Raw genomic sequence first — 111,409 nt, 5'->3', positions numbered from 1 at the left:
AGAGGACCGCATGGAGAGACTGGGCTGACCCAGTTAGAAGTGCTGCATCACTAGTGGATCTACAGAGGAGAGATAAAAAGGAAGCAATGCAACACAAGACACTTTAAACAGAGAAAGTGAGCACATATCAGATAGACTTAGCAATGAGTGTGTGGAGTCACAGGCATGATGGAGGGAGAATGAAAAAACAAAACCATAACTGTTTGGTTTTTAAATAAAGATATGAACATGAGGATGTGTTGCTTCTATTTAATTTGATGCATGTGCAAAACATACAATGAAAAGAGTGCCTCTCACAAAGAGGCAGATCAGAAACTACAATAAAGTTGGTAACTTCCAATCACCTCTTTCTTTGGTCTACATCCTTGGGTCAAAAAAAGTTGAAATGTGAACTTTTAAAATATTTATAAATGATCAGATCTTACATAAATTCTGGTGTTGAACATTTGGGACAAAATAATTGTTCTTGCCTAAATTACAACCCTAGTCCAATACTTAAGAGTCAAATAGAAATGTCATCACATTAATGAGGTTATTCATTATTGTGAAGACATAGTGAAATGACGAATGAAGGTTTATTATATTTTCCATGACATCCATGTGTCCACTCCACACAGTGCAGGAAGCAGCAGGTTTTGTCCTTATAGGGACATGTACCTCTCACACAGGCTGCCACTAGAGGGCGCCACATCCTGTAACACACCTCGCCCAAACCTCCCCATCATCCTCCTCAGGCTTTCCAGGGATTAAAACGCTAGTCACGTAAACTATAGTGGGACTCACGTAAAATATACTAGGATGACATACAAACCTACATATTAACGCAGAGCCTGGATATATATTTTCCTTGGTCTGCACTAGGCTACTTGTAGCTGGTTGCATATATGCTAATTAGGAAATTCCAGCCTGCAGTATAAAATAGTTCAATCCTCTCTGAGAGAATCAATGCTGCTGCGTCTCACAGACAGGCCTGCTGTATAAACTGACCTTGAAACCTCTAAACACCTTCATATCATGCCAGTTTATCAGAATCAATGCTGGCTTGTATCTCTCTGCTGCTCCTCTCACGTTGTCTCTTTGCTAAACATCTGTATCAATAACAGTTTTGTTAGATGGAGAGAAATGGGTGACCTAGATACAAGATAAATTAGAGCTTCTTCTTTTTTCCCCTTTTTCATTTTTATAGCTTGCATGAGGGGAAAGCGTGTGCCAGGCATGAGTGGTGGCCGCCGGATGTAGGCCAATCTTTCTACTCTACTGCCTCTGTTGGAAAACAGGAGTTTCAGACAGGTTTATTACCCTTTCATTTGGTCCCATGAAACCCTTCTTACTTCTCTGCTCATCTAGCTCAGCAGTCCACAAGGCTTTAATCCTGTCACCAGTTTTTAAATCACAAAATGTTGCTGTAATAACTTTCCATCTGCATTTGTCTTCACTCCACCACTCCCAGATTCTCCACACTTAAACCTGCAGGACGGAGCAAGGTGTGGTGCTTGCACGTTTGACATCCTGGCAACAGTTGCCAGGATACAGCAGGGCACAGAGAAAGTAATTGCTGTGTGGGTGAGTGAGCAGGTGCGTGTGTGAGCACAGTAGGCTGGGGTACCGTACATAATTGATAAAGAGGCCTGATCTGTCCCTGCTGCCTCCTGATGTCTGTGCCTCTCCAGTCTGAGCCTGCTGTGGAATAACTGGGCTGTACCTGAAGAATACATGTCAAAATGTATCACCCATTCTCTCTACATCACAATTATCAACTTCATCCTCCCAAATTATCTTTCATTTCAAAAACTAAAAGCTACCACTAGGTCAGGACTGATCTATGCCTTTATCTAAACCAATAACAGCTTCTGATCGATCACTCATCCTGTGAGGGATTTGAATCATTAACGATAATACATTATTTATCCAAGAGTGTGCTCACTTCTTCCAAAACATGCATTTCAAGTAAAACGTTTTTATTTCCAACACTTCAGAATAAACACCCACACTGCTGTTTTGAGGTGTAGTATTCCTTTAAAATGCTAAGAGGCCACAGTGTAGCACCAGACCAAAACATGTGCAGCAGAGCCAGATAGTTATACATAAATAATATTCACCGTCTAGAGCAGCAGCTTTCACATTTTAGTGAAGTGACCTATTTCTTTTTTAAAAGCTTCACTCTGATTTAAACTTATCAGATCCTTGTGGGCCGCAGGCTGTCACTGGTTGTCATGCCCCAAAAATATTGAACATTTAGTACCATCAGCTTTTAAAAGTGCAACAAAATCGTTTATTTACAGAGACACCGATTGAAGCGTTAAGAATATGCCTAAAGCTAAAAGCAAAATAGAAAAGGAAGACCGTCCTTGAAAGCACCTTTCTTTCTAATGTGGCATGAACTGAAGCGCTGCAGTATCTGACCTCACACTGCGACCGTGAACTCCCCAAAGTTTGCGCCATCTCCTTTTACCTCCTTTCCTCAAAAGAAAGCATACACAGATAACTCATATTTACAGAATTTTATTTCATTATGTTGCAAACAATGACATCCAGATATATTGATACACAACTTTTACTGTGCGTGTATGTGCATTTGTGAGTGTATGTGTGTAAAGAGAGCAGTGAGACCACAGAAAGCAGAATGAAAATCCCGTGTGAGGGAGCCCTCAATGGGTTAACAAGGCAGAGATAGCGAGCAAGAGGGCACTGGGCGATTCTCTGGGGCGACATACACACACACAAACCTCATAAAGGGTGAGCAGACTTTTTACTCTGTAAAACACACTCGCTATGGGCCGTGTGTCTGTGCTCTCAGCAGCTTAGGGGATCATTAAGGTCCTGTGAGTGTCTACTAGAAAGCAATTTTGTTAAAAGAGATGAAGTAGTATGAATGAACACAGTGTGTGAGAAGCTTTGCCTCCTCCCTCTCCTCTGAGCGGCAGAGCAGAGACAGCAGAGAGGCTCTCCTGTCATAATATACAAACACACACACTCACACAATGTATACACACATGTACACGTGCACTCGCCCACAGAACCTCGTGTGATTCAACTTAGGGAGCTGCATCCTGCTTCATCTTTTGTCATCATCTTCTCCTGGACAGCTTCCACTCATTCTCTTTCTTTAATGCTCACTTTCCTCACACCTTCTCTATCACCATCCACGCAGTGACAAGCCACAACAATGGAAGCATGGACTAAAATCAAAACAAAACCCTTAACCCCCTCAACAAGGGGTGCCATTGGTTTTTTCGTGCACTGTCAGTTAACTGGAATCCACCTGCGCCAGCACACAAGGATAGTCACCCTTTGGACCTGACAGGAAGTCATGACAACAGTATGCGAATTCGGCAAATTTAACAGCTCACAATTTTTTTTTTGTTTGATTCACCATGCAAGGAATACTTCTTATCTTTTGAGTGTGTTTATGTGTCAGAGATTGCGTGACATTTATTAAGCGTACCCTACATCCAGAATAATTTACATAAAAGGACAATAGTCATCTTAATAGGGCTGGACCGATGTAGGGGAGGAGGGGAGGAGGGGAGGAGAGGGGAGCGGACGGGGAGAAGGTAAAGCGCCATGGTCAACTATGGGCTGGAGGGGAGTCAGGACTGAGGTGCAGGAAAGGAGGGGGGGGCTTCAGGACAGGGTGAGAGACGGAGACAGTCTTAGCGGCACTCCCACACTTTGACTGTCTGATCAACGCTGCCCGTCACCACGTAGGGAGCAGTCTTATGGAAATCTGCAAGAGAGGTAAACATCTGTTCACAAAAGCTGCATAAAGGTAATCTCAATCATTTCAATCTGGGTCTGGGTTTAGGTTCTTAATTTTTAGTGCAGGTTAATGTCAGACGTTATTACTCCCATTATTCACAGTTTCTTACCCAGAGAGGTAACAAAGTGTTCGTGGGCACTCAGGGTCTTCATGCAACGCTTGTTCTTGTAGTCCCAGATCCTCAGGGTTTTGTCATCAGCACAGCTTACGATGAATCTTCCTCCAGGATGAAACAATATCCCACGCACCCAGTTGTCATGTCCCACCTGTAGAGACAACACTGATTACCCACCACTCCTCTCACTCAGCAGTAACACTGAGACAGCCATCATCACTGAGAGTCCTCACCAGAGTCATAAGGCAGATGCCAATGCTGACGTCCCACATCTTAATTGTTTTGTCTCTGGATCCGGAAAGGAGGAAGGGGCCAGGTTTCCCGCTCTTTTTGCTCTGTAGAAAAAACCACAGGGAAGATGTTAGAAACAGTGCCTAGCTGCCTGAAAGACCAGACAGCAGTTTGTCCTAAAAAAAGATGCTTCCTAGGCAGCGTTTCCGCCAGGGGGGCGCCTTGCCGTCATTATTCAGCTCGGAACACCCTGAACTCGAGCCGAGGGCATCCAAAAAAATTAAATAATTCAAGAAATGACGAAAAGGAAAAAAGACAAGGGCATCCCTCTGTTGGAGGGGCAAAGGAGTCTGGTGGGATTATTTTCGGAGTATTGAAGATCGTTTCCCCGACATCGGCGCTGCCTGCCACAGGGCAACACGGAACGTGCACGATTTGGACGCGATGAGCGGGTGCTAGTGGAGCACGCGCGTGAACTGCGAGCGCCAGAGCCTCGCAGCGGCGAAACTAAGGCTCCGTGGTAAACTGTGGTAAAATGAAGAGCTGTTTGGGAACCTAGAGAGCCGAGACAATCTCTAAAAAGAGCCAGAATTCCCATCACTAACGTCCGGCAGTGGCTCAGTCAGGAGGCGCTTGGACTGTGAGCCGTAGGGTCGTCGGTTCAAGTCCCCAACCAGAACTAAATATGGAGTGTGGACTGCTACTTGGAGAGGTCCCAGTTCATCTCCTGCCCTGCCGTGGTGCCCTTGAGCAAGGCACCGGACACCCCCCTTCCCCCCCCACTCCCATTGCTCCCCGGGCACTGTACAATAGCTGCCCACTGCTCCTAGTACTAGACTCCTGGTACTAGGATGGGTTGAATGCAGAGAACACATTTCACTGTGTGTGCTGTGTGCTCTGCATGTGTGACCATTACAGAGGGTTTCATCCCTCCATATTCTATTCTAAGAGATAGTATCTATAAGGGACGGCTCCATTCAAAATGCAAGTCACATGACACGACGTGATGTGACCCCCCCCCACGCTCTCGGGGTGGACGCCAGTGTTTCCGCCAGACCAGGGCTGAGAGGGTGTCCACCCCGAGAGCGCGGGTATTTTGACTTGAGCCGTCCCTTATAGATACTGTCTTTATTACATTAGTGAGCCGGATCATTTGCCTCGGCTCTCTTAAAGCGCCAGCTCTTTCGGCTCCCTAACAGCTCTTCATGTTACCACAGTTTACCACGGAGCCTCAGTTTCGCCGCTGCGAGGCTCTGGTGCTCGCAGCTCACTCGCGTGCTCAACTCGCACGGCTCATCGCGTCCAAATCGCGCACGTTCCATGTTGTCCTGTAGCAGGCACCGCCGATGTCGGGGAAACGATCTTCAATACTCCGAAAAGAATCCCACCAGACTCCTTTGCCCCTCCAACAGAGGGATGTCCTTGTCCTTTTCGTTATTTCAAGCGATAAAAACTCTCGATCCTCTCTCGAATTATTAATATTGCCGTCAAATGACGGCAAGACGCCCCCCTGGCAGAAACGCTGGTGGACGCCCTCTTAGCCCTGGTCTGGCGGAAACACTGTTCCTAGGTATGAATAGGTCATTTTCAGCCATGTTTTGGGTATGGCAATGAATACATTCAAATATTGCCCCCATGACACACATCCTCTTACAAGGTCCTTTAATATTCTAATTTGAAAATAAATAATTCCAAGAACTATGCAAAGCTATTTGCGCATCTGTCAACTTGGATAGAGAAACATTAATGCAGATATGTAAATGCCACAGTTTACCTGAACAGTTTGAGACAGACTACACATTTTACTTCCAAAATAAGTCAAAACTGCTTGTGTGTATGTGACACCTAATCTTTTATAATAAATCAAACCACTAGCTAGATGACCGTCTTTATAAAAGCCTTAACAGCTTCACTGAAATAGTGCTTCTGTTTGATGTTAGCTTTACTTGATAACAGTGCAGTAATGTCTGACCTTTCTGCACATGGATCGTCTTTGCTAAAAACAATTGTGGGAACCTCTCCAGCTGAGCCAAACACACACAAACTTCCTCTGTAGGTAAGAGATCCTCCAGCAGCTCTTCCTACCTCTGAGCCCGTGGCCTCCAGGATGGTGGGGTGGGCGCTGTCAGGGGCCCAGGCGATGCACTCCACCACATGCTCATGCTCCCGCAACTCAGCTTTGCACTCCTTCGAGGCGACCACCCACACACGCACCGTCTGGTCGTTGGAGCAGCTGGCGATCAACGAACCGTCCTGGTTGGGACGCACCATCCTCACCCACTCCCTGTGGCCTGTGAATGTCTTCACACAGTACCTGTCCAAGGAAACAGTGCGAGTCAAATCGTGTAACAGGCACATTTAGCATGAATTAGTCGAAGTCAATGCTATCATGGATACATTTAAGAATAAGAGAATCATGAAATGGAAATGAAAATGGCTCCAATGCTCAGAATAAAAAGAAAATAGTGAACATAAGAGTTGGTGTTGCTTACCCAGTGGCGACTTCCCACATCTTCATGGTCTTGTCTCTGGAGGCAGACACTATGTGGTCGCCATTTGGCATGATGGCTACAGACGACACATTGTGATCGTGGCCTGGAGAACAGTCAAGAGTTTGGTTGTGTAAATGTTCAGATTGTATCTTAATACTTAATAATAATAATAATAACACAAAACCACAAAGCCAGCTGCACTCCAAGTCACAGTGTCAAAAACAAGTTGGAGATTTAAATAATTGAGCACCAACCGTGTCTGGATTCTGATAATTAAATACGGTGCTAGCGCCATTAGGAAGTAGAATAACATTGCCGAGTATGCAGCCTAAAGAGAGCGTGTGTGACGGCAAGTAGCAGTAACTCTATAGCTGTGTGAAGCTGGGCAGTGTGTAGTTTGTTTGTTAAGTAGCAATTTTTTTCAGTGAACACATTCTTCAACTCCTAACCCAGGCTATACCCCTTTGTCTTGCTCCAACAGTGAAGGGGCTGTGGTTACGCCAAGAGTTAACAAAAGTCCAGAATAACTCAAGGTGTGCTGACCTTCGAGGTCTTTTTGCTTTCAAAGAACAATAGATTGTTTTTCATTGAAATGTCTTGACGATAGTTTGTAATGCTAACATCATGTACAACTTAAGAGTTTATCTTTAGGGCTGTAATCTATTAGAAGGATTTTTTGGTTCCATATATAAAAAACATTATTTTGCATTATTACACATATGAAACATTAAAATAGTTTATCATTTCTATATATTTTGAATCAGATGCATAGTGCAACAGTTGTGGTTATGTATTAGCTACACCCCTGTTATAAGTGCTCTTGTACTGTAACGGCCCGTCCACACGGCGGCGCGCGTTGAAGCTTCAACGCTTCTTCCCATTCACTTTGAATGGGGTGACATCACGCTTTTTCCGAACTGCATTGTGGTTCCGTCGCTTCGCTTTTAAGTTCAACTTTCGAAGCTTCGACGGAAGCGTCTGCCAATCAAATCATATGCCAGTACAAGCTCTAGCCAATCAAACCGCGTGCTTGTGTGTCCGGGGCGGGTGATTCATGTGATTGGTTGTTGGTCGAGCGTCAGACACGCCCGCCGGCAAGCTTCAACGCACGCTGCCGTGTGGACGCTGCGTAACCGATATCATTTCTGTAAATATCTTACCATGCATTGTTCGGATGCACTCGAACCCCTGAAAGTCCCAAAGTTTGATGCTCATGTCAGCTGAACATGAAGCCAGCAGCTTTCCCGTCTGGTCGAAGGAAATGTCCTGCACAGAGTCTGTGTGTCCCTTCAGGGTCCGCTCAAAGTCCCCCGCCTCGTAGTCCCACACCTGAAATCACAGACACATGCAGCGATAGTCAAGGAGGCACTACAGTGGGAGCCACTTATAGATCAGAGATGGACATTCTACAAAAATACCACATTGCAGATTTTGGTAATTATATTTAACTCAATTGGCCTAATAGTCAAATTAGTTTTTTAACATAATTAAATATGAGGTCCCATTTCAATTCAGTGTGAATGGGACAACGTATTTTTGCCGTATTCAACAGGCAGGATGGTGTGCAGGGTGGAAAGTGTGTTTTGCCTTTGAAGACAGTTTGAAGAGAATATCGTTTCAGCTAAAATCACATTATATAAAAGAAACAATCCACTGACGATGTTTATTAAATCAATGAAAAGACTGAAAAGGAAAGAAGGAGGCTGGGTTGAAAGAGGAGCTGATTTGCATGTTTCCCATGGCGCTGTGCTCTGGGAGTGTTGCCTCTGACAACACAAGCATCACACCATCTCCACATAGATGAGCAGTGACAAAGCAGAAAAAGAAAGGAGGAGGAGGGAGCGAGGAGGAGGATAAAGGGAGGAGGAGGCGGGGGGCTGGAAAGCGTGTTGAAGCAGAAGCACTGAGGATACAAGGAGAGAACAGCCTCAGACCTGCAGCACAGCTTTGATCTGAAGGGTCAGAGCTGCAGAGGCTACGCTGTGGTGCTGCAACACTCACTGATTTAGCTTATAAACTGCGCAGCATGAAGCATCACTGTAATGTTCCTGCTAGAGACACATTTCAAAGTCAGTGCTCTCCTTAGAATGCATCTCAAAGATAGTTCATTATGTGCACATTAGGAAAGCAAAGAGAGTCTTGACAGTGAGAGATAGAACAAGTGGGACCTCTTGATGGAGAATCTGAATAACAGGGTGATAATGCCGTTACTTGTTGACATTGATGGATGTCAAAGTCTTTTTCGGGGCAATATTGCAGTAGGTCAAGATTATGCTTCCATTTAGAATTAAGCACCGACCGTCCTGGAGGCTGTCGTGTTGCAGATTGTATCAGATGACCCCCCCAGAAAACTGTCTAAATCAAACTGAATATTATACCATTCATAAAGGGAAGAGTTATGGCGATGTCAAACTGGAATCTCAGTATAAACACACACACACACACACACACACACACACACACACACACACACACACACACACACACACACACACACACACACACACACACACACACACACACACACACACACACACACACACACACACACACACACACACACACACACACACACACACACACACACACACACACACCTACCTTGATGGTGGCATCCTCAGAGGCTGTGACCATGACGGAGAAGACGGGGTGGAATATGACCCGTGTGACCGGAGCGCGGTGCCCGCTCAGGGCGTATCTTTCTGGGGGACGGGGGATCCACTCCTTGGGGTCTCTCTTCTGACCCACAGGTCCTCCATGTGTCATCTCCTCCTTCGCCTCATTTAATTTAGACTCCAACTCCATCACCTGAGGCAGAGCGGCGAGTAAAGCAGAAGAGGAGACCATTTAATATTATCATGCTGTCCATCTGGTGAAGTGAAGTTTTTGTATTTATATTGTTCAAGGTAGGCAATGGCATCACAAATAACAAGGCACATTAAGTTTACACTATGATCTGGCACACACACATGACTTACCTTCTTCTGTAATCTGATGACTGAAGTCCATTTCTTTTCCAAAAGCCCTGCATACTTTTTATCTACCTCTTCATTCTATCAAAGGTGAAAGAAAGTACAATGAGAAAAAGGATCTATAGGCTTCTTGGCATAAATGAACTATTTTGTTGTAATTTGTTTTGACATTTTTGTGTATCCTTCTTTCCTTACCATATCTATCTCTGCCTCTTTCTTGAAGGTGGAATAGGCCTCCTCGTATCCATTGGAACGGAGATAGTCGGCTATAGCTCGATTTCTGTGAAAAGGGGAAACAAAGTAAATACTTGAAAGACTTCAGGTGTTTACCAATCACACATTGGGTCCTCTGAGGTTATAGCATACATGCTCAGCCCATTTTGAATGGTCACTATCAGCGCAATTTCAATATTCAATTGCTGGATGTAGAACACAAGGTCAATTGAGTTCAATTGAGGTTGTCATTTATTAAATACTAGATCCACCTTAACAGAAATAATGGTTCCTCCTTAAAAGACCATTAACCACACCCTGTCTAACAGATGGGCGCAAGGTTTTCAAGTTCCACAGCTTCGCCTGAAATGTCAGCATATTTGAGTTAAGTGGCGTGAGGTATGACAGTCCTTCGGAGAGAAAACTAAACGTAAGGAGCTGGGAAACTGTGTTTGGTACTGCTATGGAAACTTGCCACATACAGAGAAAACGGAGTACGGACTATGCAAGGACAGGGACACCACAACAGATGGAAACAGTTTAGACTTGCACACTTAGATGTACACCCACAGTTATGTAAATGAGTGGGAAAGCTCTTTTTATTTTTATAAATGAAGGGTGAATATTTCATGAGTAACGGTGCTAAATGTAGGCAGCCGCTTCAGGGCCACTTTGAACTGCTGATAATTGTAACCCTGATACAACTGTCTATTATAGACATTGAAAAGTGGGCCATCACTGGCAGAAGGATTTCCCTTCGATAATCCCAACAGAACGACCAACAGCAAGGAGTTCCTTGAGCATGCGGGTACGCCATGTGGATACTGATAGGATGAAATATCTGCAGCTTGGTGACGTCTGGACATGGATGCATACCGTATGACTAGCCAGGCACGGAGCTGCTCACATAAGCTCCTCTTGCCCCATCCCCCTCACTTCTTTGACCCCGTCATGTTGGTTATGAAATATTCACCAAGTAGCTATCAAATGAAGCACCTTCAAGCCCACATCTCTTCACATCTCCTTAATGATTACGCATTCTTGTATGCACTTCTTGTGTCATTGTCTGCAATAACATTTTCAGAATGACTTAGCAACAGCTAAACATATTCCAATGCTTTCTATTGAGTGGAAAACATGTGACACATCTGTGCTGGTGGTCAAACATTGAAGTATTGCTAAAAGCCTTCATGTACGGACACTTTAATGCAAGTGTGCTTCCTGATGAGCACTACGTGTCTGTTCTTGTTTGCATGCGTAATGAGCCTGCACACACATATTTACATCCAGGCACTCACAGTTCATCTCTTTGTCTCTGTGACAGCACCATGGTGGCTGCTGTTCTCTCCCTCTTGGGGGAGGTGAGGGTGAGGTGATGTGCTGGGGGAGTCTGGGTGGGAAGTGTGTGGTGGGGGGGTGCCACGCAGAGGGAGGTGAACTGGAGATGCTGCTGCCAATCAACTGCCGGGACAAGACTCCACAAGAACCACTGGCCCAGATCCTACTCACTTCTCACATGTGGCCATCACCTGAGGGAAATGAAAGGAGAACAAAATACTGATTGACAGTAAAAAAATACATATATATTCCAGGATTTAAAAAATGAAACAGTAAAATGTAGAACAGGGTAACACAACAAGTTATGTAAAGCATAGAGGCAGGAATGTAGGGAAGTACATTAATACCTGAATAAACAATGCTGGGAAGTAAGAAAAATACATGTAATTATTGATGCATTGGCCTTAAAGCCTTTCCACTGCTGCCACAAACTTTATTACTTTACATAAATGTATAGGTATATAAAGTGACATTTTTATTCTAAATCTTAAAACTGGACTTGCAACTCTCTTCCTTCTGCAGACTTGATCTGAACCTTTGAATCTTGCACAAGTAAAGTAGCTTTTTGTAAAAGTTAGCAGCTGATTCTTTCCAATTACAGCATGAAAGATGTAATCAATACGCTTAATGAAGTGTGACTGCGGTAAACCCCGGCAGTGACAGTGGTAGTTTTTTTTATATAGTTGATCAAACTTTAACATTTTTATTTTAGGACAATGTGACCAACCTAGAAGAGCACAGATCCACTGACAAATCAAAACGCACCACTCAGTGATTGTGAAGCTAATAAGATGATTTGATTCCTGAGCGTCAACCTGCTGGCACCTGGGGCCACAATAGAACTAAGCTGCTTAGTGGCCAGACCAAACAACCTAGAGAGTGTGTATGTGTTTCTAAGTGATAGAGACCACAAGTCCTCCATACAGCTGACAGCGCAATGTAAAGAAAAGACAGGACTGTGACTAACAGGATTAACCCCGACACAGAGAGAAGACTGACAGCAAACTGTCGTGGGTCTACATTATTGTCTGGTGCATCGTTCTTTCACCGTCTGTTGGCAGTGGCTGCTTCTAAACACAACAGACTTCTTTAAGACAATAAACAATTGAATGATGCTAAATTGGAAAGTAGTTGGGGTTGGGCGAAATGGAGAAATCTAATATATCACAATATTTCTGATCAATTACCTCAATACTGATATTGCGACGATGTTGTAGGTTTGACTATTGGTGCTATCACAAGATATTAACACAAGACATTGTTGATTAATTATGTTTATATTTTGTGTATATAATGAATTATTGGTTAAAGGAAACGAGTATAACAGCTACACAGTCTGGTCAATTCAGAACACTTTTATGACATTAAAACACCACAATTCTAAGACTTTATCTAGTTTCACATCACAATAGAGATATAAAACTGATTTTTTGCATAGTCATTTTCAGATTTTTCCTGCATTATATAAATATTTCTACTTCACGGTTGAATTCTTGATGCTCCGAGCTGACAGGACAGACAATGATTTTAGCTGAACATCATTCTCAGAGTGGTTCAAAAGTAGCCCTTTGCCCAAACAGACCAACCTTCAAACTAGTACATAACCAAGACAAATCTGTAGCTTCTGCACCTGCTTGAGACTGCAGAGCTTTACCAGCATCTGTACCTGGGAGAATATATATTTTTTTTTAATAAAAGACAAATAAATAACTAAGTAAAATGTATTTCAAGTGTTGCAAGAGTGCTCCAGTTCCCACGCAATGTACAGGTGTCTAGGCTCAGTGCTCCAGAGTGAGAACATGATCATAAATCAAGAGACTCATAAAGTCCAAGGTCTATGCATCAGGCTTATCAAAAATTAGTAATGAGGAGGGGAATTGTTTACAACCTGTTTGATCATCTGAACACTTCAGTTACACTAAAAGGCAATGATTGATTTGAATGATTTGTGACCTTCTTACAGGAATAACTCTCTTCACAGGTTGTGTTGAGCATTAACAAAGCAGTTGAGAGAAAGAGCATGTGTGTGTGAATGTGTGTTGTGAGTATTAAGGATGATTTCAGGTGGGCTGACCTTTAAGATAGACCAGAGCTTCACTTTTGAGTGACAAGCTGCTCCTCCAAATGTTTGCCCCGCACGCCCACTTCCCGTCTGTTTTGTGTGAAGGCTCTAACAAGTTTTGACAAAAACCCTGATCGTTACATATAACCATTCACGTAAATCATTTTCAGCAGTTAGTCTTTAACAGTAGTTAAGGATTCAGATCTCAATGAGGGTCAAAGACAAAACAAAAAAGCTTGTTCAGGACATTCATTCTAAGGAAAAGCATTTGAATTTGCTAAAATAACGAATTTGTTATGGTCACGGTGTGTGGCCGACTACACAAGTCTATGTGGAGGCCAATAAGAGCATAGGCAGCTTGATGACAACATTTATTTAACGGCTTCCACTGAGGACTAATGAGACGTCCCATGAGACTGGGAGATGGAGCAGCCTCCTAATTGTCTACATCCGTGCATGATCACAAGAGACTTATGAAAACCGGTGCCCCCTCTGCTCTCAAAAGAACTACGAGATTAACCATACAATACATTTTTTGGTATAAACTGTAAAATCAATTAATTTCATAAAGACTAAAGGTCATATCTTCAAATGAGTTGCTCTGTTTCAATAATTTAAATATGTTCAGTTGATATGATATACTATATCAGACAAAGAAGCTGTAAATCCTGACACTGAAGAATCTGTAACCAGTCGTCATCCAGTTGTCATCCACTTGACAATTGATTTAAACAATCAATACAGTTAAATTGAAATGTATCATCAAGTCTCAACACCAAACTGCCTTACTTAATATCACAATTGTTTGCAATCCCAATGTTAATTCAATAACAGATTGATTACTGAAAAGTTAAACATTACATTTAGAAGACAGAATCGAATAACAAAAATGCAATGAACCCAGCCACAAACATTCGTTCTTCTTGCATATCAAACTTCCAGTCCCCAGACTCTGCTTGCTGTACAGCGCACCTCCTTATGGGTGACCTTCATGCCAAACAAGTCCATGCTGGTACAACTGATTACAAATCAAACGTCAAGGTAAATCATTTTTACCCTTTAACTGGCAGCCTACACTTCCACAGTTCACTTGTCTGCCCTACAATAAAAATTACTCCGTTCAAAAGTAACTTCAGCTTTATCTAAAACATATTGCATGTGCTATCAATGGCCACAGTCCAATATAAATGTGACAAGACAGTGGCATAACTTTGTCAGAGTAATAAAACATGATAGCATGAGCACCTTTCATTTTCGACTTAATTAATAAATAGTGTACTGTAATAAGTGTAGGTCTTTTCATATGGGAATGCGGGACACCATATCTACTGTACTTTCTATAACAGCTTATAGAATTCAAAACGTATGATAAGCAAACCCTTGAAAGACAGCAGAAGTAAAAGAGCGAATATAAAATATCTATACAGCCTAAGGGTTCATAACCTACTCTTTAGGCATAGGCTTTCACATTTACGGCTAGATAATACAGGCCAGATATAGAACAATCATAAGGCAGTTAGTGTTAACAAGACAGATTTGTTTAACGTAAATTAAAAACTGCACAGCATTGTTGATGGCCAGTATTTCATACTGATCCTTTTGAGTCTCCACCCTGATTATGATTAATCAAACCGCTGTAGATTACCTTTAGAGACCTTACAGAAAGCGTAAAAACAACCCATATTGGTTGAATACTGCTTTATTTATGTATTAACATATTTCTCAGTTAAAAAATCTGGCTCGGGTGACGTCTTCCAAGACTCGATGGCCACAAGGGCAAAGTTGCAGCAATGGCTCAGCAACGCCCTTTCCAGCTAACGTTAGCTTAGCATGATAACGTAGACGTTAACTGAAGCTGTCAGTTTCAGCAGAATAGATTTATACAACCACACAACCACCATACCAACACACACATAGGGCGTTGGTCTACACAAACATGAACACAGTCTATTGTAACAGCGATAAAGTGGGCATGAGATATGTAACCCAAGTTTGATTATAGGGCGATTTGGTGTTATTCACCAGAACAAGACAACGCTGTTTTTTGAATAACCTTTCAACAAACATAAAGACGGTTCCACAACAAACACGCCTCGTTTTCCAAATCCATATGTTGTTATTGCATTTTCTAGCAACAACAGAATCCAGAATATGCACCGGGCTTTAGAAAATATGGCAGCAAGCTGACAGCACCTATGTTAGCATAGTCGACTAACGTACCACGTTAGCTCATTCCCAAAGAACGTCCATAAATAGACGTGGCTAACGTTAGCCAAGTGTTTAGCTAATGTTCACAACAAGTGTCCCCGTACAAATGACCAAATGTCCAACAAACGCCGAACTGGTTTTAATATGACAATCACATTCAGTATATTTGAATAATATCTCCATCGGATTATTTCGTATTTTAGTCTTTAAATTAACGCCCTTCTGAATGCCAACTTTGCCACTTAGCTTAGCTTAGCTTTTGGCCTGTCTCCGCCATTTTGAGATCGGAACGGGAAAGCGCAGAGACTGCAGGCAATTCGTCGTCAAAAATAATAAGTCTTTCTAAGTGCCAAAACAAAAATGTGGACACTTGTAATACACACTAACTTACCCTCTGACAAATGGTAATTCTCATATCCCCTCGACTGGTCTAAGCATGCAACGGTAAGCCCTGGATTTGATGTGGTATTGTGACTTTTCACATCACCCGGCACGGTCAGATTTTTTCTCCTCTTTGGTACCACCGCAGCCCGGCCCCAGCTAACGGTCGCGATTGGATATCGGTTGCGCGCACGTTGAGGCGAGCAGGGGCGGGTTGCGCGCACGTTGAGGCGAGCAGGGGCGCGCAGCGTGCACCTCTTTCGCTCATGAAATTAAAGGGAAAACACACCATAATTTACGGTATTTTATCATTTAATACAGCCACGTTATCTTCGTTAACACGTTTTTATTGAGATGAGACAAAGACAAAGAACAGTTTCTTAGCGCAGGTCATCACTCTTATGAACGCAGTCATATAGTTTAAATAACACTTTTAAAACATCCACTGCAGGTCTACTTCACTGCATATTTAAAGTTAATATAGGCTACAAATAATATAGCCTAAATGTCATCGCTGCTAATATGAATATAAGCATATACACTAAACTGCCAAGTCCAACTATGTAAACACAACCTGTTATATTACAAATTCCATATTTCTACACACTTTGTACACTGCACTATTGTCTTACTGTATTCACATTTTGTTGTGTTGTGGTTTTATATAAATATCTACATTCTATACATTTATGGCTACTCCATTTATGTTTACCTCATTCAGCGGTGGTTTTTGTCCTTGTTTTTATCAGATGTGTTCATTTCTGTTCAACTTGACGGCAATAAAAGATGGAGTCAAGTTCCTTTATGTTCACACATTTTTTCATGAACTATTGTAAGTTGTACAACCATTGGAATAGCAGTTAAATGGTGTAATATCTCAAATGAACAAAAGACATAAGAGGCTCAGATGTTTATTTTTTTCATACAATAACTTGGATATTAGTGACAAAATAGGGATAACAGGTATTGGACATATAATAAAAATCCAAAACAATCACAGACATTATTTTTTGAAATATTCTGAGAAGTATTCATGGCACAAGTGGAAAGACACACATAGTACTGCAAGATAAGAGCATATCATTTAAAAATATTTTAGTACACTGTTATAATATCTTGTCAGCAGAAGTGGTCCTAAACATACTGTGCTTACATGTTATTGAGTGTAGGGTTAGTTCATTTATTTCCCACCAAGGAGAGTTACACATATTTTCCATCAGAGTTACAGCCTGCAGAGTTCATTGTAGTTTGGTTTTGGTAAGTTTATACCTACTAGAAAACAGGAGCAATTTCCAGGCTTTCATTTGTTTGCTCATAGTCTGCAGTCGTTTTCAAGAGTCTGACTGACTACACGTGTTATATTGTAAATGTCCCTTTGGTCCATATTTTAATATTATTGTCTGCAGTTCTTACGTATTTTTTTCCAGATCTTCCACTTTAATCTTTGTCCTTTCTTTCAGTTCAGTCTTCAGGTCTGCAACTTCTTTCGCACTAGATGGACAGATACAGTTAAAGAGATGAGCATTACAAATAACTTTAGCAGTCATTTTGTTATTCATTATCTTGGCCTGTTTGAGTGCTTACCTGAGGGGAATGAGAATGATTCCACATGTCAGGTTGAGCTGCTGAAGGATTGAGGAAAGACTTGGTGTGGCAAACTGGAGAGAAACACAGATGAGACAAAGTTCATTCGGTTGAAATGCACTTGAGCAGGGGCCACTTTCTTGCTTGCATACACGTGTTCATGTACAAACCTTTGGAGGTTGAATACAGGCACTAGGCGTGTTACTGTATATATGGTTGATGGCTTTCTGTAAAACCACAGCCTGCTGAGTGAGCGTCTTCAGGTAGTCCGAGCTTTCCTTCGTGCTGTCATGGTTCTCCCCAACCTTTAGATGTGCAGCAGTCTCTCAGTTAAAATTAAGAGCATACAAAAATAAATATGACAACACCAAACATTGTATTTTAATGTTTTAAAGCACACCTGGCTCCTATATATTAAATAAGCCTCTTTTTCGTGTTGCAGAGATGATCGAAAATCTCCTTTACTCTCGAACACAGTGGCAAGAAGATGATGACTGCACAGAAGATACACAGGGAGAGGCAATAAGGGAATGAAACACGTTTGCTAAAAACTGAATTGCAATCTATGTTTGCTGTCTTTCTGTCTGCTTCTGAATATACCAGTGTAAGAATATCATGAACATGACGGGTGTCTTACCTTTGTGCATGCTTCAGGGACATGGCACCATGGTATTTTGAGGTTAAATGTAAGGCATTCTGTAGGAACTTCAATGAAAGCTCATGCTCCATCAGTCCATGAAGTACTAGACCCAGCATACTCTAATGTAGGGAAGCACAAAAAGGAAATGAACAGACATTAAAAGAAGCACTGCCAAATATTTTGGACAGGTTGCTGCAATTCCAGGCTATCAAGACCCTGCAGATTTGTGTTGTTGCGATGCTTTGAGTTTGAGTTATCTTATCTACCTGAAGTTCTATTGTGTAAAAATGATTTCCACATTCTGCGTGGGGTCCTGATCCAACACTTTAATCATTTCAAGTCTCTCCCATAGGTACTTTAGATTTTTTTCTTTGATATACTTTTTGTTCAGTTGTCTGTATTTTTTTGTACCTCTTCAATAGCAGTGTACCTTGGGAGAGAGAGAGCTTGGGGTAAAAGGGTTAAGAGGCCTACCTGATTGAAAACTTGCGAGAAAACAATCTTTATTTGTTCATACGTAATTTCTTGCAAATTCACATATTAGGATTTCAGTAGGTGTTGTTAAAACTTTATCTTGGATGACAATTATGATTTACCTATCCAACAAAATCCTTAGATTCAACCCAAAGCACTGGCTTTTTAAACCACCTTATAATAGATAACATCCAAATAGATTTTGTCAGCAAAACTTTGCATGTGAGGTCACACTTACATCCAGCATGGAGACCTGTGGATGGTCTTCTCCGCACATGAGCAGGGTGAGGTACCGAGCACGATACAGCAGCTTCAGGGAGATCGAAAGCTGGCCTCCAGCAAAGCAGTACAGGGCCAGAAAAATCTAAATACCAGATAGGTAAAAGTGAAAAGTTACTTTAATAGAGTAAAGTTAGAAACCAACAACCTCTGGTCCAGCAATATGTTTGTGTATAAACGTAAATGTAAAGAAACTCACATAGTCTTGTACGGTCTGAGGATGGTCTATACCTTGTATTCTCTCACTAGTAATGGCAACCTTTTCCTGGTGGCTGAGGGCCTGTGAGACATTTAAGGTAAACATTACTTTCTGAAAGGCTCCGAAATATTTGTTGGTAAAACCCCAAAGATATGTCACTAGTCTAGGTGAAAGGTAATGGTATAAATGAACTGCAACGCATATTTACATCTGCATATTCCCCCAGGATGTAGCAGATTCGTCCCAGGAGACGCAGGCACATGCACACGTCCTCATGCAGGACCCCACATACGCTGCTGAACAGAGTCAGGGCCTGGCTGATCAATTCACAGCCCTCGTTGAGAAGCCCTAAGAACAAACGTAAAATACTGATGAGCCTTGAATGTACAACAAATTTGTACGAGGAAGTTACTTTTTAAGTAGTTAATAAGTTTAATTTAAATATTCTTTCCTAATTCCTAAATGAGAAGTTGTTGTCCTAAACATACATTTTAAAACACAAAAAAACTCCAAATTAACTCAGTCTTCTAAAGGGTTACATAACTTATATGTATTGTTAACTTTACTTCTTAAATAATCATCATGAACAGTGTGATAATACTACTACTCATGCAAGGCCACCATGCTGCCCTTAATATAAACATATACATGCTGTTTATGATGTAAGTATTGTGTCTGTGTCTCTTACCCTGCTGTACTGCTACCTGTGCATGTTGCACAAGCCTTGTGGCGTCCGATGCTGTAGGTTTGATATGTTTGACTACAGGGAACATGTTAACAACATCTTCCTCACCAAACACCGGCTTGTGTCGCGCCTCAAACACATACTCCCTCAGCTGCACCTATAGATGCAGAGAAGGGGGAAACATCTGCATTTGAAGCTGCTCTAGATATCTTTGCATTGCGGCTGCCCAAAGGTAATGCTTGAGCTATATAACTGTAAAGGGCTTGTTTGATTTCTGCAACCACAGATTATTGGCCCTCAGATTATCAGCCATCAGTGTAAATCCTTTGCCTCAAGCATACACAATTAGCAGATGTTTTTTTCTGTGAACTACAAGTTAGAGGTGTGGCAAAACTCTCATTTTAGCATCTGGAAGAAGTGAATATAGTGGTGGGGGTTTCTTTTTTGCAGCAGATTCAACCACTACCCACCATTATTAGCGAGCCTATTTGATACAGAATGGAACTTTCACTCTCTGATACTTATTTCTCAACGATTGAAGTTGCAGATTAGATTTTTAATTAAACAAAAGGTGTGATGACGGCAAAAAGCATTGCCTAATACATCTTTGAAATTGACAGAATTCATATTGTATTTTGTAGAGAATAATGATAAATGTCTGACCTGGATTCCTGTCTTGATGGCCATTTCTCTCAGTAGGGAGATCCTCTGAAGGCCGTGTTTTTCTATGATGTCATCCATACTTTCACTGGACACAGAGAAGATGGATGTAAAGTCATGTTGCACGTATACAACTACAGACACACACATGCACAATAACACACACACCTGTCTAATGAGTGGTGGTAATAATCTGCAGCCTCGGTCCTGATCCGACCCCACAGCTCGCTGGGGGTCAGTCTGGCCCAAACGCTTTCTTTCAACATGGCAACTCGACTCCCGTGGCTCCTCCTCCGCCGGCTCCTGCGGCGAGAGAGCAGCTCATCTGAGCAGGAGTCGGGGAAACTGGAGGAGGAGCTCAGGAGGCAGTTTAGGAAGTGACTGACAGCAGCGGAGAAAGTAGCAGGTTCTACATCCTGGGAGAAAATGAGATATGTTTGTATTATAAAACGTGTGCTGGATTGTAAAATGCAATATTTCACTTGTTTACATTATTTGAGCACCTGTAGATAGGTCCTGAAGATGTGTTTTGCACTTCTGATGATGACTTCACTGATAGAAATTCTCTGTGAGGAAACAGTATAGTTATGTGATGAGAAAGATTTCAGCATCCCAAGTTCCTTCATACTTTATTTTTCTTAGTTTTTTTTCATTATTCTATAAAACATATCATGCTTTTATTTTATAATACTAAGAAACACATTCATGTGATAACTCTTTCTCGTTATCGTTGGATAACAATCTGATCTGCAACATAGTGGTTCACAGGTATCTTGCTGTAGCTTAATTTCCTCGTCTTTCAAAATGTTCGATTGGTGTCACTCAGGTGTGTAAAAGGTCAGGATAGTGCCGTCAGGCCAGATTTATAAAGACATCACCCAATTCTTTACCTGGGAAGGAATGAGTCGGAATTTATGTAGTGGAAATCTTAAGAGTTTTACCTGGATGTGGCTGAGTCTCGCTCTCTCCTCCCCCCTGTCAAGCTCCCTCAGCAGGGTGCCCAGGTAGCGCACGTTCACCCCCCGCTGGTGCAGCACGGAGGTCAGGGTCGATCCATCCATCGGCACTGCTGTGTGGTCTAAACAGTCCTTCAGCTACCACACACACATACACACGCATACGCACGCACACGCACACACACACACACACACACACACACACACACACACACACACACACACACACACACACACACACACACACACACACACACACACACACACACACACACACACACACACACACACACACACACACACACACACACACACACACACACACACACACACACACACACACACACACACACACACACACCAGCAGTAGAGTTATAGATATATGCACATGATTGAAAATCTTTGCTCCACTCACCACTGCTGGAATCTGATTGGACAGTAGAAAAGCTGCGGCGTCCCATAACAACCGTCTCTGCCTCTGCACCTCCTGAACACACTCAGGGGAGAAACGAACACCTGCAGCAAAGACACACAGTTGAATATGAGTGTTTTAAACGTTATATATACAGTATATGTCCCTGTGTATGCAGCACAATTGTGTTAAATACCTGGGGAGCAAACATCAGGGTTGAAGCGGATGTCGAAGCAGGAGTCACTCACTGATCCGACAGCCTCACAAGCTTTCATAATCCCAGTCCTTGTCTGGTGTTCTATAAAAATAAAAACATGATTAATCGACACAAAATCAAACAATCCTCACCTCTTTCCCTGGCCTCAATTAGTCAAATGTGAATATTTGTACATTTTGAAAGTCTGTCAGTGCAAAGTAACTACACTTGGTGGGGTAAAAGTCAAAAGGAGAAGACGAATAATACACTCAGGTAAAACACAACTTTTACAGTAATTTATTATATAATTCTACCACTGGGATTTAAGGCCAATTAAGTCTTTAAATGGATTAGAACCCAACTGAGTATCTCAACCTGTCAAACTCTTTCTGCTGATGTAAATCATGCATTGTAATAAAAAATCTCCAGGACAATTACAACTGATGAGATTGTTTCCCCAAACGTATAACTGTACAGTACACCCTTTGATTGGCTAATTCTGTACCGTTCCTCCCTATTTCTCAGCCTGATTTGTCTTTAGATTTGTTCTGGTCTATTCAAAGTTTGTCACATTTCACTTAATTTGTCTGCACTTATTCACCCATCTCAGCACTGGCTCTGCTTGTATCTCCAGTTCTCGGCTCACAGACCAACTCTTCACTCTGCTCCAAGGCTTTATCTTCCTCTTTCCTCTGAACGAGGCCCTGGGACACCATCTTGAGATAAAGTTCATACCTGCAACAGAAAGCACAAGATATGAGGGTAGATAGATTACTGGTTTAAGTGTAACATGTTGGGCTCTCTGCAAATTATTTAACATCCTCCTCACCTGTGCTGGACGAAGGCTTCTATCAGCTCTGGTCTCAGGCTGGCCAGGCTGTGATGATGCCTCCGAGGATAACCAAAGCTCTGACACTCCTCGGGCACCTCTCCCCTCTCCTCTGTCTGTGATAACTGGAAGTTAAGGTCAGGGGGAAAGGTCCGGAGAAGGTCCAAAATGTAGGGTCTTCCATCATTACCCAGAATGCCTTTGGTCTCGATGCCAGAACATAGCTCCACGGGGCTGTTGTTGTGGTCGAGCACCTGGTGACGCTGGATTCTCAGAGGTTTACTGGTTTTATCCAGAAGCTCCAGAAACCTGGTGAAATGTTTATAAATGGAAGGTTGCACGTTTGAACATTTACTTAAACAAGCTTTTAATACCTTCAAAATGTATAGTGTTTTCTGAGTGTGTTACCTGGGGTGTGTAAAAACAGTTTTCCCATAGTCATTGGAGCCATAGACTACACTCTCCTGCTCCTGGTTTTTCTCCAGTATCCCAGGTACGATGGACTGAGCGATAACACGGATGCCACGATAATCCACCACAGCTGTTCCCAGTGTGTGAAGCCCCTCTATGTCTACAGATGCATAAGCCTGGAGCAGAGCAACATACATATTTAATTTGATAGTAGAACATGAGGGGAATGTAATTACAAATATTGAAAATAGAGGAAGGAAATGTGTCCATGCAACTGATTTTTTAAATCCACATAATAAAATCCTTACAGGGCTATTGAAAGTGTCTCTTCTGCATCAAATATACTTTAAAATGTGAAAGAAGGTACAGTTAATGCATCCCAAACATCTCACAGCTCATGCAGGTGGTAACAATGTACCTGTGCCCCCCTCAGGTCACAGATGGCAGCAGCATGAGCAGCAGTGTTGCCCCCTAGTGGGAGGTAATGCTCGGATACGTCGAACCCGAGGCTGAAGAACAGGTTGTTCCAGATGAACATCTGCATATGAGGCACCTCCCCGGGGTTTAATGGCATGACATTACCGTCGATAACTGCTACAGCTCCCTGTGTTGCAGCGGCCACAAAATCACTGTTCGCCTGGATGGAGGGATTCAAATCTTGGTTAACTCAGTTGCTCTCCCTCGATTTTAATAAAGACCAACATAATCTGATCCTGGAGTTGTAACAGGAAGGAGTACTCAGGGATGATGTATAACATATTTTGCTATTCTACTGTTTCCATATTTACTCAGAGAATAAATCAGGAGAAGTAGGGAGAAATATGCATTTTCGATTTTGGGGTGAAGTGTCCCTTTAAAATAATCTGTGGTGTCACCTTGAATAAGCTCCTCTCTCTCTGCAGGCGCTCTTGAAGAGAGTTCCTGGGGAGTTCCCTGCATCTCTGCAGCTCCTCATTCCAGTCTCGACTCTGCGATGATAACACACAACACATCAGCTTCAACGTCATATCAGTTAGCCTCAGATACATCATAAAACCTTTGTTTTATATGTAAGTAAACAAATGCATCTTTTCTGCAGTGTTACATTTCTCTGCATTTCTAAATGTTGCCATTTTTCTTCTATTTTATGTTTGCAACCTGCCCAGCTGTGTTCTCGTCCTGGCCCATGTGACTGGTGTGAGTCTCCTCTGCTCTGACACAGTCCAGGGTGTGATCTCCATAACGGGCGATCCAGGTGAACACCTGGAAAGGTGCTGCAATCCGCTCATACGGGTGTTGCTGGACTCTGGTTAACAGAAAGTAACAGACCATTTTCAAGAGTTACCAAGCCTCATTTCAACTTTGACATAACTTTATTTCAATCAAAATATTGTTTTCATTTGAGCCTGATTACAAACAGTTAGCTCACCTCTTCTTCTGCAGGGCACTGAAGGTTTTCCTGAAAGCAGGGCTTACTTGACTCAGCAGCTCGACTAGAGAGTGGCAAAGGATTTTGGGAACTGCAGGTTTAGGGTTGAAGTTGAAGGCAGTTGACCTAAAGGAGTCAAAGCTCAAGTTTAATCCAGGTAGGTTTATTCTGTCACTATTGTATCTACTTCGGCCCAGGATGTTATGTTTTCGTCTTTTGTCTTTCATGTTATAGCAGATGTACAAGAAAAGGTTTTCAAGTGATTACAATTCAGCCTTTGAGGGAAAGTGATGTTTTCCCAAATGTCATGGTTATTTATTCAGTATTTTGCAAGATTAGACACACTTTTTGTTACCCATGACTGTATCTACTAAATATTTGTGAGCCAACCCTATCAAAAGATTGTACTCAGGGTAAGTGAAAAAACTTCGACCTAAGGAAGTCAGGGGATCCCAAATGTTTTGCACACCATGACTATCTATATCAAATGTCATTGATATCCATCTAACAGTTCTTGAGACAGTTGTTAGTGGTGGACTGGCCTACCAACACTGCCATCGACAGCTATCATGGCTAAAACGTTTCCAATTTAATAGCTCAGCAAATGTAAAATATTTGAAAATGTAACACTCACTGGTTGAGGTAGAAACCACGTGTAGATGATGTAATGTTGAGTTCTTTGTCTTCCATAGTCACAACATTGAGGTACATCAAGTCCCCATGCATCTTCCTGTTTCCTGGAGGAGGGTTCCAGCTGCTCATGGTCAGAACCCGCAGGCACTGTAATGGCTGTAAAGATACTTTCATAAAGTCCCACTGTTGCTTTAACTGAACACACAATCAATTACACATCTGATCTCTCACCTTCCAGTCATCTCTGAGCGGCTGCAGAGGGGTAAGTGGTCGTTCCTTACATCCAGGGAGGAGGTATTCTGGAGGGCTGCAGTCAACAGACTCCTTTTCAGAAGCTCGCCTGGTCCCCACACTGTCACTGTCTGAAGGGGTGAGCATGGAGGTGAAAAAGGTTGAATGATTCGTGACAGGAATGCTGAGACAATACCTGAAGCAAGGAGGTTATAAGAGAGGAATAGTACCCTTGCCTCTGGTGTAAAGAGTGAGGTAAGAGAGTGAGCTGCAGTTGACTCCGTTGTATGCATCTGCAGGGTCGAGGCTCTTCAGAAGATCACGAACATGTCTGAGATGAAGACGAGCGTCACGCACAGTGTAAGAATCTGCAACAAGATCATCAAATATGCTTATATCGTTTTTGGTACAATTGGAAGATGATAAAACATGTTTTTGTTACTGTTGTACTAATGATACCACCATAAATCAGCAGATAAAAACAATTCAGGAGGAAAAAGTGGAGTAAAAAGTGACTTAAATAAAGAAGGAATGATGATACCCATTTCATTCAAATCTGTGATAATGTGCAATTCAAAAACGTTCAGTGGCATGCAATCGAATATGGTGAGCATCATTTCTTCATTTCACAGATGACTTTACAGATAGTCATTTCTAATGTATCTATTTCATTAGGCTATGTTATTCCATATCTCACAGCCATGGCAAATTAACAGTACACATTATTTGCAAAAGGTGTTTTCACAAAATGCTGCTGGAAGTGAATGGAACATTTATAGTGATGTAAAGTGTAGATTGAGATAGTTGCTGGTGAAGTTTATAAAAGAAAAATAATTGCTGTGTTGTTTCACAAATGATGTTTTAAACCTTAATGGATGATGTTGGAACGGTCTGATGGTCTGAGCCTGTGCAGGTGAGACATAAAGAGAGAGCATCGGTCTGACACCTGTAAAGACGTTAATCACAGTTTTTGAAAGAGGTCCTACGTTGGACTAAAAAGCACCTCTAGGTGAGGTGTTCGGTCAGCTGTAGACAATGTTGCATTTTGAAATTAACAACAAACTTGCCATAAAAAAAACAATTAAAGAAGAAAAATAATTTCAAAGTTGAGGCAGTTACCCTCCACCACCTTGAACAGCGCTCCGTCCTGGATCCCCTGTATGGAGCGTAGCTCGGATTGGCTGTCGAGCGCGGTGCCTCCCAGCTGGAGGGAGAAGCTTGTGAGGTGGCAAGTGACCTCGTGCTCCATCAGCACCTGATGCAGCTCCGCCACAACCATCTGGCCTGACACCTGAGGAGAGTTGGATTTGAGTGATTCAGAAAGACATGAGGATACATTGAAGTATCTTTGAGAAAATAACGGTGAGGTAAACAGGAACCTGGAGCTCAAAGCTTTCTGAAGCAGGAGGCTGAATCCTGACGGTAAAGTCTGGCTCCTGGACATCAACTACATCACTGATGCTGAATTTTCTTTCATCAGCATCAGGCTGCTGTTGACCATCATCCTCATGGCTTTCTTCAGTCTGACATGGAGGTGCTGCAACAGCAGATACAACAACAAAAGGTGTGAAGATGAAAACTGGTTGCTTATTTGGTAGTTCACTTTTCAGTTGAACTGAAAAGGGAAAATGGAAAATGAACTATTATTACTTGTATTCCTAAAATGTAAATGACCTTATTGAAATGCAAAAGATTGAATAGAAACAGGAAATTAAAACATATATACACAAATATATAGTTTCTATCCCTTTTTAAAATGTCCATTCAAAAATTCTCTTTTTAAAATTCAAATGTAAATATTCTGAATTCTGAATATTCTGCCATTTATTTCTAGTAAACTTTCATTCTGAATAAAACAATCCTTCTTATAGTGATTATCCGCTGAACAAGATGCAAGTAGCAGCCTCAGAGACATGTTTGAGTATCACAGTTGTCAAAAACATTCTAGCAAAGAGAAACACATTCAAATAAAATCACGCACCTTTGACATGTGGTGCTGCCAGAAACAGCCGGTCAACTAAAAACAAGGTTTGCTTTATCTCAGTCTCTTCCTCCTCCACCTCTGGCAGAGCTGTCTCGTTGTCATCCTCCTCTTCCCTCTTTTCTGGGTCCTGACATTGAATAGAATCTGCATTTAAATCAGACTGATCTGTGTGGTTTGTGTCTGTTGGGAAAACATTGCTGTCCTTTGCATCTTCATTATGATCCAACGTCACAGTGGCCTGGTCCATCTGTTCATCATCCTGATTGCTCTGTTGTGTCGGGTCGACACAACACTCAGCAGGGTCAACAATGTCCACAATTTCAACACTTTTGATGCTCCATTTTGTTGTCTGAAGGTCCTTCTGTGACTCAATGTTGTCATCCATACAGTTGTTGTGTTCAGTCACTAAAGTGTCATTTGGTTCGATATTTTGTTCTGTGTCACTAACATTCTCCTGTGACGGCTCTGTCAGGACAAAGTTTGACATTTCCTGAAGAGCAACAGCATCCTTTTGCAACTTAAAGACATTTTCTTCATCAGCGCTTAGCTGCTCTATTTGCTTGGTGTTTTGTTCAGTTTGAAATGTATGTTTCCTTAAAGTGGAAGTCAGTTCCTCATGGATGATAGTCTCTTTCAGTTCTTCCTGTTCACCTTGCATGTCTATATCACTGAAAGGCATGTTGTCTTCCTCTGTCATGTCAGACCAGGTTCCAAAATCCATCCTTCTCTCTTGTTTCTCTGACGCCATTATAGTAAACACATTGGAGTGTCTCCCATGTGATGTTTGTGCCTCCAAGAGCACATCCACCTGTTTTAATATTTCATGTTCCACGAGCTTCCCCCTTGTTATTTCTCTCTCCACAGTCTCAGCATTACACACAAGTATTTCTGTTAGTGCCTGAACCTCCTCCTGTGACTCAGTCTGGGTCTCCACCCCCATACCGATATGTGTCTCCACTTCGGTCTGTGTCTCAACCTCAGAAAACTCCCTGTTTCTCCACCTGTTTCTCCACTCTTGTGCTTCATCACCTGGCTCAAGCGTCCTCACTCCTTCTTCCTCCTCAGACACCAGCAGACAGACCATCGGCTCCACCAGAGTCACATCCCCTCCCAGGTTGCTGCTTAGGATGATGTCAGGAAACAGGAAGTGCTCTGGTTCTAGAGCTGGGTTTGTGATGCCGGTGGAGATAATGGATAACAGATCGTCCTCCAAGTCCTCTGGCAGGCTCTGAGATTCACATTCACTGTCATCGCTGGAAAGCAGAGGGGATCTCTCCGCCTCACCTTGGGCCGCCGCATCCTTAAACTTGAAGTAGTTTGATAGTGTTTGACAGCACTGGATTATGTTTCCCATGATGCTTATCTGCATCGAACAGCAAATGTGAAGGTGACTTGAATGACAAAAGACGACAGTGTTAAAGTTGGTTCAGTAACAACAAGCTTTTAAGGAAACTATAATAACATGTACAGTATATCAATAACTCACCCCTGTTGTTCTTATACGTCTCCAAGATAAACAAATACAAAAGGGCTTAAATGATGAATAAAAACCTTGCTATTTTAGTAAAGTTTTTAACAGGAAGTGCTCCTAGACTAGTGTAAAAGTGTTTAAAGTAGTAAAGGTTTTCTGCAAAAAATGCGTTTGGGAAGTAGTTAACAAACAACTGAATAAATGAGACTTTGCTTTTCACAAAACTAAACAAAAAGTTAGTTTTGAGTTATTTATATAGAAATGGTCATTTTGTGGGTGAAGTTAATTTACTTGTTAAACCTTAAATCCATGTGTAATCTTGAATCAAGCTGCAAAGTATTAACTGCAAAAGGCTCTGCCACTGTCACATGTGTGTGGCATGTGTGAATGTGAGCAGCTAAGAGCCTTAGACAACAGCTGATGACAGGAGTATTATAAAGTGCAGCGGTGTCAACTTACAGAGGAAAGAATTGTAAAAGCTCAGGGGTGAAATCTCATCAGATGAACTCTGGAATGTTGTCGATACATGGCAATCCTGGGGAAAAGATGAAGGGGAGCAATGCACCTGATTTTAGAGTAAAAAAGGATTGGAAATACTATTGTTTGGCTTTATAATAACTCATAACAGCAGGCTATTAGATGTATGCAACAGACTCACTTTTTATATCCTGAATGCTTTTATGAAAGCGTTCCACCTTATTTAAGCTCATGAGATGCAGCAGAAATAAAATGGATGCAACTCAAACAACAGAAGGATATTTGTGACATAATATTAAGAAATCTGTGGGCCTACCTGCCAGTGCAGAGAGAGGGAGAGACAGCCACCTGTCATTTCTGTCCATCCTGAAACAAAAGAACTGAGTCTCAGAGTATCTCCTCTCCAGCGGGAAGCTCCCCTGTCCTTGCTGCAAAACCCGTTACACAAAATGTGTGTTAGTGCATGTGTGTGTCTGTCCTCCATGTGTGGAGAGGAAGCTGTGAGAGAGCATGTAGGCTCTCCTTTCACACACACACATGCACATCCACACACTTAGTTATTACCTGACAAATCCATAAGAGGGCAGCTTCTCTGCCTGTTCATGATGTAACTTCCTGTATTCAGATTGGTCCATGCTCTCTCTATCAACCTTGAAAGTGAGCAGAGCAAGAGGTGTATTACAAATAGCAGCAGCAGGATTTCTGGCGCCTCTTTTATATTTTGGAGACTACTACACAAGACATGATGACAGTCCTGAAACAAACAAGCCTTCAGTATTTGGTTGTTGTTATTTATTTCTCTTCACACTTTGAGCTTTCTGAATGGAGCTCTGCCGTTGCCATGGCAGCGCTGCAGAGAGACATTAACATTCTGAGCACAGTCTCCAAGACAACTGTGGGAACATTCTAGAATGGGACGTTTGCCAGGAGACCAGTTACACCGGCTGATGCATGTGAATGAGTTTCATCCTTCTTTGAATTAAAAGTGAATGACTCAATATCTCCTCATTATCATCATTACATTAATCAACCAAAAGTGATACTGAAAAGCTTTCTCAATTATTATTTTATATTTGTTCTGTCATCTCATCATCAATTGTCCTGTTTATTTACCAACTCACATGCCAGTTTCTTTTAATGTAATTGCTCTTGTAAGGACCACAACCTTAAGTCATTTAAAGGAGCAATGTGAAGGATTTAGTGGCATCTAGTGGTAACTTTGCAAATTGCAACCTGAACACCTTTTACAAGCCTGTCAGAGGACTAATAGTGGCAATAAGGTAACACTAAATCAAGCCCTTTTTTTAAATCAGTGTTTGGTTTGACCATTCTAGGCTACTGTAGAACAACACAGCTGTGCAACATGTCAGACTTTGTGAAGAGGATCTGCTCTCTATGCTGGGCTTATTATAAGCGTACTAACATGACTATTCTTTGTTTCAGTCGAGAAAAGACTAATGAGAAAACAATAATGAGTATTAATTAAACTATGCCATTAGAATTCCTTCTGAATCCTACACAATTGCTACATCTTCAGCGTAGGCAACCCTCCCTGGTAAGGGTTGGTAAGGGTCCCAGATAAACTATTGGCCCCACTACTACACCCATTCCATCTCCGCTTTTAGTTTGTATGTGTAGAGTTTCATTACTGCATCTTGCACAGTCGTGATGCTATGCAGTGACAACATCGGTCCATAAACATATACAAAAATATTTAAAGCATAGTTATGCAAAACGTTTACAGCAGATACATTCAAACACTGAGAACAGACACCAGAAACACTTCTCTGCCATTACTAGGCACATTGCATGAATTTAATAAAGTGCAAATCATACAAAATGTCCCTAAGCCTTCTTAAAGTGACTTTCCAAACCTGGAATGTGGCTGGCGCAGTGAAAAAGCAGTTTGCCACATTGAACAGTACGATGTAAGTGTTCACAGACTTTAAGGCAAGGCTACTAATTACAAGCAGAAGCCGTGATCAACAGTGTCAACATCCATATTTAACCCTACCACTCATTTTTCACATGTTCCATGTTGTACCATCAATGTGACAAATCAGTTAATAGCTTAAAGTGGATGTTCGGTCACACGCTCTTGTGTAACTAACTTCTAAATATCTAAGTCACTTCCTGAAATCTACAGACAATCACAAAGGAACATTTCTCTCTTCTCAAGCATCAGAGTCCTCTGGAAGACAACATTGCCTCACAGAGCAGTTTCTCCCTCTCCTGCTCCCATGTCCACCCTCCTGTGCATCCTGCTGTCATCTATGTCCTCCCACTCGTCCTCCACCGCCTCTCCATCCTGCGTTCTGTTTGGTCGGTTCAAGCGAAGGAGGCGGAATCTAAGCGGCACCAAGAAGAGGGTGGGGTCGGGCATGGAGTGAGGCCTTTGGGGGGAAGTCACTCTCTCCTGCGGGACACATGCTCTGACCCTCTCCTCCCGCAGGCTGACCCGCCTCTTGTGTCTCGCTTCCTGCTGGTCGGGAGAGGCTGGAGGAGGTGGAGACAGAAGCCAGTCTGAGCCCGCCCCTTCATAATCGTCATCCTCCTCACCTTCATCCTCCTCTTCTTCTTCCTCCTTGCCCCTGGGTTCCTCCTCTCCCTCTGCACCAGACTCCGTGCTCTGCCTTTGCTGGAACAGTTTTAAGCGTGCAGTGTGGAGCTCGTGGCAGAGGGTCGTGGTGGTGACGTTTTGGCATTGCAGCTCACGACTCAGCAGCGTGATTTTGTGGCTTCTACGTTTCAGTTCCTCCAGGAAATGCCGCTCTTCCTCCCTCAGGTTCCTGCCCAGTGCTGATGCCCGAGCCCGACCCACTCGCAGCTCCCCACGTGCAGCGACCATCATGCACTGCTGCTCCTCCAGGAGATGCACGGCAGCCTCACAGCGTGCTACCAGCTCTGCTTCCTCCACTGAGAAACAAAAACACGTACAGGGTTGACTAAAGTATATATAAATAGATACTGTATATGTTCAGGAGATTATGTTTCCATTTGGGTCAGTTTTTCTATCCTTCATATCTCTTTCACTTCATCTGCTTGATCAATATTTTTCAGATTACATTTCATAAAATGTTCTTTTCACTGCACCCTTCTGTGCTCCTTCACACACTTGGAGGAACTTGACTGGATAATTATCATGGTTGTTGCAGAAATGAATGCAAAATCACAGTGCTTAATGGTTCTTGTGCATGTTGCTGAAAAATATATGACATATCAGATATGTAAAAATTATTATTATAGTAATGCAAAGGATAATCTTGAATTACTAGCAAAATGTTGAAATGTGCTTCGTCATGTTACACACTTTGTCTACACTTCTCTATAACTCCCTGATATCATTTCCTCATTGTCAGCCAGGAGTTGTTTTGTCTCACCTTCTGTGCTTCTGTCAGGAAACCTGGAATCCAGCTCACAGCTCAGCTCTGCAACCAGGAGGAGTAGAAGGACAACAGAAGACAGAAAAAGATAAAACAGACAGATGAGATTATTTTTGGAGCATTAACTGGAAACAAGGAAGCTGAGACCAATCTGATGTCTGACAAAATAGAAATGTTTGGAAAAACCGCACCAGAGAAATGACAATGCAAACAGAGAAGCGTTCAGGCTGTATGCCACTGTCCGTTCTCCTGCATTCTCCCTGGGTCTGCATATTTAACCAATTATTAGGCTAATATAGAAAGTCTACTGTTTGAACAATGTGTAAGCCTATATATATTTATAGATCAAAGAATTAGTCAAATAAATAAATAAAGGGACCTATTATGCTTATTTTCAGGTTCATATTAGTATTGTGTGCCTCTACTGTGACATGTTTACATGCTTTAATGTTCAAAAAGTGCCTTATTTTTCTCATACTGCAGCACCTCTTTTCACCCTCTGTCTGTAACCAGAGCCCAGTCTGCTCTGATTGGATAGATGGCCGGCTCTGTTGTGATTGGTCCACCGCGCTTAGATATGTTCCGCCCCTAAGCTTATCACACAATGTGTTGGAGCGATAGCCAAAAGAAGAGCGAGAGTTACGTAGTGATGTCACTATGTTGCAGAAGTAAACAAAGGAGTCCAATGGAGGCGTTTCAGGCAGGGGACTTTGAACTTTGGGATTTTAGCCTATGCAGCCCAGTTGCATACAACACACAAAAGGAAAGGGAACACCCCAAACAGCTTTATAGGGCCCTGTCAACAACAGGTATAGTCAAGACTGACCATGACAGCGCCTCTTCAGGTGTGTGATCTCCAGCTGCAGACCGGCCAACATGGCCAGGTGCTCCTGCTTCAGGAAGGTGATTCCTCTCTCCACACTGGCCACCTGCTGCTCCAGCTCCCCAGCATCCATGGCTGCACCGCACACAACCTGCACACAGAAGCATAGCTGAGGGATTTCCCAGTGTCCCAATTTGAGCTCTGATAAAGAGTTTGAATATTACACTGTTCATTGCATGCACACATTAAAACACTACCATTTATTCAGCTAGTGATAACCATCTGTTAGTCTGCTTAATATTCTATCAAATTGAGATTTTCTGCAAGAGCTTTATAAGGTAATTTTTTTATAATCTAATGTGCAAGCACAACATCTTCAACAATCTCATTTAGTGTTATTTCTCCTTTATAAAAGCTGCTCACTTAGTACTCAGTATACCTGTAACATGCATTCTCCAGTCTGACCGTGGCCTACCGTGATACTGAAGCGGTTTCCGATGCAAAGCGCCTCTCATGGATGCTCGTATCGCCCCGCTATCTGTCCTCTGCAGCGGAGATGCAGAAAACAAAAGAGCGAGACGGCGCTTCCTCTCTGAGCTCCCAGGTGAGCTGTAACACTGGTGCAGCAGGCGCTTTTCTTGAAGTGTGAATGAATCCTGCTGCAGTGAAATATAACCTCCTCATAACCTTCTGGTTGTAAGTGCAGTGCGGTCCCGCCGCTATTCACAACAATGCAGCCCGCTATGAGGAGCGATCAGCGCCGCGGACAGCAGCAGCAGCATGGGGAGGAGGAGCTCCGTGGAAATGAAGCTTGTCAGCTGGTGCAAACAGATAGATCATTGTATTCTTCAAGATGATGAAGTGAGTGAAGTGAAAGTATTAGAAAAAAACTTGTATTTTTAAAAAATTTTTTTAATTTGCATTTCTATTAATTATGTAATGAGAACAAACGTTTAAAAATGTAGCCTATATGTAGAGAACTAAAACATATATATTTGTTATCATTTCAATATAAATATACAGTATGTTTGTGTCTATTTATGGTTGTTGAATGTATACATATACATATTCACATATTCCTGTAGGGCAAAGGTGATATTTATATCATTCTTGTTGAACAATCTCTGGGCGGAGTGATGCTTGTGTACGACAATACAAGAACAACTGTACAAGTTCAGATTGAATGTATTGGCTCTGTTTGCTAAATAATAATAATAATAATACATATCATTTATATTGCGCTTTTCCTGGTGCTCAAAGCGCATGATTATTAATGACATTATGGACATCGTCCCTTTAGTTGTGCAGAGTAATCGGCCATCAGTGACAATAAAACCCAAATACATTCTGACAGCAGGTACAATTAAAAGCATTATTTTCAGTATTGCCAATTGCTTCCTGTGACTTGGTTGACGAGGCTAAGCCTCTCCTTCTTGCACTCCTGTTTGTCACTGATGCTGGGCAGGGGGACAGGCTCAATGCTCAGAGAGGTCTTATAGTAAGGGCAGACTTTGAGGTGTGCAGATATTGGAGGGACATCTGCCATATGCCATGATTCCACTGAGGAAAACAAGTGACTGAACTCCCATACCTAGAGAGCAACAGAAGGAAAAGGAAACAGTTAGTACAGGATTTGTTATTACAAAACACTCAGTGGTTGTGTCGGATGATTTAGTAATTATATCTCACAGGTTTGGCCCTCCACTTGGCTCCTCCATGTGAGTATGTCTTCTTCTCCCAGCGGAGGGTGACCATGCCTCTCTCCTGCAGCAGAGAGGAGCTCACCTGCCTCATCAGCTGGGACACCAGAGCCAGCTGGGACAGAGACAGACTGTCCAGGAAACTGGCCATGTGGCAAAGCACCTCAAAGGGCAGTATGCTCAGAGAGTCTTCTCCATCTCCCCCTTTCCGACCTCCTCTCTTCCTCTGAGTGGTGGAGGGGTCCTCTGAGCTCCTGGACGACTGGGAGGTGTCACCTTCTGAGGCTGCGAGTGTCGGACGCAAGTTGAAAATCCTGAGATGCTGACTGTGGGGAAGAAAATGCACTAGGTAGTATATTACCAGAAGGGGTCCTGCTTTATGATTGTGTTCACACTGTGTCGTGAAGTGTCAGCAGGTCAACACTTTAATAGATTTGTGGGCTTTGCAGCACAGCAATCTGTATACACAACATTGACACGTCATCAAGTTGCTTATACACACCCAGCAGTTAAGCAGCAACATTATTATTAATATGGACTCATGTTGTTGCCACCTAGCGTATGCAAGTCCAATAATTCCTCTCTTTAAGCTCTGTTTTTGGTCTCCACCAAATCCTGAGGGAAATTTGTATCCCTTTAGATGCTAAATGCTCCACTTAGTCATAAGCTATAGTCTCTGAATTTGCCAATATGCTGCTTAGTGCTGTGTAACTTATACACCTAACGACAGCAGTAAGATTGCTTCTGGTTGCATCACAATGAGTCCAACTTTGGTAAACTTTGGAAGGCAAAGTTGCCCATCAGTGCATGTGTGACTTTGTGCTAAACCTCTGTGAAACGAAGCGAGCTGCAGATTCAGGTGATAATAAGTTCAACACCACGAGTTCACATTGTCATTTGATGCAATGTATTAGAGAAATATGAAAAGACTCTAAATATTGGACTCTGAATGGGAAACAGTGCTCACTTGTAGGAGACGGTGGCATTATGTGTGGAGGGCCGAAACCTCTTCTGGCTGAAGGTGCATCCCAGGTATGATAGGGGGCATCTCTGCTCGAACCATCCACTCAGACTCGTCTGGATGTCACTGTGGACGTTCCTGGAAGATTTGACAAATCATTAATACTTTAATGTTAGTACTTTGCAATAAGAGGAATTCAGCAGGGGTCAAAACACAAACTCAGTCAAACTCAGACACCTGAAATGTGTGGCGAACTCTCTGCGGTGGAAGGTGTGTCCGCAGAGAAAGGTGAAGGCACAGCCGGCTCTGGTGTTCCTGCCGCTCACTCTCTCTGACTGCAGCTGGAGAAGGAGCTTCAGCGGCCGGTCCACCATCGCCTCCGCCAGGGTCGTCTTCGCTTTAAACGGAGCCTTGCGGAACGAGTGCGTCTGCGTTCCTACATCCACATAAAGCCCATCGGCGGCAATGGACTCACTGATCTGCATGGAAAACAATCAATCATTCAATTGTGAGCATACCACTTTTTGTTGTTGTTGAATAAGGCCAATGTTATCCACTCACTATCAAAATGAGGTTATTTAAAAAATAAAACTATTAAATCAGGTGTTTACTATAAAGGAGCTAATTTCTTACTTTTGTTACCATTTTCAATAGTATAAAACAATAATACAAATCAGACTGACCTTGTGACCCCTGACCTCTATCTCAGCGTAGCCCAGCAGGGTGACGGCAGCTTCATCACTGAACCAGTCCTCTTCATCGACCTTGAGGTCCGATGTGTCCACACTGCGGGGCTCGCTCGGAGGTCGAGTCGAGTCATAGTAATGAACCCTCCGCCCACTGTAGTGATAGCTGTCGGGGATCTAACAGGAAGAAATATATTCACCATTAGCAGCCAAGCGAGTACAGTAACACGTCTTTTTTAGGTCAGTTTTATTGGTAAATGTTTTGTTTATTCCACTCCAACAGCCTCAGGTCAGTATGCCCTGTGACCAATTAAAAGAGACCTTTTTTGGGTTCGAGTTTCACCTTGAAAGTTTTGGCAGTTCAGTAGAAGTAGCCTAACCAGGTGAGTCAAGAGCAATGGAAGATAATGGACCTGTATAACTGAAGTCAGGCTTTGGAAACCCTTCATTATTTTTTTTAGCAAAAAAACATATAAAAGCTACTTAAAAATAAATTATAAATAATATTATAAAATTATAATATTTATGAAAACAACCACTTGCCCCCCAAAAAAGACAAAAGAAAAATAATTGTTTTTCCCAATGAACTCTTAGCTTTGAACCCTCACCTTGAAGGAGTGCAGGGTCTGGACTGGAATTGGCTCCAGGCTGCCGTAGACAAAATCGTCCTCCCTTGGTGTGCAGGCCTTGATTTTCCCGAAGGCAAGCAGCATGCTGCCATGATGCACCATGTACATGTTGAACTCCTGCGGGGTGAGCTCGTTCCTCAGACGCTCCATCACCCCCTCCTGCCACGGGGCGTGTCCTGTTTGACCTGTGTCTGCAGCCGCTTCCTTTTTCTCTGTGTCCTTCTCTTCGGGCTTTGGGTTTTGTTCGGGATTGTCTTGGTTTGCCTGAGCAGCAGCACAGCCGCCTCTCTCCATGCTGAACATCATGTCACACAGGTTGTATGTCCCTTTGAAGGGGCCTGAGATTTGCCCTAATCCGTTCTGTTCAACAACATTACTCCCACACGAGTTGCTTTCTGCAGAAACAGAAAACAGTGATGAGGTGAAAAAATAACTTCTATTATTTTGTGAGTTTAAAATATAGATAACATACCTTCATTAGTAGCTGTGTCTGTGTCACTGTTAACAAACCCTCCCATTGCAGCCTCTTCTTTCTTCTCCTTCTCCTCCTCTTCTGCCTCCATCAACTCTGGATAGATAGGATTCATTTCCAGGCGTTCATAAAGGTCTGTCTGATCCACCAGGGCCATGGCGAGGTCTAGAGGCTGCTCCTGCCCTTCACTTTCCTTCAGCACGTTCTCCTGCAGGGCTATTTCGCTGTGAGGGTTTGTTTCATCAATCGGCCACCGGATCCACTCCATGGAGCAACACACCAGGCTGGCAGGGCACACCTGGAGGTGAGCTGCCTGTGAGGAGCGAGGCATGTGGAGCGGGCAGCCGAACCCAGCGTTGAGGCAGGGCACCCTCACGTTGGGGCAGAGCAGCAGGTGGTCCTCCTCTTTGCACAGGTGGAAGACAGCTCCACAGAGCAGGCGGCAGGGGATGACAGCGCAGCAAACAGAGACCTCCACCCGAGCCCTGCAGCGCCGACTGTAGCAGGAATCACAGTGGACATGCTGTCTCACCCTGGAGGCTCGAGTACGATCACTCTGATTGGGTTCACAGAGGAAGGAATTAAAGAAAAGGACAAACATATAAATACTGTTTATGAAACATCAAGGCTTTAACATATTTTAATTCAATAAGAATTACAACAAGAAAGTGAAGACTCACCATCTTTAGGTCGTTGAACCTTGTAATCCTGCAACAAAAATACATTACATTACTATTAGCTGATGCTTTTAATCAAAGCCACTGACAATAAGAACAGACCTAAATCTGTAATGCTAACCTTAAAGAGGGAAATCACATGGCGAGTTATTAGGCTTAAGACATTTTTCTCTTGCGAGTGAATCTCTCCTCCCTGTTTTGATTGAATGTTATTTAGAGGCCTGACAAGAGTTTGAGCAAGTATTCATTTTGGTGTTTTATTGTTTTCATATAATGTTATCTCATGACCCCTCAGATGTAAATTCTGACCCTTCTAGGTCAGACATACTGCTCGCTGTACAACAAATCAGCAGCACAGATAAACAGTCATGGGAAACCTGTTTCACTTGCAGTAAACTCTAGAAAAACATTCAAATGTATTCCTTCTTCTTTCTCACCTGATACTCTAAGTAAGCAGTAATCTATATTTCCTGTGGCACTGTGAAAACAAGATAGACATAAGCAGCTGAAGTACTTAAACTCTACAGTTGTATTACATGTCTGAGTAGTATGACTTTACTGTTTGTAATTAGGATCAACACACATAAACGCAATCAAATAGTTCAACCCATTCACTACGAGGACAAATCTTATCTTATCAAAGGTCTCACCAAGGTCCCACTGCAGACACGTTGCTTCCTTCTCGATTTGTAACGTCGCTTTCAGTGCGTGTGCGCTTTGAACTGGCGGGTTAAAATTAGATGAGCAGCACCAAGCAGGTTCAGCAGGAGGAATAACGCCTCCCTACCCTCCGTTTAGTTTATGCAATGGATTTAAACCACAGCTAGCTCATTTTGATAAATACTTCCTATCTGAGGGCTGAAAGAATGTGAACCTGTTTCCAGGTGCACATACAGAGTATATGGATTTGACACACTGAATACATTTCTCCTAGAGGACACTGTTTGGATATTAGCCTTTTTCCCCTGCATGTGGAACTCAATTATAAGCACACCACAATAACAAACAGAGGGGAGAGGGTTAGAGAGTTTTCCTGATGTAAGCGTCTGAGGCTGCTGGTAACTCAAACCATGTTTCTGACCACCTGTGAAACATTTCTCGGTCCGTCCTCTAAGCTCTATTAATAACACACACATAGCAGAAACACACACACTCACAGAGACACTTGGTCTTTAAAGTTCAAGAGGGCGCATGTTCTGTCTTTTTTATTCTCTTACAGCGGATATGCTAAAGACTGTACTTCACTGCTGCCCATTGAATGCCACAGGACTCTGCTGCCAGTGTGTGTTCACATGCAAGACTTTGAGATTGTACGTTTCTTCTTTGTTTGCAGGATTGACCAACAGCTTCAGATACAAAACTGGTGCCAGAAGATCTGAAGCATGGTATGGTTGGATTTTGTAACTCTAAGATATTTTTTTCTGTTGTAAATTCCCCTTTTGTGGGAGAAATAAAGGAATTCTGAATCTTAATTAGTTTATATCCCTTTATAGCGTTAAGGGGGTTAAAATAGTAGACCATATTCTGTTTTTACAAAAAGCGAAATTAACTTAAAACACAGTTCTGTTGATTTGAACAATGTGTGGCTGCAGAGCACGAGTTTGACTCTCACACCACTTGTTGGGGTCACTGGAGTAAATAGAGGTTAAAGAAACAATGAGTAGGATTTTCCTAATCAACAATTTTAGACTCGTACAAAAATAATCCTTCTTAATTATCACTTATGACCCACAGGAAGTGTGTGGTGTTGCCTGTATTTGCAGGTCTGTCCTCGGCATGCTTTTTAAACAGACAGAAAGCTATGAGTTATTGTCAGACAGCAAATCTGGGTTTACACTCACTGGAAAACATGAATGGTGTGATTACAAAGTCCCAACCAACCGATCCAACTCACTGGCATGCTTCATGATGGCTTTTTTTATCTGTAGCTGGCGTTAAACTGTAGAATGATTTACCGAATGATTTAAAGGGCTTTATCGACATCTTTAGGATTAAGAAAATGTATAAATAAATAATAATTAGACAGCATGGAGATGTCAGGTAACCCGTTTCGCTGATTGTTGTGGTGACTTTTGATTTAGTTTTTTGGGGTTTCAAGTGACTGTAAATTGTGCTTGTAAGCAGCTGTGATTGATACATCATCTAATTTTATTAAGCTGCATGGTAAAATAAGACTTTCTTCTCCCTGCATCTTTCCATCATGGGCTATAAAAAAAAAACAGCTTGAAGTGTATGTGTGAGTTTTGGTCAGTGTTCCTAAGGGTCTGGAGGTCCTATCTCATAAACAGTATTTATATGTTTGTCCTTTTCTTTAATTCCTTCCTCTGTGAACCCAATCAGAGTGATCATACTCGAGCCTCCAGAGTGAGACAGCATGTCCACTGTGATTCCTGCTACAGTCGGCGCTGCAGGGCTCGGGTGGAGGTTTGCTGCGCTGTCATCCCCTGCCGCCTGCTCTGTGGAGCTGTCTTCCACCTGTGCAAAGAGGAGGACCACCTGCTGCTCTGCCCCAACGTGAGGGTGCCCTGCCTCAACGCTGGGTTCGGCTGCCCGCTCCACATGCCTCGCTCCTCACAGGCAGCTCACCTCCAGGTGTGTGCTGCCAGCCTGGTGTGTTGCTCCATGGAGTGGAACCGCTGGCCGGCCAATGACGCCCACTCTTATCCGAACACGGAGCTGCATGAAAACCTAATCAGGGAAAGGGAGCAGGGCGGATGTCTGGACCTGGCAATGGCCCTGAAAGACCAGGACCTGCTATTTCACTCCATGAAGATGAAGAATTTGTTCCCAGAGCTGACCCAGAGTGTGGATGAGGTGGAGAAAGAGGAAGAGAAGAGGAAGAGGAAGCAGAAGCAGAAGAAGGGGGCAACAGAAAAGGCCTCAATGGAGGCAAGTTCTCAATCCTTGGCGCATTTTCACACGCTTGTCATGAACGGTGAAATAAAATATGAGAATGAAGATGAGGTTGAGCTTACTCAGGAGGAGAGACTCTGGACTCTGGACTCAACAGTTGATGCTGACCTCTTAGAAAACTACAACGCCTGGGAGCGTATGTTCAGTAAGGACATGGGTGGCTGCAGGGAAGCAGGAAAGGCAGCCAAAGACCAGAGTCGTTCTGCAGGGAGAGGAACAGGTCTAGGGACTCTAACAGAGGAAGACACAGAGGATAACTGTGGGGGTGCAGCAGCCTCGAACACGTGCACACAGGGGAGCAGTGCATGCATTGCTTCCAACTCCTCTTCTAGTCTCGCTGGCAAACTGAAGCAAAAGGAATTTGTTTACGGATATGTGGAGCCCATGAAGATTATCACTGTGCGGACATTTAAAACCCCAACCAGCTTCTCTGCAAAGCATTCCCGCATCCGCAACCCTGGCTTCTACAAGAGGGAGAAAAAAGCTGTGGACACCAGCGACCTGGGGGTGTCCCTGCAGGAGATGCCAGTGTGGGAGGAAGTTCAGGTCAGAGACAAATTCATACCACTTTTAAACACACAATATGAAATACCACTACCACTAGGGGTGAAAACAATAACATGGTTTGATTGCTTCCCAAGGTTGCCTGTGATCATAGTAGTTTATCATTACTTTCGTGGTGAAGACTTGCTGTATGGCTAAAATGGCTAACAATTCCAGTAGAGCTGAGGGGAACTACCATGGCAAATTCACAATCCTTTAAAATATGTGCTGGAATATAAAAGAAATTCAACATTATCCATTATCCTTTTAGTCAATTATCTAAAATGCCTACATATATTTGGGTTTGAGGCTTTGGATTGGAAAAGTAATGTATAGTTTCATTTTGGGCTCTGGTGCATTGTAAAATATTTTTTTAATGTGCTATAAGCAGTTCCGAAAGCGTTCAAGATGACAAAAAGACTATTATTTATCTTTCTTCTACGCAAAAAGAACTAGACAAACAGAGCATCTTGTTCACTGAAACCCCTCCAACAGGATTGATCTATTTGTCAAAAGAATAACTGATGTATCACTGTGTTGCGTTGGATTTGCTCCTCAGGCCTCTCTGCTGTGCTCCCTGGAGAAGGAGCAGAGGGGTCACCTCATCGCAGAGAGCAGGTGCATGGACGGCCTGTTACAGGACGAGGGAACGCAGACTTACAACTTCCTGTCTGCCCCGTTCCTGAGAAACACATCGCTGGCAGATCTGACTGCTGCTAAACCTCTGGAGCTGCACCTCCAGCTGCAGGTGGAGAGCGTCACCAGCCGGCACCACAAGGCCAGCTCCGCCTTCACCTTCCTCTGCGGACACACGTTCAAACGCAGAGAATATGGCAAACATTATAAGTGGGTTTTGATTCTGAGTATCCAATTATCTTTGGAATTCATATTTTTTAATATTCTTGCCTGCATTAGTTTAATTAATTTAAATAAGAAAAAATGAAATGCATTGTGTATTAGAGACTTATATTACCAACCCTATAACCTTCTTTCAGAGGTGTTATGAGTAAAAGGTTTTAGGAGAGGCACAGTGAGCAGAAGAGGAAGCATTAGATGAAGTCAATTCATACACATAAAAAAACATGTGTCATTTTGTAAAATAGATGCGGACATATTTTACGGTTTCTCTTACTTTCCCAGAGCCTGAAAATAAACGAAGCCTTAGTAAAGACAATATAAGGCTTTCTTGGCCCAATTGTTGATTGTCTTCTGGTTTAGATAAAACTAAAAACATAATCAGGATATCATAGGAATCCAGAAACTTAGTGAACTACCAAGTAAGCTAAGTGGGGATGACAGGGCACCTTTTTCCAAGCTTTGTTCAAAGGGGGTGCAACCTTGAAACCCACAATTTATTCTATTCTGTAGAAAGTCAGTGACATAATCAGATTTTTCATAATGCACTAAACACCATCTCTCTGTCACGGTGAGACGAGAAGAATCCCTAGAGATTAAAACTTCAGATCAATTAATATGTCTGTTGTTTATATATTAAATTATCGTAGCAATTATCAATATGCTCTCTCATGCAGGAACGTCCACAGTGACATTCAGATGTGTGTGAATGGATGGTTCGAGCAGAGATGCCCCCTATCATACCTGGATGCACCTACAGCCAGAAGAGGTTTGAGCCCTCCACACATGAAGCCACCGTCTCCTACAAGTGAGATAAAACGTTTTAATATAGTGTAGTATTCTGGCGCACCCTTTTCCTTTGTTTCCTTTTCTACAATTACTTGCAGATAAATTACACTCAACCCGGTCAAATCCAGTGCTTTTAACAGTTTCCACTCTGCTTTCAGCGAGGACATCGGCGGCTATAGCCTGAAATCCACCACCCCCTCCTCTCTGGGTGACACCTCCCAGCCGTCCAGGAGCTCAGAGGACTCCTCCACACTCAGAGGAAGAGAGAGGTCGGAGAGGAGGGGAAGGACCTCTCTGAGCTCGCTGCCCTACGAGGTGTTGTGCCACATGGCCAGTTTCCCTGGACAGTCTGTCTCTGTCCCAGCTGGCTCTGGTGTCCCAGCTGATGAGGCAGGTGAGCTCCTCTCTGCTGCAGGAGAGGCATGGTCACCCTCCGCTGGGAGAAGAAGACATACTCACATGGAGCCAAGTGGAGGGTGACGGAGACGGTGAGTAATTACATACATATACATGCGTGGCTTGTTATCACCAACATCTAGGTAGTTAAAAGTACGTCATGTGCATTAAACAGAAAGTCGTCTTTGTTATTTATAAAAAAGGTCAAAATGAAGGTGAGTGTAAAGATAAATGAGAGCTAATTATTGCATGTGCATATTCATAAAACAGTTCCGTCTTATCTCACATTTAATATTTGATTATATTCCCTTCAAGCATATTTCTTTAGGAGAATATTGAATGTAAACAAATAAAGATGAAACCACCTGGAGTCCAAAACATGTTTATCATCTTTACCTCATTTGGTGTTTGGCTGTATACAGTCAAATCAAGCTACACATAATAAATAGGTTTTTACCTTACCCGTCTCTCCTCTGTGACTTCAGGTCTGGCAGTTCAGCACTTTGTTCAGTCCCGTCGACTCCTGGTGCTTCCAAAACGTGCCGCCCATGTCCGAACACCTGAAGGTTTGCCCCTACTATGAAGAGAGTCACGGACAGAGAAGATCCGCCTGCCGCGCGTCAAAGAAGAAGTCCAAACCAAGACAGGCTGCAAAGGTCCCTCTCTCATTACCTTACTCCAAAAGACGATGATGATGTAGTGCCATTTTAATGTATTTGTATAAAACAGAGCCATTCTTTTTCTGTTAATTTCTCTCCCGCCTATGCACCATATTTCTGCTTTTCACTTTCATTAAAAATGAAGTTTGAAAATGCCAATAAAAATAAGAAAACAATTATTAACATTTTTGTGATTCAATTACTTTATAGAAAATAAGGCACATGTAACATTTAAAATGTCTTTGTAGACATTAAATGTAATGCTTTGGAATGACACAACATGAGTAAATACAAAAATACAAAATACAAAAATTAAGCAATATTTTTAAGTACAAGGTAACTAGAGTCAAGAGACAATTAAATAGAAAATAAATATCCTTAGTTAACCAAATGTAAACAAAAAAGAGAAGAGATGTAAATACAATTTAAGTTATTCAAGTTATTTAATGGTTTATTGAATCCACACTCAACATGGTAGAAAAACATCACATGAAATGCTGAAGTAATACAATTAGATGAAAAGTCAACATTTTAGGCATAATTGTTTTTGAGTCTACATTAGAGCTTAAAGCAGCTCTTGTGTGATTATTTTGTATGTCTAATTCCACAAAAGACGTGATATGCTATGCTTCACTTTTTACTATAATGATGAACATTATAAGTAAGAACATAATAAGTCTGTGGTCAGGCCCGTCATGAGGTAGAAAACTGGACTGGAGTCATTTTGGATCAGAGAACTGTCTCCCTCTAAAGGTCCCCGCTGGTGTTGTGTGTGTTGCTGATGAAGTCGGCCCTGATCAGTCTGTACAGCAGCACCACGTTCATGATGGAGATGAGGCTCAGGCCCGTTGCCCCCATCGTCAGGACGAAGCGAGGCATGTGTTCACTGTGAGCTACCAGCCAGCGGGTCATCCAGCTCACCGTGCAGACACGAAACACAAACATCCTGCAGTGAGACAAAGAAGCTGTGAAGACCTTTTAACAAATGCTTTTAATAAACGACATTACTCGTGAAATGTGTAATGAAAGGCAGCTCCTGATATGTTACGTTGGACAGACCCTTTCTGTAGCATCCTTAGATTTGAGTTTCTTTGTGCATTTAGTTTTTATGAAAATGTGATTTCATATATTATTTTTAATAGTAGATTTTAGACATGCAAACCAGAAGCAAATGTCTGCTTTTCGGATGCAAAAAGGAAATATGTCACAGAACAGGCAAATACAAATATGAACCTGAAAGTTAGCATACTATGTCCTCTTTACATGTTATTGATATCAAAGAGCAGCTGCAATAGGATATTCATTTAGTACATTTAGCATATGACAGGCCATTCCTTTTCTAATGAAAATTACAACACACGCTAATCTGATTGTCATGTGAGCAGATGTTCGCATGTTACATATTTAAATGTAAAGGTTGAAATTTGAAAGGATTTGAAGGAACTTTCAATTATTCACATATGAACCATTATCCACAAAGATGTTTCATTTCTACTTGTGTGAAACCAGCAGAGGAGATGCAGCACTTACGTTACCAGGGTGAGCCAGCTGGTCACGCTGTAGGTCACAGACGGGCGAGGGGTGGTGGTGTCCGTCCTGTTCCTCCGTCCTGACAGGAGGAGGAGCTGTCGGATGTGAAGGAAGACCGAGTTGATCTCAATCAGCAACGACACCACAGAGTAACCCACGTAGAGGCGGGACGTCAGGGCCAAACCGAAACAGGACAGCACCTGAGAGGAGAGTTTTAAACAAAGACACACATTAAGAGACATGCAGCAACATTTTTTTATTTAAGTAAGACAAATAAAGGTTTCTTAAGTTCAGTTTTAGTGACCCATAGTTCTGCAGAGTTTGTTCTTAGTTTAACAGTGTGTTGAAATGTATTTAAATGGTTTATATTATGTAATAATGTTGAAATGAAAGTAAATCGCTTATTAATTCATCATTATACAAGGTAATAATAATTTAGAAGTACAGGTTACAGGTTGCCAAGTTACACAAATTACACTTGGCTGGCTTCATATTCCATCTCAATAATTCAGCAGAAAGTCCTCTGACGTTGAACATTTTTGTTGTGACTTTTGTTGTAGCCAAGACTTTTTAGATTAGATTTTTGGCAACCATAAAGTCCTATGACTTATCAGAAACCCCCCCACTCAACACAAGCAGATATTAAACTGTAAAGAATGAGTGGTGATCAGGATGTAGAGATAAATGCTTTTACTACCTCTCCTCATAAATATAGCTAATGAAAAGAGATGCACTGCAAAGGAAGACACATCAGCAAACACACACACCGGTCTTATGTTGAACAATGTTGTGACACTGAAGTCACACACAATAAGCAGCGAGCGGTTTTCCTGCTGCAGGTGAATGAGGACGTGACCTCTGCCGCCTCGGAGATTAAACTGTCACACGGATCAAGGCTGAACACCTGCAGCTTCACAACACATATATGAAAGGGCTGGAGACATTAAGAAGAAGTAAACCACAATGTAAAGTGACTCTATTACATGTAAAGTACTCCAAGTTTAACTAAATAAATAAATAATCACATAAAAAAATAATTAATTAATTACTTTTACTTTTCATAAACAGCAACATGATGTCCAATGCAAGTAAAGTACGACAAAACACACAAGTTTCTTTGGCCGAATGCAGTATCTCCAAATTACCTGAATTATGCATTGTTGGTTTATATTCAGGTTTTGAGTAATTCTTGCAACATTTTTGTATTTGGTTGTGTTTTCTGTATTAGCAGCATGTTTCTGTAGGAGTGTGCATTGGGAACGTTCCTACATCCACATAAAGCCCATCGGCGGCAATGGACTCACTGATCTGCATGGAAAACAATCAATCATTCAATTGTGAGCATACCACTTTTTGTTGTTGTTGAATAAGGCCAATGTTATCCACTCACTATCAAAATGAGGTTATTTAAAAAATAAAACTATTAAATCAGGTGTTTACTATAAAGGAGCTAATTTCTTACTTTTGTTACCATTTTCAATAGTATAAAACAATAATACAAATCAGACTGACCTTGTGACCCCTGACCTCTATCTCAGCGTAGCCCAGCAGGGTGACGGCAGCTTCATCACTGAACCAGTCCTCTTCATCGACCTTGAGGTCCGATGTGTCCACACTGCGGGGCTCGCTCGGAGGTCGAGTCGAGTCATAGTAATGAACCCTCCGCCCACTGTAGTGATAGCTGTCGGGGATCTAACAGGAAGAAATATATTCACCATTAGCAGCCAAGCGAGTACAGTAACACGTCTTTTTTAGGTCAGTTTTATTGGTAAATGTTTTGTTTATTCCACTCCAACAGCCTCAGGTCAGTATGCCCTGTGACCAATTAAAAGAGACCTTTTTTGGGTTCGAGTTTCACCTTGAAAGTTTTGGCAGTTCAGTAGAAGTAGCCTAACCAGGTGAGTCAAGAGCAATGGAAGATAATGGACCTGTATAACTGAAGTCAGGCTTTGGAAACCCTTCATTATTTTTTTTAGCAAAAAACATATAAAAGCTACTTAAAAATAAATTATAAATAATATTATAAAATTATAATATTTATGAAAACAACCACTTGCCCCCCAAAAAAGACAAAAGAAAAATAATTGTTTTTCCCAATGAACTCTTAGCTTTGAACCCTCACCTTGAAGGAGTGCAGGGTCTGGACTGGAATTGGCTCCAGGCTGCCGTAGACAAAATCGTCCTCCCTTGGTGTGCAGGCCTTGATTTTCCCGAAGGCAAGCAGCATGCTGCCATGATGCACCATGTACATGTTGAACTCCTGCGGGGTGAGCTCGTTCCTCAGACGCTCCATCACCCCCTCCTGCCACGGGGCGTGTCCTGTTTGACCTGTGTCTGCAGCCGCTTCCTTTTTCTCTGTGTCCTTCTCTTCGGGCTTTGGGTTTTGTTCGGGATTGTCTTGGTTTGCCTGAGCAGCAGCACAGCCGCCTCTCTCCATGCTGAACATCATGTCACACAGGTTGTATGTCCCTTTGAAGGGGCCTGAGATTTGCCCTAATCCGTTCTGTTCAACAACATTACTCCCACACGAGTTGCTTTCTGCAGAAACAGAAAACAGTGATGAGGTGAAAAAATAACTTCTATTATTTTGTGAGTTTAAAATATAGATAACATACCTTCATTAGTAGCTGTGTCTGTGTCACTGTTAACAAACCCTCCCATTGCAGCCTCTTCTTTCTTCTCCTTCTCCTCCTCTTCTGCCTCCATCAACTCTGGATAGATAGGATTCATTTCCAGGCGTTCATAAAGGTCTGTCTGATCCACCAGGGCCATGGCGAGGTCTAGAGGCTGCTCCTGCCCTTCACTTTCCTTCAGCACGTTCTCCTGCAGGGCTATTTCGCTGTGAGGGTTTGTTTCATCAATCGGCCACCGGATCCACTCCATGGAGCAACACACCAGGCTGGCAGGGCACACCTGGAGGTGAGCTGCCTGTGAGGAGCGAGGCATGTGGAGCGGGCAGCCGAACCCAGCGTTGAGGCAGGGCACCCTCACGTTGGGGCAGAGCAGGTGGTCCTCCTCTTTGCACAGGTGGAAGACAGCTCCACAGAGCAGGCGGCAGGGGATGACAGCGCAGCAAACAGAGACCTCCACCCGAGCCCTGCAGCGCCGACTGTAGCAGGAATCACAGTGGACATGCTGTCTCACCCTGGAGGCTCGAGTACGATCACTCTGATTGGGGTTCACAGAGGAAGGAATTAAAGAAAAGGACAAACATATAAATACTGTTTATGAAACATCAAGGCTTTAACATATTTTAATTCAATAAGAATTACAACAAGAAGTGAAGACTCACCATCTTTAGGTCGTTGAACCTTGTAATCCTGCAACAAAAATACATTACATTACTATTAGCTGATGCTTTTAATCAAGCCACTGACAATAAGAACAGACCTAAATCTGTAATGCTAACCTTAAAGAGGGAAATCACATGGCGAGTTATTAGGCTTAAGACATTTTTCTCTTGCGAGTGAATCTCTCCTCCCTGTTTTGATTGAATGTTATTTAGAGGCCTGACAAGAGTTTGAGCAAGTATTCATTTTGGTGTTTTATTGTTTTCATATAATGTTATCTCATGACCCCTCAGATGTAAATGCTGACCCTTCTAGGTCAGACATACTGCTCGCTGTACAACAAATCAGCAGCACAGATAAACAGTCATGGGAAACCTGTTTCACTTGCAGTAAACTCTAGAAAAACATTCAAATGTATTCCTTCTTCTTTCTCACCTGATACTCTAAGTAAGCAGTAATCTATATTTCCTGTGGCACTGTGAAAACAAGATAGACATAAGCAGCTGAAGTACTTAAACTCTACAGTTGTATTACATGTCTGAGTAGTATGACTTTACTGTTTGTAATTAGGATCAACACACATAAACGCAATCAAATAGTTCAACCCATTCACTACGAGGACAAATCTTATCTTATCAAAGGTCTCACCAAGGTCCCACTGCAGACACGTTGCTTCCTTCTCGATTTGTAACGTCGCTTTCAGTGCGTGTGCGCTTTGAACTGGCGGGTTAAAATTAGATGAGCAGCACCAAGCAGGTTCAGCAGGAGGAATAACGCCTCCCTACCCTCCGTTTAGTTTATGCAATGGATTTAAACCACAGCTAGCTCATTTTGATAAATACTTCCTATCTGAGGGCTGAAAGAAATGTGAAACCTGTTTCCAGGTGCACATACAGAGTATATGGATTTGACAACACTGAATACATTTCTCCTAGAGGACACTGTTTGGATATTAGCCTTTTTCCCCTGCATGTGGAACTCAATTATAAGCACACCACAATAACAAACAGAGGGGAGAGGGTTAGAGAGTTTTCCTGATGTAAGCGTCTGAGGCTGCTGGTAACTCAAACCATGTTTCTGACCACCTGTGAAACATTTCTCGGTCCGTCCTCTAAGCTCTATTAATAACACACACATAGCAGAAACACACACACTCACAGAGACACTTGGTCTTTAAAGTTCAAGAGGGCGCATGTTCTGTCTTTTTTATTCTCTTACAGCGGATATGCTAAAGACTGTACTTCACTGCTGCCCATTGAATGCCACAGGACTCTGCTGCCAGTGTGTGTTCACATGCAAGACTTTGAGATTGTACGTTTCTTCTTTGTTTGCAGGATTGACCAACAGCTTCAGATACAAAACTGTTGCCAGAAGATCTGAAGCATGGTATGGTTGGATTTTGTAACTCTAAGATATTTTTTTCTGTTGTAAATTCCCCTTTTGTGGGAGAAATAAAGGAATTCTGAATCTTAATTAGTTTATATCCCTTTATAGCGTTAAGGGGGTTAAAATAGTAGACCATATTCTGTTTTTACAAAAAGCGAAATTAACTTAAAACACAGTTCTGTTGATTTGAACAATGTGTGGCTGCAGAGCACGAGTTTGACTCTCACACCACTTGTTGGGGTCACTGGAGTAAATAGAGGTTAAAGAAACAATGAGTAGGATTTTCCTAATCAACAATTTTAGACTCGTACAAAAATAATCCTTCTTAATTATCACTTATGACCCACAGGAAGTGTGTGGTGTTGCCTGTATTTGCAGGTCTGTCCTCGGCATGCTTTTTAAACAGACAGAAAGCTATGAGTTATTGTCAGACAGCAAATCTGGGTTTACACTCACTGGAAAACATGAATGGTGTGATTACAAAGTCCCAACCAACCGATCCAACTCACTGGCATGCTTCATGATGGCTTTTTTTATCTGTAGCTGGCGTTAAACTGTAGAATGATTTACCGAATGATTTAAAGGGCTTTATCGACATCTTTAGGATTAAGAAAATGTATAAATAAATAATAATTAGACAGCATGGAGATGTCAGGTAACCCGTTTCGCTGATTGTTGTGGTGACTTTTGATTTAGTTTTTTGGGGTTTCAAGTGACTGTAAATTGTGCTTGTAAGCAGCTGTGATTGATACATCATCTAATTTTATTAAGCTGCATGGTAAAATAAGACTTTCTTCTCCCTGCATCTTTCCATCATGGGCTATAAAAAAAAACAGCTTGAAGTGTATGTGTGAGTTTTGGTCAGTGTTCCTAAGGGTCTGGAGGTCCTATCTCATAAACAGTATTTATATGTTTGTCCTTTTCTTTAATTCCTTCCTCTGTGAACCCAATCAGAGTGATCATACTCGAGCCTCCAGAGTGAGACAGCATGTCCACTGTGATTCCTGCTACAGTCGGCGCTGCAGGGCTCGGGTGGAGGTTTGCTGCGCTGTCATCCCCTGCCGCCTGCTCTGTGGAGCTGTCTTCCACCTGTGCAAAGAGGAGGACCACCTGCTGCTCTGCCCCAACGTGAGGGTGCCCTGCCTCAACGCTGGGTTCGGCTGCCCGCTCCACATGCCTCGCTCCTCACAGGCAGCTCACCTCCAGGTGTGTGCTGCCAGCCTGGTGTGTTGCTCCATGGAGTGGAACCGCTGGCCGGCCAATGACGCCCACTCTTATCCGAACACGGAGCTGCATGAAAACCTAATCAGGGAAAGGGAGCAGGGCGGATGTCTGGACCTGGCAATGGCCCTGAAAGACCAGGACCTGCTATTTCACTCCATGAAGATGAAGAATTTGTTCCCAGAGCTGACCCAGAGTGTGGATGAGGTGGAGAAAGAGGAAGAGAAGAGGAAGAGGAAGCAGAAGCAGAAGAAGGGGGCAACAGAAAAGGCCTCAATGGAGGCAAGTTCTCAATCCTTGGCGCATTTTCACACGCTTGTCATGAACGGTGAAATAAAATATGAGAATGAAGATGAGGTTGAGCTTACTCAGGAGGAGAGACTCTGGACTCTGGACTCAACAGTTGATGCTGACCTCTTAGAAAACTACAACGCCTGGGAGCGTATGTTCAGTAAGGACATGGGTGGCTGCAGGGAAGCAGGAAAGGCAGCCAAAGACCAGAGTCGTTCTGCAGGGAGAGGAACAGGTCTAGGGACTCTAACAGAGGAAGACACAGAGGATAACTGTGGGGGTGCAGCAGCCTCGAACACGTGCACACAGGGGAGCAGTGCATGCATTGCTTCCAACTCCTCTTCTAGTCTCGCTGGCAAACTGAAGCAAAAGGAATTGTTTACGGATATGTGGAGCCCATGAAGATTATCACTGTGCGGACATTTAAAACCCCAACCAGCTTCTCTGCAAAGCATTCCCGCATCCGCAACCCTGGCTTCTACAAGAGGGAGAAAAAAGCTGTGGACACCAGCGACCTGGGGGTGTCCCTGCAGGAGATGCCAGTGTGGGAGGAAGTTCAGGTCAGAGACAAATTCATACCACTTTTAAACACACAATATGAAATACCACTACCACTAGGGGTGAAAACAATAACATGGTTTGATTGCTTCCCAAGGTTGCCTGTGATCATAGTAGTTTATCATTACTTTTCGTGGTGAAGACTTGCTGTATGGCTAAAATGGCTAACAATTCCAGTAGAGCTGAGGGGAACTACCATGGCAAATTCACAATCCTTTAAAATATGTGCTGGAATATAAAAGAAATTCAACATTATCCATTATCCTTTTAGTCAATTATCTAAAATGCCTACATATATTTGGGTTTGAGGCTTTGGATTGGAAAAGTAATGTATAGTTTCATTTTGGGCTCTGGTGCATTGTAAAATATTTTTTTAATGTGCTATAAGCAGTTCCGAAAGCGTTCAAGATGACAAAAAGACTATTATTTATCTTTCTTCTACGCAAAAAGAACTAGACAAACAGAGCATCTTGTTCACTGAAACCCCTCCAACAGGATTGATCTATTTGTCAAAAGAATAACTGATGTATCACTGTGTTGCGTTGGATTTGCTCCTCAGGCCTCTCTGCTGTGCTCCCTGGAGAAGGAGCAGAGGGGTCACCTCATCGCAGAGAGCAGGTGCATGGACGGCCTGTTACAGGACGAGGGAACGCAGACTTACAACTTCCTGTCTGCCCCGTTCCTGAGAAACACATCGCTGGCAGATCTGACTGCTGCTAAACCTCTGGAGCTGCACCTCCAGCTGCAGGTGGAGAGCGTCACCAGCCGGCACCACAAGGCCAGCTCCGCCTTCACCTTCCTCTGCGGACACACGTTCAAACGCAGAGAATATGGCAAACATTATAAGTGGGTTTTGATTCTGAGTATCCAATTATCTTTGGAATTCATATTTTTTAATATTCTTGCCTGCATTAGTTTAATTAATTTAAATAAGAAAAAATGAAATGCATTGTGTATTAGAGACTTATATTACCAACCCTATAACCTTCTTTCAGAGGTGTTATGAGTAAAAGGTTTTAGGAGAGGCACAGTGAGCAGAAGAGGAAGCATTAGATGAAGTCAATTCATACACATAAAAAAACATGTGTCATTTTGTAAAATAGATGCGGACATTTTGGAGTATTTTACGGTTTCTCTTACTTTCCCAGAGCCTGAAAATAAACGAAGCCTTAGTAAAGACAATATAAGGCTTTCTTGGCCCAATTGTTGATTGTCTTCTGGTTTAGATAAAACTAAAAACATAATCAGGATATCATAGGAATCCAGAAACTTAGTGAACTACCAAGTAAGCTAAGTGGGGATGACAGGGCACCTTTTTCCAAGCTTTGTTCAAAGGGGGTGCAAACCTTGAAACCCACAATTTATTCTATTCTGTAGAAAGTCAGTGACATAATCAGATTTTTCATAATGCACTAAACACCATCTCTCTGTCACGGTGAGACGAGAAGAATCCCTAGAGATTAAAACTTCAGATCAATTAATATGTCTGTTGTTTATATATTAAATGATCGTAGCAATTATCAATATGCTCTCTCATGCAGGAACGTCCACAGTGACATTCAGATGTGTGTGAATGGATGGTTCGAGCAGAGATGCCCCCTATCATACCTGGGATGCACCTACAGCCAGAAGAGGTTTGAGCCCTCCACACATGAAGCCACCGTCTCCTACAAGTGAGATAAAACGTTTTAATATAGTGTAGTATTCTGGCGCACCCTTTTCCTTTGTTTCCTTTTCTACAATTACTTGCAGATAAATTACACTCAACCCGGTCAAATCCAGTGCTTTTAACAGTTTCCACTCTGCTTTCAGCGAGGACATCGGCTGCTATAGCCTGAATCCCACCACCCCCTCCTCTCTGGGTGACACCTCCCAGCCGTCCAGGAGCTCAGAGGACTCCTCCACCACTCAGAGGAAGAGAGGAGGTCGGAGAGGAGGGGAAGACTCTCTGAGCTCGCTGCCCTACGAGGTGTTGTGCCACATGGCCAGTTTCCTGGACAGTCTGTCTCTGTCCCAGCTGGCTCTGGTGTCCCAGCTGATGAGGCAGGTGAGCTCCTCTCTGCTGCAGGAGAGAGGCATGGTCACCCTCCGCTGGGAGAAGAAGACATACTCACATGGAGGAGCCAAGTGGAGGGTGACGGAGACGGTGAGTAATTACATACATATACATGCGTGGCTTGTTATCACCAACATCTAGGTAGTTAAAAGTACGTCATGTGCATTAAACAGAAAGTCGTCTTTGTTATTTATAAAAAAGGTCAAAATGAAGGTGAGTGTAAAGATAAAATGAGAGCTAATTATTGCATGTGCATATTCATAAAACAGTTCCGTCTTATCTCACATTTAATATTTGATTATATTCCCTTCAAGCATATTTCTTTAGGAGAATATTGAATGTAAACAAATAAAGATGAAACCACCTGGAGTCCAAAACATGTTTATCATCTTTACCTCATTTGGTGTTTGGCTGTATACAGTCAAATCAAGCTACACATAATAAATAGGTTTTTACCTTACCCGTCTCTCCTCTGTGACTTCAGGTCTGGCAGTTCAGCACTTTGTTCAGTCCCGTCGACTCCTGGTGCTTCCAAAACGTGCCGCCCATGTCCGAACACCTGAAGGTTTGCCCCTACTATGAGAGAGAGTCACGGACAGAGAAGATCCGCCTGCCGCGCGTCAAAGAAGAAGTCCAAACCAAGACAGGCTGCAAAGGTCCCTCTCTCATTACCTTACTCCAAAAGACGATGATGATGTAGTGCCATTTTAATGTATTTGTATAAAACAGAGCCATTCTTTTTCTGTTAATTTCTCTCCCGCCTATGCACCATATTTCTGCTTTTCACTTTCATTAAAAATGAAGTTTGAAAATGCCAATAAAAATAAGAAAACAATTATTAACATTTTTGTGATTCAATTACTTTATAGAAAATAAGGCACATGTAACATTTAAAATGTCTTTGTAGACATTAAATGTAATGCTTTGGAATGACACAACATGAGTAAATACAAAAATACAAAATACAAAAATTAAGCAATATTTTTAAGTACAAGGTAACTAGAGTCAAGAGACAATTAAATAGAAAATAAATATCCTTAGTTAACCAAATGTAAACAAAAAAGAGAATGTAAATACAATTTAAGTTATTCAAGTTATTTAATGGTTTATTGAATCCACACTCAACATGGTAGAAAAACATCACATGAAATGCTGAAGTAATACAATTAGATGAAAAGTCAACATTTTAGGCATAATTGTTTTTGAGTCTACATTAGAGCTTAAAGCAGCTCTTGTGTGATTATTTTGTATGTCTAATTCCACAAAAGACGTGATATGCTATGCTTCACTTTTTACTATAATGATGAACATTATAAGTAAGAACATAATAAGTCTGTGGTCAGGCCCGTCATGAGGTAGAAAACTGGACTGGAGTCATTTTGGATCAGAGAACTGTCTCCCTCTAAAGGTCCCCGCTGGTGTTGTGTGTGTTGCTGATGAAGTCGGCCCTGATCAGTCTGTACAGCAGCACCACGTTCATGATGGAGATGAGGCTCAGGCCCGTTGCCCCCATCGTCAGGACGAAGCGAGGCATGTGTTCACTGTGAGCTACCAGCCAGCGGGTCATCCAGCTCACCGTGCAGACACGAAACACAAACATCCTGCAGTGAGACAAAGAAGCTGTGAAGACCTTTTAACAAATGCTTTTAATAAACGACATTACTCGTGAAATGTGTAATGAAAGGCAGCTCCTGATATGTTACGTTGGACAGACCCTTTCTGTAGCATCCTTAGATTTGAGTTTCTTTGTGCATTTAGTTTTTATGAAAATGTGATTTCATATATTATTTTTAATAGTAGATTTTAGACATGCAAACCAGAAGCAAATGTCTGCTTTTCGGATGCAAAAAGGAAATATGTCACAGAACAGGCAAATACAAATATGAACCTGAAAGTTAGCATACTATGTCCTCTTTACATGTTATTGATATCAAAGAGCAGCTGCAATAGGATATTCATTTAGTACATTTAGCATATGACAGGCCATTCCTTTTCTAATGAAAATTACAACACACGCTAATCTGATTGTCATGTGAGCAGATGTTCGCATGTTACATATTTAAATGTAAAGGTTGAAATTTGAAAGGATTTTGAAGGAACTTTCAATTATTCACATATGAACCATTATCCACAAAGATGTTTCATTTCTACTTGTGTGAAACCAGCAGAGGAGATGCAGCACTTACGTTACCAGGGTGAGCCAGCTGGTCACGCTGTAGGTCACAGACGGGCGAGGGGTGGTGGTGTCCGTCCTGTTCCTCCGTCCTGACAGGAGGAGGAGCTGTCGGATGTGAAGGAAGACCGAGTTGATCTCAATCAGCAACGACACCACAGAGTAACCCACGTAGAGGCGGGACGTCAGGGCCAAACCGAAACAGGACAGCACCTGAGAGGAGAGTTTTAAACAAAGACACACATTAAGAGACATGCAGCAACATTTTTTTTATTTAAGTAAGACAAATAAAGGTTTCTTAAGTTCAGTTTTAGTGACCCATAGTTCTGCAGAGTTTGTTCTTAGTTTAACAGTGTGTTGAAATGTATTTAAATGGTTTATATTATGTAATAATGTTGAAATGAAAGTAAATCGCTTATTAATTCATCATTATACAAGGTAATAATAATTTAGAAGTACAGGTTACAGGTTGCCAAGTTACACAAATTACACTTGGCTGGCTTCATATTCCATCTCAATAATTCAGCAGAAAGTCCTCTGACGTTGAACATTTTTGTTGTGACTTTTGTTGTGTAGCCAAGACTTTTTAGATTAGATTTTTGGCAACCATAAAGTCCTATGACTTATCAGAAACCCCCCCACTCAACACAAGCAGATATTAAACTGTAAAGAATGAGTGGTGATCAGGATGTAGAGATAAATGCTTTTACTACCTCTCCTCATAAATATAGCTAATGAAAAGAGATGCACTGCAAAGGAAGACACATCAGCAAACACACACACCGGTCTTATGTTGAACAATGTTGTGACACTGAAGTCACACACACAATAAAGCAGCGAGCGGTTTTCCTGCTGCAGGTGAATGAGGACGTGACCTCTGCCGCCTCGGAGATTAAACTGTCACACGGATCAAGGCTGAACACCTGCAGCTTCACAACACATATATGAAAGGGCTGGAGACATTAAGAAGAAGTAAACCACAATGTAAAGTGACTCTATTACATGTAAAGTACTCCAAGTTTAACTAAATAAATAAATAATCACATAAAAAAATAATTAATTAATTACTTTTACTTTTCATAAACAGCAACATGATGTCCAATGCAAGTAAAGTACGACAAAACACACAAGTTTCTTTGGCCGAATGCAGTATCTCCAAATTACCTGAATTATGCATTGTTGGTTTATATTCAGGTTTTGAGTAATTCTTGCAACATTTTTGTATTTGGTTGTGTTTTCTGTATTAGCAGCATGTTTCTGTAGGAGTGTGCATTGGGAAATCTTTTTTTTTCTATTTTCTTTGGGATTTTTTCATTTGCAACACCCCCCCCACACACACACACACACACACACACACACACACACACACACACACACACACACACACACACACACACACACACACACACACACACACACACACACACACACACACACACACACACACACACACACACACACACACCACACACACACACACACACACACACACACACACACACACACACACACACACACACACACACACACACACACACACACACACACACACACACACACACACACACACACACACACACACACACACACACACACACACACACACACACACACACACACACACACACACACACACACACACACACACACACACACACACACACACACACACACACACACACACACACACACACACACACACACACACGAGGTGTAAAGTGTATTACCGCTGAGTGGTGGAGGAGCACCTCCCAGGACTGTTTATATGGCCGATTCAAGGCCACGTCCAAGAAGTCATGGATAAAATAACCTAAGAGAGGAGGAAGCAAAAGCATCATCTTTACATTCATTCACAAAACACCATGAAATGTCAAAAACATTCACTGTTTAGTTTGAGCATTGTTCGAACTGTATTAATACATCTTACAGAAATTAGGTTTAGGTGGGTGAAATTGTTCAAATATCTATAATTTCCACACTTATATTTTGTTACTTTTTTACATTTGGGACCTGGTATGGTCAGCATATGATTTTTAGTGAGGAAAAATATCTTTGACTCGATACAATCCAGTAACAGATTGTAGCATGATCTAGATGTCCTTGTTGTAAAACACTTAAATATAAAGCCTATTTATACTTTGTTTATTCAGAAAGTCATATTCATTTGGAGTTCTCATTTGTATTTGAGACGTGTGTACAGAGAATCTAAAAAAAGAATGACAATGATAAATAATATTGTAATAAAACAGCAATAATTAAATATACTTAGGCAACATACAGACAACAGCATGACACATTGAAAATACATTGTGGATTTAATTTCCTGTTTAATTCTCATTGGGTGAAATTACTTATTGCCTTCTAAAGTGTGAATGTGTGGATATTTGTGTTTTGTCACCTGTAGACACAGCTACAAGACTGTGAGAGAGCATGGAGTGACGGGAGATTAGGTCCTCCAACAACTGAGGTTGAAGGTAGAAGCTGCATAGTGAGAGAGAGAAAACACATGAAATACAAAATATTTATAGCTCCAACACTTATAACTGTCTGTACGCACCATAAAACAGCCCATGCTCCACTCAGCGAGCTGTGAGCTAGAGAGGTGCTGATGTTCCTCCACCTCCACGACTTGTTCAGCGCCTGCTCCGGTGTTGGCAGGAATCTTAGGATCGTGTTCAGCAGTTTGAAAGAACAAACAGATCCTGCGACTACCAGAAGTGTTGACTTTAAATCCATAATCGAGAACCTGGAGTCTACAGTTCACTTTAAATCCCAGGTCCTCATGTGTTCAGGACATATTTCAGCTGCAACACACTTTGGAGAGGGAGAGAAACACGCTGCTGAAGTCTTTCACACAAACACAAACAAACTGCCCTTTAACACACATTCCTGCCCTCACTTGAAGTGACAATCTGATCACTGACAGCAGGTAAAGGTCGTGGTCACACGACGACATGACATCAAGGCACAATTCACTCCCTGGCCCAACACATACAAAACCTACCAACTATTTATTTTCTCCACTAACCTAAAACAAACATCCACCATAGATACCTCAAAACGACTAAAATAAGAAACAGGTCTCCATGCGTAAAAGGCAATTTCTGAAACCCCAGGCAACCATGCCATCTAATTTGACAGTTATCTAATAGACCATCAATTATCATATCAAACCATTAAACAAAGACACTGCAATAACTGTAAAAGCTATACATAACTTACTCATTAATGCAATGAGAAAATGAACTAAGGGACCTGTGACATAAAGCGTAACTTAAGTACTGTTCGCCTTCTTCTTATTTTGGGATTTTATTTTTATTTTTGAGTATTTCCGGTTAATTTATTCCTCAGAGGCAAATATTGTACTTTGTATTCTATTACTTGTATTTATTATTATTGTTATTTAATAATAATAAATGGTGCATTTTTCCAAAATGGGTCGATTGGCAAAATGTGTGCTATTACTTTTGGTACTTTATACTTTGACGATATTACTTTTAAATGCATTACTTTTAACTTTAGAACATGTAATGAATATTTCAATTCTGGTACTAAAGTTAGAAATTATATTTTTTTCCACCATTTCACAGTAACACACAAAAGTAAATAATTTTAAAATCTTGAGCTTTGCAGTGATGAATCTTGAAACTTGAAACGATGTGTGAATGACAGTCGGCTACCTCTAGTTTTGTAATTCATGCTTTGTTGCCGGTCCATTCAGTGTCGGCTGCATCGTCAGCCTTTCTGTTTGCTTCCGCTGTGAAACACAAAGCACCAGCGACGCCTTTCTCTGCAACAACAACAGGGCTGAACATGACCACTGACATCACACCAACTGTTCATTCACCGGAGTCCCAAAAGTTACTTTTTGCTTGATTTTTTCTCGTCTTAGGCTATCAAACCCCCCAGAAACGTCCACTTTTTACACTTTGTCTCCCAGGATCAAGGGATGAGGGTTGGGCATGGACCGGTTGCCGTGGAAACTGACTCCTACTATCCCATCATTGAGCTGATGTGCAGGAAATGAATTGGACTGTTGCAAAACAAAAACCATCTCTGAACAGAGCATCTGACTCACTGTGAATTTTTCTGGAGGTTTGTGTTTCTTCGTGGGGTTAACGCTGAATCAGAGATATGTCTGGGAACAAAACATGTGAGTAAACTGTCTCAATATCTATTTATTTCAATAACAGTCAGGTGTTTTTATCCATCTTTCACTTAATTTAACAGCAGTCTAATCACTGGGTGTCTGAAATGAAAGTAATGATCTTTATCAAGGGAAAACTACATTTAAAACTGTAGTCGGTTATAACTTATTTGAAATGTGTGTGCATGTGTGTGTCTATTCATGCATGTGTGTGTTAGCAGCCCGTGAAGAGCTTCCGGACTCTGATCCAGAGGACTCATCAGAGGAGCTGACGGAGGTGGTGTGTCTAGAGTCGGACCTGAAGGATGGACAGTAAGGAGGAGAAAACCGTTTTTTATAATATATATATATATGTCTTTCAGAGGAAATAAAATGTATCACACCTTTAACTTAAGCATGAGTGCAAATACTACAGTGTAAAAGCATTCCTGCATTCAAATTCATTAGAAAGACGTTTCAGCAGGAAAAGGTCCCCTAAGTGTGTGTGTGTGTGTGTGTGTGTGTGTGTGTGTGTGTGTGTGTGTGTGTGTGTGTGTGTGTGTGTGTGTGTGTGTGTGTGTGTGTGTTACCTCAGGATGATGGAGGTGGAAGTGGGAAACCACAGTGTGCTGTTGACACGCAGTGAAGGCAGATACAGCGCCATTGGTCACCAGTGTACACACTATGGAGCTCCACTCAGCAAAGGTAAAGAGGCACATCCACATAGATTATTTCACTATTGTCCCTTGATTCACACATGACTCTTTGAGGATGGGATGCTTTCATCTGTGGAAGCTGTATGTTGCCATTTAGACAGACACAACCATTCTATGTAAAGCCCTAGTGTACATTTTAAAATACAGCCTTTTCACACATGTTGTATATTTATTCTTCTTAAATAATTGCTTTCTTTCCTAACACTGTCATTGTGCGGTCAGGATTTATTTCAGGCAACACAGTGCGCTGCCCGTGGCATGGAGCCTGTTTTAACATCCATACAGGGGACCTGGAGGAATATCCCGGCATGGACTGTTTACCGTGCCACAAGGTACAAACCACACAGACATATGGCATCTATTAGGGGACTGCTGTCATTTTAATGTAAATAAACATGTATTTTTGTTCCTCTTTTTAAGGTCAAAATTCAAAACAAAAAAGTGTATGTGTCAATTAACAAAAAGGTAAGTAGATTTACTTTTCTTTTTCAGTTGGTGTCATAGTGGTCCTCACAATTGCAACTTGACTTTTTTCAATATGGAAAGTAGGGATGCCAGAAACTGACCATGATCAAATTCGAAAATCGGACAGTCCTGGCGAATATTAATCGATTATTCGCCGCCAGCATTAGTCTATATTTTGGTTGAAACTAAGCCAGGGAAAAAAATAAAAACATAAATAATAATTAAAAAAATCTATAAATAAAATCGAATTAAAAAAAATAATTTTCGATTATGGAGACTGTAACGAATATTCGAATAATCGCTGGCATCCCTAATGGAAAGGAGGGAGCACATCATGATAAGGTGTTGTGATGGCTAATAATTGTGTGTTATCCTGAATTACAATGTAACAATGGTGCAAATTAAAAACATTTTAAACCATCAGCTGCTATACAAACTCCCCTCTCAAACCAGAACAAGAGGAATTAATATAGGTGGGTTAGAAACTATCTAACAGGGGGAAAGAAAACTCTTGTAATGATTCTGCGACCAACAAAAGCTATTTAAGTATTTTCCAGTTTACTTTTCCAGTTGATTTTGCAAAAATAACCCACTCTAAACTCAAGTTAAGCTAGTTGTACATATGCTGGGAATAAAACAAGTTCAACACACCTCAATTAGGCCTAGTTAGTTGCTAACTAAAAAACATGGGCTGAGAATTTGAAACCCACTGTAGCCAAAGTTGTCAAAACGATGTCGAATTACAAATTATTGTTAAGACGTAGACTACAAATGTTACCTTCGTAAAAACAAAAACGTAGTATTGTGAGTTTGCGATGTCTTGTGAGTTTACAATAACATGTTGCTTGAAATTCAGAGCTTTCCAAAGCACCATGATTTCAGGGAACGCGATAAACAAGGACAAGAAGACGTCAAACTTGACCTTTTACAGTCACACTGACACAAATCTATGTTTTTGGAAAAGTATTTCACCAAAACAAACCTAAACAAGCAGAGTGTGGCTACTTACGGTTCTACAGTAGTCACATTAGATGAGGGCCAGGCTGCAGTCGAATTGTCAGTTTGACTTTAGGAACCTTCCTAACGGAGTGAAATGACCCGGAAGTACCTCAGTGGTAGCCAGAGGTGGGACCAAGTCATTGTTTTGCAAGTCCGAGTCAAGTCTCAAGTCTTTGCGCTCAAGTCCGAGTCAAGTCTCAAGTCTTTGCGCTCAAGTCCAAGTCGAGTCTCAAGTCAGGATGGGCAAGTTCAAGTCAAGTCCAAGTCCTAAACTTTGACAAAACGAGTCATAAACAAGTCATTATGTGTTTTTCACCAAATGTAATGACATCGATCAACAGAATAATACTTAATAATCAAACTGCTTTTTATTAGTCACATTAATAATCCATTTTCTCTCTGCTGGTAAAGTAACGTCTGTTTTTTTATTTTAAGAGGGATCAGTAAGTTAAGGCTACCGTGACGGTTTGATTCAGAAGGAGTTTAAAGTATAAGATCCCTGATGTTGAGGTGACAGAATGTTTATCACTGTGTACAACATGTTATAAGGGACCCACTATCTATCTTTATGCCAGGGATAATGTGCAGCGAGGCGGTCTCTATGGGGAAGAGAACACCTGCATCTAGATCCCTCTGCAGGTGGTACTTGAACTATATGTTGATGCTAATACGTTTCTACTTTTACTTGTAACATTTGAATGCAGGACTTTTTATTGTAACCGAGTATTCCTACACTCTGGTGCTTTTGTACCAAAAAAGGTTATTTTCATTTTACAAATCCTGCACTCAGCTTTGCTTTCTCCAATATCATTGAAATGCAGCCAGATGCTGCTTATTTTTTCGGTTTTCGCTAATTTCTTTTTCCAATCCGTCTCCCCCGTCGCTCTGTGCAGCTGGCCTGTACCACTACACCTTCTGTGCCCCCCACCCTTCTTTCACATAATGGTATGATCCTAGTGTGTCCTCGCATATGATTGGCCGCTTGGTGGCCCAGCTAAATAAAGTCCCGCCCCTGCCTGCAAGGATTCTCAGCAAGAGTAGCGGCTGAAGATTCTGCTCTCCCCAACGGGAGTCTTTTCTTCTAGCGGCAGCTCGCGATCGGCGTGTTGGAGACAGACCTCTGAATTAAATGATCAAGTCACCTCAAGTCAGAAGGCTCGAGTCCAAGTCAAGTCCCGAGTCATTGGTGTTCAAGTCCAAGTCGAGTCGCAAGTGTTTTGTGATTTTGTCAAGTCGAGTCTCAAGTCATCAAATTGATGACTCGATTCTGACTCGAGTCCAAGTCATGTGACTCGAGTCCACACCTCTGGTGGTAGCCATGATAAGAGCCGTTAAAATTCTCTAGAATCAGGGGTGTCAAACTCAAGGCCCGGGGGCCAAATCCGGACTGCGACTTCATTCTTTGCAAGAGCCCCCCCTCGCAAATGCTGATCCGTGCATTAATAGCAACAGCACAGACATAGGCCTATTATATAGAGAAAATATATTGCACACGGGGTGGTGCCACAGGTCTACATTTACATGAAACGTCCCGATGGATCATGTTCATGTCAACAGATCTCCCGAGCATGTATGGGCTACGCAAACTTCAATCAACTTGATAATAAGTAATCCACGGACCACCAATGTAACGTTTGACTGTTTAATTAAATCAACTTAAAATGTCTCAAAAATGTGATCCACTCACTCCACTGTTGGCTGGTCCAGCCAGCCGGCGGCCGTCTTTTTAAAGAAATTGCCCAAGGTACGTTTTTTTTTTCTTTTCGACATGTCAGCAGCAACAATGCCTGGTAAACATGCAGTGCCAACTACACGAGCTTGTGAGTGAGTGGGTAGTGGGTGGAGCTGCGGGCAGCATACAAGCAGGCGACACTTTTTTCATGAATCAAACTATAATTTTATTTCACTTATTTTACACCTTTGGAAAAAAAAACATGCCCAAAATGGAATTTATTTGGTCATCATATCAGTATTTTAGAGAGCTCCCCCCAAATTTCACAAACCATGTTCCCAGGGGAGCTCATGTCACCACTAGGGGAGCTATAGCTCCCCCTGCTCCCCTCCAGTTCGCACCCTGTCTTAGGCCAGAGGCTCCTCAAACAGTGCAACACAATCAAAAATAATAATAGTGCAAGTAAATAAAATATAATAGAAATAGTCAGAGGTGTGGTACAGGCCAGCTGCACAGAGCGACGGGGGAGACGGATTGGAAAAAGAAATGAGCGAAAACCGAAAAAATAAGCAGCATCTGGCTGCATTTCAATGATATTGGAGAAAGCAAAGCTGAGTGCAGGATTTGTAAAATGAAAATAACCTTTTTTGGTTACCTTTATTTTGGTAACCACTCAGGATGTACCGTCAGAGGTGGGAGAAGTTCAGATATTGTACTTGAGTACAAAAGCACCAGAGTGTAGGAATACTCGGTTACAATAAAAAGTCCTGCATTCAAAATGTTACAAGTAAAAGTAGAAACGTATTAGCATCAACATATAGTTAAAGTACCACCTGCAGAGGGATCTAGATGCAGGTGTTCTCTTCCCCATAGAGACCGCCTCGCTGCACATTATCCCTGGCATAAAGATAGATAGTGGGTCCCTTATAACATGTTTGTACACAGTGATAACATTCTGTCACCTCAACATCAGGGATCTTATACATTAAACTCCTTCTGAATCAAACCGTCACGGTAGCCTTAACTTACTGATCCCTCTTAAAATAAAAAAACACACGTTACTTTACCAGCAGAGAGAAAATGGATTATTAATGTGACTAATAAAAAGCAGTTTGATATTAAGTATTATTCTGTTGATCGATGTCATTACATTTGGTGAAAAACACATAATGACTTGTTTATGACTCGTTTTGTCAAAGTTTAGGACTTGGACTTGACTTGAACTTGCCCATCTTGACTTGAGACTCGACTTGGACTTGAGCGCAAAGACTTGAGACTTGACTCGGACTTGAGCGCAAAGACTTGACTCGGACTTGAGCGCAAAGACTTGAGACTTGACTCGAACTTGCAAAACAATGACTTGGTCCCACCTGTTAGAAAACAAACACGACTAACACAATTGACGAGACACCACAGTACCCCCCCCTCTAGGGACTGCTCCGGAAGTCCCAGACCCTCCTGGATGATCCTGATAAAAGTCAGTGATCAAACTCCGATCTACAATGAAGCTTGCAGGGACCCATTGTCTTTCTTCGGGACCGTAACCAACCCAGTCCACGAGGAATTGTTTCCCTCGACCACGGACTCCAAGCAGTTTCTTAACAGTGTAGACAGGACCACCATCAACCATCCGGGGAGGCGGTGGGGGCTTAGAGGCGGGCACCAGAGGACTCTCTCTTACAAGCTTGACCTTCCCCACATGAAACGTCGGATGGACTTTTGAGCGACCTGGGTAGACGTAAGCGCACAGACACCTGGGTTAATCACCTTAGACACCTGGAAAGGACCCACGAACCTTGGGGCTAGCTTTCTGGACATGACATGAAGGGGTAAGTCTTTGGTAGCCAGCCAAACGCTTGTCCAGGCCTATAGGATGGAGCAGGTCTGCGATGCCGATCCACCACCCTTCTTCATCTGGCTGGCACTGCGCAGGAGAGCACGACGAGCACCTGCCCAGATCCGGCGGCCACCGACGGACCATGGCGTGTGCCGACGGGACCGTGACCTCACCTTCATTGGCAGGGAACAAGGGTGGCTGATAACCATAAACACACTGGAAAGGAGTAAGTCTAGTAGCTGCGGTGGGCAGTGTGTTGTGAGCATACTCGACCCACACCAGGTGCTTGCTCCACGATGCCTGGTTCTGGGAAACGAGGACACCGCAAACAGGTCTCCAGCTCCTGGTTGATCCGCTCTGATTGGGCCATTGGACTGCGGGTGGTAACCCGAAGACCAAGCTGACGGTGGCACCCAGGAGATGGCAGAACTCCTTCCAAAAACTTGAGATGAACTGGGGGGCCTCGGTCCTCGATACGATATCCCTGGGAAAACCATGAATGCGGAAAACTTCACGTAACATGACCTCTGCCATTTCTTTGGCAGAGGGGAGCTTGGGTAATGCAATGAAATGTGCCATCTTACTGAATCTGTCCACCACCGTCAGGACGGTGGTGTTTCCCTCGGAAACGGGTAATCCAGTGACGAAGTCCATGGAGAGGTGTGACCATGGACGATGTGGAACAGGAAGAGGCTGCAGCAGACCCATCTGAGCTTGTTTGGAGGTCTTGTTTCTGGCACAAACGGTGCAGGCTGCCACATACTCTGCCACCTGTTTCTCCATAGAAACGTTGCTTTATCATAAAGATTGTGCGTTTAACCCCCGGATGACAGGTGAGCAAAGACGTGTGAGCCCAGTGAATTACCTGTGAGCGAACAGAAACAGGTACAAACAACCTATTTTGCGGGCAACCACTAGGAGCCGGGCTCTCACCATGTGCTTGCTTCACCACAGATTCTATTTGCCATGAAACTGCCCCAACCACACAATGAAGTGGAAGGATGCTTTCAGATTTTTTGGCAGCAGGTTCAGGCTCGTACATGCGTGACAAAGCATCTGGTTTCACATTTTGAGAGCCTGGTCTGTATGACAAGGTGAAGTTAAAGCGACTAAAAAAACAATGACCATCTAGCCTGGCGTGGGTTTAGTCTCTTGGATTTTCTAATGAATTCCAGGTTCTTGTGCTCAGTCCATACTATAAATGGTTGTTCCGCCCCCTCTAACCAATGACGCCAGTCTTCTAAGGCTATCTTTACTGCCAAAAGTTCCTTGTTCCCCACATCGTAATTCCTCTCTGCGTCTGTCAACTTCCGTGACAAGAAAGCACAAGGATGGAGCTTGTTGTCCTGAGCAGACCTTTGGGAGAGCACCGCTCCGACGCCTTCGTTCGAGGCATCCACCTCCAATGAATTGTCTCTGCGGGTCAGGCACTGTGAGGATTGGAGCGGTTGTGAACAACGTCTTAAGTCTTTGAAAGGCTTTCTCCGCCTCAGTGTTCCACTTAAAAACAACATGAGAAGAGGTTAGTGCATGTAATGGCGCCGCAATGGTGCTAAAGTTTCTTATGAACCTTCTGTAGAAATTGGCAAAGCCTAAGAATTGTTGGATCTGTTTCCTGTTTGTGGGAGTTGGCCAATCTTCCACAGCATTAACCTTTACTGGATCCATCTGAACATGGTTAGCGGTGACGATATAACCCAGGAAGGAGACCGTCTTGACATGAAACTCACATTTCTCAGCTTTGCAGTACAGTTGATTCTCCAACAGTTTCTGGAGTACTTGGCGGACATGTTGAATGTGAGTTTCCTCATCCGGTGAGAAAATGATGATGTCGTCAAGGTAGACGAAGACAAACTTGTTGAGAAAGTTCCTCAACACATCATTGATATACCCTGAAAAACACCTGGAGCATTGCATAAACCAAAAGGCATAACAAGATATTCGTAGTGGCCACTCGGAGTGTTGAACCCTGTTTTTCACTCATCCCCCTCCCAAATTCTGACGAGATGATAGGCGTTTCTGAGGTCCAGTTTGGTGAATACTTGGGCATCCTGCAACAGTTCAAACGCTGTAAACATTAGTGGAAGGGGGTATTTATTCTTGACAGTTATTCCATTGAGTGGACTATAGTCTATGCATGGACGGAGGGAACCATCTTTCTTGCCCACAAAGAAAAAGCCTGCAGCCGCAGGTGATGACGACGGTCTAATGAGTCCAGACTTAGGGAAGAGTCAATATACGTCTTCATGGCCCCTCTTTCTGGTGCAGAGATGGAGTAAAGCCGACCTCTAGGGATCGGAGCTCCAGGCAAAAGGTCAATAGGGCAGTCATAAGGGTCGATGAGTGGTAGCGAAGTAGCCTTAGTCTTGTCAAAAACCTCTTTTAAGTCCAGATAACATGCAGGCACTCTGGACAGGTCAGCATACTCTGACTTGATGTCAGTGGTAAACTCTATTGGGGATGTCTGTCTGATTAACAGACTGTCTGGAGTTCCCAGGGGAGGCTAAGCAGGTTACTTTACAATCAGCAGCCCCAGTTCATAATGTTCCCGACCGCCAGTCAATATTCGGATTGTGCCTGAGGAGCCATGGAAGTCCCAAAACTATAGGGTGAAGTGCAGAGTCAAATAAGTGGAATCTTAATGTTTCTGTGTGAATGTCATCTATGGTTACTTGAACGGGTTCAGTTATATGGGTTACTCTGAATAACAGCTTGCCATCTAAGGCACTGGCATCTACAGGAGAAGTCAAAGGAACAGTAGTAATACCCAGTCTTTTAACAAGACCCCAGTCCATCAGACTTTCGTCCGCCCCTGAATCCACTAGTACCCCCTGAGTCATTGGTGTGGTCACGTAACTGTAATTTTACCTTGGTCAATGAACGTGGAGGAAAGTCAGCTGCAGAAAATCGGCTCACCAGCGCCCTCCGTCGCGCCGATGAGCCTGTCCTTTTTAACGGCAGGAAGATGCAGCATGGCCATGTTGTCCACAGTAGAAGCAGCATCCTTCACGGAAACGGCGCTGTCGCTCCTCTGCCGTGATCCGGCTCCGCCCAGCTGCATTGGTTCCTCGGATGATGTTGCAGAGGTGTATTGTTATCCATGGGCGTTGTGGGGCAGATGGGCGCACGCTTGTTCCTTAACCTTTCACTGTTTCCTTTCATTAAGTCTAATATCAATGCGGTAGACATTGCAATGATAGAGTTAAGATCTGTTGGTAGCTCCAGGGGTGCTAATTGATCCTTAATAGAATCCTTGAATCCATTCATAAAGGCATCAATAAGGGCTGGGGTGTTCCACCCGCTATCTGCTGCTAAAGTGCGAAATTGTATCGCATAATCTGCCACTCTTCTGGGTCCCTGTTTAATCTGCATTAACACTCGGCTGGCCTCTCTGGCTGGTGAAGAGTGATCAAAAACATGCCTTAGAGTCTCTGAGAACATGTTCACTGACTGGCTCACTGGAGAATTAGAGGACCATTCGGCCGTAGCCCAGGCAGCAGCTCGCCCGGTTAAATGGGACAGCATAAAGGCTACTCTAGCTTGGTCTGAGATAAAGGCTGAGGGGTTATGGGTGAAATGCAGTTCACACTGTACCAGAAAGGGGCGACAGTCCCCAGAGTCCCCGGAAAACTTTTCTGGAGATGCAAGGCGAAGCGACGTTCCAGAAGAGGGAATGTGGTCTGCAGCAGCACCAGCGGATGCAACGGATGGGCTTGGCATAGTAGGAGACCGTGTAGATGATCCAGCCTCGAGCTGGGCAAGAGCTCTGTGCACTTGAACCGCCAGGTGATTAACTTGATTCGTTACAGCCTCCTGGAATTCTGCTTGGCGATCAGTGAGGTTACCAACTCCTCTGTTAATGGAGACCAGCTGTGCAGCATGGTGAGCAAGCTCTGCTCTCTGTTCTTCGACATCCGCTTTAATCTTTCTGAGTCGGCTGAGTCCATGTTGGCCAGTTCGTTCTGTTAGAACGGGGTACAAAAATACTGGACTCAAATGCGACGGCTCAGATTTTAATGAAAAAATAAAACAAAGTTTTAACAAAAAATCACTCAAGCGAGGACAAAACAAAACTTCTCGATTTCAAACAAACAAAACTCTTCTCTCTGGTTTTAACGCTGGGTCTCTGGACATGGAAGCACACTGAAACAAGACGAACTGGGCACAAGACAAAGGGAGACAAGGACTATTTATACATGAGGGAATAGGGACCAGGTGGAAACAATCAGGGGCGGGGCAGACGCTGACGATGACGGAAAATCACCCAAAGTGAGGAATTAACAGGACCTGAAAGGAAAGACAAGAGGTAAGTACAAATAAAACAGGAAATGGGAAAACGAGACATGACATGAAATAACAAGAAACGTGACTCTACATAGAAACCTGACTAGACTTGGAATTACATACCTGACTAAACATGAAGTGACAGACATAAAACAAACACGACTAACACAATTGACGAGACACCACACCACCTCTGGAAATAGTGCAGAATAGTCTATGGAAAAGTAATTGGAATATTGATAAGTTGCAAACAGATGAATGTGATGGATGTTCTTTCAAAAGTTTTGATATAATTGTTGAATATTTGCTTTCAATGATGTGCCCTAGACTTCTGCTTTCAGACGTAGTTATGTATTAAGTTATTACCAGAACTGATAATAATCCAATACAGAGCAAATAATATAATATAACACATTATTTAATATATATTATATATTTATATATGTATATTTATATAGTCTTAAAGTTACAACCGGCCCCTTTGAGTGCAACCATAATGCTAACGTGGCCCGCGATGAAATTGAGTTTGACACCCCCGATAGGAAAGGAGGTTTGAAACTTCCTTTATAACCTCCTTTAGCTCAGGAAACACTGGGGCTGCAGTCGAATAGTCCAAAGATCAGCTCCTAAGTTCTAACCCTATCGTCTATTCCTTGACCTCTGAGTGAAACGTCACGGGGTTAAGGGATAGTGGACAGGAGAATTCAAAAGGACTTAGGAGAAGAGACTGCGGTACTTTAGAGAATCCGAATGCACTTTCACTATCCGACGTGTTTATGATGCGCCAGCGGACGTCATGAATGTGCGTCTGCTGCTGTGGGGGAACTATGGAAACTACAGTTTTCTATACAGCGGACTACAACATGGATGTTTAATAAGAACGAGGGACTACTGTAAACTCATCTAGAGACTCTGCACCGTGCTCTGATGCTGTTGCTTTGCTTTATGAATGTGGACAACAGAGAAACATATTCTTCAGGACCAAAGTTGGAATTGAAATAAAAAAGGAAAGTGAAACTTATGCTCGTCACCCTCTCCCTCCGGTTCACATTAATACCAATGATCCCAATACGTATGATTGTATGAACTAAAGATCTTAAATCAATACAAATGTATTATTATAACCGTTAGTCCTTAACATCTATCACTGTGTATATCACCATTCAAACATCTTTTAAAAGTTGAACAAACCCCACACAGCTCAGTAAAGACTGAAATGTTGACTTTATTTGATAATTTCAGTAAAAACTAACGTTCATATTCCTCTTTTTTGATTATAATACTGATGAACGTTCAAAACAAAGCACTTTGGCAACTTACCACCTATGTTTTAAAATGCTTAATAAGCACCGTAACTTTCATGATATCATTTCTCGGTCATAATCGGTTGTTTCCGTGAACGGCCGACTGTTGAGTGACGGCAAATGCTGCGGCTGCAAGGCATTGTGGGGCAGCATTTTCGCTTCTCCTGTCGGTTAGGGAGGTCCAGTGGTTCCTAAGCTAAAGGAGGTTATAAAGGAAGTTTGAAACCTCCTTTCCTATCATTCTCATCATTCTAGAGAATTCGAACGGCACTTATCATGGCTGCCACTGAGGGACTTCCGGGTCATTTCACTCCTTTAGGAGGGTTCCTAAGCTAAATGGACTATTCGACTTCAGCCTGGACCTTCCTTTATGAAAGGACAAAAATACTGCCCCACAATGCTTTGCGGTGGCAGCATTTGCCTTCACACAACATTCGGCTGTTCACAGAAACAACCGATTATTACATTACATTACAATGTAATTTACATTGCATTTAGCTGACGCTTTTATCCAAGCGACTGACAATAAGTGCATTCGACCAACAAAATACAAACTTGAAGAAAACAGAATCATATAAGCACATCAGGCTTCATAGAGCAAAAACATTTCAAGTGCTACTGAACTGGCTTTAGATAAGCCAGCCCTTTATTAGTATATAAGTGCTTTGTTAATAGTTCTATCGCTCGAGGTGGAGTCGAAAGAGATGAGTTTTCAGTCTGCGCCGGAAGGTGTGTAAGCTATCTGCTGTCCTGATGTCAATGGGGAGCTCATTCCACCATTTTGGAGCCAGGATAGCAAACCCACGTGTTTTTGCTGATGGAACTTGGATCCCCCTCGCAGCGAGGTGCAGCGAGCTGTTTGGCTGATGCAGAGCGGAGTGCACGTGCTGGGGGTGTACGGTTTTTAACCATGTCCTGGATGTAGGCAGGGCCAGATCCATTCGCAGCATGGTACGCAAGTACCATTGTCTTGAAGTGGATTCTAGCAGTTATCGGAAGCCAGCGGAGGGAGCGGAGGAGCGGCGTGGTGTGGGAGAATTTAGGAAGGTTGAAGACCAGACGAGCCGCTGCATTCTGGATGAGCTGCAGAGGTCGGATGGCACATGCAGGAAGACCAGCCAGGAGGGAGTTGCAGTAGTCTAGGCGTGAGATGACGAGAGCCTGGACCAGAACCTGCGTCGCTTTCTGGGTCAGCTGGGGACGCATCCTCCTGATGTTGTTGACCAATACATTAGTATCATGAAAGTTACGGTGCTTATTAAGCATTTTAAAACTGATGTGGTAATTTGCCAAAGTGCTTTGTTTTGAACGTTCATCACTATAATAATCTAATAATCAAAAGGAGAAATATGAACGTTACTTTTTTCCTGAAATGATCAAATAAAGTCAACATTTCAGTCTTTACTGAGCTGTGTGGGGTTTCTTAAACTTTTAAAATAAGTTTTAATGGAAAGTGACCGTAGATAGATTACTTCAGTTGCAATTTGGTGCTATCTATACATTTAAAAAAAACACCTTGAATTTCTTGGGGGGGGCGCGGGGCTCCGTTGGCGGGGCGCCAAGACAATGGTAGGGGAAACACTGGGCTGTATGAATGCATTACATCATTTTATTTTGCTCACACACATTTTTAGATATCTCATTAAGAACTGGGCCTTGCATTATCTTCTTGTTTCGTATGAAGCTCTTCAATCATATATTAAAAATATATATATTATATTCATTGTGTTTATTAGGCTAACTTTTCAATGTTTAGGGAGGTTAAGGGTTATTTGTAACGTGGCTATTTGGATAGTGTGTTAAAGTTAAACTCCCAGAAAATAGTCAACATGTAATCAGCAAACATGGCATGAACAATCGTCTGAGTTTAACTTTAGGAATCGTTTATAAATAGTGTACCTTTTTCTTTGAATTGTCTGGTGTAGAATAGAGAATAGAAGAAGACATTTAGTCTAAAAGTCACCCTTTTTATTTGCAATGATAATAATAGGTATTGTCATTGATGACTTTAAGTTGTGTTTTCTCCATGTTTCAGACCCTCAGGCAAGAAAAAAGAGTAAAGAGTATGGGGGCTTTGGTACCAGGAGTAATCAGACTGTGCTGCTGCTGGGAGGAGGTGAGTGTGGATGGCTCCAATTGATTATACAGCTCTGGAAAATAATTAATACACTACTGCACTTATCTGGTTTTACTCATTTGTTTGGTATGTCTTTGAGTAAAATGTACTTGTTTGACAATCATTTTGTCATTTAGAGAATTAATTTAGCAGAAAATGAAAACTCGTGAAAAAAAGCGTTTTCTAATAAACCGAAAAATGCAAATAAACAAGTTTTATATTCATAAAAATAAAAAAAACAATACTGATGTTTTATAACCCATTAAGAGTTCAGAGGGTGTCATTAGTATTGTTGTTTTAAAAATGAATACAAACTTTTATTTTAAACTATTCAAACTAAATTCTAAAACACTAATTTAAAATATAAATATATAAATCTCTGAATAAAATCGTGGTATTTGGAATGTTGTGAGTAGTTAACAGAATAAAACAAACGGATCTCAGTGTGTGATGGTGTTTTAACTGTACGAGCAGGAGCTGCGTCACTGATCTGCGCTGAGACTCTGCGGCAGGAACACTTTGGAGGCAGAATCATCATGGTCACCAGAGACGAACTTTACCTTACGACAAAACCCGACTCAGCAAGGTGATGCAGAGTGAATGACACGATACAAACACCAACATTGGAGTGATGAATTGGTGTGTATTAACTACCATCTTGTTACAGGTAATGAATGTACAGAGCGACAGTATTCTGCTGAGGAGGATGGAGTTCTACCATCAGTACGACATCGAGGTGTGGCTCCGGAAAGAAGTGAGTTCACTTTCTGTGTCCTGTCTATCTAAATATGAATTGGTTCAGTTGATTGTGAAATCGACCTAATACAGTCTACCCTCAGTACTGGTGGTATTTTGATCTGTCCATATATTACAGGCAGTGTCACTGGACACAGACAAGAAGACAGTCACATTTGATGAAGGTTTAGTCCAGAGCTATGACCAGCTCCTCATCTCAACAAGCTGCAGGTACACACACCACACACACACACACACCCACACACACACACACACACACACACACACACAACACACACACACACACACAACACACACCACACACACACACACACACACACACACACACACACACACCACACACACACACACACACACACACACACACACCACACACACGTACACAATCACGTACACAATCATCTTAAATATAAAATATTGAAATTACTTGTTGATGACCAACAGCGGTTTGCTACCTGTATACAGTGTATGAATTAGTCATTGCTGCAGCACTTCTACCCTGCACTGTGCTGCTTATAATCAGATGTATGGCCTTTTCCTTTAGAGCGAAGGCTCTGGATGTGCCTGGCACGAAGTTGGACAATATCAAGATGTTAGAGACACCAGAGGACGCTCGGCAAATCCACGCAGCCTGTTTGGGTCACAACGTCGCCCTTGTGGGAACTTCTTTTGTCGGTACTGTGTTGGAAGTGTGACAAATATGTTTTTACATATTATTACAACAACAAATACATGATTTGTGTTTCTTGGGGGGTTTTCATTTCAATATTCTCACATTTTTCCAGGTATGGAAGTTGCATCTTATTTAATAAACAAAGCCTCCAGTATCACAGTGATCGGCAGCAGTGAGCTGCCGTACCAGAACACACTGGGACGGGAAGTTGGCAAAGTTACCATGATGGTAAGAATACTGTAACAAAGAGGAAGATATATTGTATCCTCACATTACATCTATTTTAAGCTACTTTAATTGTAACTCGTGTTGTTCTTGCAGATGCTGTCAGAGAAAATTTGAAGTTTTACATGAATGACAATGTGACGGAGATCAAAGGTGTGGATGGCAAGGTAAAGTTGAATAGCACACATTTATTTTATCACTCCAACATCAGGACAATAAGAAACATCAAGTTTATTATGAAAATATAAACAATGTTGGTTATTTCTCTCCTCTTTTTCATTGTCCTTTCTTCCTCAAGTGAAGGAGGTTGTGCTTAAAAGTGGAAAAGTTATTCCAGTAGATGTTTTGATTGTTTGTATTGGTAAGTGCAATGCAGCCATTTATGTGATTTTACCTTTATAAACGTACCTTATAACGTCTTAAACATTCAAGTTGCTAAGCTAAGCTAGCTGGCTGTAGCTTGATATTAACAGGACAGATGAGTGATATCTGTCTTTTCTTTAAACATCTACCAAAAATCAGCTTTCCTGATTCAAATAAAACGTTATGTTATGCATTTATAGCACACAAACAGCAGTGATATATTTAATTTGTCAGAGCAATAACTGCTCAACAACACAGTATTCCTAAAAAAAACCCTGTCTTTTTTCTTTCTTCTTTCACAAGGCATCAAAGCAAACTCTGAGTTTCTGCCGGAGCAGCAAAATACAGCTGGACCAAAACAACTTTGTAACAGTCGACAAGGTCAGCTGATAACCTCATTTTCACATGATTATCTCAATCTGTTTCCAAACACATAACCTATTATTACCTGTTATTTTTTCATAACTCTGGTATTTTGTTGAGAGAGATTTACTTTCTCAATGTTAGACTTAACTATGAGTTTTTGGGGCCAGGCTAAAGGGATGAGCCGAAGATCTTTTTTAATTTTGCCTTTCAAGTATATGTTTAAAATGTCGAGAATAAAGTTGAATGTTTAGTATTAGTGCCAGGCATTGGACAAAATAATTCAGAAAAGTAAGATTTATTGTTTTTTTACATTATTTACAATAGTCAAACTACAAGCTCATATACTGGACTGGACTGTTAGTCTAATCCTTGACATTTCTGCTTCATTATCACTGCAAAATAAAAAAATCTTCTTCTTAATAAAAAGTTTTCCTCATCTAATTTGTTTCCTTTATGTCTAGCCTTAACGCTCTTACGGTCGCAGGATCTCAAACATAACAGAAGTGTTATTTAAAATGTATTTCCTCACATAAATCAGTATATTGTGCACCATTAACTATCTCTGTCTGTATCTCCCTCCTGCAGCACATGCGCACCAACACCCAGTGTGTACTGTGGAGGCGACCTGGCCACCTTCCCTCTGGCGATGGCCAAAACCGCATGGTCAACATCGGACACTGGCAGATGGCACAAGCACACGGTAATATGGAAACAATGTAAATGTTGATGCCAAGTCATAGAAGACTGACTTTAACTGTGAGTAGATCTAACCTACAGCCAGACAGATAGTATCTTGTCTAGTTTTAATTCCAGGTAAGGCGAGACAATACTGGCATTAGCATTGTTTTTTTAAATTGAAGTTTGAGCTTTTGCTTTTCATAACACCTTTTCATATTTTTGAGAAATAAATATCCAAAACACACATCAAAGTGTTTTTAAAAAATAATTGTTCTCTGTGCATTGGAAGATTTCTCATCAATTCACAGAACATTTGAATAAGATAATACTTATTTTCCAACCTAAACAAACAATTTCAGATAACTTATACAAAAAAGTATTGTATTAATATATGTGACCAACTGGGGAAGTTAATAATGATATCAAGCCTATTCAGCTGCAGTGTCCCGCATTAATGCCAAAATACTTGTTGTGCAGGGAGGATAGCAGCTTTGAACATGCTGGATAAACAGACTGAACTCAACTCAGTTCCTTTTTACTGGACCGTCCTACTGGGTAAAACCATCCGATATGCAGGTGGGCAAGTATTATCATGTATAGATATGTTTTTGTTTTATATTTACTTCTTACTCACTAACTTGACTTTAAAATAAACCATGACAAATGCTTTATAAGTTGCTTTGGATAAAGAGTTGCATTCAATTAATCCAACCGTGATACATTTCTGATGTATCTGCTTAACAATGTTAAATGTCACTCCTTTTTTTCTGGTTGTGTGCAGGCTATGGGGAGGGATACACTGACATTGTAATAAAAGGAAAATTTGAGGACAAGAAGTTCCTGGGATTGTACATGAAGTAAGTTAAGCTGCTGATGTTTACAAAAAACATCTGTAACTGGAAACATAGAACTCCTTTAATGAATTAATGTTCAAATATGTTTAATGAAGAAACAAAATGTAACCTGTAGGAATGATGAGGTCATAGCAGCAGTGAGCCTAAACTACGACCCTGCGTTGTCTGCAGTAGCCGAGAGGTTCGCAGCAGGAAAAGTCATCACGAGGGAAGAGGCTGAGTAAGTGCAATGTTTCTCATGTCGTCCATCTTTGAATAATACCATCCAAAAATCATATAATAATGTTCAAGGACCTCAAATTGTTTCCACTGCCCCCAAATGGCAAAAAAAAGAATATCCTAAATTGGCGTAATGTGTTTGCTTGTGTGTAAAGCCTATTTGTATTGCTTCTTTTATACCGTCATTGATTGCTGACAAGCTCACGAGCTAACAGAGGCCCGGTGCATCAACAAATGCTTTAGTAGCAATAGACCTTTCCAGCAATGTTAGTTAAAAACAAGCCACTGAGTCTGTTGCAGGCCACATTTTGGCCTTTGTTGTAGCTCAAAACTGACATCCATAGTTTGTCCTAATTTTAAACCAGTGCACCTGCAAATTAATTCCATACATTATATGTTAGGTTCACCTAAAAAAGTTAGGCACAACATGATCAAAGAAAAAAAATGTTGTTGTCTTAGCAGTCATCTTGATTCTTAATTGAGTCACGAGAGTTTCTTGAATAAGATTATTTGTTTGAGTGGGGACAGGGTGACATTTATTTTTAAGCATAAAATCAGATACTTAGCTTCGGGACACAACTTAGATAACCATAAATGAGATGAAAAATGATGTCTGTACGTAGTCATACTTTATATAGAATTCAAATCTCCTCTTCTCTTACTTCTGTCAAACATTTTACCTTCTCGTCCTCACCTAAGTGGAACATACCACCTGCCCAGGTAAATACAGGGGGAGGTCAATTAAGCAAGCATCTAAATACCACTAAATAGTGAACATACAAATAATAAAATATCTATAAATTCCTCCTGACATCTCAAAATAACCAACAAAATATAAGAGAATGTTATTGACTGCAGAACTATCTCACCCACTTTCCTACATATTAACAGTGCCCTGCTGCTGCCTGCAGAGAAGACAGAATTAGGCACAACTTGTTTTCACTTTCCTTGCTTGAGCAGCTGATCCACCCAACCAATTGGCAGAACAGTAACAAACAAATCAAATCGATCCAAAAACCAACCAACAAGCCTGACTTTCTTTTATGTGCCTTAATTGATATCTCAAATGAGTCGCGGTATCAGACTGAAATGACAAGTAAGCAATACAAAACACTGTAAACAGGAACAGGGTAGTAAAAAGTAAGAAAGACAATCTTCTGTTCCTTTCTCTGACAGATCAGATGATCTGAGCTGGCTGCAGGTGCCTCGATCCACACGGTCCGCCCTCTCAACACGTCATCTTTAGAATGTTGATATGCAGTCAGAACGTCATTCATCTGTCTCTTCGTCACCGCCACTCTCCCAAAGGACAGAGAGTAAGAAGAGCTGGAGTCAAGTGTTTGTACCAGAAGAGAAATACAATCCAACAACCCACAGTGAACTTTATTTACAGTGTTAAAGTATTTGATTTAAACTGTATATGTCAGGTGAGGGGGACTCCACCATGAAAACAACAGATACCTCAGATTGATGCAGCTTTTAGGACTTATTTTATAATATTCATTTTTTATTTTCATTTTGTATTATTATTTCTTTATTTTTTATTTTATTTCATGGTCTTCGAGGGGATTTCAGTGACAGTCCTGAGACTCATATTCAAGATGCCTTAAGTGTTCACTTGTCATATAAATCGATAAAATGTATTATTGATAAAAGGCCTTTTACTTGGCTGCTGGATAACCACAAGTGGCCTTAACAGAGCAGTGTACGTGGTCCGATCAGTGAGTCTGAGGGGGGGGGGGATTATGAGAACAGAGGGTGAGTGCCCGTCTCTTTGAAGCAGAGCTGCTGAAATAAGCAACGGTAACAAAACACACCGACAGAGAACAAAAGGCCTTCGACAGACAGAACACAAATGCAGCGTGACAAAACCTTCACAAAAGAAATGCTGCGTTTTCCCTCTCTGTCTCAGTCTCTGTTTCTCTGCTGGTTTATCACTGCCTTTACTTCAAACCTCCACATTTACTTTTACATTACCTTTCACTTCCTGTTTACAGCGTGCATCAGTTAACTGTCTACAGGGTTCAACCAACAGGTGCAGACAACAGGTCATATTGTGTACTTATGTTTCATGTAAAAAAATTGAAACTTTAAGGTTTAAGGAACCCTAACAGAATGCATTACAGAGTTATACTGTATAAGTAACAATTATACTGTATGAGTAGCAACTCAAATGTTAATTCAATTACCAGCAAAATATTTAAGCCTTATTTAGCATCCAAACACATTTTAAATAAGTAATGTAGCATATTAAGAAACATATCTGCTTTGTTCTCTTAAGTAAACAACCTCTTCCTGCTGAATACCAGGAAGGCATCTCAATTCTCAAATTTCCCCTCCTCGAATCCCTCCCGACTCCTATCCTCGTGTCTTAGTCCCGCCCACAGGAGATGCGAGCGGAGGAGCCGAGGAGGGGAAGCGAGGAGAGAGGAGGGAGGCAGCAGGCAGTTAGAGAAATGAGAACTCCTCTCCTCTGAGCGGTAATTTTAAAGAGACGTCCATTAATGATGACAGGAGGCACAGCAGCCCTCTGTCTGATGGACAGATGTGTTCATGATGACTTATATATTTACTTTTAATTCATTCACAGTGCGGTATAATGAGACAATAACAGGCCACACACACACACACACACACACACACACACACACACACACACACACACACAACACACACACACCACACACACACACACACACACACACACACACACACACACACACATAAATATATACAATTTCAGCACTCTCATAATAACGTAACACAATCAGAGACTGGATATATCCCCCCCCCCGTCTTGGTCGCTGAAATGGGAAATTGACATTACGGGCCAAAGTTGTATTTACAAGTATTAAAAGTAAGCATAGGACACCAAACCAACCGGACCTGTCTGTCCGCCGCATCTACGCACTGTTATTATGTGAAGCACTAAATGGCTTTAGAAAAATATCGACTCTTTGTTTATAGATATCTACTAAACTAAAGCATACAAATAAAGAGAGTAAGGCCTGTTATACTGAGTGATATATATTATATTATTATACACTGCTCTGCTTTCTGCACGGACCTCACAGCTGTTCTCACTGGAAACATCGCGTCACGATGAAAGCAGTTAATAAAATAATATCCAGGCGATGCACGCAGAGCTGTCATTGGCTGAGATAAGTCCGGCCGTGCGTCACGACTCTTTGAAAACACTGTAGCCAGAAATACATCCGTGGAGGAGCCGTGGAGGAACCATCAGTGTATCCTCGATTATAGCTCCTCCAGAGAGCCTCCTCGATGCTCGGTCCTCGATGTGCATTTAGAGAAATGAGATGTCCTTCAACATGGCGCGCTGAAATTCATTTCCGGGTCACTACCGGAGGAGTCGAGGAGGGGAAATTAGAGAATTGAGAAGCCTTCCAGGTTGCAGTCGAATAGTCCATTTTGCTTAGGAACCTTCCTAACGGAGTGAAATGACCCGGAAGTACCTCAGTGGCAGCCATGATAAGAGCCGTTCGAATTCTCTAGATCAGTGGTTCCCAACCTTTTTTGAGTAGTGTACCCCCAAAGCATTTCAAGCCAACCTAAAGTACCCCTACTACGCAATCAATCGTGGTGATCCCATCATATATATATATCTATATTGTGGCAGACCGCTGTGTGTGTGTTGTGTTGTGTGTGTGTGTGTGTGTGTGTGTGTGTGTGTGTGTGTGTGTGTGTGTGGTGGGTGTGTGGTGTGTGTGTGTGTGTTGTGTGTGTGTGTGTGTGTGTGTGTGTGTGTGTGTGTGTGTGTGTGTGTTGTGTGTGTGTGTGACCTGGATAAAGTCACATGGTCACACAGGTTGGCAGTTTATTGAAGTAAAGGTTTAGTTCTGAGCTAAGGTGAAACCTGGGAGTGGAAGAAGGAGAGAAGTGACGAGGAGAGTTAGAGAAGAGGAGGATATTTTTGTCTGTGTGACCCAATGCGACAATTAATGTGACACTTAATCATATTCAATCATAACTAATCATATACATTATAATAGCCATTGTTTAAAGACTTAAAAAAAAAAGTAAGGTAACTCACCAATTAATGTGACACTTGAGCCTGTTTCTCCCTCATCAGTTTTGTGAGTCTGGGGGAGATTGTTGCAACAGCTGTGACCAGGTTATTCTCCAAGTTGAGTCTGTTCCTGTGTTTAGTCTTGATGTGGGTCATGGCGGAGAATGTCACCTCACACAGGTATGTGGACCCAAAAGGCAACAGTTCATTCAGGGCATGTTTCCCCAATTCAGGATACTCCTTCTCCACACCACACCAACACCACACCACACCACACCACACCAGAACTGTGTCAGTGGTGTGCTTGAGTACCTCATCTTCAGGCTCCTATCTGAAGACACATCTATGAGGTCTTCTTGCAGTCTGGCGGGAATGCTGCTGTTAATGCACGTCACAAATGGATTACGCACCCAGTCCAGTGTGGATGACTTGTTGTCAATATCAGGGAAGTAGGAGTTGAACTCATTCTTGAGCTTGGACAAATGGTGTGTACTATTTTCACAATTGGAGCTCTGTCACATTCACCAGTAGCAATGTATGCGTTCAGCTGCAGGAAACGACTTGTATCCCCTTTTTCACATTTGCTCTGCCAGAGCTTGATCTTCTCCATGAATCCACACACTTTGTCATACAAGCTAAGAACATTTGTGTCTTTACCTTGAAGAGAGAGATTCAGCTGGTTGAGTTTGCTGAAAATATCAGACCCAGCCGAGCTACCCAGTCAGCGTCGTCGAACATAGCCACAAGTGGGTGTTGTGCTCCGACAGAAATGCCCTCACTTCATTGCGTAGCTCGAACAGCCGCTTCCCTCGGGATAACCAGCGGACGTCAGTGTGAAGCAGGAGCTGTTTATGTTCTGACCCACCGTCTTCACAAAGTGACTGAAACAGTCTATGATTCAAAGGCCTGGACTGTATGAAGTTGATCATTTTACGGCATCATTCAAAACATCATTTAACTCTGGACTCATTCTCTTGCTAGCTAATGCTTCTCGTGAATCATGCAGTGCGTCCATGTAACGTCGGGTTTACCTTTTTTATGTGGGCCATTAATCCATATACTCTGCCGGTCATCGCCGCAGCGCCGTCTGTGCACACATGAGAGCAGGATTTCCAATTCAGCTTGTGTTGAGAGAAAAAATTGTCAATAACGTTAAAAACATCCTGTCCGGTAGTTCTCCCCGTGAGTTTCTTGCAAAACAGAATGTGCTCGTTCATCTCCAAAGTGTCTTTGTAACGCACACACGCAATCAGTTGTGCTTCCCCACTGACATCCGTTGATTCGTCCAACTGCAAAGCGAACGTACCAGATGCTTTACATTTTTCCACCACTTGGTCAATAATGTCAATTCCCATGTCGTCGATCCGATGGCACACAGTATTATTTGACAACGGCACTTTCTTCAGGACATCAGCTGCTTTCTTATCGAGCATAGTTTCTGCGAGAATTATAGCGGCAGGCAAGATTAGCTCTTCGGCTATGGTAAATGGCTTTTTCGATTTAGCAACGAGTAGCGACACAGCATAAGATGCCTCCAAGGCCTTGATTGAGACCGATGTCGCTTTCTTTAGTTTTTCTTGGCTTCCCTTAAATTCAGCCAGCTTTTGGTGGAAAAACTCTGCAGGCTTACCCACACAGGCGGGATGTCTAGTACTAAGGTGCCGATGTAAATGGGATGGTTTCATGCTATTATTAGAAAGCACGTCGCCACAGATGAAACACATTGGCTGCGGTGGCTCTGTAGTTGTGACCGTAAACCCGAGAGCACATAATGTTCACCAAACTGACGATTCTTCACCTTCTCTGTTTCATTTCTTGAGAACGGGTTCTCCTGATTCAGCAGAATCACCTGTGCTGTTGTTTCTGGATGAACCATCTCGACTCAGCCATTGATCCATAATGATTATGTTAACAGAAATTTTGATCACAATAAACACCAGCGCATTCACTTGATAGGATGTTGATATTTTGCTAGCTAGCAAGAAAACCAGCGCGCCACTACAATGATGATGATGATGTCCGGCGGGAAGCTGAACGCCGTGCCAAAAATAATATAAGCCAGCAAATTATTACTTAATTGAATTCCCCCAATTTTGGTTACATTATTACAGATTATGCATTATTCATTATTTGGGTACAGTTTTCCTGTACATTTTTTAATAAAAAAACATTATTATTTTTTTATTTTTTACTTTTCAAAAACTTTTCACGTACCCCCTGGGGACCACCCACGTACCACTAGGGGTACGTGTACCCCCGGTTGGGAAACACTGCTCTAGATGATAGGAAAGGAGGTTTCAAACTTCCTTTATAACCTCCTTTAGCTTAGGAACCACTGGACCTTCCTTTACAAAAGAAAAGGAGAAAATGCTGCCCCACAATGCCTTGCGGCCGATTATGACCGAGAAATGATATTATGAAAGTTACGGTGCTTATTAAGCATTATAAAATGTATGTGGTAACTTGCCAAAAGTGCTTTGTTTGAACGTGCATCAGTATTATAATCAAAAAGAGGAATATGAACGTTAGTTTTTACTGAAATGATCAAATAAAGTCAACATTTCACAGTCTTTACTGAGCTGTGTGGGTTTGTTCAACTTTTAAAAAGATATTTGAATGGTGATATACACAGTGATAGATGTTAAGGACTAACGTTTATAATAAATACATTTGTATTTATTTTAAGATCTTTTCATACAATCATACGTATTGGGATCATTTGTATTAATGTGGACCGGAGGGAGTGGGTGATGAGCATAAGTTTCACTGTCCTTTTTTATTTCAATTCCAACTTTGGTCCTGAAGAATATGTTTTCTCTGTTGTCCATGTTCATAAAGCATAAAACAACAGCATCAGAGCACGGTGCAGAGTCTCTAGATGAGTTTACAGTAGTCCGTTCTTATTATACATCCATGTTGTAATCCGCTGTATAGAAAACTGTAGTTTCCCCACAGCAGCAGACACACATTCATGACGTCCGCTGGCGCATCATAAATACGTCGGATAGTGAAAGTGCAGTCGGATTCTCAAAGCACCGCAGTCTCTTCTCCTAAATCCTTTGCATTCTCCTATCCACTATCCCTTAACCCCGTGACGTTTCACTCAGAGGTCAAGGAATAGACGATAGGAGCTGATTTTTGGACTATTCGACCGCAACCCCAGTCTTTGTCATCAATGCAAAGTAAACCCTGACGCCTCAGTGAACATACCAGGAATGTACTTTCATTTGAACTATTTTGTCTTGTGTTTGATTTTGTTTATGCATAAAAAGAAATCTCAGGCACAACAGTATTGTCTCTTCTTGCATCACTTATCAGCGTTGGAGCTTGTCATTTGCTCAGGGAAAACACGAATGTCCTGCCATTTTGCATCCAGCAGCGACATCATTTTCTAACTTTAAGATTTACTTTTGAGTTTTTATGTTATTTGAAGTACCCACAACATCCTTGGATTGCTTTTAATTTTAAATAATTTTTAAGAGAGAGTGGTTTATCCATGGCTGGATTAAACAGATTGGACATTAGATAATTAGATACCACAGTATCTAACACATATCTGACACATAGTTATAGAAGTAACAATACATTTAACACCTCATCCTCTAGGGTGAATTACGCAAAAGAAAAGTGCTAACCTGTATTAAAGTTCTTACATTGTAGGTATACTGGCACTCGCCGAATCTCCTTCTCGGTTAACCCAGCGAGATAAACACTCTCACAAAGTAAAACTCAGTTTTTGAAGCTTTACTAAGCAAGCAGTGTGAAACTGAAGGAATACAGAAACAAGAGCAATTGTAAATATCAACTACATGACATAATAATTACGTATACATAGATATATATCCAAGACGGCATGAAATTTAGGTCAGTGCCAAAGTACAGATGCAATGTTTAGGCTATATTGCATATACAGCAACTACAAAATGTCAGCTGGGATCAAATATCACAATAATGCACTCAAGGTAAAGATATATAATCTAGAAACATAAAAACTTACAGGAAATGCCTTCTCAAGGGCTATGAATGATGGATGGCACAGGATGAACAGACGCCACCTTAGCTGGAGCACACATGCTATTCTGAAATGTCTTCAGGCTAACTTCCTGTCACATGGGAACTAAAAATAACTGCTTCATGCAGTACGGGAAGTCACCAGAAGGAGTCACTATAACACACAAATAATTGGCGGAGCCAGAACACTCCCCGTCTGGTCTCTCTAAGAGACCAATACACACAACTAAACAGCTTGATCTGACGAAATAATGTAGACCAGTTCTGAAATAGGTCTAAGAAGGACCTTGGTTACTCCGTCCTGAACAACTTTCACCTCTGCTTTCCTTATCAGTCCGTCTTTTGCTGGGAACAGCTTTCACTACCACTCCCATTGGCCACTCGTATCTTCTGGCTTGCTTCTCCTTCAGAAGAACAACGTCGCCTTCTTCAATGTCTCGACTTCTGTGCTGCCATTTCTGACGGGTTTGTAGGGTGCTGAGAAATTCTTTCCGCCAACTACTCAGAATTCGTCTGCCAGACTCTGAACACGCTTCCATTGGAATTTGAAGTTCTCGCCTTTACTGAAGTCGTCGTGAGGGGGCATGAATGTTGCCGTTTTCTGGGTAAGAAGCATGGACGGTGTCAGGATGTGGGGACATTCAGGGTGGATGAAACTGGTACCAGTGGACGTGCATTGATGATGGCTGTGACCTCGGCCATTAATGTGGTTAGGACTTCGTGAGTAAGTCGTGCACACCCTGATTGTAGAAGCATTGCATCGAGTATGCGCCATGCCACGCCGATCATGCGCTCCCACACGCCACCCATATGTGAGGAATGCGGTGATTGAAAATCCATGTGCACCTCTGGTCTTGTAGGTAGTCCAAGTACTTGCATTGTCCGGGGGCATCCAGCATGAGCTCTCTACATGTTCCAACAAAGTGGGGCCACGGTCAGAGCGCAGTTGCTTGGCAGGGCTTCTTGGCAAGAAACTTCTGAGTGCGTTTATGAAACTTGAGGAGCTCATCTCCTCTATGACCAGGGGTGCACATAACTTTTTTGCCCTGGTTCTCAAAGGAGCACCTGGAGATGTTGCTTGGTGCTCATCCTTAAATGAAATAAACCGTAACTTTTTGAGGGGGTCTTGACTTTATTTGCAGACACACAGCACTGAACACACATGCAGAGGTGAACACAGAACACACATGCAGAGGTGAACACTGAACACACATGCAGAGGTGAACACTGAACACACATGCAGAGGTGAACACAGAACACACATGCAGAGGTGAACACAAGACAACATTAGCACGACCAGTAATCCTACAAGCTTGTCATCACTACCCTCCCGACTTGTTCTCCTCACTGTCTTCCTCTCTGTCAGACATGGTAGCTGATGATGTAGGCCTACTACTTTCTCTCTGGTTGAGTCTGCGATGTAGCTGCTTGCATCCACAAGTCAACAGCTGGGTTGGGGTCGAAAGTCTCTGTTGTCATCTTAGACAAGTGGATGTAATCAATAAGTATGTGAACATAACACAATAACCTACCATAGCCAATAAACAAATGAATGTAACTTATTTATTTGTGTTGTATCTTATTTTACCTTAACATTTATTTATTTATGCATTTTTTTTATATCACTCCAGTTTTAAAGGATATTTTTGGTTACTGTCCTATAGTATACATTGGATGATTTCAAACACCTGTTTATCCCAATAATTATAAGGAGAGCCTTGGAAATATGTGTTTGCATAAATTGTGACCAACCGTTTGAACTTAGACTAAAGTTAACTATCTAAACACTGAGAGTCCTTTACCCTCACTGAGCTGTAGTATCAGCCTCTCAGTCCTGACTGAGAGGACTCTCCCTACCACATTATTGTAGAAACATCTTCTTCTTATATCCGTTAGAGCAGCTAGCAACCAGATTCTAATAACAGCGCCGGTACCGGTGCCCCTCCCTCTCTCCCTCGCTCACTCGCTTTTGGCTGTGAGCTGCGGGCGCCAGATAAGCCAACATCCCCCATTTTCATTCACTTACAGCGCCCATCGTGCAGGGCAAATTAAACGTTGTAACCGGGGTGAAAAGGGTGTTATATTTACTTAATTATGAATATTGTTAACATCAAGGCCGAAAATTAGGATGAGCCCCAACGGTCAAAAATGTTTTCTTCCCTCTCAGAGCCCTAGGCGGACATCTATACGTGGCTACGGGCCGGCCCTGACTTCATATCATAGGTTCATATGCAACTCGCAAATATCTTTCTCTCTCTTTTTCTCTTCTCTCTCTCTCTCTTTTCTCTCTCTCTCTCTCCTCTCTCTCTTCTCTCTCAATGTTGGTACGCAAATGCCCTTTCTTCAAATGACCCGGTGCTCTTTTTTGGGCAGAGGTGCGCATGCGCACCTGCGCACCAGTTATGTGCAGCCCTGTCTATGACCTCTATGTGGACTGCCCTAGTACACATGCATGTGAACAGCACTGCCTACCTTTTGCTGTTTGCTTGTCCGCCTCTTGTGCGCCTGGTAGTCACTTCCCATGGGCCGAACACGTCCAAGCCGACATAGGTGAAAGGAGGATCAGTTTGCAGTCTCTCTGCTGGCAGGTCTGCCATTGCTGCTTCCTCTACTTTGCCTCTGAGCTTCCGGCACGTGACACACTTTTGAATAATGCTGCTAATGCACCGTTACCTCCAACTATCCAGAACCCGTTTGCTCTCATAGCACCCTCTGTAAAATGCCTTCCCTGATGCTGCACTTTTTCATGGTGATGGCCTTATAAGGAGAGTTGTGACATGATGACCCCCTGGGATGATGAGTGGGTTACTTTCTCTTACCTCAAATCCTGACTGATTAAGGCGCCCCACCAACTCGGAGCAGGCCATTGCTGTCAACAGTGGGTTTTAGCTTCAGGAGTGAACTGATGAGATGGGATGTCCCGTTTTGCAGTGATGCATTTTAACTCCTTTGAATATACACCATGCTGTATGTCTCTTAAGATGATATTCTCTCGGCTCTTTCAAGGGAAACCTTGGTTTTGACTTGATTACAGACGTGCCAGCCGACACAGTCACCGACGTCTGCTGCATGGGTGAAGCAGTGAGCAATGTGAAGCAGATGAGCTACTGCTTTGACGAGGACCTTCCAGTTGGAGAATCGTTCCCACCGCTTTGAGCTTATGCTTTTTTCAGAGATGACGGTGGTGAGGACGTTTACATCAGGGCGGACATCCACATCTGAGCGGGTCGCAGGTCTATCTCTTCCAAGATGACTTCTGCAATCTCAGTGGCTAAGACGGCACCGCATAGCTCCAATCTGGGAATTGTTAGTTCAGGCTGCGGGGCAAGCTTTGCCTTGCCAAGTATGAACCCTACTTCAGTGTGCCCATCATGATCGGTGACCCTTAGGTAGGCAACAGCTGAGATGGCTTTAACTGAAGCATCTGAGAACACGCACAACTCCGTGTGGAGGGCTTTGGAGGGGGCGTGGTTGAGTATGTTGCGTGGGGACATGTAGTTCCTGTAGATCTTGGAGTGAGTTTCGCCATTTATCCACTCGTCACGCATGCTCTCAGGAAGATGAAGATCCCATTCACTGGCTTTACTTGAGAGCTCTCTGAGGAGCAGTCGTCCTTGATCGTTACAGGTGCCAGGAAGCCCAAGGGGTCGAAGAGACTGTTTACAGTTTGAAAGCACACCTCTTCGTGTGTATGGCTTCTCAATCTCGGGAACGTGAAACATGAATGAGTCCGCCATGATGTTCCATATCACCCCAAGACTGCGTTGATCAGGCAAGTCGTCGACAGAGAGGTTGAGGTTCTGAATGTCCTTGGCCCGGTCCTCGGCTGGGAACGCATCCAGCACTCCAGCTCTGTTGGAGGCAATTTGTGGAGCCTAAGGTTTGAGACTGCTAACATCTCTCGTGCCTGTTGAAGGACTCTTACCGCTTCCTCCTCTGTTGGAAACGACTTCAGGGCATCGTCTACGTAGAATTCTCTCTCTACAAATCGTCGGATCTCGTTGCCGTACTCCAGAACTTCTTCGCGTGCCGCGCGTCTGAGCCCATAGGTAGCCACTGCCGGTGATGGGCTATTTCCAAAGACATGCACCCTCATTCTGTAGTCGACAATGTCTTTGCTCATGTCGTTGTCACGTTGCCAAAGGAAGCGTAGAAAATCTCTGGAGTCTTCACGCACCAGAAAGCAGTGAAACATTTGTTGGATGTCTGCTGTGACAGCCACAGAGTCTTTCCTGAATCTTATGAGGACACCTAACAGGCTGTTGTTCAGATCTGGTCCAGAGAGCAGCAACGTCGTTTAGGGAGACTCCATCAAAATGAGCACTGGAGTCGAAACGGCAGTGGTGCGACCCAGCTGTTGGTAGAATCTTTGAAGAACTCGTTTTCCATTATACTGAGGAAAGATAGGTCATCCATCGAAGGTGCAAGTTTATTGTCGTCTTTAGTTTGACGAAAGACTGACTGGCCAAAGCTTTCACGGGTTATGCTGTGTGGTTGGGTTCTCTGTAGAGCGTGGTTGGGGAGCTGCTGCTGGTTTGAGGAGAAATTCTCCTTGACTTTAATGTGGTTCTCACATGGACTTAGATGGCTAGGCCTGCCGTTCTCTAAGATGAAGGTCTTCATATTGGTCACCTCAGTAGGCCCTATGTACGCTGCCTAGGCATACGTCACGATTATAACCCAGCCCAGGTCGAGCTTCTGAGCAAAAGGGGAGTTGTGGGGACCGTTGCATTGCCTACGCACTTTGTGAACTCTTAATATATCTCTCCCCAGTAGCAACATAATCTGAGCACCAGATCAAGTGGTGGTATTTCCTGAGCTATAGCTTTGAGATGGTTGTGGTTGTGAGCAGCTGCAGGGGTAGGTATCTCATCTCGGTTGTTTGGGACCATGTTGCACTCTATCAAAGTGGGTAGTGGAATGCTTGTCTTACCGTCTGCAGATTCTATAGTGAAGCCAGCTGCTGGCCTGCCGGATGTTTCAACTACTCCGGAGCATGTTTTAATGTGTAAGGAGCTGTGGTGCCTTCTATGCTAAATGTCTCAAAAAACTCAAGACCGTGCCAATGACCTATTGCTTGGTCGTCCAGTATGGCGTACATCGTCTTGCTCTCATCGCGGCTTCGTTAGGGTAAACGTTACCTTTGTGCATTTTGATGTGACGTTAGGGTCGGGAGAGTCTTCCTCCTCCCCGCCATGCTGTGACGGAGGAGGAGATGGCTTGGAGTACCACTGAGGGGGGCCTGGATGGAGGGCAGCTGGATGCCTGTCGCTGTCGCATTCTGAGCATTTAATGTTCGCTTCACAGTTTCTTGCCACATGCTTAGTGGATGCAACAACACTTGAAACAGATAAAATGCTGTTTTAGGAAACTCTTCCTGCTTTCCAGAGGCATTTCTCTGAATCCTCTACATTTTTAAGTGGATGGGGTTTGTGATGTATGGGGCATTGTTTATCTGGGTCTTCTTATGTTTTTTGCTCTGGCGGTCTGCAAAAGGAGAAGTGGATGAGGATGAGATATCTGTTTTATGAACAGAGACTGGTTTACTGTTACTCTCAAATCTGTGGTTTTTGTTTTGTGGCGTGAAAGTTGAGGGGAGATTAAAGCTGGGGTCGTTGCGTGCTTGGGCTTCTGTGCGCACAAACTTTGTGAAAAAGGAAAAAGGGGGGTAAGCTACCCGAAATTCCCTTTTATAGCTAGATCCCCTCATCATCCATTTTTCCTGTAGTCCCCACGGCAGCTTCTGCACAATGGGGTTGACACCTCTTGCAGTATCAAGGTATGAGAGCCCTGGAAGGTAGCCATCTAGTTTTGCAGCTTCTAGCTCTGTCAGCAGATCACCTAACTCACGAAGCTTTTGGCTGTCTTTAGCCGCCATTTTTGGAAAGTCCTCTATTTTTGTAAAAAGGGCGTTTTCTATAGCTTCTGGCGACCCATATGTCTCCTCCAACCTCTCCCATATGAGGTCTAATCCAGCAGGAAGATTTCTCACATTTACTGACTTAATACGCCGTGCCTGCTCTGCTGAATCCCTCCCAAGCCATTTGATTAACAGATCCAACTCTTCTCCAGCTGTGAGATCTAAGCTTTTGATGGTGTTGAGGAACGATGATTTCCAAGCTAAATAATTATCTGGCCGATCGTCGAACCTTGTAAACCCGGATGACACGAGCTGGCTGCGTGCCAGATATTTGGCGAGATCAAGTGAGGTGTCACTGGAGTAACGTGTTGTAGAGGGCATGTTTTCGTTATGATGACTGGAGTAGTATGGGAAGTTGATGTGACTTGGGGGATGATGCTGCAATTGGGTCTGTGGCTTAGGAATATATTGTCTCTTTATGTCAGGGGGAACATCTTCTGGGTAGCTGGATAGTATGTGATACTCTGATGCTGGAGATTTTTCCTTTAACTCATCGCCTAATGCTTGGGGATGGGAATATACATGTAACATGGGGCTCTCCTCTTTAACTCTCTCTTTTACTGCATGTAGCTGTCCACTAGCACTTGTGTCTGTGTGCTGACTAACGTACTCTTCGGTGCGCTGTTTTGAATTTTGTGTTGGTAGCAAAGGTGGTCTATGCTCTATTTCTGATGGCTCCAGATTTGCTACTGCAGCCTCCATTACGGCTGCTTCGGACCTAGCAGCCTCTGCTTCGCCCTCTCTCTCCAGGGCATCTAGTGTGGCTTCTAGACTTTAATTCTATTTCTTTCCTTGCAAATGCAGCTCTTGCTTGTGCGGCTTCAGCTTTAGCGCGGGCTTTAGTGGCTGCCATGCTCTTGACACATTTGATGACTTGGATGAAACAGACTGGTTCTCTGGCGCTTCACCCTCCATGTTTGTGACATGGTTACTCTTACTGTGATGAATATGTCTGCTCTATCTGCCGTGGATTCTGCAGCTGTCGTGCTGGCCTTGTTGCCGTGGGTGACAATACAGGAGGAATCCAGCATCCGGGAGATAGCACTTGCTTGAAGGTCTTCCTTTTCACTATACTGGCCTCGCCGAAATCTCCTTCTCGGTTAACCAGCGAGATAAACACTCTCACAAAGTAAAACTCAGGACCACGAGGTGATGTTTTGAAGTTTTACTAAGCAAGCAGTGTGAAACTGAAGGAATACAGAAACAGGAGCAATTGTAAATATCAACTACATGACATAATAATTACGTATACATAGATATATATCCAAGACGGCATGAAATTAGGTCAGTGCCAATGTACAGATGCAATGTTTAGGCTATATTGCATATACAGCAACTACAAAATGTCAGCTGGGAACAAATATAATGCACTCAGGGTCGGCGTCATGGGGGGTCATTCGCGGGCCATGCCCCCCCAAATGAGTCACTGTGCCCCCCAACGCAGGGTTGGCAAGCCTTGCCACTTTGCAGTTTTTTCTTTTTTAATCATATAAGTGAAAACGTTTCCACTAAAGGTTTTTTGTGTAAAATACATCAGAAATAAAGAATACAAATATAAACACAGCCTGAGGTGTGCTCACTGCTGCTCTCTGATTGGTGTGTTGCTTGACCAATGACCCCCGACCTTTTTTTTGTTATCATTACGTGGCTGTGTGTTTAGATCTATGGTTTATGAAAGCCCAGTGGCGATCTGTTCATCTGTTACAGCGCCATGGCGCTGATCTGTTATACTGATTATACAGTAAAGCCATCGAAAATAATATGATATACAGTACAGTACAAGTACATGGGTCTCTGTGTTTCATTCAAGCTCGGCTCTGTGTGTGTGTGGCACGAGCGCATTTTGTGAGTGAGTGAGCGGTAACGTGGAATGTTGTTAGCATCTGGTTAGCTAGCTATGCTAACGGATATAAAGAGCTGTTTCTACACCAAGGTGGAGGAGAGTCCTCTCCTGTCAGACTGAGAGGATCTTATAACGTCAGCTCAGTGAGGTAAGGACTCTCTCAGTGTTTAGATAGTTCACTTTAGTGTAAGTTATCTCAGTGGGTGTCAAACGGTTTGGTCACCATTTATGTAAGTATTTTCGAGGAATACCTTTATATTATCATTATAGTTATTAAAGAGAGAATAAATGAAAAACGGGTATGAAATACTATAGGACAGTAACACAAGAATACAGTTTAAAAGGGGAGTGATTAGTAAAATATCCATAAAGAAAAAGTAAATCTGTGTACAGTTCTGTTTCATATGGATGCTGAGAGATGTAGGCTGTTCATAGATCTCTTCAACACACTCTCACTCAAGCGTCCAGGAGCGACGTTTGGTCAGGGTCCTGTGGCGTCCAGTTGTGACGCTCCTAGGCTCCTTCAGCGTCATAAAGGGACGCAAATAGCTTTCTACTGATTGCAATGTATTCCCATCTGCAGCAGGATTTGACGCTCATGGAAGCACGGCATTCGTTTGTGTCGGCTGCCCTTAAAGGCAATGTGAGCGTCCATTCCCATTGGATAACGGAGAATTGTACACCCGGAAGTAAGTATTCCTCTTACTGTCGATTGATTTTACAGTGATATCTGCACTACTCATCGCCTAAAAAACACCAGATTATCCTTGTTAATTACACAACATTGATTGGTTTAAATTGTGTGCAATGCTTTTGTATTTTTTCCCCTTCAATTCGGAGAAACAAATATTTTTTCTGAGTAAAGGATGGCAGAAGACACTACACTACCCAGAATCCCCAGCTATCGTTTGGACTACACCATGTGCTCTGTTTGACAAACCCCGTGATAGTCCTCAAGCTCTGTGATTGGAGAGTGTGCTCCGAGGGTTACGCCGATTCTCGAACAGCACTTGAAATGGGATGGAACCACGGCAGACTGTCCAAAACTGGATTTGAACGGGTCCACACCGCGTCCCCCCTCCCCCACCCCGTCCCCAGTACTACACATGCTGGCTATTCTGTTTCGCAACATGTTCTCTATGGCACGTCTCTACTGGGAGTTGTAGTTTTAAAAGACGTTTTCGTATTTCCCATAATAAGAAGTTGCCAGTATTAAACTGTGTACATCCCTGGAGGTTTAGGGGATAGGAAACACTCAAATTTAAAACATATAATTAATAAATGGGTGAAAATTGCTTGTGCCCATAATTGTCAGCATTAATATATATACACACATGCCAGCTAAGGTCAGAAGAGCTTTATTTAACAGCTGGTCTTATGTTTGTGACCCCTGTTGTTAATTGATAACATTACATTACATTACATTACATTAATTGATAAGCCTGAAAACATGCACTTGTCAAGGTTCAGAGGCAAATTTTGCAAATATGGCAGTAGCCATCGATCAGCTTAAGATAAGATATACTTTATTGATCCCAAGTTGGAACATTTGCGTTACATCAGCATGTGTAACAGTTGTAAATATGCAGTGGTGTTTATTTGTAATCATTTAGTATAATCACACAAATTCTGTGTTTTATATTTAACAATTCTGTGTTCTTTATTTATTGATTGTTCAATGTAGAAAAATATCTACATACATCTTATAAGAGTATAATACATTATGTATAATATCAGTTAAAATAAGTGCTTCAACATAGTTAACATTGCTGGAGGTATGCACAAATATTGATAGATGTCTTGTAATGCACTATTGAGGAACCTGCGACCCAAGTTGTTCATTCAATGCATAACTACACCATAGTTGTGTAGGCCTATATGATATGTCAATAAACCTTAGAAAATCTTGAAATCTTGAAAGGGATGTGCAAAATAGTCATTACATACAGTCTTTAATTAACTATTAGTAGAGAATAACGAGTAATGAATATACTTTATAGGGATCCTATTAATATCTAAAAATAAAAATAATGAAATTCAATAACATGCTTTAACCACTAGGTGTCCCTTTATATCAGCTGTGCACCTTTATGGTGTAAATACAGCCTATCTACCAATTGGATCAAATATAAAAGTCAGCCAAATTAGTGTTGATACTGCAAGGAGACGTATTGTGTGAAAAGAAATGTAAGATGTTGTTTAATGGCTGATATATTTATGATCCACGTCACGTTTTCAGTTCCTCATGTTTGTCTAGAAGTCTTCTCATCAGGGCTCTATAAATACAGAACTACGGCAGATATGTAATATTTAATGCAGCCGAACCGTGTATTACAATGCCGTTATGTGATGACTTTCAAAGAGAAAAGCAAGCACACTCGGAATAAAGTATTATTTTATTTTTTTAAAATGTTTTCGGTCTGTTTCCGGTATTTGTTAATGACGATGTGCTGTGAGATGTGAGACTGGAATTGCACAGGGGAAAATAACATAGGCTATCTTTAGATGCGGATTTTGTTAAACTAATATGTTTGCGCTGTGGACCAACACTATACGTTGACGGGGAAGGGGGTAGCAATAAAGATAACACCATTAAACAGTTACACAACATAACAGAAATAATATCGATAGCAGCGTCCCTAGCAACCACCTTGGTAACAATGAAAACGTCGCGATTTCCTGAAGTAATCTTCGTAATAACTAGCAAACTAAAGATCATGTACATCCACTGCACACATAATCTGAAATAACAACTCATATTTCTCGCATCAAATGACATCAAAACGCATTTTAATGGCCAAACTAACTTTAAAATAGGCATTTTCCACCGAGAATAAAACGAAGTTCGGCCATGTTTTCTTTTTCTGCAGGGAGAAATTTGAAGATCATGTGACATAGACGCCAGCCATTGGAATGAATGGTGAAAAAAAACGGGGTTTGTCAAACAGAGCACATGGTGTAGTCCAAACGATAGCTGGGGATTCTGGGTAGTGTAGTCTCTTCTGCCATCCTTTACTCCGAAAAAATATTTGTTTCTCCGAATCGAAGGGGAAAAATACAAAAGCATTGCACACAATTTAAACCAATCAATGTTGTGTAATTAACAAGGATAATCTGGTGTTTTTTAGTCGATGAATAGTGCAGATATCACTGTAAGATCAATCGACAGTAAGAGGAATACTTACTTCCGGGTGTACAATTCTCCGTTATCCAATGGGAATGGACGCTCACATTGCCTTTAAGGGCAGCCGACACAAACGAATGCCGTGCTTCCATGAGCGTCAAATCCCGCTGCAGATGGGAATACATTGCAATCAGTTGAAAGCTATTTGCGTCCCTTTATGACGCTGAAGGAGCCTAGGAGCGTCAAAACTGGACGCCACAGACACTGACCAAACGTCGCTCCTGGACGCTTAGGGATTGAGAGTGTGTTGATCTCTTCATTTTGCTCTCAAAGTGCACCAGATTGATGCATTTAACTTCAATATTTTAAAAATAATCTTCCCGGGGGAGCATGCCCCAAGACCCTCCTAGAGGAGGTAAGGTCCACCCCCACCTAAAACATGTTCACATGGATAGGATACTAAATACATTTGCACACTTTTTATATGGTGGCCTATGTCCATATCAAATGAAATCAAGTTTTATTTATATAGCAAATTTTTCAACGATTTTTGGTCGAGCCAAAGTGCTGTACATATAATAAAAAATAACCTACAGTAAAGACACTTTACAGCAAATACAACAGCACAGTTTGTGCAGAATATCAGTATGAGAAAAACGACACCCTCTGTCCTTATATGTTTCTGTTTTGGTGGTCCTGCCACAACCGTGCATGTATGCACAAGTCATAAGTGCGCTATATAGCGCTGCCCCTCCCACAGGCCAATCACGCAGGCTGCATTGGGCCCCGCCTTGCGCAGGGGGCCCTGCCCAGAGGGCCTCAGCTGCTGTGCGCAGTTCTCCGCCCCCCCCCCCCCCCCCCCCCCCCCGCAAGAGTGAGAGGTGACAAGGGGTGCACGTCTGTAACCCGACACCATTGCAATGAATCAACATCTGACCAATCACGGCTTTGATACGGCCACTAGTGCAGATGAAGAGATGTCGGTGAAAAAACAGTTTCAGTCCAGCGCAAGCAAGAGGGGAAAAAAACAAAACATGAAGAAACTAGAGCATCACTCGAAGGTGGGTTATTGTATGAGTCAAATGTCCAACTTGCGAATGTTGTATAAGTCAAATTGCCAATTGCCATATTAAAACATCAGCTGCAATTCACGACATGAAGAAGGCAGTCTCTGCATAGCATATAGGCTAATGGAGATGCAGTTATTTCCAGCATTTTTTATTCATTTAAGTATGTTATGCCTTTTATCTGCTAATGTACAGGAGGAAGAGTGATGTCTGTCTGTCTAGTTGGATCATATATCAGTTAAAGTTTACAGCCTAAAAAACATGGAGCATTTTCCCCCTTTTATTCATTTTTATGTCAATTTGCACATTTCATGGTGATGCTCAGCCTCTCCCCTTAACTCCTAACAGTCATCATCATGTCAACCACAACACAGAGAAATACTGATAGAAATGCGTGTGTAGTTGTTGATACATACATTGCTGACAGAGGGAACTACATTTGAATACAGATTTAAGAAATATCAGTTTTTGATCATGTAATAAGCATGTTTTGTCTTGACTATTACAACAATATTACAATACAATAATATAGTATTTATATTATTGAATTGATTATGATTATTATTAGTAGTAGAAGTAGTTTATTTGCATTAATTATATTGTAATCTTTTTGAGGCTAGTATTTGGCAGGAAATGCAGACGTATTCACCTGTAAACGCATACTGAACGACATGCATGCACATTTACCATTTACCTCACTGTATAAAAAAGTAACTGTGTTGATAATAATAATAAACAGGAATTATATTTGCAAAGTAGCCTAGTTTGTTTCCAAAACATTTATTTTTACTCCTGTCGGTAGGGGGGGGGCCTCATCTCACAATGTCGCTTGGGGCCCCAAGTTGGCCAGGGGCGGCCCTTGCGCTATACAATAGCACTACACCCCTGCAATGTGTGTGAAAAACAATAGACTTTACAGCATGTTTTTTGAAATTGAAGTTGCGTTGGTGTTTGTGTGTTGGTTGTTGACGGCAGTGTGTGCCCCCCCTTGGTAAATCGATTTGTTCTAGAGCCGACCCTGAATGCACTCAAGGTAAAGATATATAATGTAGAAACATAAAAACTTACAGGAAATGCCTTCTCAAGGGCTATGAATGATGGATGGCACAGGATGAACAGACGCCACCTTAGCTGGAGCACACATCAGGCTAACTTCCTGTCACATGGGAACTAAAAATAACTGCTTCATGCAGTACGGGAAGTCACCAGAAGGAGTCACTATAACACACAAAATAATTGGCGGAGCCAGAACAGTAGGGGTTGAACATTTCATGTGACCCCCATCCAATTAAATCTACCTGTGGTAAACATATGTGAGGGGCGCTCAGTGGTATTATCCTGATTGGGTTTCAGCCCTGAAAGATCCACTTTTGGTCTTTTCAGGAAGTATTACATTATTTAGAAGCTAGAAGATAAATGGTACAAATCCTCTATTAAGTTTTAAACAGGGCCTGTCCTCGTCCACGGCAGTCGTGATACTGTTTGTGTTGTACCTGACAGAGAACACATGTCAGTCAGGTGCATTATAGGGTATTACATTTGCCACATGCTTAATTTATCTATCTTAAACAGCACCAAAAGATCTTCATTCTTTTGCTCAATTTGCCTAAATCTGTTTTAAACTGTCAACAATAAAGCCTGAGATAAAAGGCATGAGGCTCTCACTTGCTTCTTTATTTTAGTCAGTGCTCAACTCAAATTAAGAGAATACTCCAGTCGACCAAGTTCAGTCAAAGCCTGTTTTCGTCTGCTCTATTTAGGAAAAGTCTTTCTCAAGGCAGTTTGTTTTATCAGAGCGTCTCTGTGTGTGATGTAACGCTGCCGCCTGTTGGCCCTGTACAGCTGCAGCCTCTTCTCCTCGTCCTGGGGGTCTTCCAGCTCGCCCTCCCACCTCAGGCTCTCCTTGGCCTGGGCGCTGAGCTCTCCACTGACACTGATATTTTCTGCCGCTGTCAGCAGAGTCAGGGAGTCTTTAGGGTGTTTTTTGCTCTTCCTGCCGCTGCCAGGGAGCCGCTCTCCGTGCTTGTGGCTGGTTGTTTTAAGCATGGGCAGCGGGGCTCGCGGCTGACCCGGACTCTGTGGGGGGGGGCTGGGACACAGGCGAGGTCTCAGGGGGCAACGATGCAGCATGAGGGGTCTCTGCAGGGAGGTAGAATAAACATGGAGGCTCATGCAGACTGCAGAACAAAGCTGAGGTTTTATATTACTAATGACTCCCTCTTGAGTTGGAGGGCTAATGGTTTAAACTTTACAGTAATGAGCTGTAACAGGCCAGCTACACTGGAGGCCTACTCTCTGTTGACCTATGCAACCCTGTAGGGAATCCTCTACCATCACCACATGATCTGCTTATTACATTGTGAACAATTATAGTGACCTTAGTTTGAATTGGCAAAGCCATGATGACATACAGTAATAAGGTCAGTTCAAATGATCCAACTCTGGTTCAGTCCTAACTTTTGTGACTAAATGCACGCCGTGAGAAATATATTAAAGCTTTTTATTTCGTGTATTATTAGGTTTTTCAATTGTCTGCTTCTAGATGATCTTCTTATAAATATAATTAGATCAGTACTTTAATTTAAAATGCTCTTATACAGTATATCAGAGCCTCCAAAAGTCCAGGTGGTACTTGATATTCCCCGAGAGAGCCATGTTGTTTGGTATTTTAAACGTATTCAAAGATCATATTAATCATGAGTTGTACATTCATATCTGAATTGTAACACTGCCTAAATTCCTACAGATATACATGACAACATGTCATTGAAAGTATAGTTTAGGAATATGAAAAAGTGCCATGTATTCATCAATAAATTAACCAATCAGTTTGTAAAATGTAAGAAAACAATTCAAAATGGAAACCACAAGTTCAGTTTCAACAGTCAACATTTTTGATTATCAAATTGATGCAGATTTGGTTCAGAATCTCAAAATTGTACCCTCAATACATTTATAATATAAATCAGGCTTTTTTGGGGGGGCTGTGGGTTAATTAAACATCCTTTATAAAATGTGATACTTTGTTGCAGATTAAAACTGATTATTATATATTATTCTGAATCAGACCACTATGCATGACGAATATTTAGTTATTTCTTTAGCCTTCTCACTTCAAGCACATTTTGAGGTGCTATCCATAGTGTTGAATGCTTTTAAATGCAGGGTTGTTACTTTTGTCTTTATTTGTAGACATATGGACCTGAAACCTTCCTACAACACTAAACAGTGTATTTACCTGTGTTTCCCGGAGGAGTGGAGGAAGTGGTGACTTGTTTCCTCTTTTTCTTATTCCTCTTGGTCTTTTTTTTAGTGTCGCAGCTCCTGGACGGCTGCAGCAGCTTACAGTGTTTGTCTTCTGGCATGATGTAGTCGGCACACAGTGCTAATAAATAGATCTATGTGAGTCTGGAGACTGTTCTGCAGAATTCTTCTTCGATAAACACTCTTTCCTTTAAGGCCATTACATTTAAAAGACTGCAAAAAACTGAGCTGATGCTGAACCCTACTCTTCGTTTAATCACAAGAAACAGGGGTAGTCCCGAGAAAACGCTGCTTTATCTCCTGTGGTTTAAAAACACTTTTGTCTGTTGCATAAAAAAGGCAGAAGAAAGTGTAAAAAAAATGGCTGGTACATTGCTAACTATCTTTGATGTTTCGTAGTGTTTGTTCCGGGACACGCAGCATTTCCACAATCACACTACACCACCGTGTTGCCCAGTGACACGTCTCCGTGGCAACAGGACACACCTTCTCAGAGAGGATTATAAGAGTCCGGGTAATTCTCGCTTTTATTATCAGAAGTAGGATACTTTATGTGTTAGTTAATAAAGTCGACATGAAAACGTTTGCATGTCCTATTTAGTTATGTTCAGTGAATGACTACAATATGATGATAAGCACAGAGGAAAACCAAAGAATTGACCCCGACGTGATTTGAACACGCAACCTTCTGATCTGGAGTCAGACGCGCTACCGTTGCGCCACGAAGTCACATACACAAATTCAGGTTACCGCAGTCTAATCCTCTGGTACATTACTCATGATACTGTGTAACTTTGTTAGCATTTATGTGCCTATGTAAGACTTTAAGTAGTCTTCAAATAGGACTATTCCCCCCTCAAGCACTGCACAACAATGGATCTTTAGATGAAACCAGTGCAGTGTGAGACGTGTTGGTCTAAACTATTTTAAGCACTTGGATAAATATACTGAATGAGTTATTTGAGTTAGCAGGACAGAAGTAGCTGGCCTTGAGCGGAAGCCACAATATTAAAGAACAAGGAGGAGATACTTTTTAGAACAGATGCAAGAGATGAATACTTTCAGATGATGTAACATTACATTTCATGGTTGTCATGAAATATGTATATGAATCTGCAAAGGTCTCAATTGAGACCATCATTTCCCTTTCTTAACATTATTGTTGTGTCTCGCTCACCAACACCAAATACACAAATGAGTGCAATTATCCCCCCCCTGCATCTAAACATACAATAACTAATGATTTTGCCACTTGGATGCAGCAAAAACAAGCTTTTATATCAAGAGTTTCCAATTAACACATCCAGCAGATGTCAGGAGCAATATTATAATTTATTTGTCATAGTCTTTCTAGTAACCTCATTTATCTAAATCAAATACTCACTTTCCTTTTGCTTTATTTTGGCCCACCAACTCCCAATGAAACTATCTGTCCCTTTAGCTGCTAAATGCTCCACCATGACGACCAGCCAGCTGCTCACTAGAGTTTGATTTTGCTGCTCAGCTTGTAGTCTAGGAGCTATAAGTCACTTTGAGAACTGTAAGAGTGAACCAAAGTAGACAAGTTTTGGGAAAACCAAAACAGGTTGAAGCTCACCATAAGTCTCCTGCTGAAGACAACTGTATCATTCAGTCTAATATTTAATATTCCATCTGTCACATACTTATGTAAATATAATACCTTGCTTTATATCTTGTTATTGTTCATTTGTAAATTCAACATGTATATTTTCTACTTTCTTGTTTATTTCTTGTCTTTTAATTTGTATTGTACAATGCCATGTCTTTTTATGCTGCTGCAACACAAACATTTCCCAAATTGGGATCAATAAAGTTCTATCTTATCTCTTATCTTATCTTATTAAAGTACATTTGAAGGCAAATACACCACCATAGACAGTGTTGCTAAATCTTTTACTGATGGACTGTTTAACCTCGTTAAAGTTTTATAAATTACAATAATATTTGTATTGTAGTCTCAAAAGGGAAAACAACACTATTGTTTGTCTAAGTGAAAGAAAAGTGTGTATCTAATGATCAAAGCACTTATAACGGTTTGTGTGACCATTTCCTTTTGAATCGCTGCATGGGGATTTCATATGTGCCTCTGACAACATCCACAGCACGCAGTCTGGTATTTCACAGGGAGTTTCCATCCTATTCCTGTCCCATAGAAGCTAGTCCCCCACTGCTTCCTCAGTACTCAGTCACATGCATGTTCACACAGAAACAATATGAGATGTTACGTTGAAGAATGTGACCCTTGTACACACAAACCCTTTCTGCGTACAAAATAATGTTTCTAATGATATGAGGACTATACTTGACTGCTATGTTCTGTCTCCAATTAAAACAAACATCCACCAGTGCCACGAATAGTCTGAATCTCTGACCTCAAACAAGTCTGTCCTGCTTCTGCATTTCCTCCCCAAATATCTGACCTGTTCCAGTAAGACCCACAGGAGGAAGAAAGAAGATAAATCATGGTGCTGAGTCAGGGAGGACACGTCATATTTATCAGTGCATTGGTGCCAAAGTTCACAGTGAGATGCAGACACATCACATGTGGGGTTTTAAAGACCCTCTTAAAAGGGACAGAGCTTGCTGTCATGATGTAAAAAAGCTATAGGAAATGGCAACATGTATATTTCTCTGGCCAACAAAAAGGACATCTACTTACATTTTGTACACAACCTTTGATCCACAGTTTTTATGTGTTGTGGCCCTTTGCATGCCACAGATGTTGGGGGAGGGGGGGGAAGATGTGACTCACACGCACCTCATCATCATTATACAAACAGGTCTTAAGCTGCAGAAAGTGCATTGGCACCTGCTTAAACAGTTCTCAACAACAGCTTTTGCAAACACGCCAAGTTTGCGTGTGAATTAGCAAGTAAAGCCTTAGAAATCTCAATCGAATTAGAGTGAATGTTTTACAGAAGGGAGATTAACCTTACTGGTATTTCTCAGGCAATCTAGATATGCATAGCAGTTGTGACATAACGTTTTCAAAGGGCACTTAGATCACATTACATGTTGAAGCAGGTTATTGTGCAACTAATGTATAGCTTATTCTTTTGCTGAATAAGTTCCATGAATCCAGTGACAGAGCAAGACGTTTCAAACATCCCGCGCGCTGCCCAAACCTGGGGGGTCCTTAGTCATTGTTGCCAAAAGAAAAAGAAAACCTCCTGTTGTGTCCTATTTTGTATTTGAATGTTCTCCAACTGTCATCATGATACTGGAACCATAACAGAACAAAACAAGGATGACTATGTTTCACTCCTGCCACCTAAAAAAGGCAAACATTTTTACTTTTGAAGTTACATAACAAAGGCATAGGGCCAGTGCCCCTAATTAGAAACAAAGATTTAAACCATTTACTCCATAACCAGCTATTTGGCTGCTGAGCTAACGACAACAAATTATCAAGTATGTATACCGCAGACAATGTCAAAACATATTAAATGGTACTTTTTTACAGGAAATAAGATCAGCATACCAAACAACACTGTGAGTGTCATTGTGAATTGTCTTTCATTTTCAATACCGATCCTACATACAATTAGTGTTATAATGAGAATCACTGATTCATAATGTCTTCCACCTCCACACAGGCCTAAAAAGGGAAGTCGTGGCTGAATCAGAAATAAAGGTTATCAGCAGTGGAGTGAAAACTGAGTTGTTGCCATTTTCACAGAAACAACGGTCTGTCTGGTGGTTTTTCCGCATAACATATTCAGAATCTAATGAATTTAGTGTAAAGTAACTACACGAAGGTGTTATAAAACAGACTGAGGAAGGAGAATGAGCCAGTGGGTTTGGTCTTGTGAGGATTTGCTGTGTGTGCCATGGATGTATAATAAGAACGGTGTGTGCTCAGTGTGTCAGGTGACAGTAAGGAAGCAGCTTCTCAAAGTGCAGCAACCTTAAAGCTGCAGGAGCACAGGTTCACAGGAGAGAGGGAGACATTAGAAAGGAAACTGACCCCACCGTCCTCATTGTGAGAGTGTCTGAGAGAGTTAATCTTGACGTGCTGATGTCTGTGGAGGCCACGTAGATAATGTCTGCTGTGACAGGTTTAAATGAAACCGTTACAGCTTCTCTGACAAAAAACTCATCCTGAATATTTTTTACTTTGACATAACATGATTTAATTCTTTCCAACATGGCTAGATGTATCTACTTTGAGGACCAATGCACCCATAAACGGCAGAAATGAATAAAACACATACATTTATTAAGCATTTAGCACACCACCAATGAAAGCCTTAAAACTAGTTTTGACATGTTTTTCTGCCACTAGGATACATTTAACTGCTATTTCTTTTTATGTATGACCAGCTGCAACTGTACATTCAATTCGATTACGTGTGTATAATTAGTGTATTGTAGTATTACAGGTCTACCTGCATTTAAATGACAATAAAACTCGCTTTACGTCTTTATGTGCGTGATGTATTACTAACAGGGCAATCTGCTGCTTCATGGGCGTGTACACGTCAGATTCGTGCACATTCTGACGTCCGTTTCTCCTGGCTGCTACGTCATTACGCTGCCAGCTGATCAGAGCTGGAAAGCCGGGTGTGTGTGCGCGTGTGAGAGAGAGAGAGAGAGAGAGAGAGAAAAGAGAGAGATAGAGAAAGAGAGAGAGAAAAGAGAGAGAGAGGGAGTTGTGTAAAAGGGGCTGAAGTCCTGCGCCTCGTCCTCCACTGCGCTGCATGGAAAAGTAGGCTCAACACCAGCAGATATATAAACGCTGCCAACCCGTTTTATATCGTGGAGGTAAAACAGGCAGAGAGACAGCGACACACCCTCCTGGAGCTCCGGGACTCCGCCGAAGCAGAGGGCGAGGCCGGCTGAACTCCACCCGACCGTGCGGAGAGTTTGTCCGGGCAGCAGAGCCAGAGCCAGAGCCAGGGCCGGTGGTCAAGGTGGGGCGTGTTTCTGACTGTGAGTCTGTCTGTGTTTCTGCTACCTAAATGCTTCTTCCTGTCAGCCAGATTTAGCGTGTGGCGACTTCATGACCCACTTTGCGTTTAAAAGAGAACTGGGAAACCATTCCTTAACCTTTTTAAAGTAAGATTCACCTCTCAAGGTCTGATTTCTGATTCCCAGCGGCAGCTTTCTGCACACATTTTCCGTCGTAGGATCGTCGAGGATATAGGTTTGATGTTATAGGAGTTCTGGCTGAAGGCCTGTATGTGTGTCATGTGGATCATATCGTCCAGGCCCACTGACACAGATAATTGGCACCCTAAAAATGTGAATCCAAGCTCCTGCACAGTAGCTTAATCCACTTTTGTAGGTCTCGTTAAAGTGTTGCATATATTAAATCTGCATCAGCAGGAAAAGGGCTGCTGAAAAAAAAGTCAGAATTATGTCCAAATTAACCAAAGATTGAACAGAAAAGCCAACTAAAGTACATAGACATCATGTTATCAGTGCTAAAGATTTACAAATGTGACTTTATATGATGTTTAAGCCTAATATGTGTCAACTTGTACTCAAGCCTCAAGAGTATTCATTTTGTCATTTGTAAGCATTTAACTGTCGAATGTAGGATTTATAGGCTATAACAGGCTGGGATGTCTGCATTTATGTCATCTAAACCTGTCAAAAGAAAGCCAATTCAAATGTGCAGGCCAAGGAAAAAGCCTAAGTATAGGATAGTTAAACATCTGGAAGATAACTACTGCCGAGTCATTGCACCAGCAGTCACCTGGAAGATCTGTCTTCAAGTGAAAGACATAAAGTGTATTTCTGTAGATTTTAAGGACCAGTAAAACACTTTAAAGCTGATGACGTAACATGACAAACTATTTAGGCCTCCAAATCTCACCTACATTTATATACTATTCTTTATGGTGGTTTACATTTCTATAAAACGTTTTAAAAGCAAAGTGCATTACTGTATGAGCAGTCTTTTTATGGGAGGGGAAAGCTTACGGTAGTGTAGCCTACATCGATGGAGCCTGTCTTACATAATTGTGCAGCCATAGTTCAGTGTGCCGGTAGGAATGCGCAATAGGCTGTGTCACGAGCTGCTTTTGTGCCATTGCAACCCGGAGTGTGACATAAGCCACCCTGTCAATGAGGATCACATTCACAAGGTGATTACAGGGTGTCAGTTAAACAGCAACTCATGGAGCAACATGGGTTGTTCGCAGGGAAAAAGCAACCTTCCCTTTTTTTTTTTTGCCTACATTTGCAGAAGTGAAGCCATCTTGCTCAACTTGGGCTACACCCTTCATTCCTATCGCGTGCCTCGTCAATGGAGGATGGGGCAAGAAGGGATGTGTTTATGTAGGTTCATTTAGAAGAAAAAGCAATCCAGTTCTTTCAAACAAAATGGCACAGACTGCCTGAGGACAGGGTTACAGGCCTCATACCGCACATAGCCATCTCCCAGGGCGTCATGAATTCCAAATGGCATTCAGTTTTTCCTCTAAGCAAGTAAAGCAACCCGCACCCTTTATTTGTACTGATCTCAGGGTTAAAGTCAGATAGCCTTTAAAGTCCTGTAAACAGCCAGCAGCAGAGCACAAGAAGAGGCTCTGCACTATGACCAGTGTGTTACCAAAGCCACCGCCCTTTCCCTGTCTTTGTCCCAATTCCCAGCCCCAAAATGATCAGTCTATACTGCAGTGAACTCTCGCCAACCGGGCCACACCCACAGGAGAGGAATGCACCTGGAGTAATATATGTAATAAAACATTTCTTTATGCAACTCTTTTTATTTCATTTTAAAGGTCTATACATATTTTCTCATGCAGATTTATCGTTGACGGTCAGCCCACGATGGCTGATATCATCACCCAACGTAGGACGAGTCTCGCACAGTATGATCACGACCCCAATATGAATAGGTCAAATGAATGGGCTTGCATTATGGAAGGACGGCTGACCCACTCTTTACCATACCGCCATTCTTCTTACTTTGAAAGAAGGCTTCTTCCTGTTAGCATTTTATTATTTATCTTTTTCCATATTATTCATGCTCTCTCATCTTAATAAATCCTCATTTTAACAGTAGTTCCTCCTTGAAAATGGTTCCCTCACAGCCTCCTGTTTACACACAGCCTCCAGTGTGTCTTCCCCCTGTCCTCCCAGTTGTTGCAGGGAATGCAAGTCCCAGATAAGCTCAGTCTTTTGTGTATTAGATTGTGTTATCTCTTTTACACCGTTGCACCGTGTATGAAAGGCCTGTCTCAAGGCCTTACACACTGGCCGTCATGTGGCTCAGTCTGACTCCCTCGCTCGGATAAAGCCAAAGAGAGGAGTGTGGGAGAGTAGGAGAAAAAGGCGGAGGTGAGGGTGAACCTGACGGTGAAGCCACGTCTGCCTCGTCCGGTGCAGACCAGATGTAGACGGGTAGATCGAGAGAGGGATGGAAAAGGAGGAGTGTGCGAGGCCACAGCAGCCGGATGGAATTTCTAACATACGCAGCTGGAATGTGAGGAATGCAGGACAGTCTGATCCGACCGAGAGAGAGGAGGGTGGAGAGGAAAGACAAGTCAGGAAAGACACAAAAAGAAGAGAAATGAGAAAAAGTGGCGCAGCTAAAGAGTCAGGGGTCAACACTGCACGTCTTTGTGAGTGTAAAGATACAGAGTCACTGTTTGTGGAAGGAGAGGCACGCTATGGAACAAATAACTTTATTCAGTTAGAGGTTGTGGCAGCCATAGTTGAGTTATGTGTGTGTGTGGCCCGAGGACTTGTACTGAACGTCCTCCTCCCTGACTTCATTCAGACCAACCCTGCTGAGGAGCGTGTGTGCAGCCTGTGTGGGGGAGGAGGGTGGTGAGTCCCTTTTTTATGATACTGACGAATGATAGCCTTATTCTGCAATGTAAGCGGAAAATAATTTGTTTAATCAGTTAATTGTATATGTCATGACCATGGCCTGACAAATTATTGTCCAATAATTTGGCTTATGACCAAATAACAACCAAACTTTTATTAACCTTTTACCTCAGCTCTAGTTTGTGTTTAGTGGGATCTAGCAAATGTTAGCATGCTAACATTCTCATTCTTTACTTTAGCATTTAGCTTATAGCATAGCTGTGTCTAAGACAGCCCCACAGAGATGCCAGCATGACTAGACTCTCGAGTGAATTCAGAAAATGAATTGTGTCCTTTTGTGGCAGATAAACACAAATACACAAAAAACCTGTGACTATCAAAGCAACCACAAAGAGTGAAATATTCTCATGTGCTGCCACCAACAGCATCTTGGTGCTCCTATGCTATTCAGACATATTAAGTAATATTCAGAGAGTTGGTGCATAATTGTCCCTTTTCTATGCAAATGAGCCTCATTGCAAAACAGTACAAGCACAAAGATCAGGGCTTATAGCCATGTATCTATCTTTTGTGAATTGGACCTTGAGACAGGGAGATAGCAGGTGCAAACCATGCGCCATCCATTTTCATTTAATTTCAAACCTTTATTTATCCAGATGTATCCCATTGTATCATTGAACTCTTTTTCAAGGGAGACCTGCTCAAGTAGGTTCCACATGAAACATGGTGCTCTCAGCAGGCGAAATCCATTTGTAAATGTACCTTTTTAAAACTCATGACTGGACTCTTTTAGAGGCACAGAAAGACATGTAATACTCTTTATATTATGCATTTAAATATTTGTAAACAATTTTATAATTCAAGGTAATTAATATGTAGGCCTATACATTTGATTGATTATACATGTGCACTGCGACAGAAATTTGAGGCATTTCGCTGTGCGCACTGGGCGACCAACTATCAGAAAGCGGCTCAAAGTGCATGCCAACAGCCACGTTTAAGTGCCAGTTTAAGTATGATTAATCTTACATAAAAACTTAACTTATGAAAAAAGGTGCGTTACATCAGTAAAGCAGCAAACATGCACAGAGGCCCTGAAGAAGTGGAGCCTTTACAAGTTAATAGGCTGGTTTTAAAAAGACCCTATAAGAGTTAAAAGCACATTCTGCTAACAAGACGCCTGAAAGAAGATATAGGAAGGAACATAACCGCAACCTTCTGTGAGACAAATGGGCGCCATTTTGTAGTCCAGTAATCAGTTACCGGTACTTGAGCCATAATTAGAACAGCTGATTTGAAAAAGATGTCTAAGATCTTTGATGGGGAAACAAATCTGCCACAGCATTTGCAGATTTCTTAAAGTGGTTTTAAGACATAAAAGAGTGGTAAACTTTCTTAAGTG

The 111,409-nt window shown here is 42.2% G+C and overlaps 6 protein-coding genes, 1 long non-coding RNA gene, 1 other non-coding gene and 3 pseudogenes across 11 annotated transcripts in view; 4 read left to right on the top strand and 7 right to left on the bottom strand.

Moving 5' to 3' along the window:
- Positions 1 to 2,486: 2,486 nt before the first annotated feature.
- Positions 2,487 to 15,967, bottom strand: LOC117458460 (lissencephaly-1 homolog B). The gene is made up of 11 exons (XM_034098944.2): positions 15,783 to 15,967; positions 11,082 to 11,312; positions 9,766 to 9,850; positions 9,577 to 9,651; positions 9,200 to 9,406; positions 7,759 to 7,927; positions 6,599 to 6,701; positions 6,192 to 6,420; positions 4,109 to 4,210; positions 3,870 to 4,026; positions 2,487 to 3,727 (listed from the first exon to the last, which is right to left on the bottom strand). Exons 2-11 carry the CDS (start codon positions 11,111 to 11,113, stop codon positions 3,654 to 3,656), a joined length of 1,233 nt encoding a protein of 410 aa, XP_033954835.1. The 5' UTR covers positions 11,114 to 11,312; positions 15,783 to 15,967; the 3' UTR covers positions 2,487 to 3,653.
- A 700-nt stretch (positions 15,968 to 16,667) lies between these two features.
- On the bottom strand, positions 16,668 to 29,648 carry LOC117458127 (clustered mitochondria protein homolog). Of its 3 annotated transcripts, none has more exons than XM_034098394.2 (30): positions 29,618 to 29,648; positions 29,284 to 29,359; positions 27,351 to 28,744; positions 26,749 to 26,906; positions 26,489 to 26,660; positions 25,600 to 25,737; positions 25,370 to 25,500; positions 25,140 to 25,294; positions 24,506 to 24,631; positions 24,235 to 24,382; positions 23,973 to 24,065; positions 23,516 to 23,734; positions 23,095 to 23,273; positions 22,687 to 22,995; positions 22,459 to 22,592; positions 21,858 to 21,959; positions 21,665 to 21,765; positions 21,235 to 21,387; positions 20,797 to 20,859; positions 20,462 to 20,709; positions 20,297 to 20,381; positions 19,637 to 19,790; positions 19,157 to 19,296; positions 18,949 to 19,029; positions 18,709 to 18,834; positions 17,994 to 18,115; positions 17,757 to 17,850; positions 17,527 to 17,661; positions 17,357 to 17,430; positions 16,668 to 17,263 (listed from the first exon to the last, which is right to left on the bottom strand). In XM_034098394.2, the coding sequence occupies exons 3-30, from the start codon at positions 28,720 to 28,722 to the stop codon at positions 17,182 to 17,184; spliced, it is 5,094 nt and encodes a 1,697-aa protein (XP_033954285.1). In that variant the 5' UTR covers positions 28,723 to 28,744; positions 29,284 to 29,359; positions 29,618 to 29,648; the 3' UTR covers positions 16,668 to 17,181. The 3 variants fall into 3 exon arrangements, with proteins under 3 accessions (XP_033954285.1, XP_033954287.1, XP_071061592.1); XM_034098396.2 differs by having other exon boundaries at positions 25,606 to 25,737; XM_071205491.1 differs by having other exon boundaries at positions 27,351 to 28,716.
- Positions 29,649 to 31,139: 1,491 nt separating this feature from the next.
- Positions 31,140 to 34,269, bottom strand: LOC117458937 (coiled-coil domain-containing 92B-like). Its single transcript, XM_034099687.2, has 4 exons — positions 33,983 to 34,269; positions 33,511 to 33,658; positions 32,682 to 32,729; positions 31,140 to 32,217 (listed from the first exon to the last, which is right to left on the bottom strand). The coding sequence occupies exons 2-4, from the start codon at positions 33,638 to 33,640 to the stop codon at positions 31,511 to 31,513; spliced, it is 885 nt and encodes a 294-aa protein (XP_033955578.1). The 5' UTR covers positions 33,641 to 33,658; positions 33,983 to 34,269; the 3' UTR covers positions 31,140 to 31,510.
- Positions 34,270 to 34,479: 210 nt separating this feature from the next.
- Positions 34,480 to 39,349, bottom strand: LOC117458845 (F-box only protein 40-like). 2 transcript variants are annotated; one of them, XM_034099523.1, is made up of 10 exons: positions 39,283 to 39,313; positions 39,070 to 39,110; positions 38,636 to 38,663; positions 37,956 to 38,511; positions 37,463 to 37,878; positions 36,852 to 37,031; positions 36,406 to 36,647; positions 36,175 to 36,306; positions 35,197 to 35,533; positions 34,480 to 35,098 (listed from the first exon to the last, which is right to left on the bottom strand). In XM_034099523.1, the coding sequence occupies exons 3-10, from the start codon at positions 38,636 to 38,638 to the stop codon at positions 34,886 to 34,888; spliced, it is 2,079 nt and encodes a 692-aa protein (XP_033955414.1). In that variant the 5' UTR covers positions 38,639 to 38,663; positions 39,070 to 39,110; positions 39,283 to 39,313; the 3' UTR covers positions 34,480 to 34,885. The 2 variants fall into 2 exon arrangements, with proteins under 2 accessions (XP_033955414.1, XP_033955413.1); XM_034099522.1 differs by lacking the exon at positions 39,070 to 39,110 and having other exon boundaries at positions 39,283 to 39,349.
- A 453-nt stretch (positions 39,350 to 39,802) lies between these two features.
- Positions 39,803 to 44,867, top strand: LOC117458626 (F-box only protein 40-like; annotated as a pseudogene).
- A 461-nt stretch (positions 44,868 to 45,328) lies between these two features.
- Positions 45,329 to 46,854, bottom strand: LOC117458625 (TLC domain-containing protein 2-like). The gene is made up of 3 exons (XM_034099214.1): positions 46,846 to 46,854; positions 46,318 to 46,517; positions 45,329 to 45,733 (listed from the first exon to the last, which is right to left on the bottom strand). Exons 1-3 carry the CDS (start codon positions 46,852 to 46,854, stop codon positions 45,535 to 45,537), a joined length of 408 nt encoding a protein of 135 aa, XP_033955105.1. The 3' UTR covers positions 45,329 to 45,534.
- Positions 46,855 to 47,541: 687 nt separating this feature from the next.
- LOC117458624 (F-box only protein 40-like) lies at positions 47,542 to 50,322 on the bottom strand. Its single transcript, XM_034099213.1, has 6 exons — positions 50,256 to 50,322; positions 49,610 to 49,637; positions 48,933 to 49,485; positions 48,440 to 48,855; positions 47,830 to 48,009; positions 47,542 to 47,625 (listed from the first exon to the last, which is right to left on the bottom strand). The coding sequence occupies exons 2-6, from the start codon at positions 49,610 to 49,612 to the stop codon at positions 47,542 to 47,544; spliced, it is 1,236 nt and encodes a 411-aa protein (XP_033955104.1). The 5' UTR covers positions 49,613 to 49,637; positions 50,256 to 50,322.
- A 459-nt stretch (positions 50,323 to 50,781) lies between these two features.
- Positions 50,782 to 55,858, top strand: LOC117457990 (F-box only protein 40-like; annotated as a pseudogene).
- A 3,199-nt stretch (positions 55,859 to 59,057) lies between these two features.
- Positions 59,058 to 80,191, top strand: LOC117458623 (apoptosis-inducing factor 3-like; annotated as a pseudogene).
- Positions 80,192 to 102,858: 22,667 nt separating this feature from the next.
- Positions 102,859 to 102,930, bottom strand: trnaw-cca (transfer RNA tryptophan (anticodon CCA)). The gene has a single exon. It is a non-coding gene; the product is annotated as a tRNA-Trp (tRNA).
- Positions 102,931 to 106,860: 3,930 nt separating this feature from the next.
- Positions 106,861 to 111,409, top strand: part of LOC117458128 (uncharacterized) — a 6,596-nt gene continuing 2,047 nt past the window's right edge. The window contains exon 1 of the long non-coding RNA XR_004553406.2: positions 106,861 to 107,154. This is a non-coding gene — a long non-coding RNA (uncharacterized lncRNA). The remainder of the gene's footprint in view (positions 107,155 to 111,409) is intronic.

The sequence above is a fragment of the Pseudochaenichthys georgianus genome, chromosome 14 (assembly GCF_902827115.2).
Source record: "Pseudochaenichthys georgianus chromosome 14, fPseGeo1.2, whole genome shotgun sequence".
In the NCBI taxonomy this organism is placed as follows: domain Eukaryota; kingdom Metazoa; phylum Chordata; class Actinopteri; order Perciformes; family Channichthyidae; genus Pseudochaenichthys; species Pseudochaenichthys georgianus.
The sequence above is the reverse complement of the archived record's forward strand: the minus strand, read 5'-3'. Positions and strand labels throughout refer to the sequence as shown.

Coding starts and splice junctions, on each gene's coding strand:
- LOC117458460 (XM_034098944.2), bottom strand. CDS start 11,113: ATGGTGCTGTCACAGAGACAAAGAGATGAACT. Junction 6,702..7,758: donor GTGCATCCGAACAATGCATG/GTAAGATATTTA, acceptor ACTGTTCTCCAG/GCCACGATCACAATGTGTCG. Junction 6,421..6,598: donor ATGTGGGAAGTCGCCACTGG/GTAAGCAACACC, acceptor TTCCTTGGACAG/GTACTGTGTGAAGACATTCA.
- LOC117458127 (XM_034098394.2), bottom strand. CDS start 28,722: ATGCAGATAAGCATCATGGGAAACATAATCCAGTGCTGTCAAACACTA. Junction 26,661..26,748: donor CAGAAAGCTTTGAGCTCCAG/GTTCCTGTTTAC, acceptor AACTCTCCTCAG/GTGTCAGGCCAGATGGTTGT. Junction 24,383..24,505: donor AGTGCCCTGCAGAAGAAGAG/GTGAGCTAACTG, acceptor TCTGTTAACCAG/AGTCCAGCAACACCCGTATG.
- LOC117458937 (XM_034099687.2), bottom strand. CDS start 33,640: ATGGATGCTGGGGAGCTGGAGCAGCAGGTGGCCAGTGTGGAGAGAGGA. Junction 32,730..33,510: donor CCTGAAGAGGCGCTGTCATG/GTCAGTCTTGAC, acceptor TCCTGGTTGCAG/AGCTGAGCTGTGAGCTGGAT. Junction 32,218..32,681: donor TCCTGACAGAAGCACAGAAG/GTGAGACAAAAC, acceptor TTTGTTTCTCAG/TGGAGGAAGCAGAGCTGGTA.
- LOC117458845 (XM_034099522.1), bottom strand. Junction 37,879..37,955: donor AGACACAGCTACTAATGAAG/GTATGTTATCTA, acceptor CTGTTTCTGCAG/AAAGCAACTCGTGTGGGAGT. Junction 35,534..36,174: donor AATGCCACCGTCTCCTACAA/GTGAGCACTGTT, acceptor TCTTCCCCACAG/TCAGCATCTCAGGATTTTCA.
- LOC117458625 (XM_034099214.1), bottom strand. Junction 45,734..46,317: donor AGCTGGCTCACCCTGGTAAC/GTAAGTGCTGCA, acceptor GTCTCACTGCAG/GATGTTTGTGTTTCGTGTCT.
- LOC117458624 (XM_034099213.1), bottom strand. Junction 48,856..48,932: donor AGACACAGCTACTAATGAAG/GTATGTTATCTA, acceptor CTGTTTCTGCAG/AAAGCAACTCGTGTGGGAGT. Junction 47,626..47,829: donor TAGAGGTCAGGGGTCACAAG/GTCAGTCTGATT, acceptor TTTTCCATGCAG/ATCAGTGAGTCCATTGCCGC.